This window comes from Aquarana catesbeiana, linkage group LG01 (assembly GCF_042186555.1).
Source record: "Aquarana catesbeiana isolate 2022-GZ linkage group LG01, ASM4218655v1, whole genome shotgun sequence".
NCBI classification, from domain to species: Eukaryota; Metazoa; Chordata; class Amphibia; order Anura; family Ranidae; genus Aquarana; species Aquarana catesbeiana.
Window position 1 is genome coordinate 247,238,140 of NC_133324.1, and position 144,179 is coordinate 247,382,318.

The 144,179-nt window shown below is 43.9% G+C and overlaps 1 protein-coding gene across 4 annotated transcripts; it reads right to left on the minus strand.

Moving 5' to 3' along the window:
- Positions 1–966: 966 nt before the first annotated feature.
- CCDC92 (coiled-coil domain containing 92) lies at positions 967–88,659 on the minus strand. 4 transcript variants are annotated; one of them, XM_073627640.1, is made up of 4 exons: positions 88,273–88,659; positions 31,943–32,107; positions 26,622–26,663; positions 967–3,764 (listed from the first exon to the last, which is right to left on the minus strand). In XM_073627640.1, the coding sequence occupies exons 2-4, from the start codon at positions 32,070–32,072 to the stop codon at positions 2,992–2,994; spliced, it is 945 nt and encodes a 314-aa protein (XP_073483741.1). In that variant the 5' UTR covers positions 32,073–32,107; positions 88,273–88,659; the 3' UTR covers positions 967–2,991. The 4 variants fall into 4 exon arrangements, with proteins under 4 accessions (XP_073483741.1, XP_073483750.1, XP_073483767.1 ...); XM_073627649.1 differs by having other exon boundaries at positions 31,943–32,110; XM_073627666.1 differs by lacking the exon at positions 88,273–88,659 and adding an exon at positions 56,089–56,345.
- Positions 88,660–144,179: the final 55,520 nt, after the last annotated feature.

Below are 144,179 nucleotides of genomic sequence, written 5' to 3' on the forward strand. Positions count from 1 at the left end.
ATGACGCTGGTGGTGGTCCGCGTGCTTGTTGGGGCACATATATAGCATCTCATCAAACACAGTTCTCCCTACTACACATTTGGACAGGCTGCCCCCTACACGAACTCCTTGATCTTATGCACACATTCCAGGTAATTATCATGCTATCCCTTCACAATACCATTTTCAATTAGTCATTTTTTTCTTACTGTGTCTTAATGCCTTTAAACTGGTCATGGTTTTTGCATATTTCTCTCCTTATTCTTGTCTCCCTGGTTTTGTGGTTCTCTAACTTCACTTGCACCTGGTTTTATTGTTATTATGTTCTTATTTAACTATTTATTTTCAACTCACTATATTATATCATTAATGGATATTATTTTTATTTAGCATAGAGCTGTTGAATAGTCTCATTCCCGCTCACCTACACACACTATGAGGACTGGTGATCCGTGTTCTGGGGACCTTGTGTGTGCGCTGGCTCAGACTACCTCAGCTCCCGGGAGAGACAAACCTCTCTGGCCCTGGCTCTATACTCACCTTACATCAATGTACTTCATTTCATGTAAGCACCCAGGATTGACAATTTACCTGTTCCTGTTATTCCCAGTGCCATATTAGACTAATTATATCCTATATTTTGTAGATACGTTCGAGCATCTACCCCTGATGAAGTGTGCTATACACGAAACACGTTGAACATCTAGGATGCAGTCATATGCCTGCTAATAGAAAACAATCTAGATCCACTATTGACAACCAATGATATTGACACTATTCATATATCTTTTATAATATTGCAATTTGCCGCTCAGATAATATGTCTGTATATATATGAATTTATGGAAAACATTTATCAGTTCATCTCATGTTGCGAAGCCAAAATGTATGCCATTTTATTCTTGTCCGTGTATGTGTATATAAATGATATTATTTTATCTTTGCATAATTGTCATGTATTTATTTATCCAATTATGTTAATCAAATGCTTTACAGCCTAACCTCCACTAGTCAATAGCCTCATCTAATGTCCCAAATTCCCTTTTGTGTACTTGAACCAAGGATGGAGACACATCTATATGTGCCTCATTTAAAGTCCCAAACCCCTCCTCCCCATATTCTCAATTGTACTGTGTGAAACGAGTCTACAAGACTGTATTGGTGTCTTTTGATGCCATCTCTGTGATTAATAAATGGCAATTGGACTTTCATTGATGTGCAGCCATTTCTTCTTTACTAGATGTAAATGCACGCCTAAATTAGGCAAGCATTTGCACCGCTGTTGATAATGCTGAAAAGGAAACTACCGCCAAAAATGTGTCTTTATCGCTTTACTAAATTCTCCCCGACAGACAGAAAGTAACAAAGCCAAGAATACTGTGTATTGTAATTACAATTGCAAAAGAAAACCTTTACCTGGAAAGGGCATAGTCCAAAGTTTCCCTGCAGCAAGATTTTATAGTTTTTTTCACATCATGAGCGCTATTTGGAACAAACTGCCTTGACTGGTTACTGATGCCTGCTTCTTAAAAACAGGGTAACCGGTCCTCTCAGCACCACCCTTATAGTTTACTTTACGACACATAGAAACCAGGGTGGTTGATGAAGCTGCCCTTCTTAATGACCAGTACCTCATCCACCACTCTAAGGCCTCGTTCACACCACATGTAGAGACGGGAGTTTTTCTGCAATGACACAAAGAAAACAATTGTTCTCTATGTGGCCTGTTTGCACTACAGCACTGACATCATGTGTGGATTTTTTTCTGTGCAGAATTCTGCAACCTGTATGACTGATCCTGTCCCTTCCTGCCTCTCTATACTGCCGGAGAGAAACATGCTGTGTTGCATAGCAACAAAGATGCTTCAGGGTCCCTGCAACACAAAGGTGGAATGCAAACTTGTTTACTGTAAACATGTACTCCAATTATGGCCTCATATAAAGTGTTGTGCTGGCAGCAATGTCACAAACAATTGCTAAAGTTATGACGGGGAAGTTCTCTGCTCCCCGTCACCTCCCCGTGCAGCTACCCAAAGCACAGCTCATTCACCTGCCAATCGCTTTTCTGCTAACCCCTCCCACTAACTGCGTCTGAAGAAAGGAAGACTTAGAATCCTGTAGTGACATCACAGGCTTGAAAATTTTGGGAAAAAAAAGACACTCGTGTATATAAAACAAAAATAATCCTATCATTTAAATTATAAGAGGGAACCAGAAAAAGGTTTGTTGGTATGACTGCTTAGCGCTTCACTTTAAAAATATTTTTTTTCCTTTTTTATTCTATACCGACATATAATCACACACATAGGTTGGACTTGATGGACTTGTGTCTTTTTTCAACCTCACCTACTATGTAACTATGAAATATATTCTCTCCATTATAGTAATTTGCTATTTAAAGACCAAGCCTGAAGAGCATCACCAGTGAAGAGACATATTTAATTGGCAATTAGCTTATAGTTTACTTAGAAGAAACCTATAAACAAACACTCTAAAAGATAGACACTGTATTGGAATCAGTGAGAGTACTGGGTATTATTAAATAAAATCAGATATATACAAGATAACTGCTTTCTTTTCAGTGCTGCCAATAAAGTATAGGCGTTGTTATACAGTGTACAGACTAGATACTTATTGAGCATTATGTATTAACAGCCTTATGTAGCTTGTCAGACTTATATTGGTGTGTTCAGATACAGTATCGTACAAGTGGCAACTTTGCAGGTGTGCTTTTTTTGTCAACATACTTGGCTAGAAGTTGAAAAGACTGGAGCAAGCTTTATATAGGCTGATGTCTTGTCACAGCACTTATTCGGTGTGCCATTGGAGTCCCAGGACAGCAGCATTTTATCAGCAAATCTGCTTACATTTGGCATGCAGGGGATTGAAGATAATAGCAAAATGTAAAAAAATCAAATCTACCTCCTGTATTCATCTTAATCTTATATGGTCACACAGTGCATAAAAAGCCAAATATTTTTTTAAGATGTTATTATAATTACATATTTATATTTAAATAGTTCTGTCCGTTCCTGAGTGCTTCCTAACAACTTTGCTTGAATTGACTTGATCCACTGCTAAGGTTTCAACTTCTGGCTGAGGTCCAACCTGACTCTGAACAGAAGTGGCGTGGGGAATTCGATGTGCAACTCCAACATGGGCCTTCTGCTTCTTCTCTTTAGCTGGACTACTGGAGTCAGAGCGAATCGGAGGAATGACAAGTGGCCTCTCTTTTATGATCTGTGTGTCTGCTGACTGTCTTGCCAATAAAAAGGGAGTAGGGTCTGGCATGGCATCCACAGGTTCACGCAACATTATCTTTCGACCATCTGCCCCTAGTCTGTAGACCTCTGCAAAGTCAGCATTGAGTGGTGTGGACAGACTCTTCTTCATTCTTCTTCTTGGAGTCTCTGGTTGCTTTTCTTTGGGAGGAGATGGCTTGTAACTAGAGGTTACTGGGCTGCCAGGAGGGGCTGCCTCAGGGGCCCCACTGGTACCGAGCAGCTTCTTTTTGGTAGCATGCAGCTGTGATGTGAGATAGGCAATAGTACTGGCCCTCTGCTCCAGTTCACTAGATAGCATATTCAATTTATGGCTTTTAACTTTTAGTTCTTCTAAGTATTTTTTCTCTCTTTCTTTAATAGTATTTTCAAGCACCATAATCATAGCATTTTTCTGCTCTAACTCCTTTAACAACTCGTTGTTCTCTGTTTCTTTGTCCTTCAGCTGAGCTTCCAGTTCTTCACATCTTCTTCTGAGCTCATCACTTCTTGAAATACTATCACCTAGAAAGGTAAAAGTAAATATTAGACTTATATTCAGCTTCAGGATCTTATTTGGGCTTTTTTTTTTTTAATTCAGAATGTAAAAAGTAAAAGAGAAATTCCTGGCTGTAAAACACTCATTCAAGGGCAGAAGATGCAAACCTAAACTACACGTGAAGCATCCTATTCACAATTCACAGACTCTCCAAATTTGACATATACACCCACAATATCTATAGACAGTGATTTTAAAATGAAATTAGTGTAATATTTTATATACATATTTACCAGGGTTGCACTGATACCACTTTAATAGTAGTACCAAAACTGTTTTTTAAGTACTCGCCGATACCGATACTTTTTTTGAATGTTATGTGACAGTGGCACCAATATGCAGCACTGATGGGCACTAATAGGTGGCACTCATGAGGCGTGGACTGTGTCAGTAGTTTTTTTTCCTTTTTCTTTACAATTTATTATATATATATATATATATATATATATATATATATATATATATATATATATATATATATATATATATATATATATATATATATATATATACACACACACACACAAAGAAAGAAAGTGTAATTTTTTTTAAGCAGCCCTGTTGGGGGGGGGGGGCTGCACTGAAGATGAATGGACAGGAGACAGAGGCTCTTGTCCATTCATGAAGTGAAGCATCGTAAACCTGTTTATGATGCTCAGTGAAAGTTATGAATGGACAGAGTCAGTGATCACTGCATTTGGAAATGGAAGGAGCCGGTAAATGACAGAATTACTGGCTCCTTCCTCCGCTCTCCATCATTAAAGATCCAGGACATGTGGGACCCGTAGGAGGACACGTAGTGCCGGGGAGGACGCAGGGGGACCCGGAGGACGACACAGAGAGCTGGGGAGGACACAGGGAGACCTGGAGGACAAAACCGATCGGGACCTGGAGGAGGACACAGGGGAGAGCACAGAGGGGGACCCGGAGGAGATTGGTTCGGCAGTGGGGGCAATTACAAGCACGGATCTCCCTGACAGCTGCGGGAGGGAGAGGAGGAGAAGCGGCTGTCAGAAAAGCTATAACGGGAGATCGGTGCTTGTAACCCCCTCTCACTCCGCACTGATCATCTCTGAGGCTGCCCAAGTATCGGGTCAAGCATCGGAGCATTTGCACGAGTACAAGTACTCATGTAAATGCTCAGTATCGGTGTAACCCTAATATATATACTATCAAATTATACATGACTACACATTTTTACATTCAAACAAGTAGCTTTTTGATTGAAAAGCAAGGGTATTAGAGGAAGTAAACTTCCATAACTAAATTTTACCTATAGGTAAGCCTATAATAAGGCTTACCTATAGGTAGTGTAAATATCTCTTAAACATGCACCGTTTGGGAGTTATTTACTATACATGCAGCCAGTGAAATCACTGGCGTATACTCTCTGAAGGAACGGCTGCCCGTGCCGCTTCAGAGCCCTGTGCCATGACTGGCGGCTCCCGCGTGTCACAGAGCCAGAGTCTGCGAACCCGAAAAGACCGGGTGAAGTTGGACGCCGTCTCCAGCAATGACATCGCATCACTGGGCGATGTATAAGGCAGAAGTATTAATAGAAAGTAATGACATGGTTCCCTAATATACAGTAGATTCTTGAATGCAAATTAAGGGGTGTTTAAAAGAGTATATAAACACAACATTTCATATTTCTGATATGTGTCTGCTGTACCATGTACTTGTATGAAAACGTATCCTGTTCTCTTTATATTCCTTCCTTTGTGTGAAATCCCTGGTGTTCCTGTCAGTCCTTCTACTTTCCTGAGGGTTTACATACACTTTAAGTCTACAGTTTAATAAACCTTAGCAGCATTAGTGCATTGTCAATTTCTGTAATGCTAACAACAAATAATAAGTGAAGTAAAGTATATCCCTCCAATGGCACTTGTGTTCTGTTTTGTATTCCTAGACAAAGCGGAATGCTCCATAGTAGCAATTCAATAATAATTTACAAACCGGGCTTACAATGAAAAGGCGGGGGGGGGGGGGGGGGGGGTGTGTGACAGATAAATATATACTAAAGTCAATACAAGAGTGATGTTGGTAGGCAAATTGGGATGAGACAGGGTCATGGATTCAGTAGCACATCATCCAGTGGGGTGTATGTATTCAACTTGAATGTGGAAGAGGCAGAATCGACAAATCAATAAATAGATAAACTTTTTGAGTGGAGAGGAAGTATTAATTTGCAATGGCCAGGAATCTTTGGTGGAAGGTGCAGCCTGCATCCAAGTTCTTAAATAATTGTTTGAGCCATAAATATGGTCTTGTGTAGAAAAATACAGGTAGTTATCAAATTCTGGGTCACTAGACAAACCCAGGGGACGGAACTTAGGGTTCAAAGTTGAGAAAATCAAATAGGAGAGCCAGCACTGCTGGACATTACATCTGTGATCTTTATTGTGGCATAACTAAGTTAAAAAGCCAGGCTAACGTGTTTCGGCACAAGCCTTGTTCACTTGGCTGTGAACAAGGCTTACAATAAAGATCACAGATGTAATGTTCAGCAGTGCCGGCTCTCCTATTTGATTTTCTCAGTTTCGTTCCTTGGATGTGGGAAGGGCATCCTGAGCCCTAAATGGCTGGGCACATCCATAACAGAAGGTTCCCTGCATATCAGAGCATATCAGAGCATTTTGGCACAAGGGGTTATGAAAGGGTATATCTTTAATCACTTCCCACCCACACTATAGCTGAATGATGGCTACAGTGCGGACTTGCTTTTCCAGGAGACCGGCATATGACGTCCTCCCGTGATCGCGCTGCCTGATCGGGATTTAGCTGATCACAGATCAGTGTAAAGGGCCAATCACAGCAGCCCTTTACCACATGATCAGCTGTGTCCAATGACAGCTGATCACAATGTAAACAGAAGCCAGTTATTAACACTCTTTTCCTCATGTTGTTAGCGTGAGGAGAGGAGAGAAGAGCTGATAACCAGCTTCTGTTAAAGGGACATCTACACTGATAATCAGGCATTAATTATATGTAAGCTGATTATCAGTGTAGTCCCAACAGTGCCCACCAGTGCTGCCAAGCAGTGCTTCCTCATCAAGTGTCACCTATCAGTGCCCATCAGTGCTGCCTTCTAGTGCCTATCAGTGCCGCCTCATCAGTGCCCACCAAAGCCACCTCATCAGTGCCCATTAGTGCAGCCTCATCAGCACACATCAGTGAAGGAGAAAAATTACCTGTTTACAAAATTTTATAACAAACTATGAAAAATAACATAGAGATAGAGGGGTAAACCTGTGAGGGGGAGTTTAATTTAGAGATGGCTTAATCACACAATTTAAAGGCTTTCTAGCAAAAATTAATTGTAGTTACTTGGGAGGAGGGATACAGCCCTTTGCTCCACGCCCCGTTAAGGCCCAAGTCCACTGCTTGGGTTAAATGCTCATTATGTGGAAGCTGGAAATCACTGTAGTAGTCTCCACTACTACAGTGATCCTCACTGTTTTCCAGGTCCTGTGCCAAGCAGCTGCTCTGTTTCATAACTGTGGGGCTGTGCAGGTTTAGTGGGGGAACATGAATCACTAACCTCTCTGTTTTAGCTTAAAGTTTTCTTAGATCATGGTTATTTTATATGAGTAATCAAAAAAGCTGTATAATATTTTAACTTTAGGTGGATAACTTTTAAAAAGTATTCCCTACAAATAGTAAATTACTAGAGCATCCATCATTTTTTGTTGATCATATACTGATAGAGCTGTATCCCATATACAGGGAGTCAAATACACATCTATTAATAACCATTTCAATTTGTAACTACTTGTGCACCAAATAAAAAAGCTTGAAGACAGAGTCTATCATAATAAAATATTTAAGTGGGACATTATATTGTATCCGTAAATGCCAGAGAATGTAGAGGATTTTGTGAAGGAGTATTAGGCATTCCTTATTGCACAAAGCAGAGAGGTAGGGCGGTGATGGCCGGATCTCTACCCAATCCAACCAGAGAATACCTTCATTCATTTATAAAAATACGAGGCATTCTGTGAATTTCGCCACTGCTGAGCGAGCAATCTCTTGTGGTTATTATGCAGCAGGGCAGCTGCTTGGCACAGGACCCCAAAGACAGCGAAGATCACTGCAGTAACAGAGACTGTAACAGTAATTTGCAGCTTCCACAGGTATGGTATATGCATACTTACATTAGTGCAAGCTGTAATGGATGTTACAAAATCCATAACTGGAATTCAACTTTAACCAGACAGTTTCTGTGGAGATCATCCCTTGTTGAAAGATCCTGTGGATAATCTCTTTCCATGCCCTTTTTCGCCCCAGTGGGCACTGCCCTGCAACCTGTCATTACTGCTATTTGGGGATCTGGGATCTATCCTGACTGATCCTTCAGTCCTCCATCAACTGAAGCTACTGCTTGTGGCCCGATCTCCTGGTCTCCTATCTGTACACATGCAGAGGACCCTTTGGCTCAAATGTTGGTCTGTAGAACATCAAAAAAACGCTTATTGCATATGCCTATTGACGGCCTTTTCTTATATGGCCCGTTTGGTGCATCCCTGAACAACTTTGTCAAGGACATCACAGGAGGGAAGAGCACCCTTTTCAAAAGAAGTCTAAGCCTCAGTCTGGTAAACTCTGAGGCTAGGAAGGTTTTCTTTTAGATCTCCCAATCCTCCAAATCCAATGCCAAGCTTGGGACTTGGTTCCACTAAAAGGCTTGAATGTCTAAATCCTCCAAATCTGGAACAGCAGTCTGGCAAGTAGAGATGGCATCAATAACTTTAGATGTGTCACATATGGCCTGGTCTAGTGCCTGAGAAGACAGTTTGCCATCTTCCAAAGCAAATCCGGCAGTGTCTTCGTCCTGTTGGTGATATTATTCAAGCTTAGTTACCTAGTCTAAATATTTTTTAGTGGGAAACATCTTGAATGCTATAAAGTGTATAGTTGTACCAGTGGTACAAAAAAGGATGAGATGCAGGAAGCAAATTTAGTATACAATAAAAGGTATGTGCTGAGTGGAGCACTCACTGCATGCATCCTATTACATGCTGCTCCAGGCCACACTTCCATACAAGACTACAAATTTGCTACTCTTGTTCTCAATTTCTCACCTTAGCGTAGTGCTCAGACGTAGCATTTTTGTACTCTGCGCCCGATTTTCAGTGGCAAAGAAGCGTGACAATGGTAGAACAAGAAAGCCAAGCTTGACTGGTCACAGCTGTAAAGAGACTGATAGGGAACTTCAATACTTGGGTTCCTGGCCAGCAGTAAAGGCCACCTAACACTACCCTACTGCAGCCAAAAAGGAAAATTTGTTTTGGGTTTATTTGCTCTGTAAATATTTCTTACCTCAAAAATTCAACAAGGCAACCAATATCCACTATGTTGCCACATCAAGGATATAGATGATTTCATAGTATTCATAGATTCATGGATCTGACACTTCTCTGTACTCACACCTATCTAATCATTAATGAAGTAGTCAATTACTCTCATTATCATTTGCTATTGTGCAGTGAAACAGTTTGGTGAGATTCATCTTCATGTGCTAAATTGTTTTTGTAGAGTTTTAGTTAGCATTTTCCTGGCAGAAAAAAAAACGCTAAAATGCACCTAAACACTACTAACAACTTTTCCAGCAGTTTTATTTTTTTCTTAATGTACTGTATAAAAGCTAATAAAAAGGTCCTAAATGCTTCTAAAAGCCACTAAAATGGCACTAGAAGCTGGCACAAAAAAACGCTATTATCAGTGTTTTTCATCCAGCGTTTTTTCCTAGCTTTTTTTGAGTTTATAAAAAACGCTAGTGTGCATGGAGTCTAAATGTTTAATGTTGAAAATAAATTTTGATTGTTTAATTCCACTGTAACTTGACATAGTAAGGCTAAAAAAAATTCTAAACTCTGCTCAATCCATTTAAATTGTTGATTACGAATTTCACTGACTTACATTCTCTATATCAGTAACTCCTAGAGCTGTATGATTAATTGTTAAAGAATCAAAATCGTGATTCTAATCCCCTCCCAATCTTAAAACAGCATTTCCCGATTCTATGTAACAAGTGCAGAAAGTTCCCTGCTCACTTCTGACAGCTGACAAAAAAAAAAAAGAAATTCAGGCAGCCTGCCAAGTTTATCTCAACATTGGTGATAAAGGGAAACATTGTAAACATGTAACATGTAAATCCAACTTAATCTACTCATAAAACGCTCGTAAAACGCCTGAAAAATTCACAACAAGCAAAATCCCATTCATTTCAATGACACCTGTTTACATCTGAGGGTTTTGTCACCTAAAGCAAAACGCCTGAAAAATGACCTAAGCTCAAAAAAAGAAAAAAAAAACATGAGCTTCTTTGGGGCAGATTACAGGCATTTTTCGACCTTTTACATTGGTGACCTGAACAAGATAACAGCAAAAACGCGCGACTCTGAAACGCGCGACTTTGAAACGCTCAGGTGTGAATGCAGCCTCATAATTTTCTTCAAAGTGCATATGCCTACATGAAATACAACTATTATGTCCTCCATGCAGAAAGTAGTAAAAAAAACAGTATGTATGACTGTATTCTATATAAAACATACAGGTGTTTCATTTGACTCCTGCGAATACCTGTGTTTGGAAGGCTACATTTTAGGAAGCAGCAACTTTGAATGCGGTATCATGTTAAGTGGATGTGCCCATGTCCCTTGTGCAGTTGTAGGCTAAACAGAGGTGCTCCAGACAATATTTTTTGGGTGGTGCTGTGTGGGTGCTGAGAGAAAAAGTGGGGGAGCTCATGTGGCACCCTCAGTGCACCACTTTCCCGTGGGCATAGCTAAAAGCCGGTGTGATCAAAGGTAGGTGTGACTGAAAAGTGGGTGTTTCTTCACAGTCTTTCCCCTTTATATAAAAACAGGGCCTTAGGGCACACAGAATTGATTGTTTGAGTAAAACAAGCCCAAATGGGACTAGCAATGATAACCCCAGCAAGTGTCATGGTCAGCAATAGCTCCCCAGCAAGTATAAGGGCCAAATAATCCCCAGTACATGTCAGGGCCAGCCATAACAGCCAGCACAGCATAACAATTAACCCCGGCAAAGAACAAAAATAAACCCCAGCGCAGCACAAGCATGGCACAATAATGAACCGCAAAGCATGGCACAATATTAAACCACAAGCATGGCCCACAAATGAACAACAATTAAATACCAGCATGGCACAATAATGAACTGCAAGCATGGCACAATATAGACCTCCAAAATTGCACAATAATTAGCCCCTTAGCATGGCAGAACAATCAAATCCCAGCATGGCACAATAATGAACCACAAAAAAAAAATAAGCCCCAGGAATGTGCATTAATAACTACCAGAACTACACAATAATTAACCCGCAACACTGTACAATAATTAACCTTCAGGATTATAGCAGTCAGTGAGCCCCCTTCATTGTGAAACGTACAACAGAGAATATACATGGAAGAGGTCAGCACTATATGTGGTCACCAGAATAGTGGTCAGTATGTCCCTTGTACAATGCATACAATGAGGGAGATGGGTCAGTGAGAAGAATTCAGTGGGTGGACAGTGAGCAGCATACAACTGGGGGGGGATCAGGAATGACCCCTTAGATTGCCAAGATCATGAGTGACCCCTTAGAGTGCCCAGATTAGGGGAGCCCAGAGAAGGAGTGACCCCTTAGATCACAGTGCCCATATAGATCAGGCTTTCTCCTTAGAATGCCCAGAGCAGGAGTGCCCCCCTCAGAGTGTTCAGAGTAGAAGAGGGGCCCCTCAGGATGCCCAGAGCAGAAAAAGTGTCCCTTTAGAGTGCCCAGAGCAGGAGAGTGCCCCCTTAAAGTGTCCAATGCAGGAGTGTCCCCTCAGAGTTCCCACAACAGGAGACCCCTTTGATCAGTGCCCATATAGACCAGGCTTTCCCTTAAAGTGACAAAATTAGGAGTTCCCCTTCAGACTGCCCAGATTAGGCGTGACCCCTTAGAGTGCCCAGAGCAGGAGTGACCCCCTCAGTGCCCAGAGCAGAATAGTGAAAGGTTTTGGGTGATACTGCGCCACGGAATATACAAAGCAGTAGATAAAAGTGTGATGAATTAGGATTTAATAAAAGAGAAGAAAAGAATTACTGCCTCTACATAACACTACCACCTGAATGGAGTAAAGGTAATTGGAAAAAAATTGTAGGTTTGGCCCTATTCTTCTTATAGATACCTGATAGTAATAATCAAATATTAATAAAACTTCAAATTATGTTGAAAAAAGGTGGATACTGAAAGTTTGCACCTGCTGCAAAATGTAGTTTGAAGATACCCTTAAGACCCATTTCACACTGAGCCACCTCGGGTATCAGCGGTAAAGCGGCGCTATTTTTAGCGATGCTTTACCGTCGTTTTAGGGGCACTAAAAATAGCCACCAAAAAGGGTTTAAATCCACTGGCAAAACGCCGCTGCAGCGACGCTTTGCCGGCGGTATAGCAGCGCTGCCCCATTGTTTTCAAAAGGGAGGAGCGGTGTATTCACTGCTCCTACACCGCTGCAAAGCTGCTGGCAGGACTTTTTGTGACGTCCTGCCAGCGCAGCGCCCCAGTGTGAAAGCACTCGGGCTTTCACACTGGGTTTGCAGCTGAGGCATTTTTCAGGCACTTTACAGGCGCTATTTTTAGAGCTGTAGCGCCTGAAAAACGACTCAGTGTGAAAGGGGTCTAAGAAAAATAATGAAATAATGGGTGCTTGTACGTTACACCCTCTGCCCTGTGCAGAGTAGTAATTAGAAAGGGTGTTTGCTCAGAGTTACTTTTACTGCTGATGCAGTTTAAATACGATTATAATGAAAAAAAAAGAAAGTGAACAAGGGGAGTGTTTGTTTAACCACTTACGGACCGCCCGCCACAGTTTTACGTTGGCTGTTTGAAGGAGGATATTGTTGTTATGGCAGCAGCTAGCTGCCATAACCCCAGTATCCTCTTCTTCAGTGGGCGGACCGCTACAAGATAAAAGTGGTCTCTGCAGCGGATCACTTTTATCGGCGGTGGGAGAGGGGCCCCCCCACCGCGATCTGGTGCCCTCCGCCGCTTACCGGAGCCGTCAGCAGTGGCGGAGGTGATTGCGTCCTTTCGCTAGCTGGGTATGGAGACGAGTGAGGGGAAGATGGCCCCCACCTGTCTCCATACAATTGTATGAAGTAAACAAACACTTGCGGCCCTGACCGGAAGTGACGCAAAGACGTACTATAAGTCCGCCCTACGCATTTCGTCACTCAAGATGCCATCTGGAGACGCGTAGGGCAGAGTTATAGTACGTCTTTGCGTCACTTCTGGTCAGGGCTGCAAGTGTTTGTTTACTCGGCGTCTGCTTCATCTAAACTCTTTGCATGCGATTTTAAATTAAAATGTGAGTATATTTCTTATACTTTTTTACAAATAAACTATTTAAAAGCGGTATCATGCTATGGGCACTTCTTTATTTTGTATGTGATAATCCGGCGGAACGCCACCAGAAACTTATAGATTGCCCAGCTGCTTCCAGAATGCTACACAGTGGCTCATACTGTGACCATGCAGTACCCCTGGGGGGGGGTTAAGGCCATCTGGTGAGTGCAATCTTATTATAAGCACAGATAAGGTCGCTGGCACTACTGTCACCTAAAAGGATATAAACAGCATTATTTTTGCAAGGCACTGGACACTGTTTGCAAGCACAAGTCACTTTGTTTATCATTGGATAAATGGACTAAAAATTCATCATTTTCTTTTTGCACATTCTTTTTGTTGTTTTTCACAGTGGGATACATATATACGTTTATATATTTTTGCATTTTTTATGTTTCATGATTGTATGTTTGTTTTATTGAGACGCTGCAACAGAGGGTCAAACACACTTGCATATTTAAGGATAACAAATTAGGGTAGGACAATGAAGAATTAACACCCTCATACACATCACTAACACTAGGATTAGTCTAATTTATATTTTTGACACCCCGCATATTGCAGAGGGTGTAACACACAAGCACTTATCACTTTAAACAAACACTCCCCTTGTTCACTTTAATTTTTTTTATTTTTCATTTTAATAGCATTTAAACTGCATCAGCAGTAAAAGTAACACTCTGAGCAAACACCCTTTCTAATTACTACTCTGCACAGGGCAGAGGGTGTAACACACAAGCACCCATTATTTCTTTATTTTTATTCACCATTAACCACTTGCCTACCAGGCACTTACACCCCTCTTCCATTTTTCAGCTTTCATCGCTGCTGCACTTCGAATGACAATTGCGCGGTCATGCAACACTGTACCCAAACACATTTTTTATAATTTTCTTCACACAAATAGAGCTTTCTTTTGGTGGTATTTAATCACTGCTGGGTTTTTTATTTTTTACAAAAAAAAAAAAAGACCAAAAATTTTGAAAAAAAAATGTTTTTTACTTTTTTTCGGTCAGTAAATTTTGTAACTAAGTAATTTTTCGCCTTCACTGATGTGCGCTGATGAGGCGGCACTGATAGGCTGAACTGGTGGGCATTGATGAGGTGGCACGTATGGGCACTGATGAGGCGGCACTTATGGGCACTGATGAGGTGGCATTGATAAGGAGGCACTAATATGCCGCACTTATGGGCACTGATAGGTGGCACTGATAGGCACTAATAGGTGGCACGGATAGGCGGTACAGATGGGCATTACTAATGGGCACTGATCGACAGCAGTGATGGACATTGATAGGCAGCACTGATAGGTGGCGCTGACTGGCATCGCTAATGGGCACCGATTGGTGGCACTTGTGGGCACTGATTGCTGCCACTGGTGGTCACTGTATGCTGCCATTGGTGGGCACTGTTTTTTGACACTGTATTTATTTACTGTAATCAGGGCACTGATCGGGGTCGTGCCGCGTCCTAGCAACGCGGTGCATCCGCGATCGCCGTGCTGCACCCCCCGGGCGCATGAGACCAGCCGTTCTGGGATGCCGTCATATGATGGCATCCCAGAATGAGAGCTGCACCGCCCCGCCGTCATTTGATGGTGGGCAGGCAGCAAGCAGTTAAGGGTATCGTCAAACTGCATTTTGCAGCAGGTGCAAACTTTCAGTATCCACCTTTTTTCAACATAATTTGAAGTTTTATTAATATTTGATTATTACTATCAAGTATCTATAAGAGTAATAGCACCACACCTACAATTTTTTTTTCCAGAGCAGAATAGTGCCCCCTTAGTGTGCCCAGAGCAGTAGAGTGCCCCCTTAGTGTGCCCAGAGCAGTAGAATAACCCCTTAGTGTGCCCAGAGCAGAAGAATACCCCCTTAGAGTGCCCAGAGCCGGAGTGCTTCCCTCAGTGCCAAGAGCAGAAGAGTGCCCCGCTTAGTGTGCCCAAAATAGAAGAGTGCCCCCTTAGTGTGCCCAGAGCAGGAGAATAACCCCTTAGTGTTCCCAGAACATGAGAATAACCCCTTAGTGTGCCCAGAGCAGGAGAGCTCCTCTCAGTGCCCAGAGCAGAAGAGTGCCTCTCTGAGTGGCCAGAGTAGGAGTGCTCACCACAGGACCGAGAGCAGAAGAGTGCCCCCTTAGTGTGTCCAGAGCAGAAGAGTGCCCTCTTAGTGTACTCAGAGCAGGAGAATAACCCCTTAGTGTGCCCAGAGCAGAAGAGTGCCTCCTTAGTGTGCCCAGAGCAGGAGAAAAACCCCTTAGTGTGCCCAGAGCAGGAGAATAACCCCTTAGTGTGCCCAGAGCAGGAGGATAACCCCTTAGTGTGCCCAGAGCAGGAAAATAACCCCTTAGTGTGCCCAGAGCAGAAGAGTAACCCCTTACTGTGCCCAGAGCAGAAGAGTGCCCCCTTAGTGTGTCCAGAGCAGAATAATAACCCCTTAGTGTGCCCAGAGCAGGAGAAAAACCCCTTATGCCCCGTACACACGGTCGGACTTTGTTCGGACATTCCGACAACAAAATCCTAGGATTTTTTCCGACGGATGTTGGCTCAAACTTGTTTTGCTTACACACGGTCGCACAAAGTTGTCGGAATTTCCAATCGACAACCACGCGGTCACGTACACCACGTACGACGAGACTAGAAAAGGCCGGTTCAGAACCAAGTGCGGCACCCTTTGGGCTCCTTTTGCTAATCTCGTGTTAGTAAAAGTTTGGTGAGAGACGATTCGCGCTTTTTCAGACTCGTGGCTTTCAGATCGTTTTCTGCTGTTCAGTTTGTGCTTGTGGGTTTGTATCTGCTCTTCAGTGCGTGCAGTCAGTTCGTATCAGAGTTTTCTGTGTGATCTTGCCTGCTCGTTGCTGTTTTTCAGGTTTCTCTTCACAGGCCTTGCTGTTCTTCAGTGCGTTCTGTTACTTCGTTCTGAGCAGCCGACCGTTTTCTAGCCATGTTTCGTATGCGTACTCCTCGTACAGTTCGTGCTGTGCGGGGGCTTGGTGTTGGGGTCCTGACCTTGACACAAGTCCAGTCCATGAACAGGGTGGGGAGGAGTTCATGGACCAAGAATTGGTTGCTTCAGCGTCACCAGTTCTCTCATATGCTTTTGCTCCGTGAGATCCGTGAGAATAATCCTGATGATTTCAGGAACTTTCTCAGGATGACGGACCTCGTGTTCCACCGTTTGTTGGCTTTGCTGACCCCTTATATTAGCAGGCAGGATACCTGCATGAGGCAAGCCATCACTCCGGAGCAGAGGTTGGTCGCTACCTTGCGGTATTTGGCCACAGGGAGAAGCCTGCAAGACCTCAAGTTCTCGACAGGCATCTCCCCCCAGGCTCTTCTTTGTGGACATTTACTGCTTGTGTTTGTTTGAGCTGACCCTGACAGAAATGTGTGGAGTGCAGAAAATGCCGTGATTGTGTAACCTTATACAAAGCACTGTTGGCTGTTATTTACTAAATGCAAAGACACTTTTCACTACAAGTGCACTTGCAACTGCACTTGTAGTGTAAAGTGGATTTCCCCTTAGGAAATAACCCCCATTTTCTCATAAAACAACAATTACATCACCCCAAAAGTGTTGTAGCGTGAGACAATAATCCACACATTCTTGATGAACAATCTTTTTAATACCTGCACAATCACATGTGCATTTACCAAAGGTTTTTCTGACAAACCAACATGTTTGTTGTATACCAATTTTTGTGGTGTCATTATCCAAAATCAAAATGTGCATTTTATAGAAAACAGGCCTGTGTAAAACCAACAAGAAAGACACAAATCTTGATCTTACAAAGTTCACATTTGGTAGAACTGGAAGGCAATATCAGACATGAGTATTTAGGAACTGTGTTTGATATAGCGTTCAGATGGGGGGAAATCACCCCTGGAAAAGCCAAATTTGGAAGATGCACACCAATTTCCCAATGTCAACATGTGCTAGCTGCCATCACGGGGGATCAAGGGATGTGTTTTGGGGGAGAAAGCCCTTCCTCACCGCTACTTTATTATTGAGGAAGGGGTTGCACCCCCAAAACGCGTCCATTGATCTCCCGTGATGGCAGATAGCACATGTTGACACACTGTGTGCATCTTCCATATTTGGCTTTGGGAAAAATCACAAAAACATTTCGCACATTGTAGCACACAAAAGAAGAAAGTGATTTGGAGGGGCTTTAAACTCGCCCCAAAACATCAATGATGTTTTTATATTTTGGAATAACATCATTGATGTTTTGCTTGATGTTTTCCAATTGTAAATTACACCCCATGATCTCCCCGATCAGGATCTGGGCACTTTCGGATGTGAAAGGATCTGGATCCACAACCTCACGATCACCTAAAAAGAGAGGAACCCCAAAATAAATTAGGTTTCAAAAAAATGCCGCAATCCATCTCTTATCGGAGCCTGTGGTCGCAGACACTCACCTGTTGTGGTAACTACTTCCACCACATCTTCATCCTCCTGCTCATCTTGTGTTGGGGGGATTTCCCCTTCTTCCAGAGGGGGGGGGGGCTCTGGTCTCCTCGGATGAGGGGTGTCTTCCGAGTCTTTTCTCCCCTATGTAAAACAAAAATGGTATAATTAGCACACAGATATTTGATGGCAGAACTATAAAGATAAAACATTGCTTGGAAGTGGGGTACAATGATCTATTTTAGCAGAGTTCCAACATGTAGCTTTTTTAGTGTCCTTTGTCAAGCTGCAATACTTTACCTGTTTGGTAAAAGCTTCACAGATGTAGCCCCCCCTATAGTATACACTGGAGCACCTGTGTGGCCCCCTAATAAAAATGGTGTTCTTGTGTCCCACACTAGTGCTCCAGTGTCCAGATGTGAAAACAGCTGCTCAGTGTCCTCTCCTTATACAGAATCTAGTTTGCATTTCATTCTAGTAACAAAGCCATCTACACAACCCAATTCTTTGAAGACAAGTATAGGGCGTCAAAATGGTGGCCAAATGCATATGGCCTAAACAATGGTATTTTATCGTCCGAAATAAAAATGTGTGATCCGAACGAATAATGTGCCCATGAACATGAAAGTTGCCATTTTAAACTGTACAACAGTTCCTAAAAGCACATGGAGCAGCACGAACGTAATAAACATAAAGAATAGGAACACAGCACAACTACTTACTTTTTTGCAGCACTCTCCGGATCTTTCTGTACTGCTCATGTTCTCGTAATTTCAGGTCCGACCACCGCTTCCTGAGCTGATCTTTCGATCGTCGTACCCCGAATTTCCGGTGCAGACTCCTGACCACTTTCGCCATGATCTTGGCCTTTCGGACATTGGGGTTGGGGTAAGGCCCATACTTTCCATCATAGTCGGCCTTCTTCAGGATGTCCACCATCTCCAACATCTCCCCAAAGGACATATTTGAGTCCTTTAATCTCCTTCTGGATCGGGACGTTTCAGGCTCTGGCCTTTCCTCCTCCTCCTCCTCCTCGTTGCTACAATTAGCATGATCCTGCTGTCTATCCGCCATGTGCTCTTCCCCCACTGCGCCGAACGAAAAGGGGCGGGGAATAGACTAGAAAGAACGTCAGGGGCGGGCGGAGTTATACGCATGCGCAGTGTGTATAAATCGTAACGCGCGCGTCTTACATACGATCTGTGAGCGGAGGAAGGAGCATCGGAGACGCCGATCGTGTTAACGAAGGTAGGATCTAAACTTGGGCCTATACTACTTCGAAATGGAAGCCTATATTGTAACAAGATTAGGGGAGTTTGGCCTGACATTAGGCTTTGTCTTGGGTTGTGTCTTACAGAGAAAATGGATGGGTTCAACGACCACAATTTCCTGCCCCTGTTCATAGACAAGTACAGGGAGCTGCCCTGTCTGTGGCAAGTGAGACACCCCCACTATAATCACAAACAGAAGAGGCAGGCAGCGCTGGAGAAACTGCTGGAGTTGGTGAAGCCGATGGTCCCCACAGCAACCATCCCTTATTTGAAAGCTAAAATTGGTGGCCTGAGGAGCACTTATCTTAGGGAGCGCAAGAAGGTCACAGATTCCCAGAGGTCCGGAGCTGCAGCAGATGACATTTATGTCCCCAGGCTGTGTTACTACGAGAGACTGCGATTTCTGTCAGACCACACTGAAGTCAGGGAATCCCTCTCCACTCTTCCTTCCACGCTTCCTTCCACCCCAGCTGAGGCTTCTGATGTCCAACCTGGGCCTTCCAGCCAGGAAGAAGTGGAGGAGCCCAGCTGGAGTCAGGTATAGCATTCTTCTACAGATTTCTGGTCAATAAATAAATGATGTTTATTAGATGTTATTATTGATCACTAATTGCTGATTAAAAAAAGTGCTTTACATATCAATAGACAGTAGTGGGCACCCAAAATTGGGAAAAGAATGAAAACTGCTGGGCTCAGAAGGATAGTCTGCTATATTTGTTAACATTCAATTTGCAGCAGTCAGGAGGTGAAAATTGTGTGTGATTGATGAATAAAAAACTAAAACTATGTCCCTTTTTCATACACAGGAAGACCTCAGCCAGGAGGAGGTTGTGGAATGTGGCAGTCAGGAGGAGGCGGGGATTAGTGGCAGCCAGGAGGAGGCGGGGCTAAGTGTCAGCCAAGAGAAGCCAGGGACAAGTCGCAGCCTGACTGAGTCTCAGGTCCTTCCCCTCCGCCTGCCATATAAACGAGCCAGGAAGGCCATTCCGAGTCCCGTGCAGGATTCAGCGTACAGGCTGATCCAGGAGGCTTCGGCGTCCCTCCGAGCCTTCCCCAGTCCTGAAGAGGCCTTTGCCTGCATGGCTGCCACAAAATTGCAGGGCATGCAGGAGGGTCAACGCAAGATCTCTGAGGACCTGATTTATAAAGTCCTTTGTAAGGGGGAGAGTGGGGAACTGACACACAAGACGGATGTCATTGAGATCGACGATCCTCCTCCTCCTCCTGCTGCCACAACTCCACCACCACAGCCAAAGGCTGGAAGGAAGCGTGGAAAGAAGACCTGAGAGTGATTGCCCTGGGTTCAGTCTGGTCTGACAGAAGCTGCAGTCTCTCGTATGACCACAGCCTGGGGACACAGATGTCATCTGCTGCTTTCCGGATCTCTGGGACTTCTGGACCAGACTGCCCTCCCTTATGATATGGACTCCTCAGGCCACCAATTTTGCTTTTAAATAGTTGATGTCTGCCCCGGGGGTCCAAGGCTTTGCCCACTTCTGCAGTTTCTCCAGCGTTGCCTCCCTCTTTGTTTAGTTGTGAGCCCTTAATAAAATTTTTTTGGGTAAATTCTACTCTCCTGTGTGTGTTTTCATCCAAAAAGGACAGTTTGTTGGTGACGATTCAGGTACATTTCTAAAGTACAATGTGAAATTAACAAGGGACAACAACACCAATCTCCTACAGATTAAATAGAACAACATATTAGTGGTGTTGTGGGAACTTGTCACAAAAAACACACAAACATTTTCGGGAATACAAATCAAAATCACGAAAAAAATAAAAGAATAAAAAAGAGAAACACAAAAAAAAGAATCTACATTAAAGTCCAAAAAAAAAAAAAATTTTGTTGTCAGATGTGAGAAATCAAAATATATTGAGGGAATCCCGATAAATAGTAACGAAATAAGTTTGTGAGAAGTGTGTGTGAATATGAGCAGCAAAACTACTTAATTCTTGTCACATTATAAAGAAGAAGAGAGTGCGCTGTATTAAACCATTTTGAACATTGCAGCATGACGAAAGTGCTGTATCCATTCCGAACGCTACGTTTACCAGAACGAGCTGTCCCGTGTCGGAATTTCTTCTGAGCATGCGTGGCACTTTGTGCGTCGGAACAGGCCACACAAGGTCGGAATTGACGCGATCGGATTTTGTTGTCGGAAAATTTTATCTCCTGCTGTCCAACTTTGTGTGTCGGAAAATCCGATGGAAAATGTCCGATGGCGCCCACACACGGTCGGAATTTCCGACAACACGCTCCGATCGGACATTGTCCATCGGAAAATCCGACCGTGTGTACGGGGCATTAGTGTGCCCAGAGCAGGAGAAAAACCCCTTAGTGTGCCCAGAGCAGGAGAAAAACCCATTAGTGTGCCCAGAGCAGGAGAATAACCCATTAGTGTGCCCAGAGCAGAAGAATAACCCCTTAGTGTGCCCAGAGCAGAAGAGTAACCCCTTACTGTGCCCAGAGCAGAAGAGTGCCCCCTTAGTGTGTCCAGAGCAGAATAATAACCCCTTAGTATGCCCAGAGCAGAAGAGTGTCCCCTTAGTGTGGCCAGAGCAGGAGAATAACCCCTTAGTGTGCCCAGAGCAGGATAATAACCCCTTAGTGTGCCCAGAGCAGAATAATAACCCCTTAAGGTGCCCAGAGCAGAAGAATAACCCCTTAAGGTGCCCAGAGCAGAAGAATAACCCCTTAAGGTGCCCAGAGCAGAAGAGTGCTCCCTTAGTGTGCCCAGAGCAAGAGGAAAACCCCATAATATGCCCAGAACACAGGATTACTCTTATCCAGATCAGGCATGCCCCTACATCAATGCCTGCCACCACCATAGAGGAGGACTGGAGTCACAATTCTTATCCTTCCTCCACTGATAAGGATTGGAGTCACTGTCCCCCCCCCCCCTCCTCCCTCCGCAGGCAGCAGCTCCATAATAAGAATCAGGGTCAGGCAGGTGATGTTGTGATGGTGAGGGGGTGGGTGCAGCCTACCTGCATTTCCAGAAGTAATCCTTCCTCCTCCAGGGCTGGGACAGGAAACTCTCCCCTTGACCTGATCCTGGCTCAGCCCACAGCAGCTCAATATAAGCACACACAGCTCCTGTCTGCCTGGTGGTGACGAGGAAGAGGGACGGGCGTGGCTTTCATGCAGAGAAAGCAAAATTACCTTCCTCCATGGGCTGAGCTGAGCTGGGCTGGACTCGCAAACTTTTCCATCCTCCATAGTGCGGTCAGCAAGTGTAGAGGCGCCACATGTCCCAGTGCTTTTAAAACCTAGTGCCTTTGCAGAGCACTGTGGTCACTCCGTCACTGATATGAGCGCACCAGAATTCACGGAACATCAGCGGCTTATGCGGCCAGAGCCACAGTATCCCTCCTCTAGATGAAAGAGTTCCCAGACCTTTTTTGTCACACAGGGCTTGCAGGTAAAAAATATTCTTTAAAAAATTGTGTGACATTATATTGATAATTCAGGTGTGTAATTTCTGGGGGTGCCTAAAGAATGTTTGGGGGTGCTTTAGCACACCCAGGCACCCACCTGGCGCTGCCCCTGAGGCTAAAAGTTCAGATAACTTTCAAGTACACCAAGTCCAATCAGACCATTCACCTGTAGCCCAAGCACAATAATTTGGGGATGTTTGCTGGTCTGCCAGATTGTTTGATAATCATTGTATGCCCATGGGTACCTTAACCACTTGCTGACCAGGCCTTTTTCTGACATTTGTTGTTTACAAGTAAAAAATCTGTATTTTTTTCTAGAAAATTACTTAAAACTCTAGAGAATAAAATGGCAGTCATTACAATATTTTATGTCACACTGTATTTGCACAGCGGTCTTTCAAACGCAATTTTTTGAGTAAAAATACATTTTAATGAATAAAATAATAATAAAAAAAGACAGTAAAGTTTGCCAAATTTTTGAGATTTTTATGATAATGTGAAAGATGATGTTATGCTGAGTAAATAGATACCTAACATGCCATGTTTTAAAATTGCGCACACTCGTAGAATGGCGAGAAAACTACGGTACTTAAGAACCTCCATAGGCGACGCCTTAAATTTTTTTTACGGGTTACCTGTTTAGAGTTACAGAGGAGGTCCTGCACTGGAATTATTGCTCTCACGCTAACGATCGTGGCGATACCTCACATATGTTGTTTGAACACCGTTTACATATGCGGACACGACTTACATATGCGACTTACATATGCGTTCACTTCTGCGCACGACCATGGAGTAACGGGGCGCTTTCAAATTTGTTTTTTTGTATTTATTTTACTTTTTATTTTTACATTGTCTGTTTATTTATTTTTTGATCACTTTTATTCCTATTACAAGGAATGTAAACATCCCTTGTAATAGAAATAAGCATGCCAGATCCACTTTATTGAGAAATTTGGGGTCAAAAAGACCCCAGATCTCTCATTTACCCTTAAAAGCAAAAAAAAGACAAACATCTCTTTAAGCCTGAGAACAGGAAGGGACGTCAGATGCCACTCCGGTCCTCCAAGGGCATAGAGCCGAGTGGGCGCTATCTTGCCCTCACTCGACTACCTGCCTAGCCATCGGCCACATTGGATAGGTTCTGGGCTTACCGACGACTCCGGTAAGCGGCGCCTCTCCCGCCGGTGATCCCGTGGCAAATCCGCCACTGGGATCACATTTATCAGAAAGCTTGCCGCCTAACAAAAAAAAAAAAATACTGTGGTTATGGCAGCTAGCTGCTGCCAAAAACCCGGTATTTAACGTCAAAGTAATGACGAATATTTACAGTTAGGCGGTCGGTAAGTGGTTAAAATATATACTCACTAGATTTACCATATATACTTTTCCTAAAACATCATGCATATACATATATATACAGTTGTGATCATAAGTTTACATACCCTGGCAGAATTTATGATTTCTTGGCCATTTTTCAGAGAATATAAATGATAACACAAACTTTTTTTTCACTCATGGTTAGTTTTTGGCTAAAGCCATTTCTTATCAATCAACTGTGTCTACTCTTTTTAAATCATAATGACAACATAAACTACCCAAATGACCCTGATCAAAAGTTTACATACCCAAGTTCTTAATACCGTGTATTGCCCCCTTTAACATCAATGACAGCTTGAAGTCTTTTGTGGTATTTGTGGATGAGGCTTTTTTTCTTCTCAAATGGTAAAGCTGGCTATTCCTCTTGGCAAAAAGCCTCCAGTTCCTGCAAATTCTTGGGCTGTCTTGCATGAACTGCACGTTTGAGATCTCCCCAGAGTGGCTCAATGATTTTGAGGTCAGGAGACTGAGATGGCCACTCCAGAACCGTCACTTTATTTTGCTGTAGCCAATGACAGGTCGACTTGGCCTTGTGTTTTGGATCACTGTCATGTTGGAATGCCCAAGTACATCCCATGCACAGCTTCCTGGTTGATGAATGCAAATGTTCCTCCAGTATTTTTTTATAACATACTGCGTTCATCTTGCCGACAATTTTGACCAAATTTCCTGTGCCGTTGTAGCTCACACATCCCCAAAACATCAGCAATACACCTCCGTGTTTCACAGTAGGAATGGTGTACCTTTCATCATAGGCCTTGTTGACTCCTCTCCAAATGTAGCGTTTATGGTTGTGGCCAAAAAGCTAAATTTTGGTCTCATCACTTCAAATGACTTTGTGCCACAAGGTTTGGGGCTTGTCTCTGTGCCGTTTGGCTTATTATAAGCGGGATACTTTGTAGCATTTTCATAGTAATGGCTTTCTTCTGGCAACTTGACCATGCAGCCCATCTTTCTTCAAGTGCCTCCTTATTGTGCATCTTGAAACAGCCACGCCACGTTTTCAGAGAGTCCTGTATTTCACCTGAAGTTATTTGTGGGTTTTTCTTTGCATCCCGAACTATTTTCCTGGCAGTTGTGGCTGAAGTTTTAGTTGGTCTACCTGACCGTGGTTTGGTTTCCCCATGAGTCAGAATCCAGAAACGTCAGTGCAGCACTGAATGAAAGATGCAAGGGTCTGTCAGAAGTCCAGAAACTGGTGAGGATGGTTACCTTTAATAGCCATTCAAACCCCTTTGTGTCAACTTGTGTGCATGTTATCAGGCCAGAATCACCAGGGGATGTAAACTTTTCACCAGGGTCATTTGGGTAGTTTTTGTCGTGACGATTTAAAAAGAGTAAACACAGTTGATGGATAACAAATGGCTTCAGCCAAACACTAACCATGAGTGAAAGAAATATTTTTGTGTTATCATGTTATCATTCATACATACACACACACATATATATATATATATACACACACACACACTTACATATATACACCACACACATATACATACATACACACATGAACACTTTTAGATATTTATTGGAGAACTGCAAAGAGAATGGCTTAGTCCACATACTGCAGAGAATAAAATATTTATGAAATTGCCATACTATATTCCTTCACAAGCTCAGATTTCAGTCTGCAAGCAGTGCTGTGTTTTGGAAGTGGCATCACATAAAAGGCTGGTGTGTGCATGCTCAAGGACACTAATGGCCAGAAAATCAATAAGAAGGGTCATTTGTTTTTCCTAGGTCTAGCTTTGCAATGATGTGTCAGCTAAGAGATTATCAATACAACCTGCAACACGATTTCATGCAACATCTATAACTGTTCTGTAAATGCCTCTCCTGAAAATCTCAGGGGAAGTTTTAGAAAATAAGGCACAGATGCAGTGAAAGGCTGGTAATTCGCTCCTTAGTGACACTTAAAAAGAGACAGCCAGTTGAGTATTCCTTACATTTCCTTACATTTTTGCAGTCTTAAAGTGGTTGTAAAGGCAGAAGTTTTTTTTATCTTAATGCATTCTTTGCATTAAGATTAAATGCCTTCTGTGTGCAGCAGCCACCCCAGCACCCCCTAATACTTATCTGAGCCCCATCTCTATCCAGCAATGTCCACGAGTGCCTCGGCCATCCGGGACTCTCCCTCTTGATTGGCTGAGACACAGCAGCGGTGCCATTGGCTCCCGCTTCTGGCAATCAACGTCAGTTAGCCAATCAGGAGAGAAAGGGGGTGGGCTGAACTGGGGGTTTGTGTCTGAATGTTCACAGGGAGATATGACTCGGCTCAGGTGCCCACATAGCAAGGTGCTTGCTGTGAGGGCACTCAACAGGAGGGAGGGGCCAGGAGAGCCAAAGAGGGAACCAAGAAGAGGAGGATTTGGTCTGCTTTGTGCAAAACCACTTCACAGAATAGGTAAGTATAACATGTTTATTATTTTTATAGAAAAAAAAACAAGACTTTAGTATCCATTTAAATATAACTGTGTAATGGATTTATAACTCTATACTGAACTAGGCAAGGATTGATACTATTTTATCTTATAACTATTAACACGTCGCAGCTCTGTCTAAGCAAATCCTTAAAATAAAAGTCACGAAGGAAAGCACAAGAAGCCCTAACAAGAGGAATCATTACAAAGAGAGCAGTGTGTGCTGCGTCTAAATGCCGAGTTGGCACAAGCTCTTGTCTTCCTTTATCATCACCATCTCATAGACTGGACTCTTTATATCGTGTTTATGTTTTCTGGACCAGGGGAAAAAAAATGATCCCTTGTTTTTTACAACGTTTAAATAAATAATATTGATTACCATTATGTATGTTTACATAGTGTATGTTACGATTACAAGAGCACAGCAAATTGTTTCAACTAAAACATCTGAAGACACTACATTTTGCAGTATTAAATAATTCTGACGATGAAAACATCATACCTGTCTGGTCAGAACTCTTCACTGTAAGTTCATATGTCAGATCTGTGAAAAAATTGAAAGAGCATAAAATTTAATACATCATTTAAATTTTGATTAAAACATTCTCTATATATTAAAAGTAGGGCACTGCTTAGTGTATCATAATTCCTCTAATAGTTACCTTAAAATCCAGTGCATAAAAAGGTGACAAAGTACAACAATAGAAATAAATAACATGCGTTCTGGAGGTTATATGCAGTAATCATTTACAACAATGTTATTACATAATCATACAATGTCCATATAGATAAAGTTTACTTCTTCCGCAATCACTGTGATATATGACATACAGTCCACTACTAAAGTTGCAGTCCAAAATTCAGTGCAATGAGTACACTCTACAATCCACTATTTGGTATGCATTCCCAACTACGAGTACTATATGCTCACCTCCAAATGTTGACCTATATATCCAATAGGTGTAACACAGCCTTCCCCTAATTTTGGGATAATAAACCATGATATTCTCCTCTCCACACCCTGGATGGCCAGTAGTCTGCCAAATTACCGTGCAGTATGCCCTTCTTTTTCTGTTCAGAACAGGTAACGGTTTCATCACGTCCTGTTTTCTGTACAGAAGGGTTTGATTCATTAGCCAAGCCAAATCAAATCCTTCCATACAGAAAATAGTTACTTGTTCAGAACAGAAAAGTATACTGCGTGGTGAGCCAGAGGGAGGTGGATTTTGAGAGCTGGTAACTCCAAAGGAATAAGGTGCTGAACCAAAATTAGAGGAAGGCAGTGTTTGACCTATTGGATATATAGGTGAACATATGAAGGTGAGGGTATAGTGCACTTGGTGGGGAATGAGCATGTGACACCAAAAAGTGGATTGTGGAGTGTACTCATGGTGGAGCACTGAATTTTGCAGTGCAACATTAGTAGATGACTTTATATCATATTGTGGTGATCGGATAGAAGGAAACTTTATGTATATGGCCATTGTATGATTAGGTTATAACATTTTTGTGAATGATTACTGTATATAATTTCCAGCAAACAAGTTATTTATTTCTATTTTTGTACTGTCACTTTTTTGTGCAGTAGATTTTAAGGTAACCAGTAGAAGGATTTTTAAGCAGTAAGCACTAACAATGCTTAGTGCTTAAAGGTCAAACAAGGCCTTTAAGAGGTCTTCAAACCACCCATTAACTGAATCCTTAAAAGAGGGAACATCCTCAACATAACTGTAAGGTGTTTATTGAGAACTGAAAATGGCAGTATCCACTACAGGAATAGCCCATTTCTTCTTAAAATCCTTTTCCATAGGTTAAATGTCAGCAAAAAGCTGAAGGACTGAATACTCTTTCAGGATTAGGCCAGTTCTCATAATGTGCACAATAAATCTTTGCATGTATGAGAAAAGATTTTCTTGACTTAAACAGCCTTTAGTGTCCATAGGGACTTGTTTAGGATGTGGAAAGTCTGATGCTGCTCCAAAGTAGATGCAAGGTTGTAGCTTGTGGTTCATAAAATGCAGGGGAAGAAAAGTTTCTGCAGTCTCCACTACAAAATCAGGGTCCTTAAAGCGGAGTTCCACACAAAAATGGAACTTCCGCTTTTCGGAACCCTCCCCCCCTCCGGTGTCACATTTGGCACCTTTCAGATTTGCACCCACTTCCGGCATAGACTCCCATGGGAGTCTATGCCTCTTCCCATCCCGACCGCGCTGTCTGCTGGGAACACACAGCTCCCAGGAGAGAGCGGGGACTACTAAGGACGCGCAGCGCGACTCGCGCATGCGCAGTAGGGAACCGGGAAGTGAAGCCGCAACGCTTCACTTCCTGATTCCCTCACCTAGGATGGCGGCGGCAGCTGCCGAGAACCGAGCGGGTTCTCGGCGTCCCCTGCCGACATCGCTGGACCCTGGGACAGGTAAGTGGCCATGTATTAAAAGTCAGCAGCTGCAGTATTTGTAGCTGCTGGCTTTTAATATTTTTTTTTTTTTGGCGGTGTGGGTGAACCCCCGCTTTAATACTTTCCTCCATAATATCCTTTACTCTGATTTCTGAGCAGGGTCAGGGGGAAAAAAAAAAAAGAGGATATACTGACCTGGAAACTGCTAGATAGCCCAGGCAATAAACAATCAGATCTTGACAAATGTGTCAGAAGAAGAAGCATGATCATGAACACAGACAAGTGGGACCTGTGTTCCTCAATGGACTCCAAGAAAAAAATTTTTGTGGCGAGTACAAATATCTCATCCTCTTGTTCGCAGAGGGACACAGGAAGCTATTTGACCTTTGGAATGTCCAAAACAGTCCAACTAAATATTAACAGGCCCATGAAAACAAGCATAATTAGGGGCTGCTTGCAGCTCCAAAGAACCACCTGAAGTATCTACTCCTGAGCTGGCATTTGAAGAGGCTGCAAAACCCACCAGGTAGAACATGTGAACGGAAGACCAGGTGGCAGCCTTGCAAATCTGGGAAACAGTTGCTTGATGTCAAAAGAGCAAGAAGCACTCACAGATTTGGTAGATTATACTTTGATATGGAAGAATGGATAAAAAAGAGGGGGGTGGGGAAACCTTAGATGAAGGAACCCTGGGGAAAAGCGTCTACTAGGGCAGCAAAGGGCAATACTAGAGTCTGATGAAAATATAGAAAAGTTTGAGCCATGTTTTTATTCTGAATTTGAATAAACTTTTCTATATTTTCATCAGACTCTAGTATTGCCCTTTGCTGCCCTAGTAGCTGCTTTTTCCCGAGGTTCCCTCATCTGAGGTTTCCCCTAACCCCTCTTTTTTGTCTAGTCTGCCTGGCTACGGCAGCAACACCTGACTAGGGCGAGTGGCACTGGATCTGAATTAACCAATGTAAAAAGTAGAGGTGCTATTAGTGGACCTGTCACTCTCTTGCACTGTATTTGTAAGGAAGAATGGAACCTGATCCTTGAGACCATAGGCTTGAATGATGATCTGTCTGAACCAACTAGAGACTGAAGAACATGAAGCCGATGCACCCTTTTCGAGTCCTTCTGGAATTACAAAAAGCAAACCAGTCTTCCTGAAAGAAGTAGTGGCTGAGAGACAGATTCACACAGTCCGAACCACATCCGGACAATGGACAGAGGGACAGATAAACAATGTTCTGGAAGCTGGACGGAGGGACTGATAAACAATGTTCTGGTTGAGGCAAAAGGCAGAAATTACCTTAGGCGAAAAGTTGTGGCAAAAAATAGGGATGCCATTTTGGACAATAACCTTGCAAACATTCAGATTCAGCTTTAGATCCTACGAAGTCAGAGGAGAACAGACAGAAAAGCTACATGGGACACACTCTGTAAAAAAGGTCTTTAGAGAGTGAGAGGCCAATGGTCTCTGAAACAAAATAAAAAACCTAACACTTGATAGTGCTGACAGACAGATGCTGGTGTAGTCCCAGCTGTAGGAAGGAGAGAGTTCATCTCACAGAGAAACTGCTGGAGTGGAAGCCGAAAGACTCAAACCAAGTGAAGTATGCCTTCCATATCCAAACATGGAACCAGGGTTTCAACAGCAACTGTAAAGCAGGATGGCACACTGGTCCTTGAGACAGAAGATCCTGATGACCTGGAAAAGCTCACAGAGCGTCTGCTAGGAATCTTACCAGGTCAGTGTACCACGCCTGCCTGACAGTCCTTTGCAGAGAATCCCCTGAATGTCTTCCAGCTCAATCCTATGAAGCAGATGAGGAACAAGTTTCAGGACAGAAAAGTAATAGTTCAGGATGTACTCATCTCATGGAGCCACCAGAGCATCCACTGCCTCTGCTAGGGGATCCCTGTACCTGGAGGCAAACTTTTCCAGTTTGTTTTTGAACCTGGAGGCCAGGAAGCCCATATTCAGCATCTCTTCATATGTGACACTGGTTCTAGATCATCTTTGGGTGCAAGGACCACTACTTTGGGTCCAGGCATTGGCTTAGGCTGACTGCATGCCAATTTTGTCTGCTCCTAGCGTACAAAGCCTAGACGTTAAGTTCTGCCCAGGACAGAATCTGATCTCTCTCTCTTACTGCGGCAAGACTTCCGGTTCTACCGTGATGATTTATGTAGGCCACCGCCTTGGTGTTGTCCAACTGAATACAGACCAGGGGATCCTCCAGCAGAATGGTCCAAAGCTGTAGAGAAAGCCAAATCACTTGACATACCAGATTACCAATCAGGAGATTCTCCCGATGATCAAGTCTCCTGACAGGGTGTGCCCGAAACAGGGTGTTTGAGAGGAACCTTCAACCATGTAGCCAAATAATTAAAACCTATCAGTATGCAGTTTTTCTGGCACTAATGACAGGTTTATATAACTAGAACAGGGTGGTTTACAAACTTCACACCTCCATGCTGTTGTTGGACAATCAATATCTGCATTCACACATCCCATGGTGCTTCTTGTGTGGCTACAATTGCCGGGGTATGTTCCTGACATTCATTAGAACTGGGTCTTGGATAAACTAGGAAACATCTTCAACATTACAAAGTCATGTCCTGTTGGAGGTGACTAATTATTACGTATACAATAATCTGGATATATGAGAACCTTTAAAGATGTAGCTGTAACTTACTTTTTGTATGCTAAAATGACAGTTCCCTAAAATATCTTATTTGCAAAGAGAATGCTTATAACATATTACAATTACTACACAAGCAGAGCAGCAGGCTGCCAGTAAGAAACAAGTAACAATTAACCAAATTGTTATTGTAGGCTGCGAACATACAGGTGTCATAGCAGCGTGTTGCATCCAGTTAACCAGCTGGCTTCTGCACAATGAATAAGGATGGACAACAAAGGAGAATTATATATGATGTATACTTAAACTATCCTTAGTCATGTATTAATGACCACAATTTTATATGTAGCAATGAGGATAGGGACAAAGGTTAGGTATCCCCATAGCAGCCAGAACTTTTCTGGACCTACACACACAGAAGATTCAATAATTGATACTGTACATTTTAAAAAAAAACACACCCATCATCTCTTTTTCTAAAATGTTCTTTTATGGGCTGGGTGGATATCTAATTTCTGATGGATATGGATCTTGTATCTTTACTCTTTACCAAGTACTGTATTCCTCCAATGGAATGGTTTTGATGTTGTTCCAGCAACTATGTGAATGACAGTTAATGCGATTTACTATATTTTCTGCTTCAGTGCAACTCTGAAAAAGATGTCTTACAATATGTATGAGCCAGTCAGCTGAAATAAATGTTACAAGCTACTGCACTATATCAACCTACAATGCGACTTCCAGCTTTACTAAACACAAAATCATCAATATGGACACCATATCCATCATTACCTGTGCAATGCTGCTGCAGCCGACGGATTTCAGCGTGCAAACCTTTCAGTGTATTGGCATGCTCCTGCTGCAGGAACAGCAGATTCTTCTGAGCACTCTGCAGCTGGTTCTCCAGATTAATAGAGGCCATTCTGATTCCCGCTCACAACAGAGGAAGATTTCAACCTGCTATAAAAATACTTGATTAGATCCTTACTATGATATTTAAACACTGAACAAAAAATACATGCACATTTAATAAAGCAGTGAATAAAAAATTACATCAAAGACATTGACAATATTACCAAATATGAAATAAATAGTTACTGCTATTTGTATCCCCCTCACTATGGATACTATCTGGATTGAGGTAGTATGTGTTCTGTTGCATTGGTCTTTTGGATGCTTTAGTTTTTTTTTCCACCTCCTAAAAAACATAATCTTATCTTTTTCTGCTCAGGATTGTCCTAGCTTGCATGTCTGACTACTGTACTTGGGGAAATTAGATTCTAAATTCCTTAATGAGAAGGAGTGCTGTGAATTGTGTGTTCTTTTAACTGATATAAAATTTCTTGCCACCTTTGATTTAAACAAGCAAAATAAATATATACAGTGGGGGTCAAAAGTTTTAAAGGGGTTGTAAAGGTTCACGTTTTTTCACCTTAATACATCCTATGCATTAAGGTGGAAAAACATCCAACAATGCCGGCCCCCCCAGCCCCCCTGTTTTACTTACCTGACCCCTCGAAAGTCCCGCGCTCGCTCCCGACATCCTCTTCGTCGCTCAGTCTGGCCGTTGACTGGCTAAAATGGATGGATTGAAAGCAGCGCAGCCATTGGCTTGCGCTGTTGTCAATCACATCCAATGATGCGGCATGTCGGGGGCGGGGACGAGTGATACAGTCGGCGGCTATAGCCGCCAGCTGTATCACAGGAGCGCGCCCGCAAGAACAAAACACCATGCGAGAGAGCTCGCATGAAGGTGTTTAGTTCCTGTGGGGAGGAGCTGAGACAGCCGCGAGGGACCCCAGAAGACCAGGTTCAGGGCCACTCTGTGCAAAACGAGCTGCACAGTGGAGGTAAGTATAACATGTTTGTTATTTAAAAAAAAAAAAAAATTAGCCTTTTAAGAATGACAGATATTAATTTTCTTTAAGTCTGCTGCTTCACTGTTTTTGGATCTTTTTGTCAGATGTTACTATGGTATACTGAAGTTTATTTACAAGCATTTCATAAGTGTCAAATGCTTTTATTGACAATTACATAAAATTTTTGCAAAGAGTCAATATTTGCAGTGTTGACCCTTCTTTTTCAAGACTTCTCCCATTTGCCCTGGCATGCTGTCAATCAACTTCTGGGCCACATCCTGACTGATGGCAGCCCATTCTTGCATAATCAATGCTTGGCGTTTGTCAGAATCAGTGGGATTTTTTTTTTTGTTCACCAGCCTCTTGAGGATTGACCACAAGTTCTCAATGGGATTAAGGTCTGGGGAGTTCCTGGCCATGGACCCAACATTTGGATGTTTTGTTCCCCAAGCCACTTAGTGATCACTTTTGCCTTATGTCAAGGTGCTCCATCATTCTGGAAAAGGCATTGCTCGTCACCAAACTGTTCTTGGATGGTTGGGAGAACTTGCTCTTTGATGATGTTTTTGTACCATTCTTTATTCATGGCTGTGTTCTTAGGCAAAATTGTGAGTGAGCCCACTCCCTTGGCTGAGAAGCAACCCCACACATGAATGGTCTCAGGATGCTTTACTTGGCAATACACAAGACTGATGGTATCGCTCACCTTTTCTGCTCCGGTAAAGTTTTTTTCCGGATGCCCCAAACAATCGCAAAGGGGATTCTTCAGAGAAAATGACTTTACCCTGGTCCTCAGCAGTCCAACCCCTGTACCTTTTGCAGAATATCAATCTGTCCTTGATGCTTTTCCTGGAGTGAAGTGGCTTCTTTGCTGCCCTTCTTGACACCAGGCCATCCTCCAAAAGTCTTCTCCTCACTGTGAGTGCAGATCTACTCACAACTGCCTACTGCCATTCCTGAGCAGTTCTGCACTGGTGATGCCCCAATCCCGCAGCTGAATCAACTGTAGGAGACGTTCATGGCACTTGCAGGACTTTCTTGGATGCCCTGAAGCTTTCTTCACAAATGCAGTGGAAATGTTTTTTTATGGGATTAAGTTCATTTTCATGGCAAAGAGGAACTTTGCAACTAATTGCAATTCATCTGATCACTCTTGATAACATTCTGGAGTATATGCAAATTGCCATCATAAAAACTAAGGCAGCAGACTTTGTGAAAATTCATATTTGTGTAATTCTCAAAACTTTTGGCAATGGCTGTACAACCCACTGTCACACAAACTGGTAGTAAACTAATAAAACTTCAAATTCAGTCATCAGTTGTTCACAGAATGGCAAAGGATACACAGTATTATGCAGATACAGTAGACTGTAGCTCAGGAAGCAATACAATACAGCTTGTTCTTTAAAAATTAAAATTGAGAGAAGTTCTTCCACTGCCTGTAACATGACCAGTAAATGGGGAAGAGAATCCTGTGACTGATCAGACTCCAGCCCATTCACAGATCATTTTACAGGCGGTGTAGTCAGTGAAAGAACTTCTCTCAATAGAGCAGAGGGCGTCATCATATTCCCTTTAGTGCAGCTGAGTCCGCAGACCCGAAGCAGTTAACCCTTACAGCACTGGAAGTTCAGCATCATGAAGAGTGCAGCCCAGCTATGAAGATTTCTACAGAATTCAGTAGCCTTAAGGCGGAGGTTCGCTGAAAAAAAAATATTAAAAGCCAGCAGCTACAAATACTGCAGCTGCTGACTTTAAATATATGGACACTTACCTGTCCAGGGAGCCCGCGGTGTCGGCAGCCGAAGCCGATCCGTCCTTCGGCTCTCGGCTGCTGCCGCCGCCATCCTCGGTAAGGGAATAAGGAAGTGAAGCCGTGCGGCTTCACTTCTTGGTTCCCTACTGCGCATGCGTGAGTCATGCTGCGCGTCCTCTCAGGTCCCTGCTGTATTCTGTGTCTCACAGAATACAGCGGTGGAGGAGGACAGAGTAGGCGGCGGAAGTGGCGTAGGTCACCGCAATCACCTTGGCGATCTATGCCAGGAAGTGGGAACAAATACCTGTATTAGACAGGTATCTGCTCCCTCCTCCCCCCTGAAAGGTGCCAAATGTGACACCGGGGGGGGGATCCAAAAAGTGGAAGTTGCATTTTTGGGTGGAACTCCACTTTAACATTAAGGGCCATACTTCAGTTCAGTTTTAAAAACCGCGTAGGTCGCTACCCTGAAAACTCAAGTCCCCTGGTAATGGGATGTGAGCATTCATAATAGCCCAAATAGGAACTCTGCTAGATATAGACATGTATAATGCTGCCTAAACATACAGTGAATATTAGTAACAATTCCAAATCAGTAAGGAGGAAAAAATTGCTTGCCACCTGTCAATGTAACTAGTATTACTGAACATTAGATTTTAGATAACAACTGGTATAGGAAATATATGGAATACTGTAGGTAGTTTGTTTTAAAAACAGCACTATTATTTAAAGTGGATGTAAACCTGATTCATGAAATTTGACCTAGGCATATATATATTTATAGTGTTTTCTTAGATCTCTCCAAAGCCCTGAGTCCTGTGTCTTTCCGCTGTTTTGTTGCTCTGTTATCAGCATTATAACTTCTGACAAGTCACTATCAACCAAGTTAAAACCAGCCTGAAATTTGTGTTGAGGGAGGTTGCTATAAATAGATTAGCAGAGAGCTTGACTTGTCACATCACAGCTCTGCAAGTCTTTGCCTATGGGGGGGGGGGGGGGGTGACTTTCCTCCAATCAGCTTTCTTGGCTGTATGCCAAGAATCCACTCCAAGTGCTGAACAGCAAGAGAAAATCTCTAACACCATGTGCATTTTCTAAACAGTATATAAGGCTGAAGACAGCAGATATACTTCATCCCTGTGTATCATCTGATGCTGGAGTATAGGAGAGTGTTTACATCCACCTTAACCACTTGCCGACCGCTGCACGCCAATATACGCTGGCACAATGGCAGTGGTGGGAAAATGGGCGTAACCGTATGTCCCCTTTAATTGAAGGGGCAAGCAGGCTAGCGCCGCGTACAGTGTGACCATGCTCGCGGGACCGGCGGACTCGATGTCCGCCTGTCTCCTGGCGTTCGTGTCATGGAGCCGCAACATGGGGAAGTGCCTATGTAAACAAGGCATTTCTCCGTTCTGCTTTGTGACATGACAGAGATCACTGGTCCCTGTCATCGGGAGCAGTGATTGCTGTCATGTGAGTTGAAGCCCATTCCCCCACAGTTAGAATCACTCCCTAGGACACACTTAACCCCTTGATCGCCCTATCGTGTTTAACCCTTTCCCTGCCAGTTTCATTTACACAGTAATCAGTGCATTTTTATAGCACTGATCGCTGTATAAATGACAATGGTCCCAAAATAGTGTCAAAAGTGTCTGATGTGTCCGCCATAATGTCGCAGATCGCCATCATTACTAATACAAAAAAAAAAATTATGATAAAAATACCATAAAACTATCCCCTATTTTGTAGACGTTATAACTTTTTTTTCCAAACCAATCAATATATGCTTATTACGATTCTTTTTACCAAAAATATGTAGCAAAATACATATCGGCCTAAACTGAGGAAAAAAATTTTTTTTTATATATATATTTTTGGGGGATATTTATTATAGCAAAAAGTAAAAAATATTGCTTTTTTTTCAAAATTGTCGCTCTTTTTTTGTTTATAGCGCAAAAAATAAAAACCGCAGAGCTGATCAAATACCACCAAAAGAAAGCTCTATTTATGGAAAAAAGGATGTCAATTTTGTTTGGGTGCAACGTCGCATGACCGCGCAATTGTCAGTTAAAGCAACGCAGTGCCGAATCGCAAAAAGTGCTCTGGTCAGGAAGGGGGTAAAATCTTCCGGGGCTGAAGCGGTTAAAGAAGGAAAGAATGAAAATATTTCGACATAAAATATGAAATCATTTTGGCTAGTGTAACTGTAAATTGACCTACCCTGTAAGCTGTACTCACAATAACACACTGTGATAACTATGAAAGTAGCACCTTTCTACAATATGATACATGTCACAATCTATATGCTCACCTTGTAATACAACACTCACATGGGATTTAAAGCAGTGGAAAATTTCAGAAGCTCGGTAGCCAATACACCTAAAAATATTACAAATGACATTTACCATTAATGTGTTTTAGTGTGAGGACAATTCCACTGATTCCTTAAAGTGCCTTCTGGCCCACAGACTGCACCAACAAGCTTAGATTTATGTGCCCCATTCTGATTTACATATATTTAATATTTTCTTCACTTCCCTTTCTTTGTATACAATACAATCCTGCTTAATATATTCCCTAAATTATGTACACAATATGATGGACTGCAGAGCTCCTCAATGTGTACTCTTCCATAATCTTCTTTTCATATTTCTTACATCCCTTTCTATGCACCTATTTTTTTTACCATTTCAGAGTTCCTTATGTGCAAGTATGTGGAGATATTAGGGGTGGGGTTGGTCATTGCTGTCAGTATGGTCAGTTTCTTTAGAGCACTGATGAGAGAAGAAAAGGCAAGCTAAATCAGCCTTACTTTTTATTATCAATGTATACCGAGACCATGAAGACAATATATGCACTAACAGGCACAAAGAAGCATTTAAGCCAAGCAATGTTTTGAATGTGAATGTAATCTACATAAAAAAACAATTAGCCCCTTTGTATTTATTGTCTCTTCTGAATTGTATACCCTGCCTGGGACCAGCCTATTATTGCATTTTTCCAAATATATTACCATGGGACTTATTTATCAAAGGAAAAAGATTTTCCAGGCAGACTATGGTGTCCCACATATACTACTAAGAGTCTCCTTTCCTATGGGATTCTACAAAGGAAGGCTCTGATAGGATAAGAAAGGATGCTATGCAAGAACAGTCTGAGTGAGACAAGCTCATTGCTAGAACAACTTGGCCAAGCCTATGATCAAAATATTCAAGGAGACCTCCAGGAATACACAATTCTGCAATAAATCTGTAATATAAAGTTCGATTTACCCATGGTGTCTATTTGGGTGGTACACACTATTTAAAAATAAAAACAAATTCTACACAGGATTTTGGGCATATTGCAGAAAATATTGCCTTTCCAGACACCATCCTGCCTTGTGGACAACTGTTACTCATTTACACAATGCAATACCATCCATTGGTCAGCAGTGAAATCAAAAAATAAAGGAGTATTGCCTGGATCAAACAAAATTAGTTAATTGGTAGTAAATCAAAATTGCAAGTGAGTATGAATCATTCATTCAAACAATTGCAGTTGGATGCAGTTCTGATTGCCCTAAGTGCATACAAGAAAAAACCAAGAGAAGATAGTTCTCTTAAGAGGGTCAACACAGAACACTAGGATCAATACAAACAAGCTTTATTAATACACAAAAATATACCACTACAATTCAAACAAAAAGGGGAAAGGGAAAGCATTGGATAGACGGCTGACACAGGCCTATTAAAACTAAGACAACGTTATCAAAGGAGTTACTTGTGTAATATTCTGTGTGCAGTCACTACAGATAATCAGATACTATGCTATTTTACAGGTAGTTTTTATCTTGCCCAGTCACGTGTGTCTAGTATTTATATTGACTATCAAGGGGTAGTGCAATGGCATCAGAAGAGTGAAAATACTGCACAACACAGCAAAACTATTTACTGCATTCACTGACATTTAAGGCACTCTTACTCAAGACAACCTCTCTATGCTCACACAATTTACTGAGTTCAATTAAGAGTCAATGTTGAAACATTACTAGCTGCAGCATTTTGAGATCATTCTCCCTAAGCACAAAAAAAAAAAAAGGTTCTTCTCCTCCTGGATCCCCCATGTAAAGCGGATCTTCACTGCATCTGAGCACCACAAATGGAAAATGCTTAAAGCGGGGTTCCACCCAAAAAAAAAAAAAACTACATGAAAAATCCCCCCCAAAAAATACAAAAAAAATTTGGATTTTTTTTTTTTTTTTACTCACCTCTAAATGCCTGTTGCTAGGGGGTCCCTCGTAGTCTGCCTCTTCCAGTGCCTGGGCTGGTGACATCACTTCCCCCTCGGCACAGGAAGGGCTCAGCTCTGCTCCCTCTCTCCTGTCAATCATCTGGGACCCATTACAGGTCCCAGGTGACTGAGCGGCCAATCACGGCGCGTGGCGCCGCTCGCGCATGCGCAGTGGGTGCCAGGCTGTGAAGCCACAGCCCGGCGCCCACAGTTGCAATGCCGGCGCCGCTGAACGGAGGGGGAGACGAGCGGGGCTTCGATCCCCCGCATCGCTGGACCCAGGGACAGGTAAGTGTCCAATTAAAATTCAGCAGCTGCAGTATTTGTAGCTGCCGACTTAAAATTTTTTTTTTTTTTGACTGGCCCTCCTCTTTAATTCATTTTTTATATTCAAAGCAAACTCCCCCATACATCCAGGTCTCCATGCTTTATTTTGTTGAGAAATCACTTTGAAAAACTCCCTCCTAGCATTTCTGGCTGTGGCCATCTCGCGTAAGGGCAAATAATTCAGGTGGCATTTACTTCCTGGGATCCATCTGCCCTTAGCTCAAGCATGCATGCAGGAGAGTGTGCTTTTGCTGAGAAAACCCCTCCTCCTCTCCTCCCTTCCTGAAGACTCCTGGGATGTAAATGTAAAAAAAAAAAGAATGAAACAAGTAAATGCAATATACTTTCCTTTCTGTTTACTAATGCTATCAGCATAAGGATTAAACATAATCAATGTTGATTGGGAGAGTGAAATTCCACTTTACGTTATGATTATTATTGTGGAAAATGAATAAAGGCAGGTAGCTTCAAGAAAGCTTCACTGATCCCACTGCATAGTATACTTCAACATTTAACAATCCATTTCGGTTTTTGTGTTGATGAGATCACTTCTAGGTCTGACTCGGAGTCTATGTGATTTATAGATTAGCAGATGAAGCACATCATCTGAGGATGGACATTTATTTTTTATAGATCCATTAAGTCGGGGTGAAAACCTTAGATACTAGGGTATAAAATACAGGGAAAAAAAAAAAAAACATTTTATGGGTACTAATTTAAATATCAATTTGTGAGGAGTTATGGGAAAGTGTTTACAAAGCACATCAGGTTTCATTCGATTTCAAGGATTTCTTGACTGTCAAATAAGGCTTCTATTGCTCTGCCATCTTTGTGCTGAGTTCCCCATACTAAATTAAAAAAAAAAAAAATTAGCTCTCATCTCAGACAGTGTTCCTCCTCTGATGTGACTGAACTCTTGGCACTACACAGGTTGTTGAGTACAGGCTGCAACCACTCTAAAAATGTGAACATATTAATTTCAATATATTTTTGTGCAGTGCTATTTCTTGTGCCTTTGCTGTCATCGTATTTTAATAATGGAAGTATTGCTATGATCTCATTAGGCCAGAGAAGATGCAGGTTTCTCATAGACTGTGACAGAAGGACTATTTCATTCTGTTCTGCAGGAAGGAATTTTAGATTCAGCTCAGAGTTATAATAAGAACATCTAACATTTGGACTTTCTGATATCAAAGTCATAGCCGCATAGTGCTGTCATCGAACTAAATAAAACTGTTCTAATGACATAAAGCCGCGATTCCAAATGTAAGTGGGTCTGCTGCTGGAAGAAACCCAGAATGTTCAAAAAACAGAGCTACTGGTGTTATTCTGTAAGGGAGTTTATACACATAGCCCTAAGATTTTTCTACTGCAGTATTTTTATGGGACACTTCTGACCAATGCAATGGGTATATTAAAACTAATAACAGCTGGACTCATGTCTAATGGGGCGTACACACGGTCGGACTTTTCAGCTACAAAAGTCCGACAGCCTGTCCGACAGACTTTCGACGGACTTTCGACGGACTTGCGGCGGACTTTCTAACGAACAGACTTGCCTACACACGATCACACAAAAGTCCGTCGAATTCTTACGTGATGACGTACACCGGACTAAAATAAGGAAGTTGATAGCCAGTAGCCAATAGCTGCCCTAGCGTGGGTTTTTGTCCGTCAGACTAGCATACAGACGAGCGGATTTTTCGACCGGACTCGAGTCCGTCGGAAAGATTTGAAGCATGTTTCAAATCTAAAGTCCGTCGGATTTGAGGCTGAAAAAGTCCATTGAAAGTCCGGAGAAGCCCACACACGATCGGATTACCAGCCAGCTTTAGTCCGTCAGCGTCCGTTGGACTTTTGTAGACGAAAAGTCCGACCGTGTGTACGCGGCATAAGAGTCACAGTGTAATTACAAATCGTGACCAATCAGGTGCCTTCCATTTTTCCATGCTGCGTGAAGAAAATCTAACTGGCTACTGACTGTGCCGTATACTGTACAATGCTGAAATTAGGGGAACACTTAGGGGAAACACACAAGCTAATGTATACACGTAGTTTAATTTGTTTGGGGCTCAATTTGCTTGTAAAAAATATTGCTTATCTGGAGATTGCCAAGTCCTATTGGTTTTAAATACTAAATTCTGTGCAGAGGAGGGGGTACCTGAACAGGGTGCTGCTTCCTCCAGGCACATATTTAGCCATTTGCTTAGTGTCCTACAAGACCCTTCTGAGGTCACAAGTAGTCCCTAAGAGAAGTATGTTTTTTTTAATTTTTAATTTTAGATTCATACTTACCTAGGTGGATGCAGCATCAGACCAATGCTACATCTGTCCCCTGCCGTCTCTGCACTGAGAACTGAGTCCACCAAACATCACCGATGGCTCAGTTCTCACAGATCCCCGAGAGGAGAGCTGCTGACTGTCAGTCAGCGTCTCTCCTCTCTGCTTCTCCACGCTCATTGGAGTGCTAAGCTGTGGAGGGGCGGGGAGCGGCCGTCTCAGCGGCTCGGGATGACGCGCTGCCTCGACTGATGGCAGTGACGTCAGTGGAGAGCGGACTTCTGACCAATCTCTGCTGAAAACGTGTCACAGGAGTGCAAAACGATTTGCACTCCTATGACCCAGAGGAGAAGCACAGGCTAAAAAGCTCAGGCTGGACTTCTCCTTTAAATACCCATATCCAACTCAATTTTCTCAATTAATGTAAAGTATACCAGTTTTACAAAAGTACCAAGAACATAGTAGACAGGAGGGAAAAGGGGGCTGAAGCAAAATGGAGTAAAGATTAACATCTCAGAGCAAAATTTGACCTATACTGTAGGTCATCAGATTGTTTGGTCCTTTCATAGAACAATAAAATTAATTGATGGGAGCGGAATCATGCTGTCATCAAGAGCAGTGGTCTCCAAACTGCGGCCTGGAGGCTAGATGCTGCCCTTTGCTTGCTTTTATGGCACTATTTCATCTAATGATACCAACAATGGGGCATAATTCTCCCCACTGACCCCAATGAAGGGACACAATTCCTCCTAACGACACTAATAATGAGGCAAAATTCCTCCCAATGACAACAATAATGGGGCATAATTCCTTCCAATGACCCCAACAATAGTGCAAAATTCCTCCCAATGACAACAATAATGGGGCATAATTCCTTCCAATGACCCCAACAATAGTGCAAAATTCCTCCCAATGACACCAATGATAGGGCACAGGCACAATTCCTCCCACTGACACCAAAGATGGGGCATTGTTTTCTCCCACTGAGATCAGGACCTTTTCTACTCCCAGTGACCACAGTTCGCCCCCCCTCCAAAAAGACTTAAAGACAAAAAACTGGCCCTTTGTTTAGAAAGTTTTTGAGACCCCTGATCTAGAAGAGCATTCCTGCATTGTGAAATCAATGGAACCAGTAAAAGAAACATAGGAAAAAGAAAATACAATATAATAAAATAAAAATAAATAATTAAATTGAAAAAGTACATTTAAGGCACACAATCCCTGCCTGAGCATCGTACTGGGCCAATGGATTGGGGATGACCAGTCCATTATGGAAGCTCATCTTTTGGGGGCTCTGGTTATAAGATCTTCTGAGTCGTGGTGTAATGCCCCGTACACACGGTCAGATTTTCCGACGGAAAATGTGCGATCGGAGCGTGTTGTCGGAAAATCTGACCGTGTGTGTGCTCCATCGGACTTTTTCCATCGGAATTTCCGACACACAAAGTTTGAGAGCTTGCTATAAAATTTTCCGACAACAAAATCCGTTGTCGGAAATTCCGATCGTGTGTACACAAATCCGACACACAAAGTGCCACGCATGCTCAGAATAAATTAAGAGACGAAAGCTATTGGCTACTGCCTCGTTTTTAGTCCCGACGTACGTGTTTTATGTCACCGCGTTTAGAACGATCGGATATTCCGACAACTTTGTGCGACCGTGTGTATGCAAAACGAGTTTGAGCCAACATGCGTCGGGAAAAATCCATGGATTTTATTGTCGGATTTTCCGATCAATGTCCGACCGTTTGTACGGGGCATAAGAGTTCTGACATATCTAATTTCACTGGTTCCAGGCAAATGACTGATATTGAAGTCAGGGGATAGGTCTGAAAGCCAGGGTGCTTTTCTGGATGACATCTGCAATGGTAGTCCTTAATCAAAAATTACTTTTACATTTACAGTAGGAGTTGTAACAGTTTTATGAAGGGAAATACTGACTTGATTTAGTTTGTCAATAACCCAGAACCACACTACTTGATAATCAGGAAGGTATACAAAATAATAAAACAGATTTCTAAAAATACAGTATGTACTACTCCAAAATAAATCTATAAATACGACTGAGACAAATGCATACCCAAATGTCATTTTTTAAGTGTTGAAATCTATGTGTATCACAACACATTTTGTACTTGAGTGCAATTCCACAGTGCTCACCTGACTAATCTATCCAGTGTAAAGAGCTGTACGTCTGCCACAACCTTTTTACCTTTCTAGAAAGCTCAATAAAGTCTTTATGAATCAGTCCTGCTCAGGTGTGTATTGCCATGTAAAGGGATTAACACATAATCTAAATATAAATAGCTGTTGAGTCATTAATAAATGCCTACCCAGCACAGCCACTTAACACCTAACTGGAAGGAGCATATTGTACCTGAAAAGATTGTTTGGTGGCACTGCCAGTTCCCTAGAGTCCTGCTTCAGGCCCTTAGTTACTCCAGCACAGATATTTAACTTATTAAACAATAAATTTATCTTTGCCATACATTGAGCTCACCAGCCAAGCTACATTTTTTTTCTGCCAAAGTAAGGTCCTGAAAATAAATTGTCCTTTCACTTGCAATAATTTGAGGACAAAAGAGAACTATAAATGCGTCCCTGCATAATTCTTACCCACTCATCAAACTGGTTAGTTCAACAGGTTTTTTGATTGCCCTGTAGCCTTGTATAATGGGAAACAAAATGCTCAAACCCATAGTCCATTACTGGATCCTAATGGACGATCTTTACCTGTACACATGCTTCTTGTTTTAGAGCCCTTTCACACTGGGGCAGTTTGCAGGTGCTATTGCGCTAATAATAGCGTCTGCAAACCGACCCGAAAGTGCTGCTGCCTTAATTCCAGTGTGAAAGCCCCGAGGGCTTTCACACTGGAGCGGTACACTAGCAGGACGGGAAAAAAAGTCCTGCTAGCAGCATCTTCGGAGTGGTGAAGGAGCGGAGTGTATACCGCTCCTTCACCGCTCCTGCCCAGAGGCGCTTTGTGGTGGTATTTAACCCTTTCTCGGCCGCTAGCGGGGGGTAAAACCCCCCCGCTAGCGGCCGTATACCGACGGTAAAACGCCGCTAATAATAGCGGCATTTTACCGCCAACGCCGCCCCCGGCTCAGTGTGAAAGGGCCCTTATGGCTGTTATAACAAAGCCTGGGTTGAGTTAACACAGAATACAGCTTATACACAAGCAGATAGCACAAGTAAGTGCATTCTAAAGCATTTTAGGTTATGTCGTTATTACATTTCTTCTCTATGAAATTAGATGAAAAAAGAAACCCTTACATGTGTCCCATGGTCCTTGTATGAGTATCAGTAATAAATTAGATTAGTAATGTAGTAGAATTGAAAAAATCATACATCATGCCTGGATGGACTATGCAAAGAATACTTTTAGCCCCTTTTACACTGGGGTGGGGTCGGCGGTAAAGCGTCGCTATTGTTAGCGGCGCTTTACCGTCGGTATTCGGCCACTAGCGGGGGGGGTTTTTACCCTCCGCTAGCGGCCGAGAAAGGGTTAAAAACCACCGCAAAGCACCTCTGCAGAGGCGCTTTGCCGGCGGTATAGCTGCGCTGTCCCATTGATTTCAATGGGTAGGAGCAGGGAAGGAGCGGTGAATACGCTCCAAAGATGCTGCTGACAGATCTTTTTTTCCCGTCCTGCCAGCGCACCACTTCAGTGTGAAAGCCCTCGGGGCTTTCACACTAGAGACAAAGCAGCGGTGCTTTCTGGTCGGTTTGCAGGCGCTATTATTAGCGCAATAGCGCCTGCAAACCGCCCCAGTGTGAAAGGGCCATTAGAGTAAAGACAGCCAAGACATACGGCCAAATGACCATTGTTTGGTGGAACATGAACACTCATATTTATAATTTTATCTATTTTACACATCCTAATTTATCTAAGCTAGCACTTTCAAAAACAAGTTGGCAGGAGAAGCTACCATAATTGTATTTGAAAAGCTTAAGGGGTAGGAAGGGGTATTTATTGACGCATGGTAGGCAAGCAATAGTTTGCATATTTTATGTAAGGGCCCACCCCTCTGAAAAGTGGTTTGTGACTAAATGCCTTTCAGAGGGAATTTGACATATCACCTCCTCATCCCCTTTTTAAACCCTAAAAAATATCAACCCACAGCACTGAAAATCATGTGCATTGCACAGATGGAGGGCAGTAGTGACATGGCCTCATACACTTAAATGGGTTGCATTCAACAACAAATCCTAAAAAATAGGATTTATTGTACTCAACGTAAAATCCCTTTTCTTAAGTTCATTAAAAGACCATTGGGTTATACAGTGCCTTGAAAAAGTATTCACACCCCTTGAAATTTCCCACATTTGGACTTGGTACAACCAAAAAAGCAAATGTATTTTATTGGGATTTTATGTAATAGACCAACACAAAGTGGCACATAATTGTGAAGTGGAAAGAAAATAAATGGTTTTCAATTTTTTTTTACAAATAAATATCTGAAAAGTGTGGCGTGCATTTGTATTCAGCCCCCTTTACTCTGATACCCCTAACTAAAATCTAGTGGAACCAATTGCCTTCAGAAGTCACCTAATTAGAAAATAGAGTCCACCTGTGTATAATTTAATCTCGGTATAAATACAGCTGTTCTGTGAAGTCCTCAGAGGTTTGTTAGAGAACCTTAGTGAACAAACAGCATCATGGAGGCCAAGAAAAACACCAGACAGGTCAGGGATAAAGTTGTGGAGAAGTTTTAAGCGGGGTTGGGTTATCAAAAAATATCCCAAGCTTTGAACATTTCACGAAGCACTGTTCAATCCATCATCCAAAAATGGAAAGAGTATGGCACAACTGCAAATCTACCAAGACATGGCCGTCCACCTAAACGGACAGGCTATACAAGAACATTAATCAAAAGAAGCAGCCAAGAGGCCCATGGTAACTCTGGATGAACTGCAGAGATCCACAGCTCAGATGGGAGAATCTGTCCACAGGACAACTATTAGTCCCGCAGTCCAGAAATCTGGCCTTTAGGGAAGAGTGGCAAGAAGAAAGCCATTGTTGAAAGAAAGCCATAAGAAGTCCCCCTCTTGCAGTTTGCGAGAAGCCATGTGGGGGACATCCGAGACAAAAATTGAACTTTTTGGCCTAATAGCAAACGCTATGTGTGGCGGAAAACTAACACTGCACATCACCCTGAACACACCATCCCCACCCTGAAACATGGTGGTGGCAGCATTATGTTGTGGGGATGCTTTTCTTCAGCAGGGACAGGGAAGCAGGTCAAAGTTAATGGGGAGATTGATGGAGCCAAATACAGGGCAATCTTAGATGAAAACCTGTTAGCCTGCAAAAGACTTGAGACTGGGGTGAAGGTTCACCTTCCAGCAGGACAACAACCCTAAACATACAGCCAGAGCTACAATGGAATGGTTTAGATCAAAGCATATTCATGTGTTAGAATGGCCCAGTCAAAGTCCAGACCTAAATCCATTTGAAAATCTGTGACAAGACTCCCCACCGAATCTGACAGAGCTTGAGCTATTTTGCAAAGAAGAATGGGCAAAAGTTTCACTCTCCAGATGTGCAAAGCTGGTAGAGACATCCCCAAAAAGACTTGCAGCTGTAATTGCAGTGAAAGGTTGTTCTACAAGGTATTGACTCAGGGGGGCTGAATACAAACGCACGCCACACTTTTCAGATATTTGTAAAAAATGTTGAAAACCATTTATTATTTTCTTTCCACTTCACAATTATGTGCCACTTTGTGTTGGTCTATCACATAAAATCCCAATAAAATACATTTACATTTTTGGTTTAACATGACAAAATGTGGAAAATGTCAAGGGGTATGAATACTTTTTCAAGGCACTGTACAGACGTCCACAGGAGAAATGGACACTGGCAACACAAAAGCCATTGCCCAGTACAGGATAACCATGTTCAAAACCATCATGCCTCAGTTTTGTAGGAAAGTAGTACAGAAAGCATTAAAAGAAAAAAAAACTCAGGTGTGGAACCTGTGTTCATCCATAAACTCCAATAAAAGGTTATGGTGAGAAGAAAAATCCTATTTTCTTTCTCCTCTATTGAGGGACACTGCAAATTCTTAGATGGTGGGGATGTCCAAAAGCAGTCCAACAGAGGGGTGGGCAACATAACAAAGGCTAAGAGGCTCAAGAAGAGACAAAAGAAAACCGAAGGCTGCCTGCAGCTCAAAGAACATCTTGGAGGACCTAATGATCAAAGTGGATATCAGATGAGGCCTGAATATCCGCTGGTAAATCGTAAACAGAAACAGAAGACCAGGTGGTAGCCTTGAAAACAGGGAAAAGTTGCATGAAGCCATAGAGCTTGGTAAATGTTGTAGCTCTGCTGATTTCCATCTTCCAATCCTGTGCAAGCAAGAATTTTTTTTTTTTTTTTTTTTTTTTTTTATTTCCTTTGCAATTGATTGGGAATTCTCTATAAAGTGAAGCTTTACTAAATTTAAGGAAAATGAGTGCAACTTCACTTGACGGTTGCATCTTCACTTGCAGAGTGCACAGTCTATTTGCCTTTAGTAAATCAACTCCATTGTCTCTTGAAGACAATGCTTCTCATAAAAAAGCCTGCAGTCCTGCACCAAGACCAGGATGCCCATGCATGAGTACTGACAACAGGGGTGGTGGTGCGGGCTGCAGGGCCGAGCCACGCTGTACGTGTCTATGACTCAGGCAGTGCAGCTCAGGATCAAGCCTGCATGTGCGCCCCCCCATAGGAAGCAGCTTTCTAGGTGTGTGCATGGAGAAGAAGAGGAGCCAGAAGCGCTGGCAAGGGACCGAAGAAGAGGGGGAGGGGGCTTCTCTGTGAGTGCAGGGGGATCCTTTCCCTGCGTTCACTGTTCCTTTTCAAAAATAGCATGGCTATGCGGTGCTCTGCCCGCACAGCCACGTCATTCATTCAACAGCGATCTGTGAATAAATGAACTACAAGTCCCATCTGCCACTGCGGCAGATGGCGTGTGGTTCTGGTGAGCACTCCTGTAGTTTAGTGACACTTCCTCCAGCTTTGTAACTGTCTGCCCATATGGAGGTATGGGCAGGCAAGCTGGAGGCAGTGTCTGCAGGAGCCTGACATTGCACCCACTATCTACTGATCGCAGGTTTAATGCTGTACAGTCTCATCAGAAAAAAATAATAAACGCACATTTTTACTCCCTGCAAAAATATGATCACTTATTATTTTTTTCTTAAAGCTGAATTTATCCTTTAATCAAGTCCAAGCAGAAAAAGTGGAGGGCTGCCTCATGTGGCCAGCGTGCAAAGTACATAAATGATAAGCAAGTACAGATTACAATAGCAGCACTCAGTTCCCCCTGTAAAGTACAGCCCTCTAACTAGAGGAAGCAGAAACATCAATGACACAATGCAAAAAATTACAAACTTACAAGATTTTCAAATAATACTAGGAAGAAGACACAGAGTAGGAGGGAAATCCCGTTCACATAGTACCGTGCTAAAGCAGCCTATAGATAATTTGATTCTCTTTCCTTCCACCACAAGTGGGGAATGCTTCCCGCAGCGCTATTGTGTTCTGCCAACAGGGGGCGTGGGGAGCCTTCCCGGCCAGCAGAACACAATAATTACTGCTAACTGTTATAGCCGTCAGCAGTAATCGAATGAAAAAAGAACCCAACAAGCTTGCTGTACCAAAGTTGAGCGATGGAACAACTTGGGTAACCATGAGCCTGTCTATACATGGATCGAATCTCGATTCATCTATTGGCCAGCTTTATATCAATGTTTAAAAATACTGCTCTAGTTTTAGAAACAATTAAGAAACCCCAACACGACTGGTAGTTGTACATAATACAGGATCTTGTCACTGAGGCATTGTAATTAAAATTGCACAGCAATAAAATTAGGTTATCCAAGCTTAATATAAAAGCAAAGGGACATAGTTCCCCATGGTAACAGGGAGTGAAAAACACAATATCCAGTTGTAAACCTACAGTATATCTGTGAGGTACAAAAGGGTAAAAAAGGGATGAAATATTATTTCCCTCACATACTGCCCTGGTTAGCAGCTTCTGTAGTGTATACACCGCTCCTACAGCGCTGCAAAGATGCGGCTTGCAGGACTTTTTTTACCGTCCTGCAAGCGCACCGCTCCATTGTGAAAGCCCTTGGGCTTTCACACTGAAGAGACAGGAGAGGCTCTTTACAGACGCTATGCAGGCGCTATCTTTAGTGCTGTAGTGCCTGTAAAGCCCCTCAGTGTGAAAGGGGTCTTAAAAAAAAACTGTATGTTCTACTATGTGCTTGGAAGCCTGGTTCCTGAATGAGTTTCTGTGTTCACTATATTCAGCTGATTCACTTGCAGTGTTTGAGTGAGGAAAATTGCTGTGTCAGCCTCCCTTTAAAATTGATTAGGGCTTTGGGAGTGTTTCAATAAAAATTAAATTTGTTGCGGAGGGTGCCTAAAATTCGACTTCTATCTTTGTGCAGAATCCTGTGAAAATCAGCGAGCCAATCACACAAGCGGGAAATTTGTGTACAGAAGGCAGCCAGGTCGCCATATTGCATTGAATTTTATAGAAATTGACAGCGTTGCAGATTGAAAAGGAAAGTTAATTTTTAATAACATTCAATTACAATATGTCGTGTACAGCAGTTGTATTTGCAATATTTTTTTATTTGATATTTTTCCCCATAAAAACTGAGTTACTCTATTTATAACTGTTTTTTACATTTAAGTTTTTTTTTCCAAATAAAACTTTTTTTTATATTTCTTTAGTGGTTTTCTGGTTTCTGGCCTAAGCAAAAATGATGTCATACATGCCTGCCAGGAGTCTTCAAAAGCATTTTTTTCCTTTTATCTGGAGGTGGGAAGGAGAGGTTTTCTCACCCTGCCTGCATGCCCGAGCTAAGGGCAGATGGATTCCAGGAAGTAAATGCTACATGAATTATCTGCCCTGGCGCAAGACGGCCACAGCTAGAAATTCTAGGTGGGTGTTTATCAAAGTGATTTCTTAATAAAAGAAAACATGAAGACATGGATGGATTGGTGTGCTTTCTTTAAAAGGGTGGAAAGCCTTGTTTTTTTTTTTTTAAATAACAAACATGTCATACTTACCTCCACTGTGCAGTTTGTTTTGCACAGAGTTGCCCCCATCCTTGACTTCTGGGGTCCCCCAGAGGCGCTGGTAGCTCCTCCCCGCATCGAGTGCCTACGTTGGAGAAGGTGTCCTAAAGAGGACACCTGTGCGGGCGCACTCCCGAGTCCTGCTTCTGTGTACATTTACACAGAATGCAGGACTGGGCCCCGTCCCCCCGGTCATTGGATTTGATTGACAGCAGCGCAAGCTGATGGCTGCGCTGCTAACAATCTATCTAATCAAGAGCCGAAACAGGCAAAGAGGAAGAGCGCATTTCCGCCGAGGGAACGAACGGGCTGAGATGAGTAAAATGGGGTAGCTGGTGTTTTTTTATATTTCTGACACCACTTTTTAGTTTTTGGAGTTAATCTTCATTCTTGTAGAAAAATACTTCAAAATCTTTTGACAACCTGACAACATAAAAAGAAGAAGCTGATAGGTTGCTTTAGATAACACTGCCTGCTACAAAACTGTAGGAAGCATTTACAATAAATACTTTCTTATCAGAGTCCTAATAAAATGGTGCTTATACAGTAGGTTATACACACAGTAGATGTTACTTTATCTAGTTAATTTCGAGCTGGTGAAAATAAATATATTCTTTAAAGCAGTTGTAAAGGCACTATGTAAAGTACACACAATCCCGTCTGGTAGAAAACGTTCTATGCCCCAGTGTCTGTGCTCTGTAAAAAATATGCCCATTACTACCTTATTTCACAGCGCCGCTCATGTGACTTCTTGCTGCTCCCTCTCCCGATCTGACAGCTACAGCAGGAGGGGCCGAGAATCCCCCGCTGACATCAGTCGGGAGGAGAGAGCCAAGATGTCAGTCGGAGAGGAGGGGAGGAGGAGAGCAGCGAGGAGTCACGTGAGCACCGAGCAGCGCTGTGAAATAAGGTAGTAATGGCCATATTTTTTACAAAGCACAGACACTGGGGCATAGAATGTTTTTTAACAGAGGGGATTGCATGTACATTACACAGTTATTTCAGCAGCAGGAGGGGGAGGGGAGGGCCATGACACAGAGCTGACAGGCAGGGAGGGAGAGGGGATAGAGGACAGAGAAGAGCAGCGGATGACAGAAGCCCTAAACTGACAACGGTGTCAGGGTTCAGCAGCCATGATAAACCGTGATCAGTTTACAGGGGGAGGCAGAACCAGGCAGGATCAGCCAGGTATTTTAGATGGTACAGGGGGCCAAAATACACAGCACAATCACTGTGTTGTTTAACATTCTTTAAAAGTAACAGGATCCAATTTTTTTTTTTTTTGGGTTACAAACGCTTTAACTGCATTCTTCCCAACCAACTGTAAATTGATGCTGAAGTTCTTACCAGTAGGGCAGTAATATTTGTTTTATTTGCAGCTGACTGCTCTAGTAAGTAGAACTTTCATTTGCAGAACAAGGCAGCTACTGAAAGCTGTGGATACTGTACAAGAGGTCAAGAATAATCACTTATGGTTCCCGATCAAGTGATCATCACGATTGGCCAATTATGGTGATCATTTTGAAGCAGACAAATTGCAGCTACTCTATGACCAAACCCATCTCTGGAAACAGGCTACAGCTAGCAGCCCCAGTCCAGAGGTTCTGAGTCAAAACCGACCTGTATGGGTCCCACCCAAAAGATTACATGACTAGCTACTCAGGTGATCACAGGGACATTTGTTACTCTGCTACATTAAAGAAGACCTTGCGCCAAAAATGCAAGGTCTGCTCCCCCACCCCCATGCCAAAAGACTGCAAAAGAGCATTTCAAAAATGCAAAAAAACAGAAACAAAACTATAGGGAAAAAAATGTCTCATGAGAACATGCTCCAGTGCTGTGTTTGAGCATCATCATGTGAGAATTGGCCATATAAGCATTCCCCGGGCATCTCGTGAGAAGGAGCGTGATGTCATACACCTGCAGTATAGAAGATGGAGGAAAGGTTAGTATATTTATTAGCTTTTATATCCAATGAGACTTTTTTTAAAATTTTGATATGGTTTACAGGGTCACAGTTAATAGGTGGACATTGCTTGTAGAGCTTTAACAAACTGTACATATGCTAAGTCACTGCAAGTGTGACAGGAAAAATATATAATTAATTGTTAGAAAAATACATGAATAATTATGAAATATTAATTTTGACTACAGCCCTGATTCCAATTAAAGGGCTATGCAGGGTAGGTCTCATATATCTTATATCATGAACTCATCTACCTGTCTTTTAATTACATGCTTGGCTAGTAAAATTTATTATTGCAGAATGGATATCAGGGGCTGTAATTTAAATGTCTAAAATAACCATTCTAAGGCCCCTTTCACAAAGGCGGATAGAATTGTGCTTTTAGCTGCGGACAGATGAAATTATCTACCGCAGCTAAACGCAGACAATGCTTTCCTATGGCCCCATTCACACACTGCGTTTAGTGATGGTTTTGTTACATGCGGTTTTGTGCAGATAGAAAAAATAAAGTTGACTGCGTCCAGGAACGATTTAGCGCAGCTATCTGCACATAACTGCAGGTAATCGCAGTGTACTATTTCTCCTGCGGATAGCAGCAACAAGGAAAGAAAAACAACAGGAAGCACATCAGAAATGGCAAAAATGTTCCAACGCAGCTAAACGCAGCTACATTGTAATCGCAGCTAATCGCAATGTACAACTGCAAGTGAACGCTGTGCCAGGATTCTCTGAATTTCAAAATAACAAAACATGCTTTTAACGGCGGCAGAACAGCCGCCCGTGTGAAAGGGGCCCAAGAACTCTGGGCCAATCTGCATCTTGATATTGTACTTCTTTCCAACTTAGTTCATATAACTCACATATTATAGAGCATATATAAACTAAAAAAACAAATTTAGGTCAATCCTTATCTTCACATTTCACTAATCACATAACATACTGTTTACCATGTGGAAAATACCAATATTTACCTTTGTATACACAAAGTTGTTCCCAATTTTATTCTGGTCCCTGTGCTGGTAACTTGCTAAAAGTGGTATTAAACCCCAAACCAAAAATATAATATACTGCAGCTTACCAATTATTAGATGTGGTGGCTTCATTAGGTTTTTTGGGACATTTTCCCATCTGTTTTTACCTGGTGATCTGGCCAGTAACATACATTCTGTATTAGAGTGCCCCCACTCTGGATGAATGAGCATAGGGGGCACAGCAGACAGTAGCATTGCCAGTCTGAGAGGAAGGGTAGTGTTAAATGTACTAGCAGATTTAAATACACTTACAAATTTAAGCCAAACTCCACATTTTATGATTGCACTTTACAATCAGTTTTATTTATTTTTTCCTGCTTCTTTCATTGGATATAATAAAGTACAGAAAATGTTCTATAATTTTCAAACACTATATAAAAGCATACACAAGCAAATAAAACAATCACCAAGTCGTCATATGGGATTCCATTGTTAGTACTTCTACAGTAACTGAAAATAACTGTAGGTGCCAGAGCACTCATTCAAAGCTAAATGAATTTCCAAACTAAAAAAACAATACTGTAAATACATCTCCTTATTGGTGAAATAATTTATCACTGAAGCAGCAGTTTGGAATAACCTACATTTATCCAATGACACAAACATTTGAAATAATGTTAAAAAGCTAGTTAGGAAAATAAAATACTAAAACCTGTACTAAAATTACAAAATAAACATGCTCGCATGTACTTTCATGCAAATTTGTTTATAAAAGAAGTTAGACTATAATGTGTTTTGCACAAACTGAAAAGAAAGGGTAGCGATTGCCAAGTGTCTATCTTTTGGGTGTGTCTGAGCAAAATTCTAACTGCAGAACAATGGTACAGTGACAGCTGACATAATGCTTCCGGTTCTCTCCCTAGACACCCCCTGCTTAAGTTTCTATTACATGTGTCTGTCCCACGTCTGCTTTTTTATATGGCCAATGAAGGAAAGCTCTCTAGCTGATCAGATGCAGCACTGCAGTCCACACACAAATGGCTGCACCCATACACAGACAAAAGGAGGATAACTTCTGAAAAAAACAGTTCACAGGCTACACCATATGAATACTGGCTTTATTTTATAATGCAGTACAAATAAAAAATTCTTATGCACCAAGTGCAGCAACTGGCTTTCCTTACTGAATAAGCCTAGAACAGAAGATAGTGGGCTGATTTACTAAAACTGGAGAGTGCAAAATCAGCTTCCAGTTTTTTTTTTGTCAAAGCTTCATTGAACAAGCTGAAGTTAGAAGCTGATTGGCTACCTTGCCCAGATGCACCAGCAACCCTTGTTTTAGTAAATAACCCATTGTGTTGTATGTTTGTTACAAATTATGACACAGATTCGGGAATTATCCTGGAATTTTCACTGCAGCTACAGAAGTCTGACATTGTGAACCTATCAGAATTTAAAAATAAATAAAAGAAAGCTTTGATCCTATTTTAGCAAACAAGTTTTAGCAACCAACAAGCAATCTCTGCGGGAGTCATACAATGAAAGCCACATGGAATTTGCTGCAGGACAAGAAAACATTTTCTTTCAAATAGAAAAAAAATGTGTGCTCTCATTCAGCGAACCAGTGCTCAGATTTATCCAGCAGATGCCAGACAAGCCAAGCAGCTCCAAATGCTGGTACCCTCTGAGCTGTTGCTGGTGCTTTTTAAATCACTGATCAGTAAGTTTTCTGACAAGAGAGACCCCAACCGTCAGCTGTTCAGTGAAGAAGAGGGAAGCAGCTCTTACTGTTTTTTTTTTTTTTTCTTTTTAACAGTTGTTTCAAACAAAATAATTCACCCATTGAAAATATGGCATTTGTGAAACAGAACAGTTATAAAATCTTCTTTCAACATAATCTAGAGATCTACATTCCTGTGGAATCAAAGTAGCAGGTGGATCCCAGGCGACTCCCCCTAGACAGAGCATGGTGTGGGTCATATTGACAAATAGGCTCTGTTCCCTTTGTATCCTTCATGGGTAACTTATTTCAATCTAAACCCTAAAAACATAGCAAGTTCTTGATGCTACAAAAGCTGACCTAGTTTCTCCAGCTGAGTTGCCTTTTCTGATGACATGCTGTTTAAAACACCTAAACAAAAGAAAGCCTGAAGGCTGAGAGCATTGCAAGCTGAACGTCTCCAATCGTAAAGACAATGATCTCCCTGGAGCAGAAATGGAAGAAGTTGTACTAAACGTGAAATTGTAAAGAAGAAACACTCCCACATCAAAGTGTACACACCGGGACTGTACCTGTCCAAGAACACAGTTCACATCTGCAATGCGGCTCCTATCATCTCCACTGTCATTCCAAACATACCTACAGACAGCCGGGGGTTAGGTGATGCTGGCTGCAGCGCTACGGAGGACTCACCGTGTAGATTTCAGCACCACATGAACACGGGTCAGCTCATCAGGCAGCGATGCTGGGCTAGTAGTGTTCACACATAGGGAAGAGAGATACGGACAGCTTCTACAACGGGTCCCCGCCCTGCCATCCACTGACACAGGACCCTCGTCCTCTAATGATCAGTGCAGGAAAACGCCCTTCACATCCCCGGGGTAAGATACGATCGTTTATTCCGAGGCGATGCCCCGCACACTGATGACGAGAAAGGGAGGGATGGGAAGAAGGCACTGCCCCTCCCTATAGAACCAGATCAAAAGGTACTGCTAATCAGCCGATCCAATAGGGCTAAAAATACACTCAGCTGTGACAACACAGCACTCCTCCACAATGAACCCCAACACACCTAGGGGACATCTCTGACAACACACTGCACCCCATCACACCTAGGGGACATCTCTGACAACACAGCACTCCCCCCACACTGCACCCCATCACACCTAGGGGACATCTCTGACAACACAGCACTCCCCCCACACTGAACCCCAACACACCTAGGGGACATCTCTGACAACACACTGCACCCCATCACACCTAGGGGACATCTCTGACAACACAGCACTCCCCCCACACTGCACCCCATCACACCTAGGGGACATCTCTGACAACACACTGCACCCCATCACACCTAGGGGACATCTCTGACAACACAGCACTCCCCCCACACTGAACCCCATCACACCTAGGGGACATCTCTGACAACACAGCACTCCCCCCACACTGAACCCCAACACACCTAGGGGACATCTCTGACAACACAGCACTCCCCCCACACACACTGAACCCCATCACACCTAGGGGACATCTCTGACAACACAGCACTCCCCCACACTGAACCCCAACACACCTAGGGGACATCTCTGACAACACAGCACTCCCCCCACACTGTACCCCAACACACCTAGGGGACATCTCTGACAACACACTGCACCCCATCACACCTAGGGGACATCTCTGACAACACAGCACTCCCCCCACACTGAACCCCAACACACCTAGGGGACATCTCTGACAACACACTGCACCCCATCACACCTAGGGGACATCTCTGACAACACACTGCACCCCATCACACCTAGGGGACATCTCTGACAACACAGCACTCCCCCCACACTGAACCCCATCACACCTAGGGGACATCTCTGACAACACAGCACTCCCCCCACACTGAACCCCAACACACCTAGGGGACATCTCTGACAACACAGCACTCCCCCCACACACACTGAACCCCATCACACCTAGGGGACATCTCTGACAACACAGCACTCCCCCCACACACACTGAACCCCAACACACCTAGGGGACATCTCTGACAACACACTGCACCCCATCACACCTAGGGGACATCTCTGACAACACAGCACTCCCCCCACACTGAACCCCATCACACCTAGGGGACATCTCTGACAACACAGCACTCCCCCCACACTGAACCCCAACACACCTAGGGGACATCTCTGACAACACAGCACTCCCCCCACACACACTGAACCCCATCACACCTAGGGGACATCTCTGACAACACAGCACTCCCCCCACACTGAACCCCAACACACCTAGGGGACATCTCTGACAACACAGCACTCCCCCCACACTGAACCCCAACACACCTAGGGGACATCTCTGACAACACACTGCACCCCATCACACCTAGGGGACATCTCTGACAACACAGCACTCCCCCCACACTGAACCCCAACACACCTAGGGGACATCTCTGACAACACAGCACTCCCCCCACACTGAACCCCAACACACCTAGGGGACATCTCTGACAACACACTGCACCCCATCACACCTAGGGGACATCTCTGACAACACAGCACTCCCCCCACACTGACCCCCAACACACCTAGGGGACATCTCTGACAACACAGCACTCCCCCACACTGCACCCCAACACACCTAGGGGACATCTCTGACAACACAGCACTCCCCCCACACACACTGAACCCCAACACACCTAGGGGACATATCTGACAACACAGCACTCCCCCACACTGCACCCCAACACACCTAGGGGACATCTCTGACAACACAGCACTCCCCCCACACTGAACCCCAACACACCTAGGGGACATCTCTGACAACACAGCACTCCCCCCACACTGAACCCCAACACACCTAGAGGACATCTCTGACAACACAGCACTACCCCACACTGCACCCCAACACACCTAGGGGACATCTCTGACAACACAGCACTCCCCCCACACTGAACCCCAACACACCTAGGGGACATCTCTGACAACACACTGCACCCCATCACACCTAGGGGACATCTCTGACAACACAGCACTCCCCCCACACTGAACCCCAACACACCTAGGGGACATCTCTGACAACACAGCACTCCCCCACACTGCACCCCAACACACCTAGGGGACATCTCTGACAACACAGCACTCCCCCCACACACACTGAACCCCAACACACCTAGGGGACATATCTGACAACACAGCACTCCCCCACACTGCACCCCAACACACCTAGGGGACATCTCTGACAACACAGCACTCCCCCCACACTGAACCCCAACACACCTAGGGGACATCTCTGACAACACAGCACTCCCCCCACACTGCACCCCAACACACCTAGAGGACATCTCTGACAACACAGCACTCCCCCCACACTGAACCCCAACACACCTAGGGGACATCTCTGACAACACAGCACTCCCCCCACACTGAACCCCATCACACCTAGGGGACATCTCTGACAACACAGCACTCCCCCCACACTGAACCCCAACACACCTAGGGGACATCTCTGACAACACAGCACTCCCCCCACACACACTGAACCCCAACACACCTAGGGGACATCTCTGACAACACAGCACTCCCCCCACACTGAACCCCATCACACCTAGGGGACATCTCTGACAACACAGCACTCCCCCCACACTGAACCCCAACACACCTAGGGGACATCTCTGACAACACAGCACTCCCCCCACACACACTGAACCCCAACACACCTAGGGGACATCTCTGACAACACAGCACTCCCCCCACACTGAACCCCATCACACCTAGGGGACATCTCTGACAACACAGCACCCCCCCCCACACATACACTGCACCCCATCACACCTAGGGGACATCTCTGACAACACAGCACTCCCCCACACTGAACCCCAACACACCTAGAGGACATCTCTGACAACACAGCACTACCCCACACTGCACCCCAACACACCAAGGGGGACATCTCTGACAACACAGCACTCCCCCCACACTGAACCCCAACACACCTAGGGGACATCTCTGACAACACACTGCACCCCATCACACCTAGGGGACATCTCTGACAACACAGCACTCCCCCACACTGCACCCCATCACACCTAGGGGACATCTCTGACAACACAGCACTCCCCCCACACTGAACCCCAACACACCTAGGGGACATCTCTGACAACACAGCCCTCCCCCCACACTGAACCCCATCACACCTAGGGGACATCTCTGACAACACAGCACTCCCCCACACTGCACCCCATCACACCTAGGGGACATATCTGACAACACAGCACTCCCCTACACTGAACCCCAACACACCTAGGGGACATCTCTGACAACACAGCACTCCCCCCACACTGAACCCCAACACACCTAGGGGACATCTCTGACAACACAGCACTCCCCCACACTGCACCCCATCACACCTAGGGGACATCTCTGACAACACAGCACTCCCCCCACACTGAACCCCAACACACCTAGGGGACATCTCTGACAACACAGCACTCCCCCCACACTGAACCCCATCACACCTAGGGGACATCTCTGACAACACAGCACCCTCCCACACACACACTGCACCCCATCACACCTAGGGGACATCTCTGACAACACAGCACTCCCCCACACTGAACCCCAACACACCTAGAGGACATCTCTGACAACACAGCACTACCCCACACTGCACCCCAACACACCAAGGGGGACATCTCTGACAACACAGCACTCCCCCCACACTGAACCCCAACACACCTAGGGGACATCTCTGACAACACAGCACTCCCCCCACACTGAACCCCAACACACCTAGGAGACATCTCTGACAACACACTGCACCCCATCACACCTAGGGGACATCTCTGACAACACAGCACTCCCCCACACTGCACCCCATCACACCTAGGGGACATCTCTGACAACACAGCACTCCCCCCACACTGAACCCCAACACACCTAGGGGACATCTCTGACAACACAGCACTCCCCCCACACTGAACCCCATCACACCTAGGGGACATCTCTGACAACACAGCACTCCCCCCACACTGAACCCCATCACACCTAGGGGACATCTCTGACAACACAGCACTCCCCCACACTGCACCCCATCACACCTAGGGGACATCTCTGACAACACACTGCACCCCATCACACCTAGGGGACATCTCTGACAACACAGCACTCCCCCCACACTGAACCCCATCACACCTAGGGGACATCTCTGACAACACAGCACTCCCCCCACACTGAACCCCAACACACCTAGGGGACATCTCTGACAACACAGCACTCCCCCCACACACACTGAACCCCATCACACCTAGGGGACATCTCTGACAACACAGCACTCCCCCACACTGAACCCCAACACACCTAGGGGACATCTCTGACAACACACTGCACCCCATCACACCTAGGGGACATCTCTGACAACACAGCACTCCCCCCACACTGAACCCCAACACACCTAGGGGACATCTCTGACAACACAGCACTCCCCCACACTGCACCCCAACACACCTAGGGGACATCTCTGACAACACAGCACTCCCCCCACACACACTGAACCCCAACACACCTAGGGGACATATCTGACAACACAGCACTCCCCCACACTGCACCCCAACACACCTAGGGGACATCTCTGACAACACAGCACTCCCCCCACACACCTAGGGGACATCTCTGACAACACAGCACTCCCCCCACACTGAACCCCAACACACCTAGAGGACATCTCTGACAACACAGCACTACCCCACACTGCACCCCAACACACCTAGGGGACATCTCTGACAACACAGCACTCCCCCCACACTGAACCCCATCACACCTAGGGGACATCTCTGACAACACAGCACTCCCCCCACACTGAACCCCAACACACCTAGGGGACATCTCTGACAACACAGCACTCCCCCCACACACACTGAACCCCAACACACCTAGGGGACATCTCTGACAACACAGCACTCCCCCCACACTGAACCCCATCACACCTAGGGGACATCTATGACAACACAGCACTCCCCCCACACTGAACCCCAACACACCTAGGGGACATCTCTGACAACACAGCACTCCCCCCACACACACTGAACCCCAACACACCTAGGGGACATCTCTGACAACACAGCACTCCCCCCACACTGAACCCCATCACACCTAGGGGACATCTCTGACAACACAGCACCCCCCCACACATACACTGCACCCCATCACACCTAGGGGACATCTCTGACAACACAGCACTCCCCCACACTGAACCCCAACACACCTAGAGGACATCTCTGACAACACAGCACTACCCCACACTGCACCCCAACACACCAAGGGGGACATCTCTGACAACACAGCACTCCCCCCACACTGAACCCCAACACACCTAGGGGACATCTCTGACAACACAGCACTCCCCCACACTGCACCCCATCACACCTAGGGGACATCTCTGACAACACAGCACTCCCCCCACACTGAACCCCAACACACCTAGGGGACATCTCTGACAACACAGCCCTCCCCCCACACTGAACCCCATCACACCTAGGGGACATCTCTGACAACACAGCACTCCCCCACACTGCACCCCATCACACCTAGGGGACATATCTGACAACACAGCACTCCCCTACACTGAACCCCAACACACCTAGGGGACATCTCTGACAACACAGCACTCCCCCCACACTGAACCCCAACACACCTAGGGGACATCTCTGACAACACAGCACTCCCCCACACTGCACCCCATCACACCTAGGGGACATCTCTGACAACACAGCACTCCCCCCACACTGAACCCCAACACACCTAGGGGACATCTCTGACAACACAGCACTCCCCCCACACTGAACCCCAACACACCTAGAGGACATCTCTGACAACACAGCACTACCCCACACTGCACCCCAACACACCAAGGGGGACATCTCTGACAACACAGCACTCCCCCCACACTGAACCCCATCACACCTAGGGGACATCTCTGACAACACAGCACTCCCCCCACACTGAACCCCAACACACCTAGGGGACATCTCTGACAACACAGCACTCCCCCCACACACACTGAACCCCATCACACCTAGGGGACATCTCTGACAACACAGCACTCCCCCACACTGAACCCCAACACACCTAGGGGACATCTCTGACAACACAGCACTCCCCCCACACTGAACCCCAACACACCTAGGGGACATCTCTGACAACACACTGCACCCCATCACACCTAGGGGACATCTCTGACAACACAGCACTCCCCCCACACTGAACCCCAACACACCTAGGGGACATCTCTGACAACACAGCACTCCCCCACACTGCACCCCAACACACCTAGGGGACATCTCTGACAACACAGCACTCCCCCCACACACACTGAACCCCAACACACCTAGGGGACATATCTGACAACACAGCACTCCCCCACACTGCACCCCAACACACCTAGGGGACATCTCTGACAACACAGCACTCCCCCCACACTGAACCCCAACACACCTAGGGGACATCTCTGACAACACAGCACTCCCCCCACACTGAACCCCAACACACCTAGAGGACATCTCTGACAACACAGCACTCCCCCCACACTGAACCCCAACACACCTAGAGGACATCTCTGACAACACAGCACTACCCCACACTGCACCCCAACACACCTAGGGGACATCTCTGACAACACAGCACTCCCCCCACACTGAACCCCAACACACCTAGGGGACATCTCTGACAACACAGCACTCCCCCCACACACACTGAACCCCAACACACCTAGGGGACATCTCTGACAACACAGCACTCCCCCCACACTGAACCCCATCACACCTAGGGGACATCTCTGACAACACAGCACTCCCCCCACACTGAACCCCAACACACCTAGGGGACATCTCTGACAACACAGCACTCCCCCCACACACACTGAACCCCAACACACCTAGGGGACATCTCTGACAACACAGCACTCCCCCCACACTGAACCCCATCACACCTAGGGGACATCTCTGACAACACAGCACCCCCCCACACATACACTGCACCCCATCACACCTAGGGGACATCTCTGACAACACAGCACTCCCCCACACTGAACCCCAACACACCTAGAGGACATCTCTGACAACACAGCACTACCCCACACTGCACCCCAACACACCAAGGGGGACATCTCTGACAACACAGCACTCCCCCCACACTGAACCCCAACACACCTAGGGGACATCTCTGACAACACAGCACTCCCCCCACACTGAACCCCAACACACCTAGAGGACATCTCTGACAACACAGCACTACCCCACACTGCACCCCATCACACCTAGGGGACATCTCTGACAACACAGCACTCCCCCACACTGCACCCCATCACACCTAGGGGACATCTCTGACAACACAGCACTCCCCCCACACTGAACCCCAACACACCTAGGGGACATCTCTGACAACACAGCCCTCCCCCCACACTGAACCCCATCACACCTAGGGGACATCTCTGACAACACAGCACTCCCCCACACTGCACCCCATCACACCTAGGGGACATATCTGACAACACAGCACTCCCCTACACTGAACCCCAACACACCTAGGGGACATCTCTGACAACACAGCACTCCCCCACACTGCACCCCATCACACCTAGGGGACATCTCTGACAACACAGCACTCCCCCCACACTGAACCCCAACACACCTAGGGGACATCTCTGACAACACAGCACTCCCCCACACTGCACCCCATCACACCTAGGGGACATCTCTGACAACACAGCACTCCCCCCACACTGAACCCCAACACACCTAGGGGACATCTCTGACAACACAGCACTCCCCCCACACTGAACCCCATCACACCTAGGGGACATCTCTGACAACACAGCACCCTCCCACACACACACTGCACCCCATCACACCTAGGGGACATCTCTGACAACACAGCACTCCCCCACACTGAACCCCAACACACCTAGAGGACATCTCTGACAACACAGCACTACCCCACACTGCACCCCAACACACCAAGGGGGACATCTCTGACAACACAGCACTCCCCCCACACTGAACCCCAACACACCTAGGGGACATCTCTGACAACACAGCACTCCCCCCACACTGAACCCCAACACACCTAGGGGACATCTCTGACAACACACTGCACCCCATCACACCTAGGGGACATCTCTGACAACACAGCACTCCCCCACACTGCACCCCATCACACCTAGGGGACATCTCTGACAACACAGCACTCCCCCCACACTGAACCCCAACACACCTAGGGGACATCTCTGACAACACAGCACTCCCCCCACACTGAACCCCATCACACCTAGGGGACATCTCTGACAACACAGCACTCCCCCCACACTGAACCCCATCACACCTAGGGGACATCTCTGACAACACAGCACTCCCCCACACTGCACCCCATCACACCTAGGGGACATCTCTGACAACACAGCACTCCCCCACACTGAACCCCAACACACCTAGGGGACATCTCTGACAACATAGCACTCCCCCCACACTGAACCCCAACACACCTAGGGGACATCTCTGACAACACAGCACTCCCCCACACTGAACCCCAACACACCTAGGGGACATCTCTGACAACACAGCACTCCCCCACACTGAACCCCAACACACCTAGGGGACATCTCTGACAACACAGCACTGCCCCACACTGAACCCCATCACACCTAGGGGACATCTCTGACAACACAGCACTCCCCCCACACTGCACCCCATCACACCTAGGGGGACAGACAACACAGCACTCCTCCACACTGAACCCCATCACACCTAGGGAACATCTCAGACAACACAGCACTCCCCCCACACTGCACCCCATCACACCTAGGGGACATCTGACAACACAGCACTCCCCCACACTGCATCGCATCACACCTAGGGGACATCTCTGACAACACAGCCCTCCCCCACACTGCATCCTATCACAGAGGCAAAACTAGAACCTTCAGGGCCCCAATGCAAGAAAGCATGATGGCCCCCCCCGACCCACCTTTCCATCTGAGCCCCAGGTTTCCAATTTTGGGAGGGCGTTCATGGACATCCTTCCAGAACCCTGCTTCCCGCTGCCCCCTGGGATGTGTATCCAGCGCAATCACAGTGGCCCTTTACCATGTGATCAGCTGATCACATGTAAACAGACTTGCTGGTTATCAGGAGTGAAGCCTATTAGTGCCACTTATCCATGCTCATCAGTGCCGGCTATTAGTGCCCATCAATGCTGCCTATCAGTGCTGCATTTCAGTGCCACCTATCAGTGCCCACTAATTTTGCCTATCAGTGCTCATCAATTCCACGTATCAGTGCTCATCAGTGCTGCCTATCAGCGTCCATCAGTGCCACCTATCAGTGCTCAGCAATGCCACCTATCAGCGTCTATCAGTGGCCATCAGTGCTCAATGCCCATCAGTGCCACCTATAAGTGCTCATCAATGCTGCCCATCAGTGTCTGTTAGTGCTGCCTATCAGTGCTCAATGCCCATCAGTGCAAACTATCAGTGCCCAACACTGCTCCCTAACAGTGCTCAACGCTCATCAGTGCCACCCATGAGTGCCCATCAATGCCACTTATCAGTGCAGCCTATCAGTGCCCAATGCCCTTCAGTGCCGCCTATCAGTGCCCATCAATGCTGCCTATCAGTGCCCACCAATGCTGCCCATCAGTGCTACCTATCAGTGCTCATCAGTGTAGCCTATTAGTGCCCATCAATGCTGCCTATAAGTGTCTATTAGTGCTGCCTATCAGTGCTCAATGCTCATCAGTGCCGTTTATTAGTGTCCATCTGTGCTGCCTATCAGTGCCCATCAATGCTACCTATCAGTGCTCAATGCTTATCAGTGCCACCCATAAGTGCCGCCTATCAGTGCCCATCAATGCCACCTATCAGTGCAGCCTATTAGTGCCCAATGCCCTTCAGTGCCACCCATCAGTGCCGCCTATCAGTGCTCATCAATGCTGCCTATCTGTGTTTATTAGTGCTGCCTATCAGTGCTCAATGCACATCAGTGCTACCTATCCGTGCTCATCAGTGCAGCCTTTTAGTGCCCATAAATGCTGCCTATCAGTGTCTATTAGTGCTGCCTATCAGTGCTCAATGCTCATCAGTGCCACCCATCAGTGTCCCCTATTAGTGCCCATCAATGCTCCATGTCCATCAGTGCCGCCTATCAGTGCCCATCAATGCTGTCTGTGTCTATTAGTGCTGCCTATCAGTGCTCAAAGCCCATCAGTGCCACCCATCAATGCAGCCTATCAGTGGCTCCTATCAGTGCTCATCGATCAATGGCCACCTGCCTCCCCAGCAGGTCTCTGAGCTGAGAGCGTGTCTCTCATATAGCTAACATCCCTCATTGACAGTTCTGCCTCTCTCCTCTCTACGCAGGGGATGAGAGAGAGGAGTCAGCCGATCTGCTCAGTCTCCAACCTCCCTTCTCCTGTGTGTGCACTATTGGAAGTGTGAGCTCGTTAGCTTCACATTTCACTTCCCACAGAGCACACACAGGAGAGGGGGCGTTGGAGACAGAGCAGATTGGCTGTCTCCCCTCTCATCCCGTGAGATAGAGGAGAGATAGAGAACTGTCAATGAAGGCTGTTAGCTGTATGAGAGACACGCTCTCAGCTCAGAGACCTGCAATTAGCAACCCCATTGGGGCCCCCCTGACAGTGGCGGAATGCCAGGGCTCGGTCACAAGTGCGACTGCTGCAACCATGTTAGTTCTGCCACTGTCCCATCACACCTAGGGGAAATCTCTGACAACACTGCACTCCCCCACACTGCATCCCATCACACCAAGGGGACATCACTGACAACATGCCAGTCCCCCACACTGAACCCCATCACACCTAGGGGACATCATTGACAACACAGCACTCCTGCACACTGCATCCCATCACACCTAGGAGACATCTCTGACAACACAGCCCTCCCCCACACTGCATCTCATCACACCTAGGGGACATGTTACTCACACCAATGGGGAATGGGGGGCGCGCATCGCGGCGATCTGTGGTGCGGTGTGTCAGTCTGACACACCACTACACCAATCTCTGATGGAGGCTCTATACCACGTGATCAGCCGTGTCCAATCACAGCTGATCACGATGTCAACAGGAAAAGCCGTTGATCAGCTTTTTCTCACTCGTGTCTGACAGATGCGAGTAGAGGAGAGCCGATCGGCGGCTCTCCTGACAGGGGGGTCTGCGCTGATTGTTTATCAGCGCAGCCCCCCTCGGATGCCCACACTAGACCACTAGGGAAGACGCTAGGACCACCAGGGAAGGAGGTAACATGTGGATGGCCAGGTATGTACCCCATGGCCATTCACGTGCAAATTATGCCCAATCTGTGCCAATCAGTGCCCACAAATGAGCACTGAATGGCACCATTATATAACATGTGACATCAGTGATGCCCAGCAATGTCACCCATCAGTGTCACCAATCAGTGTCATCAGTGCCACCCATCAGTGTCCATCAGTGCCACCTATCAGTGCCCATCAGTACTCATCAGTGCCACCCATAAGTACCCATCAGTGCCGCCTACGAGTGCCCATCAGTGCCACCTATGAGTGCCCATCAGTGCCGCATACCAGTGCCACCTATCAGTGCCACCTCATCGGTACCCATCAGTGCCACCTTATCAGTGCCCGTCAGTGCAGCCATATCAGTGCCCATCATTGAAGAAGAAAACGTACTAATTTACAAACATTTTTAACAGAAACAAAGAAAAACTTGTTTTGTTTCAAAATTTTTGGTCTTTTTTATTTGTTGCACAAAAAATAAAAACCACAGAGGCGATCAAATACCACCAAAAGAAGGCTCTATTTGTGGGAACAAAATGATAAAAAATTTGTTTGGGTACAGTGACCGCGCAATTGTCATTCAAATTGCGACAGCGCTGAAAGCTAAAAATTGGCCTGGGTAGGAAGGTGTCTAAGTGCCTGGTATTGAAGTGGTTAAAGAAGTCCAGCCTGAGCTTTTTATGCTGGGCTTCTCCTAAGGGTCACAGGAGTGCAATTCGTTTTGCAATTCTGTGACCCATTTTCAGTGGAGAGCGGCCTGATGTCCGCTCTCCGCTTACGTCACCAGGATCAGTTGAGGCAGCGCGTCATCCCAACTTAGGAAGTCTGGATCCGCCAGCTGCTTGGACTGATGGCAGTCAGAGCTCCCTGCTGAGACGGCCACTCCCCGCCTCTCCACAGCTCAGCGCTCCGAGTGTGGAGGAGCAGAGCAGGGGAGCTGCTGACTGACAGGCAGCAGCTCTCCGCTTTGGGAGGTGAGAGAACTAAGCCATTGGTAATGTTTGGTGGCTCGGTTATCAGTGAAGAGGTGGCGGGGGACAAATGCAGCTTCGGTCTAATGCTGCATCCACCTAAGTATAATAATGCATACTTTTCTATTAAATAACACACACAGGTCCTCTCCTTTCCTGTGACGGGACAGTGAAAGAAGGGACTTCTTGAGCGCACCTCCCTAAGGCTTACTTACTTACTTTCTAGACTAGTCTCTCAACATGTCACCATGCACTGCAGCACTGTGCAGCACAACTAAGCAGTTCCTTGTGTGGCTTCTCCCTCTCCCTACCTGAGCTTTGCTATAGATAGAATTTCAAGGGTTGGATACCAGGTCAAATTCATGTGCTTACACCACTCTTATTTAAAGCAGACCCTTTCAAAAACATTCACATCAGAAAACTTTTCACTTTTACATACTTTTTTTTGTATTCACTGCCTGGTTTTCCTGAAGGCAATGGCGATGTACCAGCCACACAAATGCCCACTGGCATTGTCATCAGTGTCTTCAGGGAGATTTTGTTTAACTAAAGTTAAAAATAAACTTTACTTGAACATTGTAACAGGGTATTTTCAGTTCTGGCTGCTGTTTCAAGCAACAGTGCAGCTAACAACATCTTCCTGGGCAGAAGCAAGTACAATAATTTGTGAATTAGAAAGCTTGCATTAGGTATAGAAGTGAAGATAAAATGTTACTCTTATACTATGTATACTGTGTACTGTTTTCAGACATTTAAATGTAAACCTAGCACAAAGATGGGCAATTCAATATAGTAAACGATAAAAAAAAACCATAATCACCTTTAGTAAAAACTGCATGTCAAAATGATGAGTAACTACAAAACTTTGTTTGCTTATGCATTTTTTTAACAGCATATGCTGTCTGACTTGCCAGGTTTGTGATAGCTTTACTTTAAAATGGCACCAAGTGCTTCCTGTTTCAATCATTTTTATTAATAGTTTTAAGAAGAGCAAAGAGTAAAAGATCACTTGGCAGAGTAGTGAACAATCCTCACATGGTCTGTACGTGTAACAAGAATGGCACATAAATGGGGGGGCAGAACAAAAGAAGACCTTGGCAGTCGGATTAGGGCTTCCAGTAAACACATAAACACATGTAAAAAATGAAGAACACGCGTTTGGCTATAAACAGAATATGAAGAATCAATAACATCGTGAAAGTACTTGGAGGTAGCCATCCAGACGACTGCCCAGTTAATCAAAATATGAAAAAATGTAAGGACCTTGAGGTCAAGACCTCACTAAAGTGTAATAGCTGTAAAAAAACCTCTACAAAATGATAGTCTTTGTCCTGTAGTTTATCATTTCTAAAGTACTCCCATTGCCAAACAACATAACAGTCCCATATGAGGGACTTCATTCCCCCAAATGTAAACAATAGTAACTTAGGTAAGAAAAGAGAAAAGAAAGCCGTTAGAGCATGATGCCAAGGCTGGCAAGAATCAGGGGAACGAAAGAAAAGGTAAGAAGAGGAAAAAAAAAAAAAAAAGGGCAAATCTGGCCGGGGATCCTCCGGCGACCATCCGTAAAGTCAGTTCTGTACATCTGGGACCTGTAAATAGTCAATTCAGGAGAACCATATTTTGTCGAAGATGGATTTTTTATCTTTTAGGACACTCGCTTTTTTTTTATTCAACATGATCCATGGGAGTTTACTTTCATTAATGCTATATCTATAACAGGGCTTTTCCAGGTTGTCTCAATAGCGATTTTGGCTGCTAGGAACATAAATTAAATTATGTCTGGGTGTGTCACGGGACATTTTTATCTGGCTTATTTAATAGGGTGATACTTGAATCACTAGTGATATTAACCATCGTGACTGAGCAAATAAATGAATGGACCCTCATCAAAAAGCGACAAACCTTAGGGCACATCCATCACACATGCATCGGTGTGCCTATCTGGCTACAACCCCTGAAGCAGGAGGCTGAGGATCCGGGATACATTTTTGACAGATGCTCTGGCACTAGATATCATGTGGCGTAAACTTTATAGCTGGCTTTAATCAAGGCAATAATATAAGGATACCTTTATAAATTTGTGAGCTCCATTTACGCCAGTCCTCCACCTCAGGGGCAATGGCCAGATCCTTTTCCCATGCCACCTGGTAGGATAATCTAGCGATAGGATTAATAAACAATTTGTATATCATCCCCCCGCAGAGCAGCATCCTGCATGCACCTGTTTTCAAACAAGGTTCGAACTGGCAGGTCAGAGCTGTCCTTCTGTAGAGATTTTAAAAAGTGATACATTTGTTGTAATTGGAAGCTCTCTGTGGGGGGGCATCTCCAAGCTTTCCATGAAATGTGAGGGGAGGACGTATACCTCTATGGTCAAAATAATCACCTGTGTGGTACAATCCTTTATTCAACCACCAGCTAAATCTATCGGGTTGTACATCAGGTAAAAATAGGGTGTTGCCGAAAAGAGCAGCCGCTGGAATATATGCAGAATGCAGAGACCATCTCCTGCAGCTCGTATCCCACACATGCAATGAGTGGAAGAGAGCGTAGGGCTCAGTATGGCTTTGCGATGATTTGGGGGAATCCAAAAGATGAGGTCCATTGCCAGTGGGGAACATGCTTGGGTCTCTATTGAAACCCAATCTAGTCGATAATGTCAGCTATGGAGTTGGCAGAGTTGGGCAAGCTGTGCTGCCACATATTTCTTTAAGTCAGGAACATCTAGTCCGCCTATATGCTTAGGAGCATACATCGTGGCCTGTGCTACTCTGGGGCCTTTGGTACCACAGATAAAATGGAGAAATTTTGATTGAAACTGCCGTGTGGCATTAACAAGGACCTGGATAGGTAAAGTTCAAAAAAATATAGTAACCTAGGTAGGACGGTCATTTTTACGGAGACAATTCTGCCCATCCAAGACAAGTTTGCATCAGACCACGCCTTCACGTCTTCCAATAGCTTAGCGAACAAAGTTGTTCCTTATAGAGAGAGGAAACATTAGGGGTCAGTCGTATTCCCAAATAGGAAAGGGACGTCTGCTGCCACTGGAATGGATATTGAATCTGGATACTCTAATGTCGAAGTTGACAAATTGAAATTCAGCGCCTCCGATTTATCATGGTTAACAAAATTTTCCAAAATGGTGCAGGAGAGACAATAGATTTGGCAGAGCAGTGTGGGGGGAGGTGATGAACAGCAGGAGGTCATCCTCGAATAAAGCACGCTTGTGGCTACTCTCCCCACTCTATCCCCAAAATGGCTGGGTTTTGGTGTATTGCTATTGCTAGGGATTCGATGACAAACAGTATGGGGGATAACGGGCATCCCTGCCGAGTGCCCGACGAGATGGGTATCAGGTCCGATTTGTGGCCTCACAGAACGATCTGGGCTGTGGGTGAGCTATATTAGGAGTGCAGCGAGGCCAAGAACTTGGGACCGAAGTTCCATCTCGCCAATACCAGAAAAAGGAAGGGCCCACAAGAGAGAATCACTAAGTACTTCCTAGACTTTAGATGTTAAGTCACACTTAAAATGTGTCACTGGAGGTACATTTGTCACCAACTGCCAGTCTCATCCTCTCCTTAGGTCAGTTGTTTTCAACCATACTGAGACCAGGGCCCAGTAAATTCTTACAAAACACTCCACACTCCAACAGTAAAATAATAAAAGGTAATATTCATACAATAAAATTATGAAAATTTAAAAAATGTGTTTAACCACTTCAGCCCCGGAAGAATTTACCCCCTTCCTGTCCGGTCCATGTTTTGCAATACGGCACTGCGTCGCTTTAACTGACAATGGTGTGGTTGTGCGACATTGTACCCAAAACATTTTTTCCCACAAACAGAGCGTTCTTTTGGTGCTATTTGATCACCTCTGCGGTTTTTATTTTTTGTGCTATAAACAAAAAAAGAGCGACAATTTTGAAAAAAAAAAAACAATATTTTTTTTACTTTTTGCTATGATAAATATCCCAAATTTTTCCTCAGTTTAGGCCAATATGTAATAGCGTATATTGATTGGTTTGCGCAAAAGTTATAGGGTCTACAAACTAGGTTATTGATTTATGGCATTTTTATTTTTTACATTTATTTTTTACTAGTAATGGTGGCGATCTGCGTTTTTTATCGTGACTGCGACATTGCGGTGGACAGATCGGACACTTTTTTGAAACCACTGACATTTATACAGCAATCAGAGCTAGGGATTAACACTAGGGGGTGATCAAGGGATTAATTGCATTCCCTCACTGTGTGTTCTAACTGTGGGGGGGATGGGACTGACTTAGGGAGGAGACCGATCGGTGTTCCTATATACTAGGAACACACGATGTGTCTCCTCTCCCCTGACAGGACGTAGATCTGTGTGTTTACACACACAGATCCCCGTTCCTCCTCTGTCACGAGTGATCATGGGTGCCGCGGACACGGCGGCCGCTGGGCACGCACATCGGCTCCTCAGCGACGCGGCAGGCGCGCACCCCCTATACTGGCGTTAAGCTGAGGACGTCATATGACGCCCACCCAGGATGGAAGATCCCATCTGCGGACGTCATTTGACTATACCTGGGATGTGAAGTGGTTAAAATGTATTAGGTTGCCTTCACACTGAGGCAGTTTTCAGACATTTTAGCGCTAGAAATAGCCTCCCTATTAATTTCAGTATGACTTTTCATCCTGGGGCGGTGCGCTTGCGGGACGTTTTTGAAAAGTCCTGCAAGCAGCATCTTTGGGGCGGTTTGGGAGCGCTGTATACACCACTCCCGAAACGCCCTGCCCATTGAAATGAATGGGCAGCACTGCCCAAGCGCCTGCAAAGCGCTTCAGCAGCACTGCAACACGGGCGCTTTTAAACCTTTCTTCGGCCACTAGAGGGGGTTAAAATCGCCCCGCTAGCGGACTTAAAGCCCCGCTAAAACGATGGGAAAGCGCCGCTAAAATTAGTGGAGCGGCTGCAGTGTTAAAGTAGCCTAAATAAGGTAGTAATCCGTTGAAAATATGTTACCTTCATTTAAATTGACACAATAGCATAAATTATTTAAAGTGGTAGTAAAGTCTTCCTCTTTAATTGTACCTACAGGTAAGTCTATAATAAGGCTTACCTGTAGGTACTGTGAATATCTCCTAAGCTTGCACTGTTTAGGAGATATTCACACTACATGCAGCCAATAGCATCACCGGTGCATGCACTCTGAAGGGACGGCATACCCATGCCATCCCTTCAAAGCTCCGTGCCACGGCCATGACTCCCACGCACATGCACATAAGTGATGTCATCGCGGACTGGCCATTTAGAGGGCCAGGGGCACTCAAACCTGGAAGACCATGTGAAGATGGAAGCCCTATTAGCGGTGAAGGGCTTAGTTCTAAGGTAAGTATTTCATAATGTGACCTGTGTCTCCTAATCTGCATAGTGTTCTTTTTGTCGGCATCACCTGATCTCCTTCCTATTATTTGTATGCTTCTGTATGCAACATATGGTGAATACTGAATATGGCAACAATTGTCACCAGTGTTTTTCTTTTGTATGTTGTTGCTTTTTGTTAATGTCTTTATTGGGTTGTATTTTTTATATATACATTGCACTGCACAGTCACCCTGTATATTTTTTTTGTAAACCTTTTTTTTTTTTTTTTTTTTTTTTTTTTAATAAACAAAGTATTTCATAAAGTGCTAGTGTGCAATGTATACTAGCACATTATGCCATTGTCTTGCAGATTTGTTTTTTTTTTTTAAAGGTGCAATTGACTACCGCTGCAAAGGAAATCTATGGTCACAGCATAAACTTTTTTTTTTTAACATTAGTATTGCAAAAACAATATGTGTGATAATCCAATATACGCTTACTTGACAAATCTCCTTTCATGTTGTGAGTTCTGCCTGTCTACTGACTGTCTTTACAGCTTTCTGGATTCCTTGCATGCTTTGCAGCTTCTCCTCTGCTGTTTACTTTTCATTTCTAAGGACTATATAGCCCATGGTACCTTGCTGCCTGATACCTGAAGGACTCCAAGATGGTGAGAAATAAGATTCTCTGGTCTGATGAGACCAAGATAGAACTTTTTGGCCTTAATTCTAAGCGGTATGTGTAAAGAAAACCAGGCACTGCTCATCACCTGTCCAATACAGTCCCAACAGTGAAGCATGGTGGTGGCAGCATCATGCTGTGGGGATGTTTTTCAGCTGCAGGGACAGGACGACTGGTTGCAATTGAGGGAAAGATGAATGCGGCCAAGTACAGGTATATCCTGGCCAAAAACATTCTCCAGAGTGCTCAGGACCTCAGACTGGGCTGAAGGTTTACTGTCCAACAAGACAATGACCCTAAGCACACAGCTAAAATAATGAAGGAGTGGCTTCACAACAACTCCGTGACTGTTCTTGAATGGCCCAGCCAGAGCCCTGACTTAAACCCAATTGAGCATCTCTGGAGAGACCTAAAAATGGCTGTCCACCAATGTTTACCATCCAACCTGACAGAACTGGAGAGGATCTGCAAGGAGGAATGGCAGAGGATCCCCAAATCCAGGTGTGAAAAACTTGTTGCATCTTTCCCAAAAAGACTCATGGCTGTATTAGATCAAAAGGGTGCTTCTACTAAATACTGAGCAAGGGGTCTGAATACTTAGGACCATGTGATATTTCAGTTTTTCCTTTTTAATAAATCTGCAAAAATGTCAACAATTCAGTGTTTTTCTGTCAATATGGGGTGCTGTGTGTACATTAATGAGGAAAAAAAAAAAAAAGAACTTAAATGATTTTAGCAAATGGCTGCAATATAACAAAGAGTGAAAAATTTAAGGGGGTCTGAATACTTTCCGTCCCCACTCTATACTGACTCTACCTCCTGAAATTCCTCCTCTCAGCAACTCTGTAGTTCAGAAGGCAGGCTCTGTGAAATGTGAGAGACAACAGTGCCTACCCACAGAGCACAGTTAATACGTATCACAAAATACAAGGAAGTAAATGTATAGGAATCTTCACAAAGCAAGTTTACAGACTTCAAGATTGTTCGGACTAGTAGGAGTAGACTGGAAATAATTGAAATACAATTTGAATATGAATATATGATTTTACATTTTGCCCATGGATATGCTTAGCAGTACATAACTAAAGGCAAAATTTGAACCAAGCCTTAAATCATAACTGTGGTAAATTACAGCTTAACCACTTGCCGACTGCCCTATAGCAGTTTTACTAATCATTGCCATTACTAGTATTTAAATAAATACATAAAAATTCCATAAATATATCCCATAGTTTATAGAAGCTATAACTTTGCATAAACCAATATATACGCTTATTAGGTTTTTGTTTTACAAAAAAACATGTAGCAAAATACACATTGGTCTAAATTTATGAAGAAATTTGATTTTTTACATTCTTTATTGGATAGGTTTTATAGCAGAAATGAAAAAATATTGTTGTTTTTTTTCAAACATGTCAGTCTTTTTTTGTTTATAGCGCAAAAAATTAACGCAGCAGTGATCAAATGCCACCAAAAGAAAGCTCTATTTGTGGGAAAAAAAGGACAATAATTTTATTGGGTACAGCGTTGGATGACCACGCAATTGTCAGTTAAATTCCGTATTGCAAAAAGTAGCTTGGTCATAAAAGGGGGTACATTTTCCAGAGGTCAAGTGGTTTAATCAGTAGTGTCCAACTCAAAAGAGCCCAAGGACCATATCTGTATGCAGAAGTCAAGTGAAATGCCACATCGACATTTATGTTTTTTACAGTTTCCAGTTGGCTTTGGATTAAATATGCACAGGGGAATAGTGCAAAGGTTATGACCATGTGCAGTATATGCAGAATCAGGGGGCCTGTGAAGGGGGTAAGGTAGTCACTACATGGGTATGCACTGTGAGCTGAGGGGTCAAAGTCAATGTTGGTCAGGGAAAAATGCACTGTTTGGTAAAGTTTTGGCTGTAAAACAGGAGGCGCTAGGTGGCTCATAACACTGTCAAGGATGAGGGGGAGCTCCATGAGTGAAGGAGGGAGTGAGGTGGCATGCACTGTTGTTGGGGGAGAAGTAAGAGGATTGTGCTGTGAGCAGGAATGTGTGTGAGTGTTGGGAAGGGGTAATCTGGGGCAGCTATACAGTGAAGTGGGTGAGAAGATGTGTTGGATGCCGGAGACCTTCTGTGAGGTGGTGGGATGTGCTGGATACCTGCAATGTGCTGCTATGCCATCCCTTTGGTCCAGTGCCACAATCTCCACCTCTCCTGCTCATACAGTTTTTGGGAGTGGGGGCATGATCTCCTGCAGACTGGCCAAGACAGGAAGCGGGACATAGAACTGGACGAGAGAGGAGGTGCTCAGTGTCGGTGGGGAACATCCTCAGCATGACTTTTGAAGATACCTGTGCAGTAGCGAGTTTTGGCTTAATTTATGTAACTGCTGTGGTTTAAAGCAGTGCTCAGAAAACAAGGAGCCTCAACTGGTTGAAGATAGGTTAAACCATATGAATAAAAGGCAGCAATGTCGCTGAAGCATAAAATCAAATAAGAAAACAGAATAATAAATTAAAAGGTAGAGTATAGTGTATTTTTGTGCAGACATGAATATTATTGCAGTGTTTACTTGAAAGTGAACCTATAGCCAGTTAAAAAAACGAAACAAAGTAATACTTACCTCGGGTTGCAGACACTTTCAGCTTGTCAATCTGGTTCTTTTGCCTAGCACTTTGGGATCCCATAACAATGGTTTCTTCTCCTGCCAGCAACCACTTAGCATCCTGGTTACTGACTCTGGCTTACCCCCTCCTACTTCCTGTCCCAAATTTAAAAAAGTTAGTTTGGATCCCTATCAAGTGGTGCACCTGCAGTGGCTTGCAGGAGAAAGGGAGCCAAAGCCAGACACCAACAAGCTGGTTGGTCTTTGCTATCCACGAAAAGTATGATTTTCCCTTGCAAAGCCGTGGATAGTAGAATGGACGTGGTGTGCAGTCAACTGGAGTTGCCTGGAACTCAGAGTATTTTTTATCAGAACACAAAAAGAGAGGTGATGAAACGAACTCACCTGGAGCAATTACTAAGGACCATGCAGCTTAAAGGTAAGGGAGCTTTAATTATACAAAAATATCAAATGGTAGTACAAAAATCATCCGATAAAATCCCAGCCACCAGCACCTTAATCAAGAGTAAAATAGACAACGTTGTCTATTTTAATCTCGATTGAGGTGTTGGTGGTGGGAATTTTATCTGGCAGTAAAGTCTACTAAAGAAATTTATTTTTGCTGTATGCATCCTTGCAATCCAAAGTATAAATAAAAAAAAAAGTCTCTACTTTATTAGAATGTTTTTAACATGATTAAAGAGGCAGTTTTGTACATGCCAGTCCATAGTGCAGAGCGGCTATGTGTCCGCTATGTCTAAACTGAGCAGACATGGACCTGTCATTCACCCGCTATGCTCTGATCAACGGACAGATCCCCTGCTGATTTAATCGGAGCCTGCTCTGTGTGAAAAGGGCCTTAAAAAGGAGTATGGCCAAAGCTTTTTTGGGTATACTTTTTCTGTGGGTCACAGGACTGCAGTTAGTTTTGCACTCTTGTGACCCGTTTTCAGCCGTCGGCTGACGTCACAGAGCTGGTCAAAGTTCTGAAGATCCCGACCATATGGTTAGAATCAGCCCAGAAGCCTGCACCAGCAGTTGTCAGCATTACAGGTTTCCCCACTGGAAAACTCCTCTCTGTTCCTGTTCTAGTGACAACTCAAATGTTCAGCTCCCTCAATTTTACTACTTATGACAATGATCACGATGGCACATAAATATGTAAATGGGAATACAGACAGCAATAAAAACCTAACAGAAGTTCTAACTTCTAACCCCTCTTCACTCTACATAAAACAAAAAAAAATCACTTGCATTGTGAAAAGAAGCAGAAAACCACTACCCTTACTATGTATTGAACAAATAAGGCTGCTCCACATACATAACTGAAACTTTACATGAAACACATTAAATAGGAACTGCAGTCTGCTCACATAATTTGCAATAAAAACATCTTTGCCATTCTGAAGCTTCCCTCCAACCATTTTGCATATTATTTTATGTATACTGTAATTCTGTACTTGCCAAATATGCTGCAGAAATCTCCCTCCACTGAGTCTGGCTGCAACCATTTTAACTGTGGGCAGCTGAAGCCGCTGCCTGCTTACTTCCTGGATTTACACAGAGGCACACCTCTGGCTCTGCAGCCCTGCAGCTCTCATTGGCCCTCTTATGACTCATGCCCCCCCTCCCTTCCTGGCAAACTCTAGCGAGAGTGAGAGAGAGAGCTGTGCATGATGTCATAAGCCTAGACTTTTTACCAGACAAGAAACAGGAAGTGGGCTGTATAAGGTATTTACTGGCAGAAAAAAAATGTTTTACTATCCAAAGTTAAAAAAAAACAAGTGCAGAAGATTTATTGGTGGAAAGTTGAAAAAATGACCGAAGGTCTGCTTTAACACAATAAATACATGAGTAGATTTACATCAAACTGATTTTTTAAACACAGTCAGTTAGCAAGTTTCTTAGATGAAAACCATTAGGCTGGTTTCACACGGGCATTCCGTTTTTTTAGTTCAGTTCAGTCACGTTTTTATTTTTGTAAAAAAAAAAAGGGGATCAAAAACAAATAAAGATGTCAATTTTTACATCTGTTCTCATGTCCGCTGACATCCGTTCTTTACAAAAAAAAAAAGTGACTGAACTTCAAACACTGTATATAGCTGGTTGCTAAGGAGAGGGCCTGGGAAGCCGGCTGCTGTGTCCTCAATAACCAATGAGTCATCAGCCGTCAGCAGAATTCCCAGCTGACAGCTGAATTAAAAAAAAAAAAAGAGAAAACAGCCTTCGGAGGGAACCCCCCCCCCCCACGCCAAGATTTTAAAAAATTGCGTGGGGTCCCCCCCAAAATCCTTACCAGATCCTTATCCGAGCATGCAGCCCGGCAGGTAAGGAAAGGGAGGGGACGAGCGAGCGCCCCCCCAAACCATACCAGTCCACATGCTCTCAACATGGGGGGGTCTGCCCCCCACCCCACAGCACCTTGTCCCATGTTGATGGGGACAAGGGTCTCTTTCCGACAACCCTGGCCGGTGGTTCTCGGGGTCTGTGGGTGGGGGGGCTTATCAGAATATGTGAATGAACGTAAAATGTGTAATGAATGTGAACCTAAAAAGTAAAAAACAAAAAGAAGAATAAAAGTAAAAAAAAACCCACAAAAGCTGGTCCTTTATTAATAGCTCTGAGCTGTCATCTCCCGCCGACATCTCTCCCGGTGCCGTATTTTCTTGGTGCTGTCTCCCCCGCTGCTGTCTTCTTCCTCTCCAACTGTTACCAAGAAGGGAAAAAAAAAAACAAAAAACACAGCTGTTGTTCTGTGGCTCTCTTCGTCCGTTGTGTTTCGCCCACTGTCTGGCATCTGTTATATAGCCATGGGGCGTGGTCATCAGATGACATCACCCAAAGAGCCCGCCCCCTGTGACATCAAGGGCAAGCTCTCCGGGTGACATCATCGCATAGCCACGCCCATGGCTATATAACAGATGCCAGACAGCGGGCGACAACACAACGGTGGGAGACAACACAACGAGGAAGACAGCCACAGAGCAACAGCGTTTTTTTTAGCTGGTAACGGGCGGTGAGGAAGAAGACAATCGGCAGGAGAAGACGGCGGTAGGAGAGACAGTGGCGGGAGAGACAGCGGTGGGAGAAGAAAGCCCATCACCTTCTTGTCCTCCCTGGGAGACCAAGGTGCTCAAGAAGTCAAGTGGGAGGGAATTTACACAAACAGATTCTAATTGTATGGGTCAGTACAGCGGGCCATGTCACACTAGCAATCCTGTGGCTATGGGGAACTCATCAGGATCACTACATAGCGCTAAACCGGTTAGAACAATACTCACCTGTTTCCATGTGTTGCTCTCTCATTGGCTGACTGAGCAACATGTCGCTCTCTCCTTGTCATGTTACTGCCTTCCTGTCAGCAAGGGAGCAAAGCCTCATTCATCCAGCCAGCAAGGGATACATGGAAGCTGGTAAGGATTTTCTATGTTCTTTTTAGTAAGTTGTCACGAACATCAGGATCACTAGTTAGTGCCCCTAACTGTGTTGTGTGTGTAACAACTGCCATCATCATAACTGGCACACTGTTTTTCTCAAAGAATACAGCATCTGCAACATAATTTGTTCTCTACTAAGACTGCTCCTTTGCAAACCAGGGATATGGGTATGAGCGGCTCAGGCTGTATGGGAATGAAGTCCTGTGCCCACCGCTGTGAGTGCTGGCTGGGAACGGGGCTCGTCTATACTCTAGGCAGTGGCAGAAAGTGACTAGGTGTCCCGGGAGCTGCACATGGAGTCAAGACCTGTTGTATGATAGTGAATGGCCATCTCAGCACGAACCCCCGCCAGGCTACTCCCCCAATGCATTTCACTCCGCCCACCGGAGCTTACTCATGGGGGTGGAGTTTCTAGGTGGAAGGGGGGTCCAGGCTAAGACAGCCATTCACTATCATACAGCAGGTCTCGACTTTATGTGGGGCTCCTGGGACTCCTAGTCACTTTCTGCTCCTTTGTGAACCAATGCTACACCTCCACTTATTTCTATCTCCACAGCATCCACTCTTTGTGTGTTGATATCTGTCAACAGGCACTTCCTTATCTATCCAGTAGATAATGGGATGAGCAATCACTTTTTGAATAACAGTCACTGTTATATTTCAATTTTCTGTAAAATAAGCTGCAGCCATGCCTCCATATTTTCGTTTTTTTTTAATAACTGATCTCTCCCACATGCCCTGCTTTCATATTTTTATGATCTACAGCCGTGCCCAAAAGTTATGTCATTCTCATAAATATTAATTTTCACAAAGCCTGCTGCTTCAGTGTTTTTACATCTTTTTGTCAGATGTTACTATGGTATACTGGAGTATAATTACAAGCATTTCATAAATGTCAAAGGCTTTTATTGACAATTACATTAAGTTTATGCAAAGAGTCAATATTTGCAGTGTTGACCCTTCTTTTTAAAAACCTCTGTAATTCGCCCTGGCATGCTGTCAAACAACTTCTGGGCCACATCATGACTGATGGCAGTCCATTCTTGCATAATCAATGCTTGGAGTTTGTCAGAATTTGTGTTTTTTGTTTTTTTTTTTGTTCACCCGCCTCTTGAGGATTGACCACAAGTTCCCAATGGGATTAAGGTCTGGGGAGTTTCCTGGCCATGAACCCAACATATTTTGTTCCCCAAGCCACTTAGATATCACTTTTGCCTTATGGCAAGGTGCTCCATTATGCTGGAAAAGGCAATGTTCCTCACCAAACTGTTTTTGGATGGTTGGGAGAAGTTGTTCTTGGAGGATGTTTTTTTATCATTCCTTATGGCTGTGTTCTTAGGCAAAATTGTAAGGGAGCCCACTCACTTGGCTGAGAAGCAACCCCACACATGAATGGTCTCAGGATGCTTTACTGTTGGCATGACACAGGACTGATGTTAGCGCTCACCTTTTTACAAGTTTTTTTGCCCCAAACAATCGTAAAGTGGATTCAGAGAAAATTACTTTACCCTGGTCCTCAGCAGTCCAATCCCTGTACCTTTTTGCAGAATATCAGTGTGTCCCTGATGTTTTTAACTGGACAGAAGTGGCTTCTTTGCTGCCCTTCTTGACACCAGACCATCCTCCAAAAGTCTTCTCCTCTCTGTGAGTGCAGATCCACTCACACATTCCTGCTGCCATTCCTGAGCAGTTCTGCACTGGTGCTGCCCCAATCCCAGAGCTGAATGAACTGTAGGAGACGGTCCTGGCATTTGCTGGACTTTATTGGGTGCCCTGAAGCTTTCTTTACAAATGCAGTGGAAATGTTTTTTATGGGATTAAGCTCTATTTTCATGGCAAAGAGGGACTTTGCAATTAATTGCAATTCATCTGATCACTCGTCATAACATTCTGGAGTTCATGCAAATTGCCATCATAAAAACTAATGCAGCAGACTTTGTGCATCTTTGGCTCCATTTCAGACCCGAATTGAGGCAAAGATTCTGCCCTTATTTGTCCCTGAAACAGAGAACAGGGACGGACAGCGTTGCTGTGCGATCCACGGCCGGTTTAGGTATGAACCGAGCCTAATTCTCAAAATGTTTGGCCACTGCTGTATACTAGGCATCAAACAGGTTTGTATGCATCAGACCATTGAATAAAATGATCAGTTGCTATAAATGACACTATTCATAGAAGTGCCATGCATTTGCTGGCAGTGGGCTATATGCTGCACCCATGACTACTGTATACTCAAATACATACATTTTCTTTGAATATAGTGTGGGAGGGTTACACAGGTGGTCAGAGGGACAGAAAGACAAGGAAAATCTCTTTAACAGGAAGAGAAAAGGCAACAAAATGCTTGTTGTAGTAAAGTGGGGATACATAAGAACTTCTCTATGTATTTTTATCACTGTATCCTTCAATTCCTATTTACCCCTATGTCTTGCATTGACACAGGGATAACATCCATTTCTTTCCCACTCTTCAAAACAAAAATGAAAAAGGTTTTGGCTGAAGTTCTGACTTTTACACTTCCTGCTTGTGCAGACATTGCAGCAACTCCCCCATACTATTGTTTCTACAGCTTCTGTACAAGCCCAGTCTGGTATGTCCTGTGCCCAGCAGGCTCGCTCTTGCTGTTTATATTAGCAGTCACACATTTACTAGTTTCTATATGAATTGGAGATAAATGTACAGAGCCTGTTTCTAAGCATGCTTATCCAGAGGTGCTAGCTATATATCCAGTGTACACATTAAATCCATTAGAAGTCCCAGCACACTGCCCAGGGATACAGGCCAGCTGCACTGCAGCAAAGTAACATAGAAAGTGGTAGAGGCACTCATGGGTATGCGGCAGAATATGAACAAACAAAAAGAGTTTTGATGGATTGCCTACTATCTTTGTCAAAGAGCACATGTACACCTATACATTGGCAGTGCTGGGTGTAATGTACAGTCACAGATCTGGCATCATGCACGCAGAGCGACTCCAAAATTAACTATGTGCCCTCTTTTACAGCATTCCCTATTATTTCTTCAGTGATAAGGCTGCCCACCCTTATTCACACTGCATGACATACATGTATAATTATAGCACATTTCTAAACACATATAAAACGTATATAATAGTTTTAAAGACCTCGTTCACATGGGTATACGTAAGGGTAAAATTGTCAATATGTTAGCCTATCCTCTTAGAGAGACGCCTCGTGGTTCTCTCCATGGGGTATTGCCTGATTTATGTCCCCTAACATGCAGGCATAACGGAACAAAACAGAGGAACATCTATCCATCTAAAGCCAAAGCAGTGGAGATAACCAGAGTGAAGGCTGTTTGTACATATACAAAGCGAGTACATCATCTTGGTCTGGTGAGTGTGAAGACAAAAAGGAGGGGAGCACGGAGTGGTGGACTGCACATAAAACAATGAATGTTTATGAAGTTTAATGCACAGAGTACTTTTGAAGCACAATGGATACAAATATAGACTATTTTTAATTGGACACTTTAGCACTTTATGATATATGAATTAGTTAATTAAAGCACGTTATTATTAATTGTTTATTTTTAGAACACCAATTATCTAAACTTACCAATTGGGAACAGCGGCTGTGTCTGTGCAGCCATTGCATCAAAACTGATATGAATGGGTCTGCCTGCATGGGGATGCACAGAAAACCAGTACATTCCTGTGTGGGCAAATAGGCCCCTCACATAAACATACTCTTAAGTACGCCTGTGTGAAAAAGGCCAAATAGTAAATTCACACTGTGTGCTTACCTGTGTAAGACCCCTTTCACACTGAGGCGCTTTTCAGACATTTTAGCGCTAAAAATAGTGGCTGTAAAGTGCCTCTCATGCCTCCCCAGTGTGAAAGCCACAGTGCTTTCACACTGGGGTGGTATGCTTGTGGGACGGGTAAAAAAGTCCCGCAAGCAGCATCTTTGTAGGTGTATACGCCGGTCCCAAAATGCCCTGACCATTGAAATGAATGGGCAGGGCTGCTGAAGCACCTGCAAAATGCTTTGGCAGCCCTGCAACACTAGTGGGCGTTAAAAGCGCCCTGCTAGTGGCCGAAAAACACAGCTAAAAATAGCAGCGCTTTACCGCTAATGCTGGGTGCTTTCAGTGTGAAAGTAGCCTTAACCGCTTCAGCCCCGGAAGATTTTACACCCTTCCTGACCAGAGCACTGCGTCGCTTTAACTGATGATTGCGCGGTCGGGCGATGTTGCACCCAAACAAAATTGACGCCCTTTTTTTCCCCACAAATAGAGCTTTCTTTTGGTGGTATTTGATCACCTCTGCGATTTTTATTTTTTGCGTGATAAACAAAAAAAGCATCAATTTTGAAAAAAACGCAATATTTTTTGCTATAATAAATATCCCCCCAAAAATATATAGCATATATTGATTGGTTTGCGTCTACAAAAATAGGGTAGATTTATAGATAGATAGATTTATGGCATTTTTATTTTATTTTTTTTACTATTAATGGCGGTTATCTGCGATTTTTATTGGGACTGCGACATTATGGTGGACACATCGGACAATTTTGACACATTTTTGGGACCATTGGCATTTATACAGCGATCACTGCTATAAAAATGCACTGATTACTGTAAAAATGTCACTGGCAGTGAAGGGGTTAACAGTAGGGGGCGATCAAGGGGTTAATTGTGTTCCCTAGTGTGTGTTCTAACTGAAGGGGGGAGGGGACTGTGTAGGGGAGATGACAGATCGCTGTTCATACTCTGTATGAACAGACGATCTGTCTCTTCTCCCCTCAGAGAACCGGAAACTGTGCGTTTACACACACAGATCCCAGTCCTCCATGTGTCAGAAGCAATCTCGGGAGCCCGTCGGTGATCGCAACTGCTGGGCACTCGCATCGGCTTCGGGGGCGAGCAGCCGGCGCGCGCCTCTAGTGGCCACAGGGCGAAGTGACGCTACATAATGTCATTTTGCCCAGCCGTGCCATTCTGCCGCAGTACAACTGTGACGGCTGGTCGGCAAGTGGTTAAGGTGCATTCAGTTTGAACAAAATAGAATTCTGTGCATCAAGGGGCAGATTAGATACTCCAAACTAGGGCTGCAACTAACGATTGTTTTCATAATTGATTAGTTGGCCAATTAATCGGTTAATAACCTTAAAGAAAAGTGTGGTGTATAATTTAGTTAATATGTAAAGTTTAAAAAAAAGGCAATTTATTCCTAAATATCTCTATATGCAGGGGTAAATATAACTAACCAACTATATGGTTAGGGAGTAAAATCTTGAATCCACTTTAATCCAGAAGCAATATACTGTATATACTATTAGAGGTTTAATCTGGTAAATATCATCAGACTCAGATCAAATTTCTTAGGTGTATGGGGAGGTCTGTGTATGAGGAGAAGGGTATATGAGAAGGTCAGTGTACAAGACAGACGGTGTATGAGGATGTAGGTGTACGAGGAGGACAGTGTATGAGCAGACTGGGTCTACGAGTAGGTCGGTGTATGAGGACATAGGTGTACAAGGAGGTTAGCGTATGAGGAGATCTATGAGGTGGTTGGTGTATGAGGAGCTTGGGGTACGAGGAGGTTGGTGTATGAGATCGGGGTACGAGGAGGTCAATGTATGAGAAGGGTATATGAGGAGGATGTTGTATGAGGAGATATAGGTACAAGGAGGATAGTGTATGAGGAGATCGGGGTACGAAGAGGAGGGTGTATGAGGGGGATCAGGGTACGAGGAGGACATTGTATGAGGAGGATGTTGTATGAGGAGATCTGGGTACGAGGAGGATAGTGTATGAAGAGATCGGGGTACAAAGAAGATGGTGTATGAGGGGATTGGGGTACGAGGAGGTCGTGTATGAGGAGGATGTTGTATGAGAAGGATAGTGTATGAGGAGATCTGTGTATAAGGAGGATTCTGTAAGAGGAGATCTGGGTAAGAGGAGGCTAGTGCATGAAGAGATTGGGGTACAAGGAGATAGAGTATGAGGAGGACGTTGTATGAGGAGATCTGGGTACGAGGAGGATAGTGTATGAAGAGATTGGGGTACGAAGAGGATGGTGTATGAGAGTACTGGGGTACGACTACGAGAAGATCGGTGTATGAGGAGGATAGGGGTATGAGGAGGATAGGGGTATGAGGATAGGGGTATGAGGAGGATAGGGGTATGAGGAGGATAGTGTATGAGGAAATCGGTGTATGAGGAGGATAGTATAAGAGGAGGACAGTATATGAGGAGGTCGGGGTATGAGGAGGTTGGTGTATGAGGATAGTATATGAGGAGGTCGGTATATGAGGATAGTGTATGAGGAGGTCGGGGCGGGGTATGAGGAGGTTGGTGTATGAGGAGGATAGTATATGAGGAGGTCGGTATATGAAGAGGTCGGGGTATGAGGAGGTTGGTGTATGAGGAGGTCGGTATATGAGGAGGATAGTGTATGAGGAGGACAGTATATGAGGAGGTCGGTATATGAAGAGGAAAGTGTATGAGGAGGTCAGTATATGAGGAGGATAGTATATGAGGAGGTCAGGGTATAAGGAGGTTGGTGTATGGAGGAGGATAGTATATGAGGAGGAAAGTGTGTGAGGAGGTCGGTCTATGAGGAGGATAGTGTATGAGGAGGATAGTATATGAGGAGGTCGGGGTATGAGGAGGTCGGGGTATGAGGAGGTTGGGGTATGAGGAGGTCGGTGTATGAGGAGGATAGTATATGAGGAGGAAAGTGTATGAGGAGGATAGTGTATGAGGAGGATAGTGTATGAGGAGGATAGTGTATGAGGAGGAAAGTGTATGAGGAGGATAGTGTATGAGGAGGATAGTGTATGAGGAGGTCGGGGTATGAGGAGGTCGGTGTATGAGGAGGATAGTGTATGAGGAGGATAGTGTATGAGGAGGATAGTATATGAGGAGGTCGATGTATGAGGAGGATAGTGTATGAGGAGGATGGTGTATGAGGAGGTCGGTGTATGAGGAGGTCGGTGTATGAGGAGGTCGCTCTATTAAGGAGGATAGGGTATGAGGAGGTCGGGGTATGAGGAGGCTGGTGTATGAGGAGGATAGTATATGAGGAGGTCGGTGTATGAGGAGGATAGTGTATGAGGAGGATAGTATATGAGGAGGTCGGTGTATGAGGAGGATAGTGTATGAGGAGGATGGTGTATGAGGAGGTCGGTGTATGAGGAGGATAGTATATGAGGAGGTCGCTCTATGAGGAGGATAGGGTATGAGGAGGCTGGTGTATGAGGAGGATAGTATATGAGGAGGTCGGTGTATGAGGAGGATAGTGTATGAGGAGGATGGTGTGTGAGGAGGATGGTGTATGAGGAGGTCGGTGTATGAGGAGGATGGTGTATGAGGAGGTCGGGGTATGAGGAGGATAGTGTATGAGGAGGATAGTGTATGAGGAGGATAGTGTATGAGGAGGATAGTGTATGAGGAGGATAGTATATGAGGAGGATGGTGTATGAAGAAGACAGGAGTAGTAGTAACAGACATACTCCAATGCTATGATGTAATACATGGCGGTACGGCGGTGATCTTACCCCACAATAGGTGTGGAATACACAGAAGAAGCCTCCTACACCATGCAGCTCCTGAGGCGTGTCATGTCGGCTGGCCCGGTCGGTCCCTCAGTCCGGCTGTCCCCTATCTCCCCGAGCTACCAGTCACAATAAAGCGATGCATGACGGGAGGCCTCCTGCTGACCGCAGCTCTCAGCTCACGTTTGCTGTACAGTATACACCCGCTGTCAGGGCTCTGACCTCTGGCTGCAGTACGATGCGGTGCTCTCTGAGGAAGCTCCGGAGCCCTCCGGGCCCTTCACGGCTCCTAATCTTTTCACAGAGAGTTACACGGGCACCGAGCTCAGGTGCAATGCGGTCACCATGGAAACGAGGTCACCCAGGAAGAAGCCGGGAGCTGCAGTATTATGTAGAGCCGCTAGGGGCTCCCAAGAGACACTGCTGATGGTAATCTGCACCAGGACAATAATAATGATAGAGTGCTTGGCAATTGGAGCTGGTTTGCCAACTTGTCATTTGTCTTAGGGAAGGTACTTGTAATTGGAATGCTAACACGTTTTTAACCACTTCAATACCAGGCACTTAGACACCTTCCCGCCCAGGCCAGCTTTCAGCACTGTTGCAATTTGAATGACAATTGTGCGATCATGCAAAACTGTACCCAATCTAATTTTTTATCATTTTGTTCCTAGAAATAGAGCTTTCTTTTGGAGGTATTTGATCACCTCTGTGGTTTTTATTTTTTGCGTAACAAATAAAAAAACGAAAATTTTGAAAAAAAAACAAGTTTTTCTTTGTTTCTGTTAATTTTTTTTGTAAATAAGTAAGTTTTCTTCACTGACGGGCACTGATGGGCACCGATGAGGTGGCACCAATGAGGTGGCACTGATGAGGTGGCACTGACGGGCACTGATGATGGGCACTGATAGGTGGCACTGATGGGCACTGATAGGTGGCACTGGTATGCGGCACTTATGGGCACTCATAGGTGGCACCGATGGGCACTCATAGGCGGCACTGATGGGCACTCGTAGGTGGCACTGATGGGCACTCGTAGGTGGCACTGATGGGTACTTATGGGTGGCACTGATAGGTGGCACGGATGGGCACTGACAGGTGGCACTGATAATGGGTGGCATCATGACTGATGGGTGGCACTGATGACACTGATTGGTGGCACTGACACTAATGGGTGGCATTGCTGGGCATCACTTAAATATAATGGTGCCAATCAGTGCCCATTTGTGGGCACTGATTGGCACAGACTGGGCACATGTGGATGGCCATGGGGTACATACCTGGCCATCCACATGTTGTCCGCTTCCCTGGTGGTCCTAGTGGCGTCCCTGGTGGTCCAGTGTGGTGATCTGAGGGGGGCTGTGCTGATAAACAATCAGCGCAGACCCCCCCTGTCAGGAGAGCCGCCAATCGGCTCTCCTCTACTCGCGTCTGTCAGACGCGAGTGAGGAAAAGCCGTTCAACTGCTCTTCCTATTGACATCGTGATCAGCTGTGATTGGACACGGCTGATCACGTGGTAAAGAGCCTCCACCGGAGCCTCTTTACCAAGATCGGTGGAGTGGTGTGTCAAACTGACACACCGCTCCACCGATCGCAGCGATGCACGCCCCCACGGGCGCGCGGCGGCATGTTATCCTGCTGGACGTCATATGACGCCCAGACAGGATAACTGAACCACCGCCCGGCCGTCAATCTGTTATTGACGGCCGGGTGGGAAGTGGTTAATAAAACCTGATTTACATTTTTTTCCATCATTGTTCTAGGATATCATGTTCTAGGTACAGGGCTGGTGCAAGGATTTTTGACACCCTAGGCGAAACCAAATTTTTCAGTCCCCCCTGGCTCCACCCCCTTTGCCCTGCCTATGTATACCCCAGATTTTTAATGAAGCGCCCATCAAATGCAGCCTCACCAGCACCCATCAATGCAGCCTCACCAGCGCCCATCAAATGCAGCCCACCAGCACCCATCAATGCAGCCTCACCAGTGCCCATCAAATGCAGCCCACCAGCGCCCATCAAATGCCGCCTCACCAGCGCCCATCAAATGCCGCCTCACCAGCGCCCATCAATGCAGCCTCACCAGCACCCATCAAATGCAGCCTCACCAGCACCCATCAAATGCAGCCTCACCAGCACCCATCAAATGCAGCCCACCAGCACCCATCAATGCAGCCTCACCAGCGCCCATCAAATGCAGCCCACCAGTGCCCATCAAATGCTGCCTCACCAGCGCCCATCAAATGCAGCCCACCAGTGCCCATCAATGCAGCCTCACCAGTGCCCATCAAATGCAGCCCACCAGCGCCCATCAAATGCCGCCTCACCAGCGCCCATCAAATGCAGCCCACCAGCGCCCATCAATGCAGCCTCACCAGCACCCATCAAATGCAGCCTCACCAGCACCCATCAAATGCAGCCTCACCAGCACCCATCAATGCAGCCTCACCAGCGCCCATCAAATGCAGCCCACCAGCACCCATCAATTCAGCCTCACCAGCGCCCATAAAATGCAGCCCACCAGTGCCCATCAAATGCCACCTCACCAGCGCCCATCAAATGCAGCCCACCAGCGCCCATCAAATGCAGCCCACCAGCACCCATCAATGCAGCCTCACCAGTGCCCATCAAATGCAGCCCACCAGCGCCCATCAAATGCCGCCTCACCAGCGCCCATCAAATGCAGCCCACCAGCACCCATCCATGCAGCCTCACCAGCACCCATCAAATGCAGCCTCACCAGCACCCATCAATGCAGCCTCACCAGCACCCATCAAATGCAGCCCACCAGCACCCATCAATTCAGCCTCACCAGCGCCCATAAAATGCAGCCCACCAGTGCCCATCAAATGCCACCTCACCAGCGCCCATCAAATGCAGCCCACCAGCGCCCATCAAATGCAGCCCACCAGCACCCATCAAATGCAGCCCACCAGCACCCATCAAATGCAGCCCACCAGCACCCATCAATGCAGCCTCACCAGTGCCCATCAAATGCAGCCCACCAGCGCCCATCAAATGCCGCCTCACCAGCGCCCATCAAATGCAGCCCACCAGCACCCATCCATGCAGCCTCACCAGCGCCCATCAAATGCAGCCCACCAGCGCCCATCAATGTAGCCTCACCAGCGCCCATCAAATGCAGCCCACCAGCGCCCATCAATGTAGCCTCATCAGCACCCATCAAATGCAGCCTCACCAGCTCCCATCAAATGCAGCCTCACCAGCTCCCATCAAATGCAGCCCACCAGCACCTATCAATTCAGCCTCACCAGCGCCCATCAAATGTAGCCTCACCAGCGCCCATCAAATGCAACCTCACCAGCGCCCATCAAATGCAGCCTCACCAGCGCCCATCAAATGCAGCCCATCAAATGCAGCCTCACCAGCGCCCATCAAATGCAGCTTCACCAGCGCCCATCAAATGCAGCCTCACCAGATCCCATCAAATGTAGCCCACCAGCACCCATCAAATGCAGCCCACCAGCGCCCATCAAATGCAGCCTCACCAGCGCTCAGCAATGCAGCCACACCAGTGCCCATCAAATGCAGCCTCACCAGTGCCCACCAAATGCAGCCTACCAGCGCCCATCAATGAATGTTTGCTTGCTTTCATTCGGGAGTTGGGGCACGGACACAGTCCTCCGCCGCCACTGTGCCTCTGACACTATGTGCGCAGCGGCGGCTGCCTACTTGCTGATGCTGAGACTTAGTTGCTTGCTGCAGAGAGAAGAGAGTAGGAACACCAGTGGCAGGGCGCCCCAGGCAGTAGTGCGCCCTAGGCGGCTGCCTAGTTTGCCTAGTGGTAGCATCGGTCCTGTCTAGGTAATTAATCGGTAGTAGAGTGTTGCACTGTGTTAGCCATCTAGCAGTGTAGAAGGTTTGGAGTGAGTGGATACTCTTATTGGCTAATGTAAAGTAGTATTAATCCCAAAAAATATTATTACATTGTTGCTTGCCAGTTCTTAACCACTTCAATACAGGGCACTTTTAACACCTTCCTGCCCAGGACAATTTTCAGCTTTCAGCGCTGTCACACTTTGAATGACAATCACTCAGTCATGCAACACTGTATCCAAACTAAATTTGTAACATTTTGTTCACACAAATATAGCTTTCCTTTGATGGTATTTAATTCCACCTAGTTTTTTTATTTTTTGCTAAATAAATGAAAAAGACCAAACATTTTGAACATTTTTTTTTCTTAATTTCTGTTATAAAATTTTGCAAATAAATAATTGTTCTTCATAAATTTAACTCAAAATGTATCCTGCTACATTTCTTTGGTAAAAATAACCAAATTCAGTGTATAATATTTAGTCTTAAGGAAAGTTAAAGAGTCCACAGACTATGATATAAACACACTATAGGGGTTATTTATTAAAGGCAAATCCACTTTGCATTGCAAGTGCACTTGTAAGTAAAGTCGCTGTAGATCCAAGGGGGACATGCAAGGAAAATAAAAAACAGCATTTTAGCTTGCACATGATTGGATGATAAAATCAGCAGAGCTTCCCCTCATTTCAGATCTACCCCTTAGATTTAGAGCAACTGCACTTCCAAGTGCACTTGCAGTGCAGAGTGTATTTGCCTTTCGTAAATAACCCCCTATGTTACTAAAAGTATTGAGATGCCTGCCTTTACACACACATGATTTTTAATGGCATCCCAGTCTTATTCCATAGGGTTCAATATTGAGTTGGCCCACCCTTTACAGCTATAACAGCTTCAACTCTTCTGGGAAGGCTGTCCACAAGGTTTAGGAGTGTGTTTATGGGAATGTTTGACCATTTGTGAGGTCAGGCACTGAAGCGGACGAGAAGACCTGGCTCGCAGTCTCCGCTCTAATTCACCCCAAAGGTGTTTTATTGGGTTAAGGTCAGGACTCTGTGCAGGCTTCAGTTCTTTGCCCCCTTTTTTCTGAATTCTCAGATAAAACATAAAGTCTGCACTTTGAATGGCTGTAGGGAACAGAAGAATGCATATAGACATTTACAACGTATGTAGCAGGATTTGTTTAATCTCGGTGTATCACCTGAGGATATTCCTTTCACTGGGTATATGTGAGGGCTTACAACCACTTTAACCTTCCAGATGGTTTGGAGTTTAAGTGATACTGGGATAACTTATATGGGTATATGTGGGTTTCAGAAGCAATTTACAGAGCAAAAAGCAGAATATTTGCTGGAAAGCTTGTCTGTTAAAGGAAGTTAATACATACTAGACTTACTGGTAAAAAGAAAGAGAAAAAGCCCAAAAAAATAGAAAACAAATGTAGAGCTCAGTGAGTGGAGGTCTGAGAGCTGATTGGAGGGAAGAGACACACCCCCTTCACACAGCAGACAGAAACAGAGCTGAGGCTGTCAATCTGCTGGAGCTCCCTCCCCTGTCACCTTTTTTCTCTTGGTGTCAGGAAAAATATTCAGAAGTGATTCATGCTGATGGCAGAAGAACAAAGCAGCAGACACAAATCACACATAGGGGTTGATTTACTAAAAATTGAGAGTGCAAAATCTGGTGCAGCTCTGCCTGTCTGTCAAAGCTTAAGGCTACGTTCACACTGAGGCGCTTTACAGGCGCTACAGCGCTAAAAATAGTGCCTGTAAAGAGCCTCTCCTGTGTCTCCAGTGTGAAAGCCCGAGTGCTTTCACACTGGAGCGGTGCGCTTGTAAGACGGTAAAAAAAGTCCTTCTAGCAGCATCTTTGTAGCGCTGTAGGAGCGGTGTATGCACCACTCCTAAAGCGCCCCTGCCCATTGAAATCAATGGGGCAGTGCCACCAAACTGCTGGTTTAAAACCTTTTTCGGCCACTAGCAGGGGTTAAAAGCGCCTTGCTAGCGGCCAAATAGCGCTGCTAAAATTACAGTAAAGCGTCACTAAGAATAGCGGCGCTTTACCGCCGACTCCCGCCTGCCCCAGTGTGAAAGTAGCCTAATTAAGCAAACTAATAGGCTACTACGCACAGCTGCACCAGTTTTAGTAAATCAACCCATTAGGCCCCTACATGGGGCACCTTTGAAGACGTCAGAGTGTGACGAAACATGTAGGGCGTGGCTACGCATCGTGAGCCATCTCTCAGCCTGCCCCATGACCTGCACGGGTGTATGCTATTTTTTATGCCGGCGATTTTTACGTTTGTTTTTTAATTGTCACAGAGCCCATTTGTTGTGGCCATGTTGTTTGTAATAAACAAATAAATTTTTTTATATACTACACTATCGGAGCTCTTTCTCTACTTTTTACCCACTCCCCTCCGGGTTGAGTGGGTCTGTCACCCCCCCGCAGGAGGAAGCATTGGTTTGTTCCAGATCGCAGACGGAGGATACACCGGAGGACTCGGAGCCATCCACAGTCCCTGCAGAGGGCTAAGTCTGCCTGCTAGTACGATCTCGCCAGAAGGGAGGTCCATCAGTTCGGGTAAGAGTCCATCTGTTACATCTTTGGAGCACGGGGAAACTTTCATCTCCTTCCTCTTCATGTACCTTTTGGCTGTGTGACCTGACTGACTGTGGAAACTTTCAGGTGTCCCCTTGAAGTGGTGCTTTGTGCATGGAACTTCCCTTTTCTTCCTTCTGACATCCAATTATGGACTATTTTTTCTTCTCACTGCTGAGGAGGTTCATGCTTTACAGGACTGTTTAGGGTTACCCTGCATTTAATGTGGGATAATTTAAGCTGTCCATTTGTTGAAGTTTGGCTGCTTTCCAGTACACTTTGCACTTTATATGTAAGCTGCTTCATTCATTTATGTTTGCTAACACTATAACACAATTTGCACTTTATTATCATTAGCCTTTTTGATTATTGGTTATTTTAATATAATAATCTAATAATTTATGATCTATATTAATGTGGATTGCTTCTATTTGATTTGCTCTTGCACATATTTATACTATTTTTAGCGCACGTTTTTGTTTGTTTATTTGAATGTTCATATTTCATGTCTGAGGTGTACAACTTTAAAGCATTTGTTATCCCAAAACTTTATATTCCTGATATGTGCCTGCTGTACCATGTACTTGTATGAGAAAATATCCTGTTCTCTTTGTATTGCTTCCTTTGTGTGAAATCCATGGTGTTCCTGCTAGCCCCTCTGCTTTCCTATAAAAAAAACTGACCACACTAAGCAGGAGAGCACACTGTGGTCAGTTCTCTAGCTATGCTGGGAACTCAATTTACTCTCCTCCAAAGATCAGACTTGTCCTGACATGCCCCCCGCTGCACAGGGCTGTCTTAGAAGGTGATCATTTACAATCACTTTAAGTTCCATACACACTTGCAAATGGGGCCATTTGGGATTATCTGCAGTAGACTCAGCGGGGATCAATGCAAATAGGTGCCAGCAGGGAGCTCCATTGAAAGCAATGGGAACCTGGCAGTGTCTGCATCTATTCTCAGCCATTCATAAAATGATTACCTAAGAATGATTGGCCCTGGACACAGTAGTTATTATTCCCACTTGACGTGGTGCCTATTAAGCTGCAGAATTCAGTGCAGGATAGATCTTGAACCATCAATGTGGCTACCTGTAGCAGGCACTAGGACCATAGTTTATTTTATATGGGCTCAGACTGAAGAGGTTTAAATAAGGCTCTGTTTCCACTATTGCAACCCCCAAAGTCGCGCAATTTACAGTGCAACTTTGCAATGCGATTTTTAATGCGGTGTCATGCGACCGGTGAAAACCATGTGAGAACAAGTCGCACCGAAGTCAGAACAAAGTAGTGCAAAAACCTTTTTTTGAAGTAGAACGAGGACCATTGAAATACATGGGTTTTGACTTGTCATGCGACTTCACATGTGTCATGTCGCACAACAACTCACAGTAGTGCAAACAGAGCCTTAGGCACCTTCTGCCCCAGGAGCCAATCCTAGGGCCAAAGGGCATGTAGGCAGGTGCAGTTAGCTGTATATACAGGGAAAGTGGTAATTAAGGCTACTTTCACACTGAGGCGTTTTTCAGGCGCTAAAGTTCTAAAAATAGCGCCTGTAAAGCGCCTGAAAAACATCTCCCCTGCCACCCCAGTGTGAAAGCCGGAGTGCTTTCACACTGGAGCGATGCACTTGCATAATGGGAAATAAAGTCCTGCAAGCAGCATCTTTGGTGCATTGCAGGAGCGGTGAACACACCGCTCCTAAAACGCCCCTGCTATTGAAATCAATGGGCAGCGCTGTTGAAGCGCCCGCAAAGTGCTTTGGCAGCGGTGCTTTGCGGGCACTTCTAACCCTTTTCGGACGCTAGCGGGGGTTAAATGCGCCCTACTAGCAGCCGAAAAGCACCGCCAAAACAACGGCTATTTTTAGCGCCGCTTTACCGCCGAAGCCCCCCCCCGCCCCAGTGTGAAAGTGCCCTAAGCGTTAGGCCTCTTTTAGAGAAAGCCTTCCTCTAGTGATGTAATGGGGGGAGTTAGTACCCATATAAATGCCAGTGTGGAGGCCTGTCTCCCCTGTCTCTCCTGCAGGGGGCTTAGGGTTGCCACCTTCTTTTCTTCAAGCCAAACCCAATCACTTTAGCGGCACACGGCATTATTATTTTTTTTGGAGTATGCACTATAAGATTGTAATAGACCTGGGACACTTTTGGGTGCCCCAAGGAGAGTAGTAATGCTGCGTGCCCCAGTGAATAGTGGGTGTGGCCAAATCGTGAGTGTCATGCATGGAATGCAGGGGTCAGCAATATTTAAAGCAGAGTTCTACCCATTTCTGTGTTTATTAAAATTCAGCAGCTACAAAAAGTGTAGCTGCTGACTTTTAATAAACAGACACTTACCTGTCCCACGGTCCTGCGATGCGGCTGTCCTCTCCTCTCTTCTCTCCCTCTCCTCTCCGCAGCGCCAGCATTGCAAGTGTGGGCATTGCAGGGAGAGTGCAAAATTCCCTCCGTGAGCAAAACTCTCCCCCACTTCCACTTTACCCTTTCATCAAAAATCACCACTCTGTCTCCTGAAAAAAAACAAAAAAAAAAAAAACAGCACTAATCTTTATGTTCACCCTCCCCCCCACCCGCAAAAATAATTCCTCTCCCTCCTAGAAACCCCCCCCCCCAAACCCTATAACAAATCTTCTTCCCCCTTCCTCCGCACAAGTCCTCCTCCACCATCCCCAAAATCCCCAGTCCTAGCACAACCCCCAATTCTTCCCCATCCCAGCACTTGTCCCCACCCCCTCAGCAGTCTGAGGGTGCACAGGTTTCAGCAAAGACATGATTCGGCATTTTTAAAGAGGAAAGCGCTTTTAGGTAAAAAGAAGCCAGGTTCGTTTTCTATATAATATGGTATGGGATGCTGAACCTGGGTGCCAGTTTCTATGAGTGCACTTTTAGAGAAATATTCATGGTGAGAGCCACAAAGAATCACTGATGTTGAATATAGGAGATGGGCGATGGTGAGCTTCAGCAAAGGTTTTATGGGAGGATGTCGTGGATGATGGATTATTGTGATTTCTGTTCCAGACCTGGGCAAAGTTTTGGACTACCAAGGTGGCACTAGACTGGAGAAGGAGCCAAGCTTCAGATGACAGCTGTAGACACAAAAGAAGGGTGACACGCTAATGGATACCATGCACCCTAAGTATGTGTGATATAAACAAGATTGCTAGTTGGTTAACTGAGGCTAACTTGTGTAAATCTACAAAATGTGCCATTTTGCTAAATTTGTCCACAGTAACCCAGATCGTAGTGTACAGACCTACTTGATGCACTTGATGCAAGTTGATATATGCAGTGGAGAGATGTTATAAGGTGACACTTACATATATGATTGCTTGATTGGAATGGGATGCACAAAGGAGCTATAGCATTGAATGAAGGAGTCCTTCCCATTAGTCATGCTTTGAGGTCACTGTGTGGCCGAGGCGATCTGGTGAACGCATTTTGTTATCACTTCGGGTAAAGCACTTTAAGCAAGTTTATTAAAGCATGTTTGCACTTTATTTTTCACTGTGTTGGAGCATACACAAGAAGATTTGATCACATATGATTATTATGGACATTTTTTATGGTTTTCTTTTATTATGCACTTTATTAGATACACAGTGTATATTATTAATTTGACATTTGATTTTTGTACTGATTCCTTTGCACCCTTTGTTTATATGTTTTTGCAGATGATAGTGTAACTAAGCAAATAAAGAAGGTAAAAAAAAAATCCATAAAGAGGTGGGTCCATGGATGATTTGGAATAGAAAAAGGCATGAGAAGGCTGGGAGGCTTGGTTCTTGAAGACCTAGACTTGGCACAGGTGTCACAATTTTAAGTGTATAGAGTTACATATTTTCTCAATGAGGGCCGCCGTAAGTGATTAGAAATTATGGAAAGGGCCTTGGAGACTCCAGGGTGTCCCACTGCTTGGGAACTATAAGCCTCGAAGAGAACTTCAGGTCTGCAATGAAGGGGTTCAAAAATTTGCCAGCAGCAAGGTCCTTCAGAGTCTGCTTTTGTGGTCTAGTTATATAAAAAGAAAGGTAGGAAAAACATCTAGGGCCTAAATTTTAGAGTGAGGTCTTGGGTTTGTTAGGTGACTGGTCCAGGAGACAATAGGAAGTTTTTAATGTTAAATAAGGAGATTGGTGTCATCACCGGGACACGTGAAATCCGAAGGAATAGAGGCAAAAAGGCAGACAAACTGAAAGGAAATTGAGTTTGGGAAAAATAACTTGATTTTTACAGGACTTAGGCTGGCTTGGACTAGAGGGACAGTTCCAGTTCCCTGTACACCCTGGCCTCACAGCGTCCCTGGACAGTTCCACAGTAAAGGCAGAAGCATAGAATATGTTGGCTGAGTTTTTCCTTGATGGCATGAGTGGCTCCAATTTGCTTGGGATCAAAAGTCTGGGAGGTTTGGGGCAGGTTGGCATCTTTGCTCTGGGCACCCGATGAGTTCAACTCCTCTCTGCTAGAGCATTCTTGAAGAGCTGAATACATTTTTGTACATACATAATTCCTCACAAAATACTGACAGCTACAGGGAAATGCAACCCACTACATTTACACTTTTATAGTAAATGGATAATGCAAGCCATTGAATACCACTACAATCAAATAACAAAACCTCTTCACCATAAGTACATTATTACCTTATTCAATTGCAACTTGCAATACATTTTGCAAGAACTCGTGGCAATGCTATTACCACATATCGGTAAATGTATCAACCAAAATATCTTTGGCCTGACCTGATTGCAATTTGTCTTCTTTCTCTTTGCTGAATACGGCCTAATTACTATGATTTATGTTAATCTCCTAATTTCCTGGTCAAGTAGACAGATTACTATGCCTCCATTTTCTTTAGGGTGAGGATTGTGTAAATCTCACATGCTCCTGCAATATACAATTACTATTGCTTTGATAAAGATGACCCATCTCCCAGGCATTGGAGTTCAGGGTCAGAAGAAACTGGTTGCAACTTGCCAAACCATGTGATCTCACAAACCAAACAAAAGTCTAATATGCTATGTATATGTGAGACAGCAAATATTGGTATTAGAGATATACATACACCATGGCCAAAGCAAAAAGCAGTGATTTTGCAAATCCAAATGCTTGTGCTTTACAAGTTTTGAAAATGACATACTCATGATTAAAATCCTCAGATTATCATCATGTTTATGGTTTAAATAGGTGTTTTAATGTTTTTCATCAAGTTCATTGAGTTCCTTTTAATACTCCTATACATTGAAATCTTTAATGGTATACACAGATTACATCATAGCTCCCAACTGTCCCTGATTTCGAGGGACTGTCCCTGATTTGGAACAAAGTCTCTCTGTCCCTTTTTCCTCCTTATTTGTCCCTCAATTTGGTCTGATCTATATAGTTGTATATAAAATGTACTATTTATCTTTCAAAAAGTGTTTCCCAGTGCTAAACCTCTCATCCAGTTTCTGAATTGCTGCCTTTGTAAATGTCAAAAGCAAATATAAAGGAATCGTAGTGGTAAAAAAAAAGTGGGTTTAACGAATATTTTTTTTTTTGTATAATTCTCCTTTTAGGGGGGCATGGTGGCGGTATGCCTACATACTTTTGCTAATAGGTGTCCCTCGTTCCCACCTCAAAAAGTTGTGAGGTATGGATTACATGTATATACTGTATGAAAACTGCTTTTGTGATTTATACATCTCTGTCACAAAGCATAGTTAGGAAAGTGACACCACTTTATCTTTTATTGTTAAGGAATACAGGACTATCACATCTTTGTACGCAGCCAGATTTCTTATTAGACAATGAAGAATGAGGTCATCCCCCCCCCCCCCCCCCCAAGTATGTTCACAGTGTTAAGCTAACAGTATTGTGGGTTCATGAAGGTTGCGATCAGGTCCATCTTTTTGTTTTTCAGGCAGACCCAATCGGAACCATCATTCTCCTCTATGGAGCGGTGGGTGTAAACGCACATGTTTCCATTTACACACACCCACATCCAATCTGATCCGCTAAAAACAGACGGATTGGAATGCATTTCCTTTTCGTCCAGCTGATCAGATCGGATGGCGGCTGGGTGTAAACGGACAGGCACTCCATTTATGTCCCACCGCCCATAGAGGAGAGTGGGCTGTGTCTGTGTCCGCTCTGCATAAGCAGAGCAGACACAGACCTGTCATTAACCTGCTCAGAGGGGATCAGTAAACAGATTCCCTGCTGAACAGGCAGATTGCACCCGGAATCCGCCCCGTGTGAAAGGACGCTAAGTTTTATATAGAGTAAGGATGATTTAGATCACCTGTCAAGTTTGTATTGCTGTCTGTGCACCCTTTAGGGAGATTCACCTTCTCTAAATGTGGAATTTACCATTATCATCAATAGTGGGAGTGAAAGAAAATCCCACATTTTGAGAAATCGCCAGGACAACAAGAATAGGGGAAAATCTTCAGATTGGGGCACTATATCTGTTGACCGTGGTAACTACTAGGGATGTTACTTACTTTGTATGGATTTCTTCTCACTTCCTGTTGTGGCTCTGGGACAGGAAGTGGAAGGAAATAATGACAATAGGACACAGGGGGCAAAAAAAAAAAAAAAAAAAAAAAAAAAAAAAAAAACCCACCACATTCACTTTCCCTATTCATAATAAAAAAAAAAAAAGTTTTAACTTCAGTTCTATTTAAAGTTTTATTTAGGTTATTTTTTTAAACCAAAGCCTAAGTTCATCTTCTGGGAAAAAGTATTATTAGCACATATTTCTGCAGAAAATAAATGTGCATATATTATTTTTTGCACAGGAGCCTGGAAAGCATTGCACCCATTAACAATATGAAAATACGGCAGGGCACAATTTTTATAATTGTGCTGCACTAAACCGCATTTAATATGTGTTGTCATGAATGCACCCACTTTTACTTGATGCCTGGGGGCAACTTAAAAATGGCGCCCACAAGTTTCTGTGCAGAAACAGGCATTTCCAGCACCACGGGTGGTGGGAACTGACCCATTTACTGGACTCCTCACTGTACATGTTTTAGCAATCAGTATTCAAAATACCCAATCAGCATTTACCATCACTACCACCAGTGTCTTCATTATGCTAATCAATACAGTGTTTGTAAACTGAAAAACAAACATGTAGTAACTTGCAGTTTACCAGTCATTAGTTGTGACTTAACCAGCTTTCCTTATTTAAAGCTTTATTCCTTTATTTTCACCTGGTGATCCTGCCAGTATCACATTTCCTGTCCTAGGGTGACAATACTCCCACACTGTACTGTATCTATTGATAGAAGAGTGTTGTCACCCCAGGCTGATCTCCTGATTTGGACTACAAACACCTGCCCCTCGCCTCAACTCCATTACATTGAGCGTAATTGTTTTGTAGTTCACAGAAAATATTAAAAGGCAGATAATATTGTTTAGTTCAGTGCACAGGAAGTTGCATGGACACAAGATTTCTCACAGGGTTGACAGGATATTTTCTGTTTAAAAACCTGAAAATGCAGAGCTATAAATTGCAAACAATAAAATTATACTGCACAGATGATAACTTATTTAGGAAAAGTTCATATATTACAAGACGGAGAAATAGGTAAAAGATCTCCCACACCAATCTTCAGTGCACAGAAGAAGCACATCACACCACCGTGCTCACAGCGGGTCTCCTTACCAGATAAATTAGGCCCTCAGATTATAGAGTGGCCAACTGGGCGAGTAAACAGAGAATCCTCTGATCAGTTCCAGACACCCGACAGAGACTTAAAACAACCTGCCGGACATCTGACAGAACAATCCAGATTAATCCCCACAGGGTAGGGACTCACAAATCTCTCATTTTCATGGAGCTCACCAAACACACACAACAACAACCCCCATAGTTTACTAACGCGTCTAACGTGTCTCGTCATCAACTGACATCAGAGGCATCTGATGCCAGTTGATGAAACGCATTAGCCAGGACCTAACGCTTGATGACGCAAGCATGCTATTAGCCGTGGCCATCTTGTTTGGAATGCAGTTTTAACCAGACGTGTTGTAAGTACACTACAGTAAAGCTTTATACTTTATTTATCCTATATATAATAAAATCCTGTATAATAATAATAATTTAAACGTTCTTCACTATGGGAGTTTCTCTTGTGTTTAATCGTTTGAGCTCCGTGCGAATGAGAGATTGCGAGTCCTACCCTGTGGGGATTCATCTGGATTGTTCTGTCAGATGTCCAGAAGGTTGTTTTGACTTGCTCTGTCAGGTGTTCAGAACTGATTGGAGAGTTCTCCATGGTTACTCGCCCAGTTGGCCACTCTATAATCTGAGGGCCCAATTTATCTGTTAAGGAGATATACAAAATATAATATAAATTATATAAATTTATTGTTTGCAATTTATAGTGCTGCATTTTCAGGTTTTTTATATTTTATTTTGAGTATTTGTGATCAACACATTTTTTCCGGCTGCTATTGGTTTGTTTTGGTTTAGTGGTAGCACGGATTTTCCATGGGTTTTATAAGATATTTTCTGTAGTTGTAGAAAATTCAGTTGTGAACTCTTGGGGGTCCATTTATAAAACATTTGTTGGATGAATGTCATATACATTTGTATGGACCGGATGCACTTTCCTTGAATTTTCTGTAACAAATTAATTCTTATACTTGTCAGCTCCATCTAGCGGTATATTTACTAATGAGATGAAACTAGACCGCATTGTGGCTACTAGATGAAGCTGATGATCATAGGAATTATTCTATTACAGAAAATAAAGGGAGTTTTGTCTGACCTGCATGAATGTATGTCCAATGAATGTTTTATAAATAGCCCGTTTGGTATTTTAACCACTTGCTGACCGCCCTATAGTAGTTTTACTGCTACAGGGCAGCAGCTCTGCGCCAGATCACATATATATGAAACAAACAATAAACAAGGCAGATCTCTGTTCTGACACAGGGAAAGGGATGGATTTTGTTTTCCTGCAAAGCAAAAAAAAAAAAAAATCAGCACACTGTGTACACAAAAAACACTGGCTAGGCACACTGTTAACCCTTTGATCGCCCTAGATGTTTAACCCTTTCCCAGCCAATTTCATTAGTACAGTGACAGTACTTTTTGTTTAGCATTGATCACTGTATTAGTGTCACTGGTTCCCGCAAAGTGTCAGTTAGTGTCCGTTTGACCACCTCAATAATGCGGTCCTGCTAAAAGTCGCTGATCGCCGCCATTACTAGTATATAAAAAAAAAGAAAATTCCATTAATATATACCTTATAGTTTGTAGGCACTATAACGGTCAAGTAAACCAATCAAGATATGCTTATTGGGATTTTTTTTTACCAAAAACCATTTAGAAGAATGTTGTTGATTACATTTATGAAGAAATTAGATTTTTTTTTGGATATGTTTTATAGCAGAAAGTAAGAACTATATTTTTTTTTGTTTCCTTTCCCATAATTGTCTGTCCTTTTTTTGTTTATAGCTCAAAAAAAAAAAAAAAAAACCCCAGTGGTGCTCAAATACCACCAAAAGAAAACCATTTGTGAGGAAAAAAAAATGGCATAAATTCTATTTGAATACAGCGCTATATGACCATGCAATTGTCAGTTAAAGTAACGCAGTGCTGTATCGCAAAAAGTATCCGGATAATTAACTTAGCCGTGTTTGAAATTGAACACAGCATCGTGGCTTTCAGATGCTATAAAGCCCCGTACACATGATCGGATTGTTGGCCCAAACTTGTCTTGCATACAAGCGGCAAGGAATTGTCGGCCAACAGATATGAACATAGTGTGTTGCCTTTCAGCTCTTTAGTGCCACCCTTTGGGCTCCTTCTGCTAATTTCATGTTAGTAGAAGTTTAGTAAGTGTTGGTTCGCACTTTTCAGTTTGTTTCTGAATGGCCATTCGTCAACCAGACATTATGCGTAATCGGAGGAGATAGCATGTTATTTATTATTGTCCTTAGAGTTATTGCTTAGAAATGTTTTTTTGGTTGAATAAATTATTTGATTTGGTATATGTTCTATATTTTTGGATGCATAGAATGCACTTTTTGGTTAAGATCTATTGGCAGATAGCATGTCTAATTTTATTTATTTTTTTTTTTTTTTTTAATGCACAATTAAAAAAAAAAAAAAATAGTGTAGATTAACCCTTTCATGACTAAGCCTATTTCTGACATTTGGTGTTTACAAGTTAAAATCTGTATTTTTTGCTAGAAAATTACTTAGAACCCCCAAACATTATGTATATTTTTTTTAGCAGAGAATCTAGAGAATAAGATGGCGATTGTTGCAATATTTTATGTCACACGGTATTTGTGCAGCGGTCTTTCAAATGCAACTTTTTGGAGGAAAAACGAAACAGTAACGTTAGACCAATTTTTTTTTGTATAATGTGAAAGATGTTACGCTGAGTAAATACTTGTGGAATGGCGACAAACTACGGTACCTAAAAATCTCCATAGGAGACATTTAAAAAAAAAAAAAACAAAAAACAAAAAACTGTTACCAGGGTAGAGTTAGAGGAGAACACCGTTTACATATGCGGGAGCGACTTCCGTATGCGTTTTCTTTGCTGCGCAAGCTCGCGGGGGACGCTTTTTTTTTTTTTACATTTCATTTATTTTTATTTTCTTACACTGTTTTAAAAAAAAAAAAACAAAACATTTTGATCACTTTTATTGCTGTCACAAGGAACGTAAACATCCCTTGTGACGGTAATAGGTGGTGACAGGTACTCTTTATGGAGGGATTGGTGGATCTAAAAGATCTCCAATCCCTCCTTTGCACTTCAAAGTATTCATATCGTAATTTTCGGCGATTCTGAATACTGTATATTTTTTAAAAACTGGTGCCATTGGCAGCCGAGTAAACAGGAAGTGACGTCACTTCCGTGTTTACAGACAGAAGACTGTAACAAAGCTGTTCCCGGCTTCGTGCCAGTCTCTATCTAGCCACCGGAAGAGGCGGATCAATGATCGGGACTCCCGGTGGGTTGGGAAGCCCGGTAAGAGTGGCGGAAGGGCTTTTAGCCGCATCGGTTGTTATCCCTGGATAGCCGATCGCCCGCTCTAAAAAACAGCAACTGCGGGCATCATCCCGGTATAACCCCCGAAAGCCGAGGCCGTGTACGCACGGCAGCAAGGGGAATAATACTTGGCTATGTGTTTTACTTCAAATGACAGTTTGGAAGTAGGCAGTTATATTTAAAAAAAAATACAATGTAAAATGAAGTTGTATCTTTCGATCTTATAAACTACGGGATAATGGTGTTGTGGTAACTTGCAAAAAACAAAAAACAAAAAAAAAGCAGCTTCATTATTATCCCATTAAAGAAGAGAATGTGCGCTGCATTTTGAGATTTCATAATTTGCCACGTCACGAATGCTAGTTTACAAGACCGACCGCTTCTGGCTCGTCCTTGCTTCCAAGCATGAGTGTTGTACTTTGGACTTTTGACCGACGGACTTGTGTACGCGCGATCGGAAATTCCGACAACACAAATTTTAAAACATGCTAGCCAACATTTGTCGGCGGAAAATCCGAAAACAGTTGTTTCCCTTTGGAAAGTCCGATCGTGTGTACGAGGCTTAAAACATGTTACTGTGCACATCTGTGCATTTTTAATCACTTGCTGACTGGCTCACGCCAATATACGTCGGCAAAGTGGCACAGGTGCGCAAAACAACGTACCCATACATCGTCATCCGCAGTTAGCGGGGGCGTGCGCCACGGGAGCATGCCCGCAGGTCACGCGGACTCGAAATACGCCAGTGCCCCGCTATCGTGGCATGGAGAGGCAGAACGGGGAGATGCCTATGTAAACAATGCATGTCCCTGTTCTGCCTAGCAACATGATAGGGATCTACTGCTCCCTGTCATCGGGAGCAGTGATCTCTGTCATGCTCTAGTGAGCCCATCCCCCCTACAGTTAGAACATGCTGAGGGAACACAGTTAACCCCCTTGATCGCCCCCTAGTGTTTAACCCCTTCCCTGACAGTGACATTTACACAGCAATGCATGGATTACATGTCAAAGGTGTCCGATTTGTCCGCCGCAATCATGATAAAAATAAAGAATAAGATGACTTTTTTTATTGCTTTTAAGTGTAAATGTTAGATCTGAGGTCTTTTTGACCCCAGATCTCACATTAAAGAGGCCCTGTCCTGCTTATTTCTATTACAAGGGCTAGTCACGCCCACGTATGTAAACGGTCTTTAAACCACACATGTGAGGTATTACTGCGATCATTAGAGCAGGAGCAATAATTCTAGCACTAGACCACCTCTGTAACTCAAAACTGGTAACCTGTAGACATTTTTAAGTACCAAAGTTTGTCGCTATTCCACAAACTGGCACAGTTTTGAAGCATGACATGTTAGGCATCAATTTAGTCGGCGTAAGATTATCTTTAACATTATAGAAAAAAAAAAAAAAAAAATTATATATATATATATATATATATATATATATATATATATATATATATATATATATATATATATATATATACACATATACACACACACACACATACACACACACACACACGTTTGGGGGTTCCGAGTAGTTTTTCTAGCAAAAAATACTGATTTTAACTTAAGCAACAAGTGTCAGAATTAGGCTTGGTCTAGACGTGCCATGTAACTAGAACACAGGTGCATGTACACCTGAAAACTAAGCTGACTGCATACGTTTCCGATGCAAGTAGAAAAAGTCTCTGAATCCGGCTAACGTTTAAACACATATATAACTGATCATCATTTAATATGCCCTGAGCAACAGGAGATAATAATATTGCTAATTATAGGGAGGTCATTTAAGTGTTCTATTCTACTTTCCTATCTGTCACGAACAGTCAATTAACTAAACTGAGTTTAGAGAATCACTAGGCAACAGACAACGCTTGTGACTACATAACACAGAACATGAAAAAGAAGAACAATAGTGGTATACTGAACCTTCCCTATACAGATTTCAGTTAAAGGAAACCTGTACAGAGAAATATGGAGGCCGTCATTACTAAAATTCTAGTTGCCTGACTTTGTCATTGTGATCCACTGTCTTCATTACATTTAGGCACTGATCTGAAAAAGTATGTCAGTCACAATGTCTTCCTCAATCCAACTTCGTAATTTGAATGCTCATTTGATGGCATTAAAGTGGGGTAAAGCCCACTTGGTGATTTTTACCTACAGGTAACCCTATAATAAGGCTTGCCTATAGGTAAAATTAATATCTACTAAATGTGCACCATTTAGGACAGTGGTTCTCAACCTCAGTCCTCAAGTACCCCCAACGGGCCATGTTTTCAGGCTTTCTTCACTTTGCAAAAAAAAAAAAAAAAAAAAACCCCACACCACACAAACAATCTTGCGAGCTGCCATGTGAAAATCCAAATGATAATTAGAGATGATTAAAGGACAGCTGCTAGATCATTGATCACATCCCATATGCTTGTGCCAAAAAGTTTTGTACCAATATAATGCTGCGCTATCCAAATGTAATCATACAGTAACCATACTAAATCATAATATGACTGGCTGCAGTTAAATAGTGGTGGTGAGATATTCTATTCCTATATAAAAAATCTAGTGAATATAATAATGCAATCTTATGCAATTAAGAGTTGCGATCATGAACAATAAAAATTGCAATCTTATGTGATCCTACCAATGACAACCTGTGTAGCATGCACACCTCTATATACACTGCAATATTGGGGGTTATTTAGCTTCAGTGTAGAGCTTACCAGTGAGCTGAGTCTACGCCAGATATGCAGTTTAAGGGCTTTTTTGGCCCATGTTTATTGAAGTAAAAGAAAAACAGTCCATCCAGGATTCCCACGCAGGGGTTTCTTCCACAAAGCAATAATGAAATAAATGGAAGATACCAAGCCACCTGGCTCTCTGGTCAGCACTGCTGTTCAGGTGTTGACCTTGGTCCTCTTGACCCTGTAACTGTGTCCCTGTTTGATACCCACACTGTACCTCTGGTGACACTCTTTCTTACAGCTTCCTGGCTTACGTTATTGCCACACGGCTACTTCAGGCCTGTAGCCTAGGCCTTAGGTCTGCTCCTTAGAGCAAAAGGGTTTCCTTGAGCTAAGCTCTCTCCTAGCTTACTCCTGATCAGCGCCTTGCTGCTCTGTCACAAAGTAGATCTGCCTCCTGCAGACATGCATGCTCTGGCAGCACCCATGCAGTCTCTGACTCCTGCAGAGGAATGGGAGTCCACCTGACTTCCATGCACAGACTTCCTGTCTGTCAGGTGGGGCCCTGAGCCATAGCCAGGTCACAACTAAATAGCCCAGCACACAGCTGTGCAATCAGCGTGCCTTTCTCTCCAAAATCTGGTGTAAACCAGCAATATTCCAGGTAGCATAGGGTACCAATGCCACAACACGTGTAGCATTCATATGGAATAGAGAAATTTGCAACCATGTGCGATAATTGCAATACTGCGATAATTGCAATTTAAAGTGCATCAATATACAATAATCAATATAGTAATTAAGTGAACCATGTTTAAAGTGCTCTTGTGCCAAACTAATTCATGCATTAATCTGTGTCCACAAAATCGCAGTATAAAGTCCATTCATAACTACTCCATTCTTCTGGTGCTCATTGCAGATGATAAAACAGATGATATAACAGTAAAGTGCTCATGTCCACTCTTGTGCTCCCTCTTTGGTGTATGCGCTCACCTTAGAGCGTGTGACCTTGCACCTAAGCTCGGTCAAAACACACTTTTAAACCACCTCTGGGTTTATGGTCAGCATTTAGATGCTTAGATGGTTGCATTCAGCAATATTCATATGGAAAACAGAGGAAACTCACATTTAATAGGTGCTATGAGCACACCACTCTGTATCATGCCAAACAAATATAAAGGCGCTGTGCTGATGTGTCCTCTCCCACTCTGAGATTACTCCACTGTCTTACAAACCGTCCTGTCCCCTACCCAACATGTGTCGAAACCGGGAAATGTCGTATCTTCCTCTGGGGGAATTTCTTTAGCTGCTTTAAATCAATATCAATGACATGGTATTAATAAGAGCTATTTTATCTAAGAGAAGTTCCCAAAATATGGCCTGTTGGGTTTACTTGAGGATTGAGGTTGAGAACCACTGGTTTAGGATATATTCATCCTGAATGCAGCCAGCTACATAATCAACCCATGCACTCTGAAGGTCCGACCTACCTTGCCTTCAGACATTCAGAGCTCAGTGCCTTGAAGCTGAGGACTCCCGCCGCGCACATGCCCAGGAGTGATATCATTGCAGCTCTGGCCAATCACATAGCCGAAGTGTGTGACAGAGTGGCGGCTAAAAATTTTTGGGGGAGCGCAAACAAACTGAAAAATACTGGAAAAAAGAACATCATTTGCAGCCTTTCTGTGTCCATCAAATGCAGCCACTGTGTCCCATCAATTGCAGCCACTGTGCCATCAATTGCAGCCATTGTGCGCATCAAATGCAGCCACTTGTGCCACCAAATGCAGCCACTTGTGCCACCAAATGCAGCCACTGTGCCCATTGTGACAGACCTAGCCGGGAGAGAGACTTTTGGAGGGGACTGTATGCTAGCCTCTTGCCAATCGATCGGGGGCCCTTGCATTTGGGGGAACGGTGCTCTTTGTGAGCTGTATGCCTGGGGACCCTTGAGGTGGTATTACTGTGGATTAGGGATCTGGTCCCCCAGGACACACAGACTCTGGGGACACTGGATTTGCCATATTGGAATAGTGGCTGATCCATAATACTGGGACAGATACTGTTAGGAGATGCTGATGTAAATTCCAGCACCTGTCTGCCTGTTGTCTGCTAAAATGTGTATTGTAAATAAGTCTATAGTATGGGATCTAAGAGTCATTAGATCCCCATTGTTGTTTGTGTTAATTAACTCTGCTATTATGTGAAGAAGAGTCTATGTTGATTGTGATAATGTTGATTGGATTTTCTGAACTACAAGACGGCCAGTCTGGCCTAACGGTCATGTCTGAGTCATCTGGGCTGTCTAAAGGGATTAGTTAATTAGCTCATGTTAATTAGGTTAATTAGGTTACAGCTGTATTGTTAGAGTAATATGAGCAGGAGGTCTGCACCTCCACTTTGAGTGTATAAAAGCCTATATTTTGAAATAAAAGAGATTCCTGTTTGAACTTACATACAGCCTGCCTGGTGTTTGTTCTGAGCTATCACAACTGGGTTAGAACGACACAGAGCTGTAGTTCTAATCCCGGAGCATTGGATGACCGAGCAATCAGATGTTGCGATCTGCAGTCTGATTCAATAGCTGCAGATGAGTGTCGGGAGAGTGGAACTGTGTGAGCAAAGGGGCTCGTTACACCCATCAAATGCAGCCACTGTGTCCATCAAATGCAGCCACTGTGCCATCAAATGCAGCCACTGTGCCCCATCAATTGCAGCCACTGTGCCCATCAAATGCAGCCACTGTGCCCATCAAATGCAGCCACTGTGCCCATCAAATGCAGCCACTGTGCCCATCAAATGCAGCCACTGTGCCCATCATATGCAGCCACTTGTGCCCCATCAAATGCAGTAACTTGTGCCCATCATATGCAGCCAACTGTGCCATCAAATGCAGCCACTGTGCTCTATCAAATGCAGCCACTGTGCTCCATCAAATGCAGCCACTGAGCCATCAATTGCAGCCATTGTGCCCATAAAATTCAGCCACTGCGCCCATCAAATGCCGCCACTTGTGCCCATCATATGCAGCCACTTGTGCCCATAAAATGCCACCACTTGTGCCCTTCATATGCAGCCACTTGTGCCCCATCATATGCAGCCACTTGTGCCCCATCATATGCAGTCACTTGTGCCCCATCATATGCAGCCACTTGTGCCCCATCAAATGCAGTAACTTGTGCCCATCATATGCAGCCAACTGTGCCATCAAATGCAGCCACTGTGCTCTATCAAATGCAGCCACTGTGCTCCATCAAATGCAGCCACTGAGCCATCAATTGCAGCCATTGTGCCCATAAAATTCAGCCACTGCGCCCATCAAATGCCGCCACTTGTGCCCATCATATGCAGCCACTTGTGCCCATAAAATGCCACCACTTGTGCCCTTCATATGCAGCCACTTGTGCCCCATCATATGCAGCCACTTGTGCCCCATCATATGCAGTCACTTGTGCCCCATCATATGCAGCCACTTGTGCCCCATCATATGCAACCACTTGTGCCCATTATATGCAGCCACTTGTGCCCATCAAATGCTGCCACTTGTGCCCATTAAATGCAGCCACTTGTGCCCATCATATGCAGCCACTTGTGCCCATCATATGCAACCACTTGTGCTCCATCATATGCAACCACTTGTGCCCATCATATGCAACCACTTGTGCCCATCATATGCAGCCATTTGTGCCCATCAAATGCCACCATTTGTGCCTATCAAATGCCGCCACTTGTGCCCATCAAATGCAGCCACTTGTGCCCATCATATGCAGCCACTTGTGCCCATCATATGCCGACACTTGTGCCCATCATATGCCGACACTTGTGCCCATCATATGCAGCCACTTGTGCCCATCAAATGCAGCCACTTGTGCCCATCATATGCTGCTACTTTTGCCCATCAAATGCAGCCACTGTGCCCATCAAATGCCACCATTTGTGCCCATCATATGCAGCCACATGTGCCCATCAAATGCCGCCACTTGTGCCCATCATATGCTGCCACTTTTGTCCATCAAATGCAGCCACTGTGCCCATCAAATGCAGCCACTGTGCCCATCAAATGCAGCCACTTGTGCCCCATCATATGCAGTAACTTGTGCCCATCAAATGCAGCCACTTGTGCCCATCATATGCAGCCAACTGTGCCATCAAATGCAGCCACTGTGCTCCATCAAATGCAGCCACTGAGCCATCAATTGCAGCCATTGTGCCCATAAAATTCAGCCACTGTGCCCATCAAATGCAGTCACTGCGCCCATCAAATGCCGCCACTTGTGCCCATAAAATGTCACCACTTGTGCCCATCATATGCAACCACTTGTGCCCCATCATATGCAGCCACTTGTGCCCCATTATATACAACCACTTGTGCCCCATCATATGCAGCCACTTGTGCCCATTATATGCAGCCACTTGTGTCCATCAAATGCTGCCACTTGTGCCCATCATATGCAGCCACTTGTGCCCATCATATGCCATCATTTGTGCCCATCATATGCAGCCACTTGTGCCCATCATATGCAACCACTTGTGCTCCATCATATGCAACCACTTGTGCCCCATCATATGCAACCACTTGTGCCCATCATATGCAGCCACTTGTGCCCATCAAATGCCGCCACTTTTGCCCATCAAATGCAGCCACTTGTGTCCATCAAATGCTGCCACTTGTGCCCAACATATGCAGCCACTTGTGCCCATCATATGCCTCCACTTGTGCCCATCATATGCAGCCACTTGTGCCCATCAAATGCAGCCACTTGTGCCCATCATATGCAGCCACTTGTGCCCATCATATGCCACCACCTGTGCCCATCAAATGCCGCCACTTGTGCCCATCAAATTCCGCCACTTGTGCCCATCAAATGCCGCCATTTGTGCCCATCATATGCAGCCACTTGTGCCCATCAAATGCCGCCACTTGTGCCCATCATATGCCGCCACTTTTGCCCATCAAATGCAGCCACTTGTGCCCATCATATGCAGCCACTTGTGCCCATCATGTGCAGACACTTGTGCCCATCATATGCAGCCACTTGTGCCCATCATATGCATCCACTTGTGCCCATCATATGCTGACACTTGTGCCCATCATATGCAGCCACTTGTGCCCATCATATGCCTCCACTTGTGCCCATCATATGCAGCCACTTGTGCCCATCAAATGCCGCTACTTGTGCCCAACAAATGCCGCCACTGTGCCCCCCGCCCGCTGTCTGCCCGGCACTTACCCCATCTTAGTGGCGGGTCAGGCAGGGGGTGACGGTGGCGAGCTGTGTGGGATGGCTCCTGTGTCCTCCATGCTGTCCTCCATGCGTCTCTTCTCATTCTGCTAGGCTTCCAGTAGGGGAACCTGTGTCCTCAGCCAATCAGATGACGGGTATTAGACCCACGCTCCCTGATTGGCGGAGAGGCAGTTCAGTGTTAGCAAAGCAAATATTCATTTGCTTTCCTAACACATCTGGGTGGACTGTGAGCACAATGTTTTGCGCTCGCAGTCCACCTTTTTTGAAGCCCATTAAAGCCTATGGCTCTAATCAGGTGCTTCAAAAAAACACCTCTGTCACTGGAATTCAGGCACCCGGCGTCTGAAAAGGAGGAGTTCAACAGAAGCTGGTTTCAGAACTGGCCAACTTGTGGTACGTGTGGAATGAGGGAATATTAGAACCACTGTTGGATTTGTCCATCACTTACTGCACCAGTGACAATGGTTCCATCAGACAACAAGTCAGACAAAATCTGCAAGAGAGAAACAGGCAGCAATAAAAAAACTGATGGGGGTCCTAGCCTTCCTCATTTCTGGTGAAACTGTCATCACTGGGACAGTAAGTGAAAGAACATCTCTAGCAGTAAAAAACCGACAAGGTTTTTAATCCTTCCCCCAGTCTATCAAAATTTTAAAAATAAAAGTTTTGGATGGACTTATATTTTAACTGCTTCTGGACCGCCTGCCCACAATGTACTGCGGATAGGCAGCTTGTGTAGGCAAAGCAACTTACTGGTACGTTGCTGCCTGTTTCCCCCTGGCGACACCTGCTATGATTGTACACAGTGGGAGTCTGTCAACAAGTCCCGGCTAATGATTTATGGCCAGAACCTGCTGATCGGCTGTGTCCAATCACAGCACAGAACCCTGTGTTGACAATCAATACAGGACTCTGTATAAAAGAAACAATCTCTCTGTTTCTTATCCCTGCAAAACAATGAAGAAACAAAGATGATTAGTAAAAAGGAGCACATAATACACACATTACATTGTTAAGCACACATTTAATCCCTTAATCACCCCAGATTTTAACCCTTTCCCAGCCAGTGTCATCAGTATAGTGACCATGTATAGTATTATCATGTATAGTAATATATTTAATTCAACATTTAATTGTACTTAAACTCAAATAAAATAACACTATTAGTTATGCAACCCTTAGCAGAAATAGCAGCAACACGCACCCGTTTATGAAACCATATATAGCCCACTTTATACCCTGCACCTTTATCACCTTGTGACTGATTTCTTAGTTTGACATCTTTGTTACAAGGCTACAAATGGTGTTGTTATGCCTAAAGGCTATCAGGTATCCTATTGTGTTATGACATGTCCTGAGTGTTCTTTTATGTTGACTTAACCTAGGCATAGTGCTGGGAACAAGTGGCAGGGGGGTAAACTTTCACATCTATAATTTGAATGCTAAAAGACCTTGTCCTGTGAACGCCTGTCAATGCCTGTCAGTGGAGACTGAGATGTTAAACACTCTTATGGTATTTGTGAGAAGTGATTTAGGGATGTATAGATGGGCTTTAATTCATATAAGACAGGTTTTGCATTCCCATACAAGTTTACAGGATTGCAAAATCCACTTAAAACAGGTCAAAAGCATATCAGAAGGAGATCAAATGTACTGTCATAATGAATTATGAATGATCTCAGAAGTTTCTCAAACTGGTGTCAGTCTGATGTCACTGACACAAGCCAAAGCCCAACAACACAGGGAAAATTGAAGTATACTGAGATTTAAAGTGGTTGTAAACTCTCCTTCCTGACTTTCACCTATAGGTAAACCTAGAATAAGGCTTACCTATAGGTAGTGGAAATATCTCCTAAATGTGCGCTGTTAGGAGATATTTCCCTTGTAGTGCGCCGAAGATATGATCGGCGCATGCGCTGTGAAGAAACTGACCTCCGTGCTTTTTCTTTCCCAGCGTATGCCATGACTGACGGATCCCACGCTCACGCCAGTCAGGGAGCCGGAGTCCGTGGCCCCGGAAAGTAGAGGGGCAAAGATGGACGCGGCATGCACAGTGGACGACGTGGAATTCGATTGCAGGTAAGTGTCATATAATGGGCTAGTATGCGATGCATACTAGCCCATTATGCTTTTAATTTGCAGGGTTTGCAGGGAGCAAAAGAGGAAGTAAAACCCATCAGGGTTTATTTCCTCTTGAACTGCTGCTGTATTATGTCTGATCGCTTTATCTCACGCACTTCTTATTGTAGTGCCCTGCCCTAGTCAGTCTAAATTTTGTTTTTGGCTCTGCTGTACTCAGTGGAGTAGCAATCTATTTCCTAGGTCTGGTCATATTTCCCTAAGCTTGGTGGTTGTCTGCCTCTGGAAGAAGCTTCCATAGATGGAGAAAGGGCCAATTCAGACTACATTGCCTTTGAGAAAGTATTCATACCCCTTGAAATTTTCCACATTTTGTCATGTTACAACCAAAAATGTAAATGTATTTTATTGGGATTTTATGTGATAGACGAACACAAAGTCGCACATAATTGTAATGTGGAAGGAAAATGATAAACGCTTTTCAAAAAATTTTACAAATAAGAGGCTGAAAAGTGTAGTGTGCATTTGTATTCACCCCCCTTTACTCTAATATCCCTAACTAAAATCTCGTGGAACCAATTGCCTTCAGAAGTCACCTAATTAGTAAATAGAGTTTACCTGTGTGTAATTCAATCTCAGTATAAATACAGCTGTTCTGTGAAGCCCTCAGAGTTTTGTTAGTGAACCTTAGGGAACAAACAGCATCACGATGGACAAGGCACACACCAGACAAGTCACGGATGAAGTTGTGGGGATGTTTAATGCAGGGTTAGGTTATAAAAGAATATCCCAAGCTTTGAACATCTCACGGAGCACTGTTCAATCCATCATCCGAAAATGGAAAGAGTATGGTATGGCACAATTGCAAATCTACCAAGACATGGCCGTCCACCTAAACTGACAGGCCAGGCAAGGAGAGCAATAATCAGAGAAGCAGCCAAGAGGCCCTTGGTAACCCTGGAGGAGCTGCAGAGATCCACAGCTCAGGTGGGAGAATCTGTCCACAGGACAACTGTTAGTCATACACTCCACAAATCTGTCCGTTATGGAAAAGTGGCAAGAAGAGCCATTGTTGAAAGGAATCCTTAAGAAGTCCAGTTTTCAGTTTGCGAGAAGCCATGTGGCGGAAACAGCAAACATGTGGAAGAAGGTGTGGCTTACCGTGCCGGAACTTTAGAGCTTCTTGCCGGAACCGAGGGCTCCCATGCGCGGAAGTGACACTATTACGGGTCCGGGCACTCACAGCGATCCCGTTAGAAAGGACGGGAGAAGATGTCAGCCCTCTCAGCGGTGACCGGGCACCGCTGAGAGGGCTTCGTTCTGAGGTGAGTATTTCATAATGTGCTAGTATGCGATGCATACTAGCACATATGCCTTTGTCTTGCAGGTGTAGCGTCACATATAGCGACCCATCACATTTCGCTACCCGCTGGAGTGCGCATGCGCGACTCCACCATATGCGTTCCAACACTTTTACGACAAAACAGCACACTAAAACCGTCAGATAGCGTGACGGAACTGACGTTGAACTGTGCTTGCACAGTTATTATGTGGCTCCACCCCTAAGTCCAGGTTCAAGCCCCACCATCCAAGTGGACATAGAGCTAGAATATAATTATGCCGAGCGAAGCGAGGCCATGCCTGAAGCATGGCAAGCGAAGCGAACCGGTGAGGGGCCCTGTTGCAAAGTGGTGTCTTACAATGAATAATTATACAGAAGAAGAGCTTGTGTGTAACGTCACTTCCGTGACATTATCTGATGGTTTCACTGCTCCGTATTGTTGTAAAAACTTTTGGAACGCATATCGCCAAGTTACGCGTGCGCAGTGCGAAATTTGTCAGCGGATTGTCACTTCTGTAGCCAAATGTGATGGGTCGCCATATGTGACGCTACACAGGTTGTTTTTTTTTCCTCAGTTTACAACCACTTTAACTGGTAAAGGAATACTTGGTTCACTCTCAGCAGCCCCTTCGAGAGTGGGCACTACATGTGGGGGAAGAAACTGCGCTCTGGTAAAAAAAATGATAAACATAGATATCATAACCCTAAAAGTGATGATAAATGATTTAAAAGAACTGTGAAGCAGCAATTCTCCTGCGCAACATGAACACAGTGAAATTCAAATGGTAAAAATGTAGAATCGCGCTAAATAAACAATAATAGGCATACATATACTTAATAATATGGTAATGTGTCCATGTATAAATATCACATCTGATGTGAGCAAATTGTGAAAAATGTCATAGCACCAAAATAGATAAACAATGTTTGATGCAATAAACAATTAAAAATATGTGAAAGTGAGTCCAAACACATATATTGACCATATCACCCAGGAAATAAGATGATAAATTATTATAAGAAGTCCATCCAAAATTGTGGGATTCTTGATAATGTAGAGAAAAATAGTGCTAGATCCACCACCAAAGAATGTAGGTTTGCCACGTACCAGAGACCCATGATCCCCCACTATAGAGGATCAGGGAAAGCCTGAATTGGAAGCTATCCTACGGACCATATCCAATACAGCCAAAACCTGAATTCGTTAATGGTGTAGTGTGGTGTCCAAAACACAGCCAACTGGACATAAGTACTTCAGATTTCAACGTGACATCCCAAGCTCGCAAATGGGTAAATGTACCATGAAAGATATAAAAGGCTCCAATAGTGTAAAACCTTTAAGACTTTATTAAATGTTAAAAACGCAAAGATACATTCACATAGTTCTAGTAGAAAAAAATGCCTGTACGTCTGGAGTGCCAGCCGGTAAGCTCACAGACTAGCCCGTCCTACTGGTAACAACAATAGCGATGAGAGGTGACACAAGCGCGTCGCTCCTCCCTACGCGTTTCATAATTTCTATTTTTATCAGTGCTCGCAATCTTTCCTCATATCTAATATCCTCCAGACCCTTTATTAGCTTTGTTGCCCTTCTTTGTACTCGCTCCATTTCCAGTACATCCTTCCTGAGGACTGGTGCTCAGAACTGGACAGCATACTCTAGGTGCGGCCGAACCAGGGTCTTGTAGAATGAGAGAATTCTCATTTTATCTCATCATTTGGAGTTGATTCCTTTTTAATGCATGCCAATATTCTGTTTGCTTTGTTAGCAGCAGCTTGGCATTGCATGCCATTGCTGAGCCTATCTTCTACTAGGAGCCCCAGGTTCTTTTCTATCCTAGATTCCCCCAGAGATTCTCCCCCCAGTGTATAGATTGCATTCATATTTTTGCCACCCAAATACATTATTTTACATATTTCTACATTGAACCTCATTTGCCATGTAGTTGCCCACCCCATTAATTTGTTCAGATCTTTTTGCAAGGTTTCCACATCCTGCAGAGAAGTTATTGCCCCGCTTAGCTTATTATCGTCTGCAAATATAGAGATTGAACTGTTTACCCCATCCTCCAGGTCGTTTATGAACGATTTAAATAGGATTGATCCCAGCACAGAACCCTGGGGGACCCCACTACTCACCCCTGACCATTCTGAGTACTCCCCATTTATCACCACCCGCTGAACTCGGCCTTGTAGCCAGTTTTCAATCCATGTACTCACTCTATGGTCCATGCCAATGGACCTTATTTTGTACAGTAAACGTTTATGGGGAACTGTGTCAAATGCTTTTGAAAAATCCAGATACACCACGTCTACGGGCCTTCCTTTATCTAGATGGCAACTCACCTCCTCATAGAAGGTTAATAGATTGGTTTGGCAAGAATGATTCTTCATGAGTCCATGCCGATTACTGCTAATGATACCATTCTCATTACTAAAATCTTGTATATAGTCCCTTATCATTCCCTCCTAGAGTTTTCATACTATTGATGTTAGGCTAACTGGTCTGTAATTCCCAGGGATGTATTTAGAGCCCTTTGTAGCCTCCCTGGCGGTTTTCCCGAGTGTGGCTCAGGGATAAATTTCAGCAACATTAGCGGTAACCCCAAGCCACACTCGGGATTACATTGCAAGATCCTGGTGCGGTGTACTTACCTTGTCCCCAGGATCCTGTGATGTCCCCCCGCTGTGTCTGCGAGCTCTGTCCTCCACCCGATGTCCTGTGTGCCGGGCTCCGTTCCCTGCGAGCGTCGCAACGCACGGGGGCAGAGCCTGGCAGCAAATTCAAAAAAGTGAAAATTCATAACACATACAGTACACTGTAATCTTACAGATTACATTACTGTATGAAATCATTTCACATCCCTTTTGTCCCTAGAGCTTTGTCCAATGCCCTGCATGCAGTTTTATATGATATATACTGTTCTTTCTGCCTGGAAACTGGAGATTGTCAATGGCAACCAAAAAGTGTCCTGTTACGTCAAAAGTGGTTTTAAACCAGCTAGAAAACAGCGATAGTAAAGTAGAACACTTGTAGAATTGAGCGATAGTGAATCGTGGGGACGTTTATTTTATTATTATTTTTTATAATTATTTATATTTATTTATTATATTATAATTTATGATTTTGTGTTTTAAACTCCATCATACCTGGGATATCTACTAGACTCTTGGTGAACAGATTTAAGTGTGTTATTGCTAAGAATTACAGGCCTACAATATAAAACGCTAAAATTTATATGCAAAATAATTGTACCGCTTTGCGACGCAAAAATCTGAAATAATCATACTGCCAGGGAGGTTAAATATTGGTGCTACATTGGCTTTTCTCCAATCAGCTGGTACCATTCTAGTCAGTAGACTATCAGTAAAAGTTAGGAACAATGGTCTGGCAATTACTTGACTGAGTTCCCTAAGTACCCTCGGGTGCAAGCCTTCTGGTCCCGGTGATTTATTAATGTTAAGTTTCCCAAGTCTAATTTTAATTCTGTCCTCTGTTAACCATGGAGGTGCTTCCTGTGATGTGTCATGAGGATAAACACAGTCGTTTTGGTTACTGAAGCCCCCCGATTCCCTCGTGAAGACTGAGGAGAAGAATAAATTCAATACCTTCACCATCTCCCCATCCTTTGTAACCAGATGTCCTTCCTCATTCTTTACGGGGCCAATATGGTCTGTCCTCCCTTTTTTACTGTTTACATACTTAAAGAATTTCTAGGGATATATTTTCTATATTTTTGGAAGCATAGAATGCACTTTTTGGTTAAGTTCTATTGGCAGATAGCATGTCTAATTGTATTTGTGTTCTTTTTTAATGCTCAATAAAAAAATTGTGGAGAATAATACTTGGCTATGTGTTTTACTTTAAATGACATTTTGGGAGTAGGCAGTTACATTTTAAAAAATCCAATGTAAAATTGACAAGGGATACCAACATAGTTGTATCTTTGATCTTAAAAATCACAAGATAATGGTGTTGTGGTAACTTGCCCCAAAAAAAAAAAAAAAAAAAAAAAAAAAAAAAAAGCATAATAATATTATTCTTGATATCAGTAGAAAAAAAAAAAGCCTTTGAAAATTTGATTTGTTTGCATTAACTCCATCAGTATCACCAGCAAAGCAGCTTCATTATTATCCCATTAAAGAAAAAGAGAATGTGCGCTGCATTTGGAGATTTCATAATTTGCCACGTCGCGAATGTTAATTCTCCATTACGAACGCTAGTTTACAAGACCGACCGCTTCTGGCTCGTCTATGCTTCCGAGCATGCGTGTTTGTACTTTGGACTTTTGTCCGACGGACTTATGTACACACGCTCAGAAAATCCGACAAGACACATTTGTCAGCGGAAAATTTGAAAACCTGCTAGCCAAATTTGTTGGCAGAAAGTCCGACAACAATTGTCTGATGGAGCATACACACAGTCTGATTTACCGACAACAGCCTGCCATCACACATTTCCCGTCGGAGAGTCCGATCATGTGTACAGGGTTTATGTCACCATGATGGACCACTGGTGTATAACAGAATGCACTTTCTGGTGCCTGCAGGACTGTTTTATTTTCTTACTGCGGGCCCTAGGAACCTGAATCTTAGGGTATTCTCATGTGCAAATTTTCACCAGCCCCACTTTTGGAGAATCAAGACCCTCCCTCTTCACTTATTGTTGGCCAACAGCAATTTTTTGGGAACAGGATGTGGTGGAACCAAGATATTTATCACAAATAATGGATGATATTATCACGCCAGCAAAACCCCAAGGGCACTCCAAGTGAATAAATTTGCCTTCTGAAATAACTGGAACAAGTATGCATCCAAGAAAGCAAACCTCCCAACTTTTTGAGATGGGAATGAGGGACACCTATTACCAAAAGTATGTAGGCATAGGACACACCCCCTGCCACGCCCCCTTAAAGGAGAATTACATGCAAAAAATGATTAGTAAAACCCACAAATGCCTTTTTTACTACTACTATTCCTTTGTAATGGCTTTTGATATTTACAAATGCAACAATTTAGAAATCAGATGAAAGGTTTAGCACTGAGAAATGCTTTTTGAAAGATAAAAAGTGCATTTTATATACAACTATATAGATCAGACCAAAATGAGGGACAAATGAGGAGGAAAGAGGGACAGAGGGACTTTATTCCAAGTCAGGGACAGTCCCTTGAAATCAGGGAGCTATGAGGGGAGTGATCTGTATGCCTGTTCTGGGCATGGCCCCACCAATGCCTATTTAATACCACTGCTCTCTGTGGCAGTTGTAACCCAGAATTCTACCCCAATACCATAAATGAATCCAACCTAAATGTCAGGAAATACTATATTACAATTGGGAAAATCATGTACAAAATTAAAAGAAATGACACATGGTGTAATCACAAAAATAATCAGTAGATGGCGCTAATTCCACATGACAAACTTTTAAATCCTTTATTGGTGCCTGTGACAACTGGAGATATTTGCTGAAATTTACCAGCAATGAAAAAGTGCAAGTATCATCTTTCAGTTACTAATCATCTTTGACAGGTTAGGTTAAAAAACACAGATTTCCATTACCCTGTATTTTTGTATTGGGGAAGAGATGCAGAAAATAGAGCTAGTTCACATTTTATAACTATGCAGCAATATGTTCATTCAGGTAAGATCGATGTTGGAGATGGAGGGACCATATAAACTTTCCATAATATATTTTTGTCTTTAGAAAGAGAGAGCCTGCTGCTGGAAATAACATACAGTGTAGGGCTTGATTAAACTTGCAGTCGGGGGAGGCATTTTAAAAATAGCAGTTTTACCGTCACCTTAAAATTACATGACGGCCAGATGAAGTTGTTCACATACAAGAATTATACCTCCTGTGGTGCTCAGTGAGCAGTGCCACCACCAAAGACAACCCATTCAAGTGACTAGGCTCATATTGTAGTTGCAGAATGGTATTCCCATTAAAATACCCTGTTTTGAATGCCTGTCATCTCCTCCTTTACTGCTTTATGAAAAATGATCCACTGCGGATTGGTTTTCAGAGACAAATGTAAATGAGCCCTAATAGTTAAAGGAAATAAACAACTATTAGTTAGTAATATAATAGCTAATAGTTACTGTAATACTATATCCCTGTTTTATTGTACTGAGTTTAAAAATTAAATAGAATGAATTGGAGATGGAAGACATATAGCATAGAGGTAAACATCTATTTTTATATGTTATTTGTATGTTGATGACATGGCATTTGCATAAACTTCTTCTATCAATAAACTTTTTCATCATTTGTGGAGAGCAAACGCACCAGAATCATGCATGCATCGAAATAATGTTGCATTTTGGGTAAAACTGACAAATTTTAGCACATATGAAAGAAAAGTATAATTTTACAATCGTCTTTACATCCACTATCTCCCATTCCAGTGATCTCAGCCCTTACACATTTACCAGTCTGGCATTAGTTATAAGCCTTTATGCGTTCAATGGTCCCTCTAATATGCTGTAGTTAGTATATCCGAAGCCTTTTCTGTGTCTAATGTAAGCAAAAGTCCCACCAAAACCATGCATTTGGTAAAAATAAAGGAAAGGAAAAGTATAATTGTGTCATATAGTAGTTATTGATTTGTTCACTTACAATAGAATTAATTGATATTGCTTGAAGAGGCCATACCTAAAATATGTGTTCTCCTGCTGTTTCAATAAAGTATTATGACCACATGATTTAAAAGATGTTCTAATTGAAAATCAGTAAAAATAATCTCTCTTATTGGCCACACATCGATAGGGTCACTCAGTTGTTCTCTAGGTGAGGCTAAACTGATTGAACCAAATAAAAATTGCGAACAAACCAAAGACCCTTCATATAAAAAATTGGCAAGTTAATGATTGATTTTAACTCTGCCAAGTTGACAACTTTGATGCAAGTTTGTGGATCGCTTCTGATTGATTAAATAAACATGTTTGTATTGGAGAACTGATTGTAATATAGATTCTGTTTTCAGATTCATTGATGATTACTTCTGTCTAGATCAGTCGCAAATCTCCATGGTGTTTATAAAAAAATTAGCATTCGCTCAACTCAAGGAAAAATCCTGTATTTTGGCAAATATGATTATTTTATATGATTTTAAGCTTGATCAAGTGGCCATAATTTCCTGAGAGAGGTATCGCAGAAACATATTGCATTATGGCCACTAGATGGAGCCGACGACCATAAAAAAATAAATGTTTTAGGTAAAAAAAAATGGGATTATTTGCTGATAGTTAGTCTGAGACATTCGCTCAGCATTTTTTAAAAAAAATAGACCCTATGTGTATGCCTACTATAGCACTTTCCTTGTAAACCTAGGTATGTTTAATTTCTTTCACATTTTTCGTATTTCTCTTTTGGTACAATGTTCCTGTATTTTGGTTTTAGCATAAAAGAATTACCATAGGTGTGCACAGCCTATTGTATTAGAGTGTGCACCCTAAAGCTTAAACACACATGTAAAACTTAAATACACGTTGCAACAATATTGGAAGGGAAAATAGGGGTAAAAGATCTGGGGTTCACACCCCATCATCATTTTCTTAACCACTAGAGCCCCGGACCATTTTGCTGGCCAAAGACCAGAGCACTTTTTGCGATTCGGCACTGCGTTGCTTTAACTGACAATTGCGCGGTTGTGCGACGTTGCTCCAAAACAAAATTGACGTCCTTTTTTTCCCACAAATAGAGCTTTCTTTTGGTGGTATTTGATCACCTCTGCGGTTTTTATTTTTTGCGCTATAAACAAAAATTGAGCGACAATTTTGAAGAAAATGCATTATTTTTTACTTTTTGCTATAATAAGTATCCCCAAAAAATATATTAAAAAAACCCTTTTTTTCTCCTCAGTTTAGGCCGATACGTATTCCTCTACATATTTTTGGTAAAAAAAAATGGCAATATTGATTAGTTTTTTAGTTATTGATTGGTTTGCGCAAAAGTTATAGCGTCTACAAAATAGGGGATAGTTGTATTTATTTAAAATGTATTTATTTATTTTTATTAATAATTTACTTTTTACTAGTAATGGCAGCGATCTGCGATTTTTATCGTGACTGACATTATGGCGGACACATCGGACAATTTTGACACATTTTTGGGACCATTGTCATTTTTACAACAATCAGTGCTATAAAATTGCACTGATTACTGTAAAATTGACACTGGCAGTGAAGGGGTTAACCACTAGGGGGCTAGGGAGGGGTTAAGTGTGTCCTAGGGATGTGTTCTAACTGTGGGGGGGAGGGGCTGTGTGCGACACATCACTGATCATAGCTCCCCATCACAGGTAGCTATGATCAGTGACAGTGTCACTAGGCAGAATGGAGAGATGCTTGTTTACATTAACATCTCCCCGTTCTCCCTCTCCATGAGATGATCGCGGGTATCCCCAGCGGACGTCGAGTCCACGGGACAAGCGATCCTACTCACAGAGCTTGTGGCAGGAGCATGCGCGCCGCCGCGGCAAATTCAAAGGGACGTACAGGTACACCCATTTGCCCAGCTGTGCCATTCTGCCGATGTAAAAGTACATGCGGCGGTCGCCAAGCGGTTAACCTCTCTCTGCAGAATTCCAGTCATGCTGGCTTTCCAACCAATCAAGGAGCTTGGCGTATGGTCACATGAGCTCCTGCCGGATGTCCTGAAAAGCCAGTATCACTCTCCCTCTGCTGGTCAGAGAGGAGAGCTTTCTGATCTCTCCGCCAGCGGATTTTTCTCCTTGCCTGCAGATTCAGAGTGAAAAAGAAGTGCTTCCATGCTTCTCTTATAAGCAGAGATGGTCAGAGGGAGATCTTTCCTATCTCTCCACCAGCACACAAAGCGATAATTGTAATGCACATGGGGTGATTAGTGTGTGCCTAGACACACCCGACACACCCTGTGCGTATGCTTATGAGAATTGCACATGAGAATTGCACATTCAATCAATTAGAGATTGGATGAATTGTTTAGTGTAGTGTTATACTTTTGGTTGCTATATCATACATCTTTTATATTGGTAGACTAGCTATTTACAACCAGGAGCCTTATGCCGCATACACACGACCGTTTTTTCCATCAGAATAAACTCTGACGGTTTTTCTGATGGAGTTCCGCTGAAACGGACTTGCCTACACGCGATCACACCAAAGTCCGATAGTTTAGAACGCGATGACGTACGGCGGGACCAGAAAAAGGAAGTTCAATAGCCAGTAGCCAATAGCTGCCCTTGCGTTTTTGGTCCATTGGAATAGCATACAGACGAACGGTTTTCCCGATAGGGATTGATTCCGACGGAAAGATTTAAAACATATTCTATTTCTAGGTCCGTCAGAATTTTCGAAAGAAAAAGTCAGATGAAGCCCACACACAATTAGAATATCCAATGGAATGATTCCGTCTGACCTTTTCTGCCAGAAAGTCCGGTCGTGTGTACGCGGCATGAGGCTTCATTCAGAGGTTGCTAGGGGTTCCTTGAGCTCTGGCTTATTGACCTCCCCTGTGATGGTGCTTGTATAATTCCAGGTCCAACGCCACTTGGCAGAACCAGCTGCATGACACCAATGATCTTCCTTAACTGAAATTCTCACCATGACTGTAGTGGGGGTGCCTCACATTCTTCCCACTGAACTCCAAAGTAAGAGGCATCCTTCCCATTGCCCTCTGATGAATTCATTTTAGCAGGGGTCTCTAAGATCTGAAAATTATTTTAAGGGTTTCCTCTGGAGTACAAAGGTTGAGAAAGACTGCTTTAGACTATTAAGAGGGATAAATAAGAAAGAAAGGTGCATTTGGTTCTAATATTCTAATAGAGGGACAGTTAGGATCTATGATCTATCTGTCTAAAATTTTGAACCCTATACATCAGATACATGCATAAAGAACTGTGCTACGTGTTGCGTGGTTTTTCATGTGCATAACACTGCACCAAATTCACTTGGGAGCCTTGTATACCATTCTCCTTTTTCTGATTTTAGTGAACTATGACAAATTGTACTGTAAGAGAAGCATTGCAAAAAATGACCATACCACAGAAAAGGAAAAAAAGTATACAAGTGACTTACACATAACTAATTGTGAATACGGGGTCACACTATGACTTTCCAATTTGGGAATAAATCTGCTGAGACTTTCAATGGGACACCCTCTTTTACAGATATTCACTTACTGTGTCTATTTGTAGATTTAATGTGCTGCTACTGTGATGTGACAGTACATTGCAATCCAAATGCTCCTTAGCTGCATAGATTGATCACTGTGATCAAAGATTCCATTGCACTACCAGTGCCAGAAAGCACACTGAATCTTCAGAAATATAGAAAAAGGAATAAACGGTTTGTTCCATATTTTATCTTCCAGTTGGTCATGATTAACTGATTCTTTTGGCAGAAAAATGTTCATTCACACCTAATGCTAAACAGCTCATCCCGAGTAGATAAAATAAATTCTTTGCATAGTATTTTCCCTGCAGAAGCTAGGCCGGGCCTGTCCCTGCATGCTAGGAATCTCTGAGAAATATTCCGCTTCAGCCAGAGTTTTTGCAAATCTTTATTTTTCCATAATTATTCACCTCAAAGGTGGGTTCACTGCTGGAGTTTGAATGTGGAGACAGATATTAATCATCTTCATAGCCAGACGCTTCAGATTTATTTATTTACTTACTTGAGGGGATATGACTGGAAGAATTCAGTTCAATGATTCAAGGAAAATGATCATGAGAGAAAACGGTGGTTGCCGTGTCTAACTTTTGAAAATCCTAGTTGCCTGGCTGTCATGCAGACCCTCTTCGTTCAAGATAATCAAACACAAAAGGGCTGATTTGCACTTAAAGCTGAACTCCAGGAAATCTAAAAATTCTCCCTTGCAGTGAAGCTGTGCCTGCACTACAAGGATTATTTTTTTCTGTCCAGAAGGTTTGGAAAAGTAGATTTACTTACCCAATCATCTGCTTCTGCAGACTGCTCTCTGCTGCTAGACCGGTTCTTGCAGCCACTTCTTCCACATGCTTTGGTGGTCTAAGGTACTCTGATCTCACCAAGACCAGTATAGGGTCCATAGCCCTGCACTGAATGCAAGGACGCTGAGAGACAGCTCACTGCCAGAGCATGGGGGAGCCGGGAAATCAGCAAGTATAAGGGCTTCCCCTAGACATAAATGAGCAGTTAACCCTTCTAGTGATGGGCACAGCACCACTGTAAGGGAAAATTTGTAGGCTTCTTAGAGTTGGGTTTTAAGCCTTCTGTTGGGGTTCATTAAAGTGCATTATGGCATATGTCAGCGTTTATTGAGTTAAGTCAAACAAATCATTATAAATGGGCTGCCAAATCACCACAACGCATTAAATTGCACATGACCTTTTTTCAGCAACACAGCAAACCACTATGCATGTATTACATTGCGCATTGGGCTCCACTGTACAATGCATTGGGGTCATTGGCGTATCATCCTTGAGTGCACCCCCTGAGGGGGGTAAATTCCACTATGTTCCCACACACTGCCCACATGGAGGAGCTGCTGCTGCTCCACTTGTCCTCAAAAATGTCTCCCTCCACTCCCTCTACCCTCTACCCTGTAACATTGATCCCCTGTGCTTACTATACTTCACTTTGTGAATGAATAGGAGACCCTGTACAGAGACTTCTGTTCATTCATCTGTGCTGCAGCTGAGGCTACAGAGAAAGTGAACAAGGACTCTATGTCCTCAGTCACTTTCTCTGTCTCAAAACAGAGACATGAGCCACCCCCCACTAAAAAAGAAAAAAAAAGTAAGAAGTATTAAAAATAACTTTGTAAAAAAATAATTATATTAAGAATTAAAAATGTGGAAGACTGTTTACCTGTGTGTTCCATGCATCCCCATTCAGGCAGTCCCATTGTTGTCAATTAGGAAGCAGCGGCTCCATGGACATTGCTGCTGCTCCTAATTTGACATTTGTATGGGTGCATGTCCTTGAACTCACACTGCGTTTAGACTGTGCACCTGCATCCACATGAATGTCAGATCTGTGCAACTGTGTCCATGCAGCTGCTGCATCTCAATTGACATGAATTGGACTGCCTGCATGGGGATTTACGGAACACCTGTGCAACCCCATGCACATAAACACAGTCCTCATATGGGTGTACACTTTAGTACACCTATTTGAACAAAGCATTAGTAGGAATTTAACAGGAATTGTGTAAGCTATGTTGTGTTTATGTGTGCTAATATAAATTTTAGTGTATTTTTGGTAAAAACAGTGATTTGATATACATTTGTGCAACTACTGCGAGGACTAAAAAATCAGCGAATGCAGATTGTACCGAGGGTCATTCTGTCGGGGGGGGGGGGCCTGGGGGAATTATACTGGGGGTCAGAATGGCCTTGTGGAAGTGGGAGATTGTACTGGGGGACAGACTGTCCTGGGGGGGGGGGAATCTTCTGGGGCACAGATTGAACTGGGGGGATTAAATTGGGGGACAGGCAGACCTGGGGGGATTCTACTGGGGGACAGACTGACCTGGGGGACAGATTGACCTGGTGGGATTATACTGGGGGACAGACTGACCTGGGGGACTATACTGGGAGACACACTGACCTGGGGGGAAGGATTATACTGGGGAACAGACTGACCTGGGGGGGAGGGATTATACTGGGGGGGCAGACTGACCTGGAGGAGATTATACTTGGGGACAGATTAACCTGGAGGGGGGAAGCATTATACTTGGGGACAGACTGACCTGGGGGTATTATACTGGGGGGGGGGGGATTCTTTTTATAATCCAGCCTCATAATCCCCTCCCACCATTAACGCAACTTGGCCAGAACTCCTCTTCACCTCAGCTCACTACATGAGCCGCATTACTCTTCTGTTTGCTGTGCCCCAGGTCTTTTACAATCCTAGCAACTCCCCTGGCACAATTTAAACCATTCCCACTCTTCACTGTAGCATACTAAGTACACTAAGCACATTTTTTTAAATGAAACAATGGGGCCCCACATATGATCTTGCACATAGGCCACTGATTTCATAAAAGGCCCCTGATTGGGGTGCCATTTATAATTATTGGCACGGAACACGCAGCACATAAAGCAGGTTGGTTGCTGAAATGTGTGTCAGTTTGTGCTTTTAAAGCGTAACACACAAGAGTGAATGATTCTGTACCTGGAACGAAAACAAGGAGTTTTGACTGTTCTCTGAATTTTGCAATCTGCGTATTTATTTCAATAATGGCATTCCTTTTTCTCGGGGTTCTCGTGATAAATAAGATCTATTGCTTAGAAGTTTTAAGCTGTCCTACAGCAGCCCTTTTATTCCATTGTACCATACGTTTTATAATACAATGAATACGGTATTATGCATTAATCGGACTGTGATAATGTCTCTGGTCTGGACATGATGACTTTGTATTAGGTATGACATTTTCTGCATTATGGTTCCATTTGTTCTCTTTAATGCTTTCTCAGGTTGGTACAGGGAAACTGAAAGTGAACCTGTTCTTAAAGTGGTTATAAACCCATATACCTTCTTATCCTATTAGGTTAGGGCATACCACCAAAAATGTATTTGCAGAACATATACCAGGTAACATGGCCATTTTCCTTTGCTTTGCTCTGCATATCCCAGGTTCTATTCATTTTGTTGTAGGTTACTTATGTCTTCCTCCCCAGGCCATTCAGAGCAGAGTGGGGGGAAATCAATCCAAGCAGTCAGATGTCAATCAAGGCAGCTAGGAGAATCAATCAAAGACTAGGAGCATGTGCATTGTGGTAGAACTGCTGCAGATGAGCCCGCAGAACATTGCCATCAAGAATTATGTTCGGAGTGACTGGCAGGATTAAGAGGTAATTTATCTAAAAGTAATGTTTGGTAAAAAAAAAAAAACACATACAGAATATAAAAACCTTTAGGGAAGCTTTAGCATTTTTTTGCCATTTCCCTGATGATCAGCCATGATACCAGCCATTGGAGGATTCAAAAGGTAAGTTGAGAACTGACATTAACAAAGAGACAACTGTTACAGTTATCACCAGAGACATGCCTTGAATGTAGCAACCCTTGGTATATGCTAGTAGGCAGCATGTAAATAAAAACACTACAGAAAGCAACATTGATATGTTTGATTAAAGTGTATCTAAACCTGCATTATCTTTTCGACACAGCGGGCTCCTTGCAGACTCTGATGACAATTATTAATAAATTTGGTGAATTTTCCGGCTTCACAATAAATTGGTTCAAATCTATCCTTATGCCCCTTGACCCAATAGGAGCACCTCTCCCGACTTGTGCCAATCAAATTGCTGTTGCCAATTCTTTTAAATATCTGGGGGTGGCGGTCTCTCCTGAGCCTTCCCACTATCTCAAATTCAATCTTAGCCCCTTGCTGTAGAAGCAAAAACTAAAAAGTTTAAGTTGGCGTAAACTTCCCTTGTCAGTAGTGGGCCGAGTCAATTTAATAAAGATGGTTTGGGCCCCGCAACTGCTGTATATTTTCCATAACTCGCCATTGTGGCTATCTAACAAGTGGTTTAAGCACATAGATTCTCAATTTCCAGATCTTTTTTTGTTTAATTAGTTTTTATTGAAAAGTAAAGAAAAAGAATACAACATATATAGTATATACCAAGCAGTACACATAGTACAAACAATGAAGGGCCATCTAATATAAAGGGCGCGTTGTAATCACAACAGACGACCAGCAAAAGGTTAGTATAAAGCTATGTTATACAGTCTTGATTATAGATAGTGTCTAATGTCTCTACAGCAACCAATATTCCATGGGGGTCCGTCACAAACCAACAGACCATAGTACAATCCTCAGTATAGAGAAAAAGAAGAAACTTTATAGTTAGAGAGATGGGATAAGAAAAAGGCTGGAGAAAAGATTGAATATAGGAGCTAGAAAACCGAGAAGGAGGGAGAGGCTGGGAGGGAGGGAGAGGGTGGGGGAAGGGGGGGGGTCTGCCCCAGTCCACATATCCCAACTCAACATAACCAACATGCATAGATTATTTATACATCTTTGGACATAATTTCTGCATATGCAGTAGAATATTTAAAGGCGAACCAGCAGGACCATATCTTCGTTGCCAAATCTGCTTTATTTTTAAGAGAATATGTAAGGTCCTCCATGTAATATGTATGGTCCACTTCCAACAGCCAATGACGCAGCGAGGGGATGGAAGTTTTTTTCCAGAAACGTGGAATAAGGGCTTTTGCAGCGTTGAGCAAATGGGGCGTTATTGACTTTTTGTACGTTCCTGCTGGTGAGCCTGTACAATGAAGTAATACCACCCATGGATCATTAGGTATTTCAAAACCTTGGATCTCTTTTATCCAATGTAGAATAGTCAGCAGTATGGGCGGATAATGGGGCAGTACCACCAAACGTGGGCGTGTGTGGCTCTTTCTCCGCATCCCCTCCAGCACAGGGGTGATGCCTGTGGGAATATTCTGTGGAGCACTGCTGGGGTGTAGTGCCATCTTGTGAGCAGTTTGTAATTTACTTCAGCTGTTTTTGATGCTGTGGAGGATGTATGGGCCATCAATAGAATAGTGGATATTTGCGTTTCTGATATCTCTTTATGAAGGTCCTTTTCCCAATTACTTATAAAACTGGGATATCCTGAAGTAGATAGAGATTGTAATGCCTGATAAAAGTATGAGATAGGTTTCTCCACTGGTTGGTCATCCAAGAAGGCCCCCTCTATAGGTGTAAGATCCGACGTGGACCTGAAAGGTTTAGGGAGGGAATGGATAAAAGCAGCCAATTGGCAGTATTTCCATTGATCCATGAGAGTGGCCGTTGTGTTAGGCAGTAGTGTGGATATGGGTACTATGCCCGTCGGGGTGGTAACTTGATGTAGAAGAGGTGTGTTGCCCAAATTCCAGTTGAAAGATTTGGGATCCATATTGCCGGGTGGAAAGTATTCATGTCCAGTAAGTGGCAGCAGAGGGGAGTTGTATTGCCATCCATATGACTTACATAGATAGTCCCAAATCATGAGGGTTGAATGAGTAAGTGGTGAGGTGTTTGCAGACATAGTCCGGTGTTTCCTTGGGATCCAAATTTGGGTGGAAAGCTTAGATTGACTTAATGATGCTTCAAGTTGAACCCATATTTTGGAATCTTTATGATACTTCCAATCAGAGATTCTGTTCAATATTATGGCTAAGAAATATTGCTTAACATTAGGCAATGCTAGACCTCCCTGTCGTTTAGATCTGATCAATATATTTCTGGCCAACCTGGGTCGCCTTCTGTTCCATACATACTTGCATATCATTGATCTGATCAATGTAAAGAATCCCGCAGGGATTCCAAAGGGTATCATCTGAAGCAAGAATAACAGCCTGGGTAGTACGTTCATTTTTACTACGTTAATCCTTCCTAACCAGGAGTGTGCTAATTGTGTCCATTTTTGCAAGTCGGATCTGATTGTGTTAAGGAGGGGTAGGAAGTTAGTGCGAAATAGAGATGTCAATTTAGGTGTAAGATATATGCCTAGGTATTTCATTTTATTCTTTTGCCAGCTAAAGGAGAAGGTTTGTTTGAGTTGTGATACAATATTAGGGGGTACTGAAATATTCAGGATTTCCGATTTGGTCATGTTAATTTTGAAATTGGATATGTCGCTGAATTTTGAGAAGGCTAACATAAGATTAGGGAAAGAGATTTGAGGTTGCTGTATGTAAAATAAAATGTCATCAGCATAGGCTGCATATTTATGTTCTATATTACCTACTTTAATACCGTGAATAGAGGGATTATTTCTGATCATTGAGAGAAAGGGCTCTAGGGATAGGGCAAAAAGAATAGGTGAGAGGGGGCATCCTTGGCGGGTGCCATTGTAGAGCGTGAAAGGTTTACTCAAGGTGCCATTTATACGTATTTGGGCTGTAGGGAAATTATATAAGGCAGATATACGTGAAAGGAGGGAGGGACCTATTCCCAAGTGTGATAGCGTTGCCATGAGGTACTCCCAGTCCACCCTATCAAACGCTTTTTCTGCATCAGTTGAGAGTAGCAGGGTGGACTGGGAGGACCTACCCACGTGATCTATCAAGGACAGGGTGCGAAGTGCGTTATCGCGAGCCTCCCTACCGGGAATAAATCCGGTTTGGTCTAGTGAAACCCAGCTCGGGATTAAGGGTAGAAGTCTGTTTGCGATGACTTTGGCATACAACTTAGCGTCTATGTTCAACAAGGAAATGGGACGGTAGCTTCCACAGTTGCTAGGGTCCTTGCCGGGCTTAAGTATAACGGTAATGTGGGTGTGGAGAGTTTCAGGTCTAAGGTTCTTACCCTCTGAGTTCGTATTTGCATATGAGGCCAGGCGCGGCAATAAGATATCTGCAAATGTCATATAGTAGGAGACTGTGAAGCCGTCTGGCCCCGGAGCCTTGCCATTAGCCATAGCCTTCAATGCAACGCGAAGTTCTGAGATAGTGAAATCTCCTTCCAGGGCTGCCAATGTGTCTGGCCCTAGTTTGGGTAGGTTAGCCTGTATTAGGTAGTCATTCATTAGGTTCGTCCGTGTGTCGCTGTCTGTCACCGTGTTTTGAACATGATATAATTTTTGGTAAAATATTTGAAATTCTTTGGCTATGTCTGGGGTCTCGTATTTTAGGGTGCCGGATAAAGTTTTAATTTTTTCTATAAAGGAGGCGGTTTTTTTTTGTTGTAAAGAGCGTGCTAGGAGGCGTCCGGGTTTATTACCCCACTCGTGGAAACGTTGTGCCACTATACATGAATGACGTTTTTGTTCCAGATGAAGTAGGGTCTTGAGTTCCTCACACTTTACAGTCAAAGCGTGAAGGACTGCTTGTGTTTGGCTGGCTTTATGTTGCTGCTCGAGAACACTAATGTCACAAATCAGTTTGGCTCGTTGTTGTGTGCATTCCTTTTTCTTCCTAGACCCAAGTTCCATGAGTTTACCTTGTATGTGGGCTTTATGAGCCTCCCATAGGACCCCTGGGGAGATGTCAGGTTGTGTGTTTTCTTTGAAGTATAGGTTTAGCTCTTCATTAATCAGTTTTTTGTCAATATCATCATTTAGGAGGGTATCATTAAGTTTCCAATTGGAGACTCTTTGGTGCATGGAAGGGATTTTAATCATGAGAGAAATCGGGGCGTGGGCTGAAACGTGGGACGTTTCAATGCCGGTCTTGGTAGTTAGCGGTAAGTGGTGATGGTCTATAAGGAGGAGATCTATCCTAGAGTAGTTGTGGTGAACTTGTGAAAAATGTGTATAGTCTCTCACTTTTGGGTTCATAATCCGCCAAACGTCCATCAGCTGTGAGTCAAATAGACGTTTGCATATGTATAGGAGGCGTTTTTGTGAGATGCAAGATTTACCTTGGGATGTGTCTATGCTAGGTTCTAAAGGAGTGTTAAAATCTCCCGCTAGAAGGACGCATCCGCATGCAAATTCATTTAGTTTTTTAAGGGTGGACCCGATAAAGCTTGCTTGGTCGCGGTTGGGTGCATATAAGGTCGCTATTGTGCATAGCATACCTCCCAGGCAGTCTCTTAGGAACAGAAAGCGTCCATTGGCGTCACTCAACATGGATTCTAGTACAAATGGTACACCCCTGCGGAACCCAATGGCCACCCCCTTTGCTTTATGAATCTCTGATAGGCTATAATACCAGATAGGGTAGCGTGGGGAGTATAGTTTAACGGAGGTGGTATGCGTAAGATGGGTCTCCTGAAGGAGAATAACATCACCTCGCAAACGGTCTAACTCTCTATAAAGAGAGTGTCTCTTACCTGGGGCGTGTAGTCCCCTCACATTCCATGAAATTAAATTCACTTTGGCCATGGGGTTCCGCAAAGGAGCGCTAAAAACAGTCGATTTCCTAGGAGTGTGGCCTGGGGCAGAGGGTGGAGGCAGAAGGAGGGGGGAGGGTAAGGGGGGAGAAGGTAGGTAGGAAACAAAGCACAGAAAAGAAAAAGAAAGAGCACATTATTAGCATTCTGTGGTAGAGTTTGTAACAACCATGATAGTTCATGGATAACATGTGCATGCATTTGACTGCTGTGCAGAGGAGGGGTAGCCCCGTGGCCCAGCACCCCCGCGTCCACCGCTATATGGCGGTTCAAGACACGAGTGCGCCGGACCCCACGACTCCCCTCGTAGGGGGGATAGGTCGCCGCAGCCACCGGAAGACAAACACCTAATTTGGCGAGTCAATCGTCCCATGGCCCCGACACCGACCCAAAACAGCTGAAGTGCCACATAGGATCTTAGTCCTACGCAAACCATTATGCTATAATATTAGTTTCAACTAACGATGTCTTGGGAGCCTCAGAATAATAAACCGTTTTAACCAAAAACTTAAACCATAAACCAAAAAGAAAAACCATCAAACTTAGCTCCTGATGGCAGGGTATACAGCCCTAAGAGTATGTGTCCAAGTATTCCCACCTGTGTAGTATCGCATATGTAGGCAGTCATTTACATCATAACTTGGTGTACAGTGTGTATTTATGATAAGGGGGTTGTATACTTGCGGACCAAAAAGTTCAGGAGCAATATGCCAAGGGGATCATGACGAAGAGAGGAGGAGATATGGGTCGCCAGAGGCCTCAGGTAGCCCGATTAAGGAGGAGTGCCGGCAGCCGAGAAGCGATGTTTGCGTTCTATCTTCTGCCATCTTGCTTCTGAGTTAATAGAATAGTGTCATGCCAGCCCGGGAGTTCCAGTGGTTCAATATTGATGTCCGTGCAGAACTTTCCCAGATCTTCCGGGAACCTTAGAACCGTTGTCCTCCCGTCTCTATGAGCAATTAAGGCCACAGGAAATCCCCAGCGATAATTAATTGAAGCCGCGCATAACTTCTCAGTCAGAGGCCTCAGGGCTCTGTGACGCTCCAGCGTCTCCCTAGCCAGATCTGGGAAAAAGGAGAGCGTTGCGCCATCAAAGTCTAAAGACTTGGCATCTCTGGCTTTCTGCATGATCCGTTCCTTCTCTTCGAAGTAGTGTACTCTGCAGATCACATCCCGCGGAATGTCCGTCGCCATGTTACGAGGGCGAAGGGCTCTGTGCACTCTATCTATTTTTAGTGGATGGTCAGCCTCCTGTCCCAGTAGGCCGTTGAAAATGCAGCGCACAGACGGAAGGAGATCATCTCCCGTAGCCTCAGGGAGACCCCGAATGCGGATATTGTTCCGGCGGTTTCGGTTCTCCTGATCCTCAATTTTATAAAGGGCCATCCTATGTGCGATGGTTAGTGACCGGGTGGAGGCCTGTAGATTCCTGATGGTGGTTGCGTATCTGTCTAAACGCTGCTCCGACTCCTCCACTCGATCTAGCACCTGGGAGAGGTCCGCTCGGACTGCTGATACCTCCATTTTAATTGCCCGTTCAAGTCCCAATAGCATAGATGCTAGCTCAGTCTTGGTCGGTAGTCCGCTTACCAGAGCTGCGACTTCGGAGTGTCGTGATTAACTCTCCTCGCCTTCCGAGCCAGCAAACGAGGTTGGCGAGCATTGTCTGAGTTCAGGCCTGTGATGGGAGGCGGAGCCGGTGTTCAGGTTCATGCCGCGTGGTGAGCGGCCTAAGCCATCTATGTCTGCTTGTTCCTCCGGGTCAGCTAAAAAGCGCTTTATGGACCCCGCAGATGTGCTTTTCTTTGGCAGGGGTTTGCCCGATCCCTTCCTCATCTCTTTCGTGTGTGAAAGATCGCTTGAGGCGCAAATAAAAGCTATAATAGCTGGGTCGGCGTCGGAGCTCAAGGCAAAAGCATCCTCAACGCTGCATGTCGAAACCACGCCCCCCAATTTCCAGATCTTATATGGAGAAACAAAAAGGCCCACATCAGCTTAACCACTTTGCAGTATGACAAGGACAGAGGGAGTTTAGCAATCCCACACCCCAAGATGTATTTTATAGCATCCCAAATGCAACAACTTGCTGGCTGGGAACAGTGTGACATCCCAGGCCCTATAGCTAAACTGATAAGCCTGTCTAACCCCAACTAGCTTGCTAGCTCTCATTTAGAGATGGATTTACCAAGCCTTTCCTCTTCCTCCCCTACTCCGGTTCTTCTTCGAAAGATATGGAAAGCCTTAAAAGAGGCAGTACATATTGCTGGCCCCTTGGAATTTACCCAGATATGGCACAACCCTAATTTTCCTGAACTTTGCAAACTAATAGTTTTCCCAAATTTGCAGCAGAAGGGTATTTGGTTATTTTCTCAGATATTTAAGGGTACTACACTGAAAGCATATGACCAGTTGTGTAACAAATTCTTACTATCTCCTAGGCAATTCTACCAATACCTTCATTTTAAACATGCGCTGCAGGTTCAGCAATGAACCCTTAATTTGACTTTACCAGCTCAGCTCTGGTGGCCAAACTCCTATAGTCCAGTACTCGCAAAGGTTTAATTTCCCATATTTACCTGGAATTACTATCCTCTATCCAAGACCATGCTAAGCTGAAATGCAGGGCCCATTGGGTAATAGATATTTGAGACAATAATGGTGATCAGTGGGACATGGCTCTAGAATCAATCCCGGTAACCTCCCTTTCTGCCTCTCATCGAACGCCTGTTTATCTGTTTGATGGGGCAGGAGAGATACACCGATGTTCCCTAAATGTAATAATCATAGGGGTGATTTTATACATATGATATGGCGATGCCCAAAACTTGTGAGGTATTAGACTGAGATCTTACAAACCATTTCCATGTTTGCCCAAGTGCCTGTACCTCTTGACCCCCTGATGTGCTTACTTTTGAGCTCTGGATGTTGAAATGTTCCCACCGGACATGTACATCATGATAACAAGATTGTTATATTTGCCTAGGAAGCTAATAGCTAGATTTAGGATATCATCTATGATACCCACTAGAAAGAAATGGGTTGAATATGTTCATTCTGTTCTACTCAGGGAGCAGTTGGCATACTGCCACCGAAACGCACTACAGAAATTTAATCTAGTGTGCCAGAGCTGGCTGGATTCTCCTGGCCTTGCTCCGTCACAACTAGTAATGGATAGACTTATACAACTCTGAGCTAATGAAGCTTTACTGTCAAAGGAGCTGGAATATCCCACCCACCTATAGGGTTTATTAAGTTAACTTGGTTTAGAGTCAATATGATGACACTTTAAGAAAAACAGAAAGAAATAGCATCCTGCATAAATTAGTGAAATAAGGGCTAATGTTGTTTTATCTTGTTTCGCTTTCTCCCCCTTTTTGTTTTCTATGGACTTTTTCCCTTTTTTCTTTTTATGGCACCCTGATTGCACAGATTGATTATTGTATTCTGTATAACACTACTGTATGGCTTATACTGCTCAATTAGTCTGCATATTATGCAGATGCCTTTTTTTTCATAGTAATAAAAATAGTTTGGTTTTAAAAAAAAGTGTATCAAAACCCAAGAATGAAAACTGTATGTATTGAAAGTTATCTTTCATTAGATGTAGTGGTTCAGTTAGTTTTTTCACATTGTTTCATCCTTATTGTCAACTAGCGATCCATGTCTAGGAGGAGCAGTGTTGTCAGTCTAGGAATGAAGTGTGTTAAAGTGGTTGTATACCTTTTTTTAAACTTTTACCTACAGGTAAGCCTATAATAAAGCTTACCTGTAGGTAAAAAAAAATCTCCTAAACCTGTATGGTTTAGGAGATATTCCACTCGCAATGAGCCACTGAATGCAGTGGCGCATGCGCACAGGGGATTCTCGGCTGAAAGCCCGGCAGCTGCCAGACTTTGCCGGAAAAAAAGTCTCCCGCGCATGCGCGGGAGTGACGACATCGCGGCTCCGGCCACTCACAGCGCCGGAGCCGCAATACCCAGAAGGCACGCTGAGGGGAAATGTCAGCTCCCTCGGCGTGGACCGGGTGAGATGTCGGCGCCTCGTTCTAAAGTAAATATCTCATAATGAGCTAGTATGCGGTGCATACTAGCTCATTATGCCTTTTCCCTTACAGATGTAGGGGAAAAAAAAAGACAGCGGGTTTACTACCGCTTTAAGACTATATAAGACGTATCACCCATAATATGTGGGAAGGTATTTGTAGTCAATTGAGATAGCTTGCACCATGCTAACTGCTAACTGTCTGCAGAGAAAGAGAGCACTGGATTTCTGGCTTAATGAACAGCTTATATATATAAACAGATATAACAAAATACTTGCTAGTATGCATAGCATACTAGCACATTAGGAAGTACTTACCTTAGAACGAAGCCTTCCACTGGCGCGCTATCACTGCTGACAGGGCTTCCCTCTTCACCTGGTCTTCTTTCCAGGTTCATGCGCTTCAGCTGTCTGATTGACCAAGCCACAATGACGTCACTCCTGCATGTGCGCACGGGAGTCACGGCTGCGGCTCGTAGCTCTGAAGGGACGACATGGGTTAGCCGGTGACATTACCAGCTGCATGCAGTGTGAATATCTCCTAAACAGTGCAAGTTTAGGAGATATTCATTGTATCTAAAGGTAAGCCTTATTATAGGCCTTATTATAGGCTTACCTGTAGGTACAAGGAAAAAAAAAAAAAAAAAACAACTTTACTACCACTTTAAAGAATTGTAGGTACAGAAAAATATCTGATATATCATAAATGCACTATTCTCCTAAGTTGTGTTTCGGGCTGACAAAACACAACTATTTTGTGGACTGTGTTGTCAGCCCTGTCCAGTTTTTTTGCTAAACTACTCAGACCCACCTACTCTCCCATCTCCACAACACAAAGGCTAATCATTCTGTAGTTCCGAGATAAAAACTGTGAGGGCTCATTTCTCTTTTTGATATAATATAGGAAATGTACATAAGATACTGGACAGTTTTGAATGTCTACCATGATCAACAGGTTTATGTTTGCAGTTATTTAACGGATACAACAAATTGCTTACAATGGTATATTTAGCAGGCCAAACAGGGAACAAATAAGAGATTTTCATTGTTAGGGTTTACTTAATTAACATGTATTTAAAATCTCCAATATAATTTTTCTTTTGGGAAACAGTTAAAATTGGTGGGTTTGGTTCCACTTTAAGGATTGCTTTTATACTTGTGTATTTAAATGAGCTATAATAGAAGAATCAGATAGGAATCAAAGGAATTCCCACCTGAATTATGTATGCATGAGCTTCAAATTCATAGCTAATATATTTAAATACAATTCAACAGTTGCTAAGGCTATTGAATTTGTTTACTTAAAAAGAAAAAGACCAGTACCTCATTATGCAGTTTATTTTCTGCTCTTTAGATCAAAGAGTCATATTTTATTCTCACCTGTGTTATAATTGTTCACAATACCTGCTATGTTTGTTCGTTTTTCAAAACAGCAGAAAAAGGAACAGATGCTGCTTTTGCATATGAAATGTAAGCTGGCTTTGTTTCACGTGGTTCATTTAAATATGCATACAGTACATAAAATCCTTTTGCTAAAATTACAAACATGCTAGTATTTGGATGATAAAACTCTATTTCTATTCACTTGGGTTAATTTAGTGAATATTTAAGTCATAATTGTATGGGCAAAAGGTGGATTGTGATGTCGTTTGCCCCTATTCTCTGCCTTGTCCAATATGAGAGTGGCTTTGTATTCACTGAAAAAATAAAAGACATTCTCTGAATGGCGGAAATTGCTCAACCAACACTTGAAAGAGGCCAATGCTCACTGTATGGAGCACAAGTCACCACAATGAATTTCTGCATCCCCAGTGGCCCTCCAAATGTGAGATATGAAGAATTAGATGTAATCAAGCAGGACCAATATAATAATAAAAAAAGATAATCTGGCATTCCTTATTAAAGCTGAACTCTAGGAATTGTTTGTGTCATCCAATAGGGATGTATGCCACACACCCAAAATGTCATATTTGTGTGGCCAAATAATAAAGCCAGGGGTTAGGGATCATCGGCCCCCCTTCCTCCCAGGGTAGGTGTTCTGTCCTACTTATGTTTTTTTTCTGTGTTGTATTGAACTTCACTAAGTTAAAGTGTTACTAAACCCACAACAGTAAAATCAGTCTGTATATGCAGTAAAGCATGCTTGTTATATTCACTGTGGAATCTAAGGGGTTAATCCTTTGCATTGTGTATAAAGACTATTTGATCCTGTCTCTCTGATCCTCCTCTTCTTCCACTGTCCCAAAAAAAATAACCTGATATTTACAGAGCCAGAGGACGGGCTGCACATGCTCAGTTTGGTGTGTATTGCTAGAGAGTTATTTTTTTTTCTTGGGAGGGTGCATGTGATCAGCAGAGGGCCAATCAGCACTGTCCAGACATGTCCAGACAGAGGATCGGGGGAAAATGAAAACTCTTTCTACAAGGTTTACTAGGAACTCATAGAAGTCACAAGACTGCTATATACTGCTGAGGAGAAAGGGTATTTAGCAATTTATATTTACTAAAATAATTGCATATTCATGTTCTTTGTACTGTGGGAGACAAGATATAGTGAATGCAGGTTCTGGGTTTAGTAACACTTTAACATTGTTCTGTAGTATGCTGGCATCTAGTTGTGATTTTGGGCTATTACAGCTTGTTTACGTAAGTAAATTGGTATCTCCCCCTGTCTTCTCCTCCAGTTCAGTGCTAGTTAGTTTAGTCCTGTCTAGACCCACTCTGGTTTTTCCATGTTCCCTCTGTCAGTGACAGTACTTTGCAGAAACAAGGCTTAGGAAAGTCATTGTCATCTTTAACTTCATAAGACCTGACGACATCCTGTGTACTGCAATTAGTTGAAGTAAACATGAGTTGGATTTAAAGTGGTTGTAAACCCTTAGAGACCACTTTGACCTACAGGTAAGCCTTGATTAAGGCTTACCTGTAGGTCCAAGAAATATCTTCTAAACCTACACGGTTTAGGAGATATTTGCAAAAAGACAGGCAACGCTGTCTACGGTGCATGTGCGTAGACAGCAGCGCGCAGGCGCACTGAGCATGCCGCTGCTAACAGCGATATGCCCTTAGTGGCGGCTCCCGTGCGCATGCACGGGAGTGAGATCATCGTGGCTCCGGCCAATCACAGCGCCGGAGCCACGATACCCGGAAAGAAGATGGACGCTCTGTAGCAGAGGGGACAGCGGTGACATCGCAGGCTCCTGTGTCAGGTAAGTGACACATAATGGGCTACTATGCGATGCATAGTAGCCCATTATGCTTTACCTTTGCAGGGAAACAAAGAGGAAGTAAACCCATCAGGGTTTACTTCCTCTTTAACTTCTGTATCCTGAATTATTGAGTTAAGCTGACTGTGGATGGTGCCAAGCCAGCAGGTCACTATACCATCTGGACAGACTGGGTCTAAGAGGGTATGTCAAAGCATATAGCAGCAGCAGGTGGTCTGACTTTTCCAATTTTAAGTGGCCTTGCCTTTTCAGACAAGTCCTTGGAACAGAGCACCAAGTTTAAATAAACATTTTTAGGCATCCAAATGTGTTATGAGTAACTTATAGAAGATGGGCATAAAAACATAAGATTATTTTTAAACCAAATGATACTGTATGTATTTGCTATACATTTTTATTTTATGTGGTTGTTAATTTGATTATCACATTTACTTTTACTGGAATAAAAATCTTTGTATTATCATTGTTTGAAGTTCTAAGGAGAATGCTGACCAGTGCTGAAGTTTCTGTTGGGGGAAGGTTGCATGCTTCTGGTATTATATGTTGGGGGGGGATTTTAATCAGATTTCCTTATTTTTTGACTGCTAAACTTTTCTTTTGCCTGTTATGGCAGGGTTTATTAGGTATGTAAATCTTCCTGTTTGGCTCCTCCTGCACCCCCTTGCCAGATGGGTGGGGATGAGATTGTTGGAAGCACTTGCCCAGTAGGTACAGAAGTGACGAGCAATAGAAGTGACATGTTCAGCATGTGCAGCTTGCGGGGCGCACTATGATGAAGTCACACATGGCACAGTGTGGCTTAAAGTGGTTGTTAAGTCATGGAATCTGAGAAAAGCACATATATTTACCGTCCACTATAAGCCACACTGTGCGGCATAGATTCAATAAGGTGTTGGAAACATTCCTCAGAGATTTTGGTCCATATTGACATGATAGCATCACACAGTTGCTGCAGATTTGTTGGCTGCACATCCATGATGCAGATCTCCCGTTCTATAAAATCCCAAAAGTGCTCCATTGGATTGGGATCTGGTGACTGATGAGTG

What these genes read in the sequence shown, in the direction of transcription:
- CCDC92 (XM_073627640.1), bottom strand. Translation starts at nt 32,072, where the DNA reads ATGGCCTCTATTAATCTGGAGAACCAGCTGCAGAGTGCTCAGAAGAAT. An exon ending in GCTGCAGCAGCATTGCACAG is followed by an intron (nt 26,664 to 31,942) that starts GTAATGATGGAT and finishes ATTTTTTCACAG; the next exon opens with ATCTGACATATGAACTTACA. An exon ending in GAAGAGTTCTGACCAGACAG is followed by an intron (nt 3,765 to 26,621) that starts GTATGATGTTTT and finishes TTACCTTTCTAG; the next exon opens with GTGATAGTATTTCAAGAAGT.